This window comes from Hypanus sabinus, chromosome 20 (genome assembly GCF_030144855.1).
Source record: "Hypanus sabinus isolate sHypSab1 chromosome 20, sHypSab1.hap1, whole genome shotgun sequence".
In the NCBI taxonomy this organism is placed as follows: Eukaryota; Metazoa; Chordata; class Chondrichthyes; order Myliobatiformes; family Dasyatidae; genus Hypanus; species Hypanus sabinus.
Window position 1 is genome coordinate 52,264,582 of NC_082725.1, and position 132,082 is coordinate 52,396,663.

At 42.3% G+C, this 132,082-nt stretch overlaps 1 protein-coding gene across 5 annotated transcripts; it reads left to right on the forward strand.

Annotated features, from left to right (window-relative positions):
- The first annotated feature begins 6,340 nt into the window (after positions 1-6,340).
- Positions 6,341-92,878, forward strand: LOC132378534 (uncharacterized). Of its 5 annotated transcripts, XM_059945506.1 has the most exons (13): positions 6,524-6,760; positions 12,614-12,777; positions 14,960-15,338; positions 18,477-18,593; positions 25,672-25,843; positions 31,678-31,856; positions 34,492-34,588; positions 71,029-71,071; positions 81,939-82,112; positions 88,289-88,401; positions 88,557-88,641; positions 88,858-88,940; positions 91,675-92,878. In XM_059945506.1, exons 2-13 carry the CDS (start codon positions 12,775-12,777, stop codon positions 92,105-92,107), a joined length of 1,878 nt encoding a protein of 625 aa, XP_059801489.1. In that variant the 5' UTR covers positions 6,524-6,760; positions 12,614-12,774; the 3' UTR covers positions 92,108-92,878. The 5 variants fall into 5 exon arrangements, with proteins under 5 accessions (XP_059801488.1, XP_059801492.1, XP_059801489.1 ...); XM_059945505.1 differs by lacking the exons at positions 6,524-6,760; positions 12,614-12,777 and adding an exon at positions 6,341-6,505; XM_059945507.1 differs by lacking the exon at positions 12,614-12,777 and having other exon boundaries at positions 6,525-6,760.
- Positions 92,879-132,082: the final 39,204 nt, after the last annotated feature.

The following is a 132,082-nucleotide window of genomic DNA, read 5'->3' on the forward strand; positions in this document are numbered from 1 at the left end:
ACTTCAACATTCACTTTCAGATGATCAATGGAGTAAAATTTATTATCTGGTTAATAATTCATCCATCTGTGCACGCCATTCCTTAATTCAGTTTAAGATAGAACCTAGGGCCCATATGTCTAAAGATAAATTGGCGCATATATTTCCTAATATAAGCCCTATTTGTGACAGATGTAACGTAGAGGTGGCTACTCTAACTCATATGTTTTGGTCCTGTGTAAGTTTAAATAATTTTTGGAGAGATGTATTTAGAATACTATCTAAAGTTATAGATGTGGATGTTCAACCCAATTCACTTATGGCAATTTTTGGGATTATTCCAGAGGAAGTAGGTAGAGTATCTGCTTCTGCTCAACATGTGATAGCCTTTTCAACTTCACTGGCTAGGAGAGCTATCTTGCTGTACTGGGAAGGATCTAATCCACCTACTGTTTTCTATTGGCTCTCCTCCATTATGTCATGTCTGAGCTTGGAGAAAATTAGAAGCCGGACATTTGATACATCTTTTAACTTTCAGCAAGTCTGGCGACCCTTTATTCAATATTTTCATATGATGTAATTATTTTTTATTTATTTTTCTTTATTCTCTTCAGGGAAAATCATGCATGAAGGTTCGGAGGTGACTAGAAGGATGTTTTTTTTCTCTTTCTTTTTTCTTCTAATTTTATCCTCAAATGGACTGTCCAATCTTTCTTTTCTTTTTTTGTTCCAATTTAGTTTAGTGGGGGTTTTTTTCTTTATATAAACAAAACTTTCCAATTTTTTTTATGATTTGTTAAGAGGAGTTATGGTTTTTTGATTATACTGTATATGTAACAGTGTAACATTATACCTATTTGATTTTGACAATATATACTTTTCTTTATTGCTGTTTATATGTCTTTTGTATGATCTGTTTGCTAAACTTCTCCTCTGATTTGTATATTTTTTACTGGAAATCAATAAAAAAGATTGAAAAATGAAATAAAAGACCTTATCGTATCCACCTCCACCACGGTTGCCAGCAGCCCATTCCACGCACTCAACACTCTCTGCATAAAAAACTTACCCCTGACATCTCCTCTGTATTTACTTCCAAGCTGCTTAAAACTGTGCCCTCTCATGCTAGCCATTTCAACCCTGGGAAAAAAGCCTCTGACTATCCACACATCAATGCCTCTTATCATCTTATACACCTCTATCAGGTCACCTCTCATCCTCTGTCGCTCCAAGGAAAAAAGGCCGAGTTCACTCAACCTATTCTGATAAGGCATGCTCTCCAATCCAGGCAACATCCTTGTAAATCTCCTCTGCAACCTTTCTATGGTTTCCACATCCTTTCTGTAGTGAGGCGACCAGAACTGAGCACAGTACTCCAAATGGGATCTATCCAGGGTCCTATATAGACTGCAACATTACCTGTCGGCTCCTAAATTCAGTTCCACGATTGATGAAGGCCAATGCACCATATGCCTTCTTATTATTAATTGATATTTGGGAAATTAAAATCTCCCACCACGATAACCCTGTTATTATTACTCCTTTCCAGAATCTGTCTCCCTATCTGCTCCTCTATGTCCCTGTTACTATTGGGTGGCCTATAAAAAACATCCAGTAGAGTTATTGACCCCTTCCTGTTCCTAACTTCCACCCACAGAGACTCCGTAGACAATCCCTCCATGTCTTCCTCCTTTTCAACAGCCATGACACTATCTCTGATCAACAATGCCACTCCCCCACTTCTTTTGCTTCCTTCCCTATCCTTTCTGAAACATCTAAAGCCTGGCACTTGAAGTAACCATTCCTGCCCCTGAACTATCCATGTCTCTGTAATGGCTACGACATCATAGCTCCAAGTACTGATCAATGCTCTAAGCTCATCCGCTTTGTTCATAATACTGCGCGCATTAAAATAGACATCTCATACCATCAGTCTGAGTGCGTCCCTTCTCTATCACCTGCCTCTCACACTGTCTCCAAGCTTTCTCAATTTGTGAGCCAACCACCGTCACTTCACTTCAGTTCAGTTCCCACCCAACAATTTTAGTTTAAACTCTCCCCAGTAGCCTTAGCAAACCTCTCAGCCAGGATATTGGTCCCCCTGGGATTCAAGTGCAACCTGTCCTTTTTGTACAGGTCACACCTGCCCCAGTAGAGGTCCCCAATGATCCAGAAATCTGAATCCCTGCCCCCGCTCCAATCCCTCAGCCACGCATTTATCCTCCACCTCATTCTATTCCTATTCTCACTGTCACATGGCACAGGCAGTAGTCACAAGATTACTACCTTTGTGATCCTGCTTCTCAACTTCCTTCCTAACTCCCTGTAGTCTGCTTTCAGGACCTCCTCCCTTTTCCTGCCTCTATCATTGATACCAATATGTACCATGAACTCTAGCTGTTCTCCTTCCCACTTCAGGATATCTTGGATGCAATCAGAAACATCCTAGACACTGGCACCTGAGAGGCAAACTACCATCCGAGTTTCTTTCCTGCGTCCACAGAATTGCCTGTCTGACCCCCTAACTATAGAGTCCCCTATCACTACTGCCATCCTCTTTTTTTCCCTACCCTTCTGAGCCACAGGGCCAGACCCTGTGCAGAGGCGCGGCCACTGTTGCTTTCCCCAGGTAGGCCGTTCCCCCCCCCCCCCCAACAGTACTCAAGCAGGAGTACTTATTGTCAAGAGGTACAGCCACAGGGGTACTCTCTAGTATCTGACTCTTGCCATTCCCTCTCCTGTTACCCACTTCTCTGTCTCCCCATGCCTCGGTGTGACTACCTGCCCATACCTCCTCTCCTCACTCTCCCTGACCAGATGAAGGTCATCGAGCCGCATCTCCAGTTCCCTAACACGGAACTTTAGGAGCTGCAGCTCAATGCACCTGGCGCAGATGTGGTTGTCCAGGAGGCTGGGAGTCTCCCGGATCTCCCACATCTGACACTGAGCACAGAAAACCGGCCTCACACACATACTTCCTGTCTAGGCAACCTACCTCGCCTTGACCCATTATTGTCAAAGCCTTCCTACTCTGTCTCCCTCTACTCCGACGCCTGCTCCTCTGGCCTCTGCTCTACAAGGCTGTCTCCTTTTAAACTCTTCTCGCTGTTCTCACCTGCTGACGTCCACGCACTTGTGCAGTCGTGCCCCGATCAAACCGCTGAATAAATAATGATCAAAATCAGACTTATTATCACTGACATATGTTGTGAAATTAGTTGTTCTGTGATAGCAGTACTGTGTAATACATAAGTAGACTATAAATTATAATTATATACGCTAAATGTATTGTTACGATACAGCACCAAGGAATATAGAATTGAGACAGGTTTTTTATAAACGAATAAAACATTTATCAAACACTGCTCAGTAAAAATGAAAAGTAAATAAACGACTAATTTAACCAGAAGTTAACCGCTGTACGGCAACTCGAACAGTTCTTAAAGTGCTAAATGCAAAAGTCCAAGTGATTTATACAGTCAATTAGGAGAGACTTTCCCGAAGTAATGAATTCCTTGATGTGATGTTACTGCTGACCCCGACCGAAACATCCCTTGCCCGAAGGGTTTATGATGAAGGAAGTAAAAACAGCTTAAAAGAACTGACCTTTTCTTTGGTGAATAACGCTGCCCCAATCCTTTCTGCTCTTACAGCAGCAATTATCTCGGATGCAGGTTACTATCTCTTTGAATGAAGATTAAATAAGGTCGATCCTATATTACTGTTGACAACACCAGCTTTAATTGATCCTTCGGGTTTTCCGTACTTAGGTAAATTCTTCACTCTCCGACTGGACTTAAACTGGCAGCATTGAGGCAAAACTGCCGGCAATAACCTTTGAGACTTAAGATAGAAATTAAAACTCCACTTTAAAACAAAACTGTGTCATGAGACAAATATGCAGCATAACGGAGTAAATGACGAATTAAACCATGAACTAACCTGCGTCACAGCAAGGCTTTCCCATTTTATACCTGTTGGAACAGGCCATCACATGTCCTCTCACTGGCAGGAAAATTACATCATGTGACCTCTCACTGGTGGGAAATTACATCACCCCACCATCACAAGACCATTACATCATGCTTACCAGATACTCAATTTCATCATGGTCATAAGACAGTCACAAGATACCCATGGGGTATGTAACAGTATAAAAAGATCAAACTCAACTTTCCACGCTCAAAGCAATACTGACTCCTAATCAGCCTCTGTCTATCCAAGTGCTGATAGGTTCTGTCCCTCAAAGTTCCCTCCAGTAATTTTCCCGTTACTGATTTCCGGCTGACTAGCCTGTAGTTCCTTGGCTTGTCTTGGCTGTCCTTCTTAAACAGCTGAATAACATTAACTGCCTTCCAGTGTTCAGGAACTACACCAGTGGCTAATGATGAAGCAAATATCTCTCCAAGAGCTCCACAATCTGCTCTCTAGCCTCCAATAGTCACATTCTGGGGATTTGTCCACCTTAATGTACTGCAAAACTGTAAGTATCTCCCCTCTGATGATATACGTGTCCTCCAAAACACCTCCACTTGCACAATAGCACTGGATCCTATTTCATCTCCTCTTGTTTTCATTACTTTTTGTGCAACCATAAGTTTTTTCTTCAGTAAGCAGCAAGGAAAAACGTTCATTAAAAATATCACACATCTCCTCTGGCTCAAGACATTAGTGGATCTACTGATCTCAAAGAGGGACCTACTCTCTCCCTGGTCAACCTTGCACTCAATATAGCTATTGGAATTTTCCTTAACCTGATTTACCAGATCCATCTTATATCCACTCTTTCCCTTCCTGGAACAACAGCAATTTGTATTCCCTTATCCCTACTTTGGCATATAAATTCGCCCTGTGGTTGGCATACTACTTCCATCTTCCCAGCAGCCTGATGGACGCAGTTACAGAACAAATTATTCATTTGACTGGGTGTACCTTTGGTGGAGAAGCTGGGAGAGGGACCCCGACAAATCTCTGGAATGCAAAACCATCTCTCCCATTATTTCTCTGGCACACTATGGAATCAGCAAAGGCTTTTATCTGCTTGGCAGTAGTTCAACAGTCAACCCTGGAATGGGTCTGTATAGAAGACATAATTCTGTTCCATCCTTACAGGAGCTTTCTTGTTGAAGTTTGGTGGATGCATTTTGAAAGCCCATTTGAGGCTATGACGTTAACTGGCTGCTGATAATGGCAAATTGAAAAGCCTCCAGCCCAAAACTTCAATCCAGTGGTGCTTGATTTTTATATGCTGGTTAATGTAACGTCAATTAAAAATGCATCTGTACTTTCTATTCAGCAAGTGATGTGACACAACATGTCACTACTTCCCTTGCTTCAATCCAAGTGCTCCTCTTGGCAGGCTAGTGTCCTTAATCAGTATACATCATATTTGACGTTGCTCCTGTATGGCTGCAGGACAGATATGTGACTGTAAAACAGCAGGGATTCAGATTGGAAAGCAGCACAAATTAAAAATAAAAGCTGTTCAACTGCAGCTTAAAAAGGGCAGCACTTACGGTGGCTGAGAGATCCACACAGGTGTCTTCCTCTCGAAACACCAATGAAATCTCTTACAGATGAAGCCTTGTACTTACTTTGGGAGGTAGAGAAGGCATAGCGGCCCAACCACTCTTATCATCTGTCTGTCAGAACTATAGTCACCTGACATACTCTGCATAATGCATGTGACCTTTATGTATACTAATGCCTGTCACCAATTTATCAATTTGATAGCTGCAGAAGAGAGATGCACAGTCTTGCCTCTGCCCTGGCACTCAATCAAAGAAGGGGATCCGTTTTGGAAAGACCTGCAAATGAGCTCCACTCAGAGCCACACATCCACCTAGGTCTGTTTGGGTTATGTCCACACATAACTCTAGGCTCTGAAGGTTGATGCCAATGTTAGCCAAACAACTGGTGTACCAGCTGCCTTAGCAATTCCAGTATCGATCTCCCTCAGTGAGTAGCCTCCATTTCCATACTCACTGGTGACTGGGAAGCTCAGCAACAGGATGAAACTCTCCACGGTTCTGGACACCATTATAGTTTCAGCCACCTTACAGAGTGCCCTGGATGGATGCTCCAGCCTCCAAGCACCCACTATAATCCTATAGCATCTCCTGTATGTGATCATACCCTTTCTGTGATGTGTTGCTATCACCTGCGATTATGGGGCCCAGAGCTTGCAAGGCAATTTAGACACTTTCTCCTGAACAGAGTACACTTGCTGAAGGTTGCAGCCAACTTGGCAGATGTTACCACAGTCAAAAGAGTGTCTGCAGTTGCTGGAAATCCAGAGCAACACACACAGAATATGGAGGGGCTTAGTAGATCAGGCAGCATCTGTGGAGGGAAATAGACAGCCCATCATACATGAGGGCTCAAAATGTTACCACAACGTGTTCTTTTATGATGCCAGACAGTGTACTGGAATAATCCGGCAATATTTTCACCTTGAGCAGTCATTCAGATAAATGAACCGGAAAGAACAGCTTGAAGCACATGCTTCATGCCAAAAGGAGATGCGGTGAGTTCTTTGCTCGGGGCGTGCAGCGTGCTTGAGGCGGATGAGGTCACGACACGGGCCCGTCGGCTTGCCAGCTCGCTTCCGGTGGTCGTCTTTTCCGGCACGGCTCGGGATGTTTTCCTGTCGAGTAGGCCGGTCGGAGACTGCAGGGCGCTACGGATCTGTGTGAATCACTCCCCAGAGAGCGGGCGGCGCCGGGTTGTTTACAGCTCGGCATTACGTGTGACGGGCTCCTAACGCACTACGACAGCTGGCGTGAGTGTTTCCGAACAAGCCCACGCTCCTCCCGCATTCCCCTCCACACACATTCTCCCCTCCCGCCCACCACTCACTCCCAGTCCCGTTCCCTCTCCCTCTCCACTCTCACTCCCAGTCCCATTCCCATTCCCACTCCACTCCGTCCCTCTCCGAGTCCCGGTCCCACTCTCACTCCATCTCCGTCTCCCCCTCCTCCTCCCCAAAGTTTCTGCACAAGTTGATAGGGTGTGCTGGATTAGTCGAATGTCTCTGTTCAAGAGCCATGAGAGTATGTTGCAGCTCTAGAAAACTGGTTAGACCACACTGTTCAGTTCTAGTCACTTGCTCATAGGAGGGATGTGGAAGCTTTACAAGGATGCTGTCTGAACTAGAGAATGTGTCTTATGAGGACAGGTTGAGTAAGTTAAGCTTTACTCTTTGGAGAGACAAAGGCTGAGAGGAACCTCGATAAAGGTGTTTAAGATAATGACAAACGTAGAGTGGACACCCAGCAGCGATTTCCTATTTCCTAAGCAGGGACTCCTAACCATTTTTTATGCCATGGAATCAAAACCGTTCAGCAAGGAGTCCATGAACCCCTGTCCTGGTGACAATGGCCAATACCAGAGGACATCTAGGGTGAGGTGTTGGAGGTAGGTTTTTTTTTAACATAGTGATGGATGCCTGAAATGCACTACTGGGGGTGGTGGTAGATGCTTGTACAATAAGAGCAGTTAAAAGATTCTAAGATAGGCACAAGTGGAGGATTATGGACAATGTAGGAAGGAAGGGTCTGATCATAGAATATTTTTATATGAGTTGGTACAACATAACGGGTTGAAGGGCATCTACAATGCTGCAATGGTGGGGCTGTAACGAAACCCAATTTCCCTCGGGATCAATTCAGTATGTCTGTCTGTCTGTATTAGGTTCCATTATTGATTGTGATTGATGGGGATTATGTATAGTGTGTAGTCTTTGCTTGGAATTGCTATCAGTCTCCCACTATATTATAGAGGGAAACAAATAGAATTCTTACGGAATTCCAGGGCCTTGTGAGTGAATTTCTTGCTCCATTGTCTGTCATAAAGGTGCTCTAAGTCAGGGGTCCCCAACCTTTTTTGCAACGCGGACCGGTTTAATACTGACAATATTCTTGCAGACCGGCTGACCGCGGAGGGTGTTCAAGTAGGGTTGCCAACTTTCTCACTCCCAAATAAGGGACAAAAGTAGTAGTCAAATACGGGACTCTTGTGTTTACCCCAAGAAAGACTACTGTGACCATGAAGTCTTGTGTGGGTACCTGTGTGCGCATGCGTGACGTGTGCATACATGACGTCTGCATGCGTGTACATGCCGATTTTTATTTTTCTCATAGCACATGCTTTGCGGCCTGGTGGTTGGGGACCACTGCTCTAAGTATGGTCAGAAGCCTACATATTCAGTAAAGTTGTAGCAAAAATGCTGGAGCAGCCCTGAGGAAATTCCCGTCCACTGTCTCAGACGAGTTGTTAACACATCAACTGAAGGCAAGGCAATGATTGAATCATTACAGATAATATTTAGTGATATTTTATGTGAAATACAAAGTTAATAATTGTCCAAGAAGGCTAGTAAATGATAGTCACATGTCTGAATATTGCATAAGCCTTTAGTTCATCATTAACATAGTGCTATTATTTTCTCATCTTGCAGGTAAAGGTAAAAGGATTATAAAGGTGTGGAAAATTTTCAAGCATAGTTTTGAAATCAGAAACCTTTTACTGTTACAACCTGGCCTCTCATTAGTAATAGGACATTGTGATCTCACTTATAGAAGTAATCTTCTGTACTGTCAATATTATTCATAGCCAATCATTCGACCTCACTGAATTGACTCCTATCTCACAACAAAATTACATAAATACACAGACAGAAGAGTGCAGCACAGGAATAGTTATCTTGGCCCTCAGAGTAGGTGCTGACCATTATGCCTTGTTACATACACCTGTTAGGGTGCATTCTCCAGATACCTTATGAGGTAACAGTAGCCTTCAGCCAGGAGCAGATGTCATCAGGTGGTTCCCACCTTCACAGAGTGTTTGACCCTTAACCACAATACTCACCAGTTGGTGGGCTGGCATTGGTGGCCAAATCACTATCCATCTGCTCCTGGCTTCCAGCTTCCCTCCTCTCGCCTACTCCAAATCCAACTAGAGGCTCGTTCTGCCTCTTCTCCCATCCTATGAGCTGCTTGTGTTTTGCTCCTTTCATCCAGGGCCAGAGCTGACAACAACCACCATGCTGATTTGACTGGGAAACCTCTGGAGCCGATCTCCACAGGGAACAACCATGCCTGCCATCCCTTGTCTTTGCACTCCTGCACTAAGGGCTGGTACTTCAAGGCCTTTCTCTCTCTTCCCATCCCTCCTGCCACGGCACCATCAGCTCAACTAGAATTATTTTCCAGTTTTCAGTTGACCACAATACAATGTCCAGATGGAGGGTTGTGTGCACCACCTCCCGGAACTGCAGCCTCCTTCCCACATCGGCCCTCATCTCCCAGGACCTGGCTGTTAGCAGCAGATTTGGCTTTGGTTGTTTGGTTACAAAAGGCCTAGTTCCCTCTGTGATGAAGGTGATGGTCTTCCTCAAATCTGTGCCAGCCGTCCTCTTCTTGCATCTCCCTCGCTCTAGCCCAGGCATGGGCAAACTACGGCCCGGGGGCCATTTGTTAAAAAAGTTTTAAAATTTGTTAAAAGTTAAGCTTTTTAATCCAGCCCGCAGAACTTGATGAAATTATATTAATAAACCTTGTTAACGTTTTTTCCCCACAATTCTGGCATTTTCCCAATAGATGACGCATTCTATATACATTGACCTTTGTTGAGGTGCAGCGTATTACTCCACATTTGCGCTTTACTCTTTGTTCGGCTCGACCTATTTGTGTGAACAGGCGTTCAGCGTCATGAACATCAACAAAGCCAGCCACAGATCCAAGTTAACTGACCAACACCTCAGATCCATCCTGAGAATTGCCACAACAAAACTAAATCCAGACTTTGATGCGCTGGCTAAAATGGGAGACCAACAACACTGTTCCCACTGAAATTAAAAATAAGTTTCTTCGTTGTGTTATGTAAAAAATGCATTTGAAAATATTTTTTTCAATAAGCCTTACATGTTGCATGTCATTTCTGTTAAGTGATGGACATGAGTAGTGCGCAGGTGCACGTATGTTCTCAAAATAAAAAATGCGCTCCAGATCAAATAACGCGCTCCGCATACTGGCGCGCAGTCACTGTTCTGTCCTTGTGCTGGTTGTTGTTGAGTTTTGGCACGGGGACAATTGAATAAGAAGGAGCAGGACAGGTAGACCTGCATCTCCTACCGTTTTTGAAATAAAGACAGTCAGGAGAAGAGTGATGATGATAATATCTTGAAGGATAACAGAATTTTCAGTGCTTTAAAATAATAACTGTTACTATTAAAAAAAGCTGTACTTTATTCATTTAATTTTCAGTGTTTTAAAAGTCATTTCAATAAATAGCTAAATACCATGAGACTTCAAAGACAGATATTTTGTTGTAATGCATTTGTTCATTTTCAATTGAAATTAAAGCACATGTTTTCTACATATCCCATGATATTTTATTTTCTCTTATGAGGTGTATTACCAAAACACTCCATCCATCTGCTCCTGGTCTGGCCCCCCTGTCAAATTTTAGAACCCTTTGTGGCCCACAAGTCAAAAAGTTTGCCCACCCCTGCTCTAGTGTGTCAGCAAGAGCCAGCAGCAGCTAATCCTGTCTGTCTGCACTCTGGGCTGTGCTCTAAGATTTGATCCTTAAGTAGTCATTGTTGGAGCAGCATCACCAGTGTTCCTTGTGCTCAAGCTGAATTTCTGTGTTGAACAAAAGAGATGCTTTTTGGTTCAAGATCTGGTTATCGAATGTTATAAAAAGTAAAAGATTAGCCAAAGTTTTTCTTCTCAACAAGCAAATTCAAATATTCAAGGAAAGAAAAGAGTGTACATGAGGGGTTGAAAAGAATTGACATCAGCTTAACGAAAGCAGTGAGGATAAAAATGCTGATGCTGCCTGACCTGCTGAATTCCTCTAGCATTTTGTGTGTGTTGCGACAATAAAGGTGTGACTGAAAACAGCTAAGCCCCGATGAGGTTGTGGCCTGCAATCCAAGTTTTAGAAAGAGCTGACTGTGGAGATAGATGCACTGTCTGCCATTTTCCAAATTTGCATAAATGGTTCCCACTGGAAAGTAGCAAATATAACTCCATTATTTTAAGGAAAGTGAGAGCAAACATGAGACTGCAGAATAATTAGCCTGAGGATCCAAGAATTTATTGTTAAGTAAGCGGTAATAGTGCACTTAGAAAATAATAATTGTATTGAGTAGTCAGCATGGACTGATGAAAGAGGAATCAGGTTAGGTGAGTGGACAAATTCATGGCAGATGCAATTTAATGTGGATAAATGTGAGGTTATCCACTTTGGTTGCAAGAACAGGAAAACAGATTATTATCTGAACGGTGGCCAATTAGGAAAAGGGGAGATGCAACGAGACCTGGGTGTCATTGTACACCAGTCATTGAAGGTGGGCATGCAGGTACAGCAGGCGGTGAAAAAGGCAAATGATATGTTGGCATTCATAGCAAAAGGATTTGAGTACAGGAGCAGGGAGGTTCTACTGCAGTTGTACAAGGCCTTGGTGAGACTGCACCTAGAGTATTGTGTGTAGTTTTGGTCCCCTAATCTGAGGAAAGACATTCTTGCCATGGAGGGAGTACAAAGAAGGTTCACCAGATTGATTCCTGGGATGGCAGGACTTTGATATGAAGAAAGACTGGATTGACTAGGCTTATACTCGCTGGAATTTAGAAGATTGAAGGGGGATCTTATTGAAATGTATAAAATTCTAAAGAGATTGGACAGGCTAGATGCAGGAAGATTGTTTTCGATGTTGGGGAAGTGCAGAACGATGGGGTCACAGTTTAAGGATAAAGGGGAAGTCTTTTAGGACTGAGATGAGGAAAAACTTCTTCACACAGAAAGTGGTGAATCTGTGGAATTCTCTGCCACAGGAAACAGTTGAGGGTGGTTCATTGGCTATGTTTAAGAGGAAGTTAGATATGGCCCTTGTGGCTAAAGGGATCAGGGGATATGGAGAGAAAGCAGGTACACGGTTCTGAGTTGGATGATCAGCCATGATCATACTGAATGGCGGTGCAGGCTCGAAGGGCCAAATGGCCTACTCCTTAACCTATTTTCTGTCTTTCTATGTTCCAAGTTGAATGAACAACAATATTTATTTCTTGAGGAATGGGGTGAAGATACCTAAGCAGGAAGTCTGGGTTTCCATTGTGGTAATTGTAATAATATATTTCAAAAATGGTGCAAACGTGTGACATCAGTCGTACATGATGCTTTATTAAGGCCCTAACTATAGGATCTAAGGCATAGTGTGTGAAATGCCACCTTGCCCTGGCATGGAAAAGTTTTAAAGACAGTGAAACCTTGGGCCACATTGACAGGTGATGCAACTGGTAAGAGTTGACGTGCAGTTTCAGTTTATTCTTCGCAGTCCTGACTATTACTATGCAATGCCACAGCAGGCACACTCTTTGTAGTCAGTGCATGAGGATAAGGTGCATGACAGGAGCTCAGCAATCCCTGGAATAGTTCTGTGTGAATTGCACTGAGAACAAGAAATGCTGGAAATACTCAGCAATCATACAATATTTGTGCAGGGACAGTAATTTAACAGGTAACATCAATCACCTTTCATGAAAATTCAAGGCCAAAAACTGCAGCTGTTGCTAATCTGAAATAAAATGCATGGCCAGACCTGCTGTCTATTTAAAATGTTTTTCAGGTTTCTCGCATGTTCGGGTTTTGTGCTTTGGAAACACTTTGGGATGTTCCAAGTTCTTTGAAATATTATTTTTTACTTTCAACTCTGGGATTGCTGCTTTGCATCAGCTGCACACATGCAAAATAAAAACTTACAGAAACTTGGGTGTCTCAGGAACAGGAATGGTGAGTGTGCCAGGCTTTAGATGTTTGAAAAAGAATGGAGAGGGAGGCAAAAGTGGTGGGGGTGTGGCAATGCTAATTAGGGATAGTGTCATGGCTGCAGAAAAGGATTAAGTCATGGAGGGATGGTCCATTGAGTCAGTGTGGATGGAAGTCAGAAACAGGAAAGAGGCGATAACGTTACTGGATGTTTTTTATAGTCCCTCCCAATAGGAATTTCGAGAAGAAGAAGGGGAGGCAGATTCTGGAACGGTGCAATAATAATAGGGTTGTTGTGATGGGAGATTTTAACTTTCCTAATATTGATTGACATCTCCTCAGTGCAAAGTGTTGAGATGGGGTGGAATTTGTTAGGTGTGTTCAGGAGGGTTTCCTGATGCAATAAGCCAACTAGAGGAGAGGAGACGCTGTGGGGCATCAACAGGATATAGAACTGGGTTGAGAAGTGGCAGTTGGATTTCAACTCAGATAAGTGTGAAGTGGTTGATTTTGGTAGATCAAATTTGAAGACAGAATATTATATTAATGGTAAGACTCATGGCAGTGTGGAGAATCTGAGAGATCTTAGGGGTCATGTCAGTAGGGCACTCAAAGCTGCTGTGTAAGTTGACAGTGTTGTTAAGAAGGCATATGGTGTGTTGGCATTTGTTAACCGTGGGACTGAGTTCAAGAGCTGTGAGGTATTGTTACAGCTATACAAGACCTTGGTCACCCCACTTGGAGTACTGTGTTCAGTTCTGGTCACCACACTACAGGAAGGATGTGGATACTACATATAGAGAGTGCAGAGGAGATTTACAAGGATGTTGCCTGGATTGGAGGGCGTACCTTATGATAATAGTTTGAGTGAACTTGGCCTTTTCTCCTTGGAATGACGGAGGATGAGAGGTGACCTTTTTAGAGGCGTATAAGATGATAAGCGGCATTGATTATGTGGATAGCCAGAGGCATTTTTCCAGGGCTGAAATCGTGAACATGAAGGGTCATAGTTTTAGGGAAAGAGGTACCAAGGGGATGTCAGGGGTAAGTTTTTCATACAGAGTGTGGTGGTTGCGTGGAATGCAATAGGGTCTTTCAAGAGCCCCTCAGAGAGGTAGATGGAGCTTTGAAAAACAGAGGGGAATTCTAGGCAGTTTCTAGAATAGGTTACATGGTCGACACAATGTGGTGGGCCAAAGGGCCTGTAATGTGCTGTAGATTGCTATGTTCTAAAATCTTGCTTTGTGGATTTAGTTAAATGCTCACTTAGAAGGGTTCAATGCTTTTCATGCTCACTTTGACAGACAGACCATGGAGGCATCTACACAAACCCCCACAGCCTGATGACCCTGTGATTTCAGTCTCTGAAGCTAACGTGAGAATATCCTTCAAAATATCACGGAATGTGTAAATTCAGCATGTCATTTAAAACTTTGACAAACTTCTGTCGAACCACAGTGTAGAGTGTCCTCACTGGCTGCATCACGGCTGGTATGGAAACACCAATGCCCAGGAATGGAAACGTCTTCAAGAAGTGGTGGATGCAGCCCAGTCCATCACAGGCCATCCTCCCCACCACTGAGCACATCTACCAGGAGCGCTGCCACAAGAAAGCAGCATCCATCACCAAGAACATCTACCATCCAGGCCATGCTCTTTTCTCACTACTGCCATTGCACAGGAGGTACAGGAGCCTTTGGTGCCACATCACCAGGTCCAGGAACAATTATTACCCTTTTAACTATCAGCATGGTTAACTCCTTTCACTTAACTCTGATTTGATTTTACAACCCTTAGACTCCCTTTCAGACACTTGTGATCGCAGTATAATTTGTTTACTTATTTTTAAATTTGTGCAATCTTCTTTTGCATATTGGTTGTCAGCCTTTATGTATATTTTTTCATAAATTCTTTTGTATTTTATTTTACTGTATATGCCTGCAAGAAAATTGATCTCTAGTATATGGTGACATATGCATACTTTGATTATAAATTTATCATGAACTTTGAATGTATAAAGATGATTTCTTTGTTTTAGTGAAGAGAAACATCTGCCTTTGTCTCACACCCTTATGATGCAATTCTGCATGGTGTGTGGTTCACTCCTGCTTCGGTTAATTACACAAGGGAAATAAGGAGAAGCAGGAAGAAAATCCTGTAACAAAATTTATGAATAATTTTGATTCATTCTTCTCCTTGTTCACAGATAATGAGTAATCGTGCCTATATTTTGGTATCTGAACTTCATGAAATACGAGGTATCCCACAAAGATGTGCAGAAATCATCATGAAGCATTTCAAAATCATCTGTATGGAGGAATTCCAGAGAAACAAGGAGGAGTTTGGAAATAAAATCCAGGTCATTTTTGTGTGGGAGTACTGTCCCAGAGTAGATGAAGAACTTCTGAAATCACTACCTTTTCTGAAGGCAATTGTAAACTTTGGTGTTGGTGTGGACCATCTTGACCTGCCTTTGATCTCCAGTTTTGGGGTGAAGGTGGCCAACACTCCTGATGCAGTGGATGCTGCAACTGCTGATATGGGCATGGCTTTAATGTTGGCATCTGCCAGGAATATCTTGGAAGGTAGGATGGGGATTCAGATTATTTCTGTAAAATGAGCAGGAACTAAATTTTGTGAATGTATAACTTTATGGTTTCGTATCAAGGAATAAAATGCTTTTTAATACAAAATATGTTAGCACAGTAAAAGGCTAAGTTTAATCTGCTCTTCTAGATATTTTTAAAAAGTAAAGTCTTAGGTATTTTAATAGTCCAATAATGATAATCTTAAGTACCTGCCATTTGTTAAATGCAGAAAATATCGAAAACATTCAGCAGTTCAGGCTGCATCTCTGGGCAAAGAACAGAGGTAACATATCTGGTTGTCCATCTGTGGATCTTAAAATCACTTTAAGCCGCAATAAATAAATAAGTAGATAGTGCAAAAGAGAAATACAGGTGTCCCCCGCTTTATGAATGTTCGCCTTACACCTCTTCAGTTTTACAAAAGACCTGCATTAGTAACCTGTTTTCGCATTACAAAGAGGATTTTCGCTTTTAAGAAAATTTTTCCCATATAAATTAATGGTTCTTCGCTTTACGCCATTTTGGCTTAAGAGAGGTTTCATAGGAGTGCTGTACCTTTGCAAAGGGGAGAGGAACACCTGTGATATGGTAGTGTTTATGGGTTCATGAAGCGCTTAGAAAATCTGGTGGTGGAGAGAAAGAAGTTGTTCCTAAAATGTGTGTGTCTTCAGGCTCCACTACCTCTTCCGTGATAGGACATGTTCCAAATGGAGAGAGCCCACAATAAATTCCTTGCTCTTGCTGACATTGAGTCCAAGGTTGTTGTTGCAACACTACTCAAACGGCAGAAAAACCTTTGTCCTGGTCGTCGCCTCATTGCCATTTGATATTCTACAAATAAGAGTGGTGTCATCGATAAATGCCACTAGATAGGAGAAAGTAGAGCAGTGTGCTATGTGAGGGTGGCACTGTAGTGTAGAAGTTAGCTCAATACTTTACAGCACCAGCTGTAAATCAGGATTCAATTTCTGCGACGGCTTGTAAGGAGTTCTTACAGTGCGTTCTCCCGGTGATCATATGGATTTCCTTTGGGTGCTGCTGTTTCCTCCCACATTTCAAAGATGTCTGGTTAGGGTCGGTGAGTCATGGACATGCTGTGTTGGCACTGGAAGCGTGTTGAAACTTGCGGTCTGCGTAGCACAATCCTGCTGATTGATATGTTGCACGTGATGCATTTCACTGAATGTTTCGAAGTACATGTGACAAAGCAGTGGGCTAAAGATGTATCCCTGAGGTACACCTCTGTTGATTATCAGCAAGAAAGCTATTATTATGATCTGCACTGACTGTGGTCCCTTGATGAGGATGTCAAAGATCCTGTACAGAGACCCAGGCTTTGAACCTTGTTGATTAGTGCTGATGTAGAACACTGAGCTGTAGTAGATGATCAGCCAGCTGATGTAAAGTATGTATTGCTGTTGCCCAGGTGCTCCAAAGCTGTGTGAAGAGCCAGCATCTGCTATAGACCAGATTTCAGGATTTCTGCTAGTGATGTTGAAACCTTCTGAAACCTGTGCTCCTATACCCTGCGAAGCTTCGAATATCTCCGTCGAATGCTCCGCGACAGGTTTTCATTTCAACTTCAGAAGCGAGAAAATATCTGGAGGAGAACTTCCCTACTGCTACAGACACCGGTCTCTAATAAATGAACGATTCTGATCGTGTAAGATGGTTCTCGATCTCTTAAACCTGAATTAAAATCTGGTTATTGGTGTAGGTTCATCCTATACTTTATACTTGAGTTAAAGTGTGTTTTCGTCATATTAATTGTTTTGCCTTATACACTTTAACCATTTAACTACATACTTGTCCATTAACTTTGTTCCTTCGAAGGTATATTTTTAATTCTTTGAAGGTGAATTTTTCTTTGATTAAGATGGTGGTTTTTTGAAAAAGATTTTTGGTTTTGCTTAAGATGGCGTTTTTTTTTTCTTTCTTTCGTCTTTTTCCTACAATGCATCGCTTATCATAGCTTAAATATTTTTTGTTTTGTCTGGGCTAGAGCCCGATTTATAATTTTTTTTAGTGATTATATTTTTATTTTTTTTACAACTAACTATACTTAGAAATATGGTTTTTATTATAGTGATTTTAATTTTTAAAGTTGGGGTGATTCTTTTATATATATCCTTTATATATGGAGTGTTCTTCAGCTGACATGGGGGTAGGATTAGTCTTACTTTTTCCCTTTTTAAGTCATATTTTGGCTTTTTCTCTTTCTCTTGGGGGGTGGGGGGATGGTCTGTTTTCTAATTCTATTTTTTTTACCAGTTTGTGTTAGTTTTTTTTATTTGGGCAGTTTTTGAACTTCAAATATGTCTGTGTTGTCGTCACTTCCGGGTCTTCTCATTACTTTTGTTCCTCTTCCGGGTGCATGAGTTTATAAGTTGGTTAACCCTTTCTATACCAAAGGGTTGATTTTAGACCATTAATTTTGTGTCTTGGAATACTAATGGTTTAAATCATCCAATTACATGAAAGAAGATTTCAAAGTATTCCAAAGACTTAATGCTCATATCATTTTTGTACAAGAAACTCATGTGAGGAAGGAGGACAAATTTCGTTTTTTTAGATTTTGGCGGGGTCAACAGTATCACGCAAATTCGAATGCTAAAGTAAAAGGAGTTTCAATTTTTATTGACTCCTCTATTTCATTTGTTCAACATGATATTTTTTCGGATCCGAATGGCAGATTTTTGTTAATTACGGGTTTACTTTGTAATAAAAAGGTTACTTTGGTTAATGTTTATGCTCCAAATGTGGATTGTCCTGACTTTTTTAAGTCCTTATTTACCACTTTACCCAACCTAAACTAATATAAGTTAATAATGGGTGGTGACTTTAATTGTTGTTTAAATCCTCTGATGGATAAATCTTTATCTATTCAGACTTTACCTAATAAGTCGGCCACTTGTATTAACTCTTTTTTGACTGACAATGGAGTTTTTGATATTTGGAGATTCCGGCATCCTAAAGACAAAGAGTTTTCTTTTTTCTCACATGTTTATCACTCTTATTCGAGAATTGATTATTTTTTTGTAGACTCTTGTTTTATTCCATTGGTAATCGGTTGTAACTATGATATTATAGCTATTTCTGATCATGCTCCATTATTACTTTCTATGAAATTTACAGATACAGCTTCTAATGCCGGACAATGGCGATTTGACTCTACCTTGTTGCAAGACTCTGACTTTATAAAATTTATGGAGGAGCAGATCGACTTCTTCTTTTCAACTAATTCTACAGATGGTATTTCCTGCGGAACACTTTGGGACACTTTTAAAGCGTATATACGTGGACAGATTATTTCTTATTCTGTTAGTTTGAGGAAACGAACTAAGATGGAAACTCTTTTATTGGTTGATAAAATTAAAGAGATTGATAAGAAATATTTGATTGCTCCTAGTAAGGAGCTTTACAAACAAAGGGTTGAACTTAAAATGGAACATAGTTTATTACTTACATCCTCGATTGAAAATCAATTAATGAAAACTAAATCTGATTTTTATATACATAGTGATAAATCTGGTAAACTGTTAGCTAGTCAATTGAAGAATGCTTTGGTTAAACATCAAATCACTAAGATTGGTCAGCAGAATGGGAATCTGACAGTTAATCATGATGAGATAAATAAGGCATTTCAAGACTTCTATACCTCCCTGCATCAATCTGAATTTCCTCAAGATCATAATACCATGTCTGATTTTCTTGGGAAATTAAATTTTCCAAGATTATCATCTGATGATCTTTTGATATTGGATACTCCTATTACGGATGTAGAAATTAAAGGGGCTATTTCCTCAATGAATTCTGGGAAAGCACCGGGTCCAGATGGTTATACAGTTGAATTTTTAAAAAATTTTTCCGCTACTCTTTCCCCTTGGTTAGGTAAGGTTTTTGAGGAAGCCATTAGATTGGGGAATTTGCCACAACCTTTTTATAGAGCTTCCATTTCTCTAATACTGAAGAAAGATAAAGACCCTACTAACTGTGCTTCCTATAGACCTATATCTTTATTGAATGTAGACTCTAAGATTTTTTCCAAGTTACTGGCATCTAGATTGGAGAAGGTATTAACCAAAATTATTTCAGATGATCAAACCGGTTTTATTAAAAATCGTTATTTTTTTAACATTAAGAGATTGTTGAATATTGTTTATACTCCCTCACATGACACTTCAGAATGCGTGATTTCATTAGATGCGGAGAAAGCATTTGATAGAGTTGAATGGCCTTACTTATTTAATGTGTTGGAGAAGCTTAATTTTAGTCAGATATTTATATCATGGATTAAATTGATTTATCATACTCCAGCAGCCTCAGTGTTTACCAATAATCAAAGATCTCCCTTTTTTCACCTATTTCGGGGCACTAGACAGGGATGTCCTCTTAGTCCATTACTATTTAACATTGCCTTAGAACCTTTGGCAATTGCCATCAGACAATCACAGGATATTTTGGGTATTAATCGTGGGACAGATATTCATAAGTTATCTTTGTATGCAGATGATTTATTACTATTCATTTCTAACCCGGAGAAATCTATCCCAGCAGTTTTATCATTATTGGCTCAATTTAGTGAGTTTTCTGGGTATAAGTTAAATCTTAATAAAAGTGAATTGTTTCCTTTGAATAAACGGGTCCCAATTTATGGAAATTTACCTTTTAAATTAGTTAATGATTCTTTTACTTATTTAGGGATCAAAATCACAAAAAACCATAAAGATTTATTTAGATTTAATTTTTTACCCTTAATTGATCAGATTAAAGGTTTGTTTACTAAGTGGTCACCTTTATCTTTATTCCTAATAGGTAGGATTAATGCTATTAAGATGGTTATTTTACCTAAGTTTTTATATATTTTTCAAGCGATACCAATTTTTATCCCAAAATCTTTTTTTACTAATGTTGACTCTAAAATTTCTTCATATATATGGCAGAATAAAAATCCCAGGTTAGGTAAAATATATTTACAGAAGACAAAAAAGGAAGGCGGGTTAGCATTACCTAATTTCAGATTTTACTATTGGGCAGTTAATATTAGATATTTGTTATGTTGGTTGAAAGATGGGGGTGGATCTTTCGGCCCTTATTGGGTAAGTTTAGAAACTAAATTGCTATCAGCTTATGCTCTGGGTTCTATTTTAGAGACTTCTCTCCCTTTTGCTCTTTCTAAATTGCCGAAACGAATTGACAACCCGATAGTTAAACATACTTTGCGTATATGGTTTCAATTTCGGAGATTTTTTGGGTTGACTCAATTCGTTTTAAATAGTCCTATTGTATCTAATTGTTTTTTCCACCCTTCCATTATAGATCAAGCTTATTCGGCCTGGAAAACTAAGGGATTACTAAGATTTTCTGATTTATTTTTAGACAATTGTTTCATGTCTTTTGAGCAATTATCCAACAAATATAACTTGCCTAGATTTCATTTTTTTAGATATTTACAGATTAGACATTTTTTAAGTTCTGTACTCCCTATGTTTCCAAATTTTGTGCCTTCAGATATTTTGGAGAGTTTATTTGAATTAGACCCTTTTCAAAAAGGGCTTATTTCAAAACTTTATAATATAATTATGAAGATACGTTCAGAGCCTCTTTATAAAACTAAAAAGGATTGGAAAAGAGAGCTTAGTCTTATTATTTCTAGTGAGAATTGGGATAGAATTCTTCAATTAGTTAATACATCATCGTTATGTGCCAAACATTCATTAATACAATTTAAGGTCGTACATAGGGCCCATATGTCCAAGGATAAATTCGCTCATTTTTACTCTCGTATTAGTCCTATTTGTGATAGATGTCAAACTGAAATTGCGTCTTTAACTCATATGTTTTGGTCTTGTTCATTTTTGGAGAAATATTGGAAAGATATTTTTGATATTATTTCTGCGGTTTTGAATATTGATTTACAACCTCATCCTATTACCACAATTTTTGGTTTACCAATGTTAGACTCACTGCATTTATCTTCTTCTGCCCGTCGAATGATTGCATTTCTAACTCTGATGGCTAGAAGATCTATATTGTTGAATTGGAAGGAAATTAATCCTCCCACTGTATTTAATTGGTTCTCTCAAACTATGTTATGTTTAAATTTAGAAAAAATTAGAAGTGGTACTTTTGAGACTTCTATTAAATTTGAAAAGTTATGGAGACCATTTATTCAACATTTTCATATGATGTAATATGACCCTGTGCCAAGTTCAATTGATTTCCCAGCTTTTAGCTTATGTATGTTGAGAGGATCGGAAGTGACGGCATTGATGAATACTTATTTTTGTGAGATATTATAAACAGCCCGCTTTTTTTTTCTCTCTCTCTTTTTTTTGCTTTTTTTCTTCTATATTAGATATTAGATTAGATTAGCTAGTTTTGCATTATATATTTTTTTTAATTTTTTTTCTTTTTTGTTTTCTTTATATCATATATTATGAAATATTTAGACATACCATGTTCATACATATATTTTATGGCTTATGTCTTGGTAAACTCATTTATATTGTAACTATTATGTATGTTTTTTTTCATATGTAATGGAATTTGTATGTTGGTATTTTCTTTATCAATATATCATTTGTATTCTGTCCATATTAGAAAAAAAAGATGTTGAAACCTGACTCTGACCTATTGTGATCCATTGCAGTCAGTCAGGATCCCTGCTTAGGCAGAAGTTAATTCTGGCCTTAACCAACCTTTCAAAGCATTTCATCGCAGTGGATATGAGTGCTGCCAGGCGATTGACATTGAGGCACCTCATCTTGCTCTTCTCGGTTACCAGCATGATAGAGTATGGGTTTGACCGGGAAGTTAAACTCAGTGGAAATATGATGGTGTGCTGAGGCTGGATTCAAAGAAACAACATTTGGGCTTACTTCAGTGTACAATTGAGTTAAATTTAATTGAGAAACAGCAAAGCAGATATGGAGGAGAATTTAATTATACAGGATCTGATCTGTATATGAGTTTGTACTGGACTCTTGTCCTCATTGTGTAAAGCGATACAACACAACTAATTATAAAAGCTTTCATCACTATCTTTGGGTAGAGAAGTTATGGGTGAAATCTTTTCCTGCTGAAGCAGGGTTGCTAGTCATGAAACAACCTCAGTGACCTCTGAGAAAGTTATTGTTCTCTCATGTGCAGGGATTTCAACTTGAATGTAATGGTGGCTGAGATAAAACCCAACTTAGGTCAAAAAAACCAAAGTCGCCGAGTCTGGAGATAGAGGGCCAAAGGTCATCTGCAAGTCCAGGGCAGGACTAGAGGCTGGAGGCAGCCTGTCCTGGGGTTGGAGGCCTGTCAGTGTGTGCAAGGGGGAAGGAGGGAACGTGAGGAGCTTGTTTTGCTGTTATTGTCTTGTTTTGTTCTGTTGTTGTTCCTGCTTGTATTGTTCTGCTGAAAACTGTGGGCATGCTAAGCAGGCAGCAGAATGTGCAGAAGCACTTGTAGGCTGCCACCAGCACATCTTTTGGGTGTGGAGTGCTTTGTGCACTTGTGTTCATCAGGATATAGGATAGTGCTGGAGAGATGCAGAGGAAATTCACCAGGTTTCACCATCCTGCCAATGAACATAATCAAGGCCTGATGTTCTGCATGTGTTCACAAAGCAATGCTGTGACTTTGGCTTCTGAGGTAAAGATCATCCCTGAAGCTGTGGAAATCTGCTCAGTTGTAGTTTTTATTCTCCCTTTCAAAGCATGCATAATGCATGTGAAGCATCTCTGCCATTGATAACCTTGTTTACGGCTTATCCCCATGGCCACCACAGTTTTCCGTCAGAGGTATTTCCCCTATCTTTCCCTATGTTTGGCTTAGCAAGTTTCAAAGGCCCAAAGGGGTTTCACCCTGCAACATTGATTCTGTTTCATTTCCCACAGATCTGTGCTGATCTGAGTATTTTTAGTGTATCTTCTTTATATCAGGTTTCCAGCAACTGCAATTTCCAAGTCTTCCACCCAATGGCAATAACTATTGCTGTATTCCTGCTAGAATCGTATTGTGGTGCAGGGAAACAAGCCATTTGACTTAACTCATTCATAACTGTCTAGTGGGCACATTTCAATATTAACCCCATCTCCCAGCATTTGATCCATAGCACTCTATGCACAAGTGATTCAACATTTCACCTTGACACTTCTTAAGTACTGTCCCCAACCCAGCCTCAAATGCTGTCTCAGACAGTTCTACCATACCCCAGGTATATGATTGGTACCTGGAAGGTTTACCTCATACCCCTTCTAAATCTTTTCCCTATTACAGTACCTTCTCTAGTTTTATCTGGCTGTTACATGGAGGAAGGTTTTCTGCAGTCTATTAATACCCCTCATAGTTTTATGTACCTCATTGTGCCCCCACTGCTACAGGGAGAAAAGACCTGGCTTCTCCTATCTCTCCTCATAACTGAATTGTTCCGTCCAAGGTCAAATCTGGTGAATTTCCTCTGCACTCACTCCACCACTCCATCACTCCATCCTTCCTCTATCTTGGTGAGCACAAGTGCACAGGGTACTCCAGCTGAGGTCTGATGACGGTTTTATAAAGTTGGAACATAACTACCCCGCTTCTGCACCCATTGCTCCAACTAATGAAGGCCAGTGTCTTGTATTGCTTTTCAACCATGTTGTCTACTTGTGTTGCCACTTTCAAGGACTCACTCTAATTGTTGATACTCCCTAAGACATTACTTTTCATGGCCTATTTCCAAGTCTCAAGTTTATTATCAATCAACAATACACATTAAAGCAGAGTACAGTATTCTCTGTACACATTTCCAGAGTGGAAATGTATTCAAGCCTCATTAATGGTCCCAGAATGCATCACTGCTCAATTATCTGGACTGAACTCCTTACCCATGATAAAGCCCAGAGAAGGAAAGGTTTCTGTGCACAATGAATTGTATCTGGCCATTTCTATTGTGCCTGATGACCTCTTCTGGTACGATGAGGCCACACTCAAGATGGAGGACCAACTGTATCTGATGTTCCCAATGCAGCCTCCTCCACACTGGTGAAACCTGATATAAATTGGGCAACTGCTTTGTCGAGCACCTCCACTCAATCAGCAAAAATTGGAGTTTCCCAGTAGCCAATCATTTTAATTCCTATCCCCATTCCTGCTCCGACATGTTGGTCCTTGACCTCCTCTTCTGCCACAATGAAACCCCTCTCAGGTGGAGAAGCAACACCTCCTATTCTATCTAGGCAGCCTGCAACCTGATGGCATGAACATAGGATTGCTTCAACTTCTGACAATTTTTCCCCTCCCCTTTCTCCCTTGTTCTATTCCCCACTCTGGCCTCATGCGTTCCCTCCTCCTTCCTTTTCTCCCATGATCCACTCTCCTCTCCTTTCGGATTCCTTCTCCAGCTTTTTGCCTCTTCCACTTGTCACCTCCCAGCTTCTCAATAACCTCCTCCCTCACCCACCAGGCTAGCTTGCCCTTTTTTCCCTCCCTCCACCTTCTTGTTCTGGCATCTTTTCCCTTCCTTCTCAGTCCTGATAGAGGGTCCCAGCCTAAAACATTGACTGTCTATTCATTTCCGTAGATGCTGCCTGACCTGCTGAACTCCAGCATTTTGTGTGTACTGCTCTGGACTCCCAGTATCTGCAGAATCTATTGTGTTTATAGCTTTTAGCCAATGTTTTCTTGACATTTGTCAAAGCTTAAATACATTCCAATTCATTTTGAAACCATTCTCATTTGCCTTAGATTGATTGCTGAAGGTTAAAATGCATCAGTGGCATACAGTGACTTACATGAGGAATGACTTACAAGAGGAAACTTACATGACTGAATTCCATACACCATTGTCCAGAAGCCGTACCTAGGCATAAGAACCTTGCCTTGTGCAAATGAGCTAGCATACCAGCACTGTGGCTTAATGGGCCGCAACAGGAATGGAATTTAAGCCTTTTTGGTATTTGTATACTGAAAGGAAATTGAATTAGTTTATATAGGAATTTTTGTTAGTGTTTCAGTTAACACCTATGGTAACAGTATGGAGCTACTTGAAAGTTGTTTTTTCCACAGTACACATTGGTGGTTTAGCAGAAAGTTTGCAGCTGTTATTTCACCTTAGACATGCTGAGTCTTTAACTTTGTCTTTGCAACTACAGTAAATATTTAACCCCAAAAGTTCAGTTGGAATTACATGTGATACATTGTTAACTTCAAGGTGAAACCAGCTTGGCAACAAAAGGCTGTGCATTTCAATATCACACTGACAGTGACCTGTTTTCACCTCCTAGTTTTCTAAAACTAAATTAGATTCTCTGTGACAGGATCCACTTTCCTGATGGTTTGTTGTTTTTTTAAACTTTAGGTCACAGGATCGCAACTTCACCAGATACTAAAGTTTATCCTGCCAACTGGAATGGAGCAGAGGTGACAGGGTCAACTCTTGGAATCATTGGAATGGGACGGATTGGATACAGAGTTGCCCAAAGAGCCAGAGGATTTGATATGAAAATTCTGTATCATAACAGAAATAGGAGGCAAGTTTTCTGAGCAATATCAATTAATGTGCATTGACAAACAACTGGACACTCTGCGATAAGAATAGACTGGGAAGCTCAATTCATGGTTAATTCTCATTTTTAAGGAAATGAGGGATTAGGAAAAGGGGAGGTGCAACGAGACCTGGGTGTCATTGTACACCAGTCATTGAAGGTGGGCATGCAGGTACAGCAGGCGGTGAAAAAGGCAAATGGTATGTTGGCATTCATAGCAAAAGGATTTGAGTAGGGAGCAGGGAGGTTCTACTGCAGTTGTACAAGGCCTTGGTGAGACTGCACCTAGAGTATTGAGTGCAGTTTTGGTCCCCTAATCTGAGGAAAGACATTCTTGCCATAGAGGGAGTACGAAGAAGGTTCACCAGATTGATTCCTGGGATGGCAGGACTTTCATATGAAGAAAGACTGGATTGACTAGGCTTATACTCACTAGAATTTAGAAAATTGAGGGGGGATCTTATTGAAACGTATAAAATTCTAAAGGGATTGGACAGGCTAGATGCAGGAAGATTGTTTCCGATGTTGGGGAAGTCCAGAACGAGGGGTCACAGTTTAAGGATAAAGGGGAAGCCTTTTAGGACTGAGATGAGGAAAAACTTCTTCACACAGAGAGTGGTGAATCTGTGGAATTCTCTGCCACAGGAAGCAGTTGAGGGCGGTTCATTGGCTATATTTAAGAGGAAGTTAGATATGACCCTTGTGGCTAAAGGGATCGGGGGTATGGAGAGAAAGCAGGTACAGGGTTCTGAGTTGGATGATCAGCCATGATCATACTGAATGGCGGTGCAGGCTTGAAGGGCCAAATGGCCTACTCCTGCACCTATTTTCTATGTTTCTAAGCTTATTTATGTTGGGCAATGGTGAAATCTAGGATTTCTGTACTAATCTGGTGATGTAAAACTAATATAAATGTATTTCAGGACCTGTGTTGATTTTGAATGATACTGATTTTCATGAGTCAACATTTTAAAATAATTGCAACAAAATAACTACATTCTTTGATTTCAAAGAAATGGAAGGAAGGGTTACAAAATCAAACTCTGTAGATACCTTTGGGTCATCGATACCTAAAGTGTGACTAGATGTGTTTACTGGAATTAGTAAAATAATTAATGTGCAAGTGAAGAATTCTTGCAAACGCAGGTTCCAGAAACAACAAATAAATACATTGCATTGTGTTTGGGACATAGTTTAAGGGATGAATGTTGGCCAAAGCACCTGCAGAATATTCTGTTTTTTAGGTATTACAGTGGAATATTTTATGCATATCTGACTTCAGGTCTTTGCATATCGGCATGAAGGACAGTAGTTCTGTGCTATACAAAGTACACCAGGTCTGGAAACCATGATCTTCTGAATCAGAAATGATATGGCTTCCAATTGAGAGTTTTTCTTTGTAGGATTGCAGTGCAGCCCTCTGGCCAGCAGTGTTTGGCAGCAGTATATTCAACAGCATTATAATATGTGACCTCAGGGAAGAAAATACATTGCGTCAGCGGAATAGAAGAGTAAATTATTTGTAAAATGTCAAGCTCTGTGTGACTTAAAAATAGTTCACCATTTAGCTTCCATTAAATATTTCACAATCTCTCAGTACTCCTTTTATCAGTCTGAGAGCAAGAACTTGCATCAGACCTTGAGGCCTTGAACATTACCTCACTTTAATTCTTTTGTGTAAATGATTCAGTTATTTGTAACTGATGTGATTTTTATGTCTTTGCTTTGACTTTCTGCCACAAAACAAATTTCATGGCAATCAACCTGAATCTGATAAATCTCTTTTAATTTGAGATTGTCAGTACCCATTGAGTACTGCTTTATTCAAAGTAATTTTATTTTATTCTTATATTCTGCTACTCTTGATGCACTTCCTGATTACTTATTTTTGATTATCAAAGTATCTTGGGATTCATAGACCCTGCTACTCCCAAGACCATTAGCAGAAAGTATTTTAGCTCATTGTTATCCATTCAATCTGTTGCATTCTTTTGTTCTTTTTGTAGAGCATTTTATTCTTTTTTCCCCTCAGCATCTTATCTAGTTTTTCTAAAATGTGTTATATTTCCACCGTCAGTTTAAACAATACATTCGAGACTCAAACTTTATAAAAACTTTCCTCATGTCATCCTTGATTCTTCTGCAAATAATTCAAATTTGTCGCCTGGCTAATGACCCTTCCTGTAATCTATTTTTCACCTATTTACCCTGTCAAATATTTTCTTGACATATTTCTCTCCAAAGAGAATATACAAGTCTCCACAAACTGATTTCTTTCTCCCCTGTTACAGAGTAGATTTCTTCTTCACCTTCTCAAAAGCTTTGACATGGAGTTCTCACAATAGTCCAAATATCAGATTCAGATTCTTTTATGTATTTATCACATGCATGTCAAAACATATAGTGAAATGCATCATTTGCATTAACAACCTAAGGCTGTGCTGAGAGTAGCTCACAAGTGTTACCACACATTCTGGTGTCAACAAAGCATGTGCACAATGTTCAGCAGAGCAACAAACCCCTTTCCTCACTCCTGCCCACCCATCCACTCACAAAAAATGACAGGCCTTCCTTCCAGCCTCCACTGGACTTGAAGAATTGCAGACATTAACCTCCGACTTCCCTGTGGTCTCACCGACCCAGAGCTTGAGTCATCGGGTCTCAATTTCTGGACTACTGATTGACCTTTGGACTTCGATCTTTGGTATCGACCCCAGCTCTCGCTGACGATGGGACCCTAAACTCCAGGCCTTCAGCTCTAGATTTACTGATGACAGGACTCCAAGCTCAAGCTTCAAATTCCGCTGACCCACGTACCTGGGATCAGTGGCCTGTGTATCTCCTGGCTACATGGACCTTTGATCCCATGGAGTAAATGCTTACTGGGGGATAGGCACCAGACCTTGTCCTTGTAGGTCTTCGTCTATTGGGCTTGCCAGCCAGATGTAGGTTCATGGATGTCCTTTGCTGGTCTTCAGACACAGTGCATAGAATGCCTAGACTCTAGCCTGACCTCAAACTCCCCATATCCCTGTCCCTTAAACCTTAATGTGTCTCCAAACTCCCTACTATGTCCCCAAACCATTCCTATGAACCTAACAAAAACTGTTTGAGCTATGACCTCAATGGAGACTGCAGCTCAGTGCCATCATGACTAGAGCTTAGTTGCAGAGGTTCAGCAAAGTGTTTGTGTTCTGTGCCTCAATAAAAATGAGGTACTCAAATATGTTAGAAGTTTTTTTTCTGGTACCCTGCCACCACCAAGGTCTTGTCACTAGGGCAGTGAGTTGTTTACTCTTCTGTTTACCTGTGCTGTGCTTTATACATTTTATTAACTTGTTTATAGTATACTATTTTGGTTTATGTGCTGTGTGATGTATGTTGTATGGGTGAACCATGGTCAGAGGAATGTTGTTTTGTTTGGTTGTATGTACAGTCAGATGACAACTTGAACTTTTTGACTTGCCAATTTCAAACCTTTATGTATAAGTACATCCATCCTCTTTAAAATTGAACCAATTCATAAAAATCCTATGGTTAAATAAAACAAAGTACCAGCAGTACAGGTAAGGTTTATCTGTTGTAGCACACTGCTTCAATGATAAAATTTGATTTTGCTTGGAAATAATAAACAGCTTTCTGAAGGTTTCAAAAAGTGATGGCTTGATAAACATTTTCTGTGGAGCAATATCTGTGGGCAGTGCACACTACTTCTACTGAAGGTGCTGATTGTTGTAGCTGGAACACTGTAAAAGTCTTTGAGATGAACGGACTGAATGTGTAGGTTCTCAGGAGTGGCAATGGAGGTCCTGGCGGCAGAGGTCCAGAAGAGTGCCGGAAGCTGTTCTCCCGTACCTTCCTGGTTCCTTCCCATTCCACATTCAAGCCTAGGAAGACAATCATCAAAATGCCAATCAGCTGGTGCACTCCCTTTCATTAGGTGGTTCCCTCATGTGTCCAATGAGCTGGAGGATAACAGTACTTTTTTTTTGTCTTTGGAATAGCTGCAGTTTGAGATCTAATGTTTGCGTCATCTCAGTGTGTCCCAGAATTTCATCCCAGTGCAGTGGCTAAGAAAGAGTATGTTTTTTTTTAAGTTGTAGAAATAATTGTCACTCATTCTATGTTCAACCTGTTCCACGTGTTTCACTTTGTGTTAAGAAAGTCCAAAGTACTTTATTTGAGGTAAAATTGACTCCCTTATGATTCTGTTTATTTGTTTAATATTTATCAATAACACTAATACATGACAAGGGAGAAAGCACATGTAGACCATTTTGTCTGATTTTTCTTATAAGTAAGCTGTGGGTTTACAAAATATTAACTTTGTTAATAGTGTAATATTGACACATTTTTAATATGATTAGGCAGTGTCAGAATGTTTTGTGAACGGAATGATGTGTTAGTAGATTTTTTAAAGAATATTTCTGGGATGGCATATAATGATCAGTTGCAATCACACCAAAATTCCTTGTTTGTGGAATTGTTAGGAGTTTCCCTGATGTGGATCCAGTACATAATAATTAAAATGACAAAAGATTGATCCATTGCTAAACAGTGAGTAGATAAGAGAGAACATCTGGATGTAGCAAAATTGATTTTGAAAAAGGTTCTTGACAAGCTATCCAACAAGGCTTATTATATAAAGTGAGGCTGGGGGTAAAAGTAGCATCAGCACAGAAGTAGTTAAAGAATGAGAACAGAGTGAAGTAAATAGGTGGCTTTCAGGTTGGCAGACTGTTCTTAGTAGGATAAAGAATGATTAGTACTGGGCTCTCAGCAATTCACAGATTTTCTAGAAGTGGTTTAGAAGATAAAATAAGGATATCCAAGTTTGCTGATGGTACAAAATTAGGTGGAAAGTGAGTTGTGAGGAAGACATGATGAATTTGAGTTGTAAAATGATGAAAGATGGTTAAACAGTTTGGCAAGGAAGTGGCATATAATTTGGGGGGGGGGAATTTTGCATCTGTCAAGTTGTGAGAAGAATGTGAAAACACAGTACTTTCTTTATAATGAGAAGCAAGTGAATCATAAGCTAGTCCATGAAATGTGTAAAATAAACTTTAAGGTGTCTCTGATAGATATGTCTTGCAGTGTGCTGATGCCACAAAACAACAATTTTCATGACATGTTGTCAGTGATAATAAACTTGACTCTTGATTCTTTTGGTTCTTTACCTCAAGAGCAGTCTGTATTTTATTCTTAATTGAATGAAAATGTTTTGGTGAGCATTTGAGAATTTGGCAGAAAAGTGGACACAGCATTAGGATCAGTCATGATCCTATATTTGTATGGAAGAAAACGGTCAAAGGATTTTATGGCATGTAGAGATGCTATCCTGCTATTTCTTCTCTCCTAACTGAAACCGTTGCTTACTTCATAGTCAACCAATCAACTCCCCCTCATAATTTGAAGATTCTCTATCAAATCTCCTCTTAACCAATCTTTTCTGAAAGTTGCACTCTCTCATTTTGGTTAACGAATTTACAGATCTTTTTTTGTTGTAATTTCTCCAGTGGTTCAAGAACATTTTGCATTATGGATTCTGGAATGTCACTCTATGGTATAGCATACCTCATGTACAAATTTAAGATTGGCTCTTTTACTTGCACTTTGCCAGTAGGATATGGCATAGTGTCTATAATCATCAGACAAACCATCTGAATTTGCACTTTGTTTTTAAGGACACTTTTTGAGTAATGTTGAATAATGAGAGGGTTATAGTGTGGTGAAGTTTTACAGGTTTATTGTTACTAAGCAAAATATACTCTTTATTCAATTACTATGTATAAATGATAGCTTTTACCTACATTTAGAGCCGATGAGGAGGAGAGACTGGTTGGCGCTCGCTATTGTGCAAAGATTGACGATCTCCTTCAAGAATCGGACTTCGTGATGGTGGTGGTAAATCTGACTCCTCAAACCCACAAACTGATTGGGGAAAGAGAGCTTTGCCTTATGAAGTCCACTGCAACACTTATCAATATTTCTCGAGGTAAAAAAGCATAATGGTTTAGTTTTACAGAAAACTGTTGCATGCCATCTTCGACAATGACTCCCATCCACTCCATAATGTACTGGTTAGGCACAGGAGTACATTCAGCCAGAGGCTCATTCCACTGAGATGCAACACTGAGCGTCATAGGAAGTCATTCCTGCCTGTGCCCATCAAACTTTACAACTCCTCCCTTGAAGTGTCAGACACTCTGAGCCAATAGGCTGGTCCTGGACTTATTTCCACTTGGCATGATTTACTTATTATTATTTAATTATTTATGGTTTTATTTTGCTATATTTCTACTCTATTCTTGGTTGGTTCAACTGTAACAAAACCCAATTTCCCTTGGGATCAATAAAGTATGTCTGTCTGTTAGTTTTCTTTTTCAAAAAGAATCATTATTTTCTTATTTACTGATTTCGTGAACTCACTTTAAGATTAATTCTACTCACACAAAGTCATAAAATGCTACTACTTTTATGGTACTACATTACCTTAATTCCATAAATAAATTATTTCCGATTTTTAGGAATGGAATTTTTGGCTGCAGCTGAAGACATAAGATTCTGCCTTCCTCGTGTTTAACTGCACTCATGCAGGATTAGATACAGGATAGCAGGGTTAGAAAATAACAACAAAAAATATGAAGGAATTAGGAGTTGGTGGAGAAATAAGATGGTTTTTAGCAGGAGAGAAGGTGTAAGTTCAAGTTTAATCATCATTCAACTGTACATAAATACAGCCAAATGAAACAGCGTTCCTCTGGTGCCAAAGGTGCAACACACAGTTACCAATTAGCACACTGCAAATATCACATAGTGCAAAAAACACAGAGTACAAATAGCGCATTTGGTTACGATTTCAAAAAAAATAAAGTCACAAAGAAAAGAATTATATTGCCCAAGTCCCTGAGTGGCATGACTGTAGATTGTCCTGGTCCAGCTTGTTTTTCCACTGAGCAAACAGTGGAGAGCAGCACTAAAAAGCAGCACTGACAGGAGGGCTTGGCCCCTAACTCGGCATGATTCCAGTGCACCCAGCAGGGGACCAGTTTCCTACCTTGGGCAGGTGCAACATGCTGCTGTGGCCAAGGCCTAGTCCTTGCCACAACCATGGTAACACAGCATTCCCCACCATTGGTATTACCAATAAACAGACTTGCAGTATTCAAAGTTACCAATGCCCAATGGGGTCTTGCGATCCCAATAAAAGCTTCCAAGATAATCAGTCACTTAGTTTGTTGGATCATGCTTCATCTCGGCAGAATGGTGCGCAGCAAGTCCAGTGAGTGAATTTCTCTGATGGGTGAGACCAAGTGGGTTAATGATAATTCTTCCTGCTAATCATCCACTGCCATTCATGACAAGGTGTGGCAGGATGCAGAGATTGAACCTAAATGATTTGACTTTGAGATGATTTATCTCTGTTTGCTCTTTGGAGCACTTGTAATCATTGGCTGCAGTGTCACTGGGCTAGCACACCATCATTTTTAGGTATGGCTGATGCTTGCCATTACTATGCTCTTCTGTATTCCTCACTAAACAAGGTTTGGCAGAAATCTTAGGGGATGGATGTGTCAGGCTATGTAGTTACAGATTTTGGTGGTGTACAGATCCACTATTGATAGTCCTTAGTGCTCATAGACCCTCTGGTTGGAGCTGCCACACTGTTTACAGTTTACCTCATTTAACACAGTACAGTGCCAATACAACATGCTCTAAGATGTCCTTGACATAGAGATTTGATTTTAGTCTCCACAAGGCTTGTGAGTTGGTGTCTTCTATCAACATTTTGGGCAATTGCATCTGCCTTGGATAGACTGATAAAAACAGAGTAGTGTCACCTTCCAAGGGAATTCACTTAGAGCCCACTGAAAGACCATTTGGAGAGCTTTACCCTTCAGAGTTCTGCCAGTGGTGACGCTGCTCCTGATGATGGTCATCAAAATGCCTGACCCAGTGTATATTTATGCCCTTGTTACTTTCAGTGCTTCTTCCAAATCTGGTTCAACATAGTGGACAATCGAGCTGAGGGAGGAAAGTGGGTGATAATCAAGAGAAGGTTCCCTACGTGTTTAACCTGCTACAGTGAGACTTCTTGGGGTGTGGAGTCAAAGTTGGGGACTCCTGGGACTATCTGACAGAGGAAGATAATCCAGCATTTTGTATGGCTTGTGTATCCCATCACTGAATTTAAAATGACCAGAGGTTAATTTCAACTTAGGATTTGATCATAAGTGTTCTGTATCAGCTTTGTCAGGTGGATAATAAGGTATATAATAAAACTAATGTCAGAGATACTGGGCAGTTACTTAAACCAGCATGCAATTTGGTATTGTCAACCTACGAAAGATCAGACTTCATTCAAAATTTTGTGATAATGGATGTATGCCATAAACATTTAATTATATATTATCATGTTTCTCTTATTTGTATTTATTTCAATAAAGTTAATATTTCATTTTGAGAATTGTAGCATTTAGGTCTTGGACTAGACATCAATAGTACAACTGGTATTAAAAGGTACACAACTGCTGCTTTATTGACAAAATTTCAACATATTTACAGTTGATTTTCTTCATTCAGTAGAACATACAGTCACGGCTAATAGAGATTTCTATTGATGTTGCAAGGTGCAGTGATTGATCAGGCTGCGTTGGTACAAGCACTTCAGAAGGGATCTATTCGGGCAGCAGCTTTGGATGTTACTGATCCGGAACCACTTCCAAGGTATGTTGTTTCTTCCACTACTCAAAGTTTCATACATGTCAATTGAAAAGCATGTCAATAACCTAACTACAGGAACACAACTGATACCACAAATGTTTTGTGTGGTTTTTTTTCAAAACAAGGGATCATCCTTTGCTGCACCTTCCAAACGTCACTCTGACTCCCCATATTGGAACTGCCACTGACCAGACGAGCTTTAAAATGTTGGAGAAAATGATTGAAAATGCTTTGGCTGCCATTCATGGGCTTCCACTTCCTGATGAAGTACTGTTATCATGATGGATGCAAGCAGGAGAGATATTGTTTATCTCAACACCAGTAATATAACCACTGATTTATTATAGAAATCTACAACACAGAGAAGATAATTTAGTCCATTGAGAACACACTACATTTAAAATATATAGGCTGTTCTTAATCTTGACCTCTACATTTCATTGTGATAAGGGAGCTACCACTGAGCCTGATCAAAATCTATGACATTTAGCCTTCCAGATAATAAAACTCTAGTTGGTGATAACCCTTTACTGTAAGCCAATTTTAGATCCAACCTGACACTTATCCTCGAAGCCCAATGGCTTTTACACTTCTGATCAATGTGAAGTACAAAACTGTATAACTCCTTGCCTAAATCCCTTGGAGATGACATCAGATGTAATGCTCTCAATAATCCTTTTTCAAATTCATTACAAACTTCAGTCAGGTTAATACATTAATAGAAATTTATCCTTATTTGATTTCCTACGTACTTCCTTATAAAGAGATTTTAATGGTATGAATTTTGGAGAATGATTACAATGGTGCAACTATACTGCAAGTTTAGTACTAATCACTAGGAATAAATATCCAGGCAGATTGCCTTTCCCTAAATGCCCTACTTCTTAATAAATCCATGATAATTGTTCTTTATTGACCAGATTCAAATCATATCTCAGGACTTTATATACCATTAATATTAGTCTCACTAGTTAATCCCTTTCCTTTTCTAAAAAAACACATTAGGCATTTTCTGTAATGATCCTAGAACATTGGAGAATTGTGGTGGAGGACTCTTTCTTTCTTAAGCCCAGGAAATATCTGTCCAAATTTGCAATGTATCAAGTTTTAGAGATGTATTTCAAAAGGCAGATTAATATACATCATCTTCCTTATCAAATCAAATATTGCATGTTTTCTTTGTTAATGGTCATCAGAAGTCCATAAGGCACCACATCTGAGAAGACAGTGGTTAAATATTCATTTAGAACCCCATTTGCATCTTCCTACTTAACACTGTAGTTACTTATTTGGTCCCAAGAAGACTCCATGTTAATTGAGGGACCACATCATCAAGCACCTTTGCTCCATCCACTACGTAAGGTGGGATTTCCTATGACACCTATTTCAATTTAACTTCCAATTCCCATTCGGATATGTCTGTCCGTGGCCGTCTCTACTGTGATAACAAGGTCACAATGAGTTTGGAGAAGTCACACCTCATATTCTGTCTGTGTAGACTTTAACCCTATGCCATGAACATCAATTTCTCTCTTCCAGTAATTTCTCCCCCCTCCCTCTTTTCTCTTTTTATATTCTTTATTCTGGTTCTCCTCTTGCCTCTTCTCTACTGCCCATCAGCTCCTTCTGGTGCCCCCCTCCTTCCCTTTCTTCCATGGTCCATTTTCCATTTCTATCAGATAGCCATTTACTTCTTGCACCCATCACTTATCAGTTTTTTTTACTTCATCCCACCTCTTGTACCTACCCACCTTCCCTTCACCTATCACCTGTGAGCTTGATCTTCATTCCCTCCCCTCAACCTTATTCTAGCTTCTTCCCCTTCCCTTCCTTTCCAGTCCCAATGAAGAGTCTCGGCCTGAAAAGTAGACTGTTTATTTCTTTCCAGAGATAATGCCTGGCCTGCTGAGTTCCTCCAGCAAGGTCTCCAAAGTCTGCAGATTCTCTTCTGTTCAAGAACACAAGTAGGCCAGACCAGATAATCTTGAAAACGCCGGTTTCACATAAAAATGATAGGCGTCTACACTATGCGTTTTTAAAAATATTCCTATCTACATTGAAACGGAGATTTTGGCAAATCTCCTACTGCGCATGTGCAGGACACATCTACTGAAAACATGCAACATGTTTGGTGTTGAATCTCGCCGTAAAAGTGCACGTTTGTGTAGTTGCAGACTAGAAAAACTTATAACGATGGACAGCTGTTGGCTTTTGCGCAGGAGAACTTAAAAGTAAAAAAGAAACAAATACTGGAGCATATGGAGGCCACCGACAGGGAGTTCATGGACAGATTGACCCAGCTGACGACAAACATTGAAAAACAGACTAACTCTGTTGCATTAATAAAGCACCTTGTTAAATGTATAAAACATGTCTGCATTAGTGTTATCTTGTATTTCCATACAATGTAACATTAGGCTGTTACACATCTATTGTCAGAGAAGTACTTCTCTGAACTAAATAGGTAAACCACCTTGATAGGAGCAAGGACAGAAAACAGGGCAACGTGAGTATACTTATTTATTCAGTAATTTATGGGTCAAAGTATTAGGTGAGTACATTTCTAACTCTTCTGGCGTTGTCGTGGTTTTTCGTGCCTCACAAATGACCAGAAGATGCAGAAGATTCGTCAAGAAGGGTTAAACTTTAATTTGCAAATCAAAGCTGAGACAGTTAGTGAGCTAGTCGCTGATTGCCCACCGATCCTCGGACATGGCATTTTTTATAGCAAAATCCTGGTCCAGTTTCACACGTACGTCCCATTGACTTAATCATGTTCCAATCCACATCTCCCAGCTGTCTCTCACCAACACACCATTGTCTTCTACATTCTTAAGATTTCATTCTCCTACTAAATTGGGTACATGCATAGCAAATAGCAAGTTCAAACTACATAATCTACATCAAGGCTGACTACATAGTTTTGGTTACACAGCAAACAAGTTCAAAGCAAAACATCTCTTAGCTACCTCTCATTACCACACCATTGTCTTCTACATTCAATTGGATACATGCATAGCAAATAGCAAACTTCAAAGCTGACTACATCTCTTAGCTACCTCTCATTAACATATATTAACACACCATTGTCTTCTACATTCCTAGCATTTCATCTTGGGTACATGCATAGCAAACTGACTACATAGTTTTGGTTACACAGCAAGTAATACAAGTTTTATACTCCATAATATTTTTATACTCCAATAGCATCAGTTTCGTTGCCATCTGCTCTGAAATTGTTAGGTTGCATTCAAGAAAACAATGAAATAGCGCGCTGCCGTCTGATAGCGTTTTCAGATTTCTTTGGTTACCCCATCCACACTGATCTAGCCAATATGGCGTTTTCAAAAATACACAACCTGGAAAGTGTTTCTGAAAAGCTCCGGTTTAAGGGGCCGAAAACGCCGTTTTAGTGTGGATGAAGGGTAAAAACAAAGAGAAAAGGCTTCGGTTACAGATTTATCCGTTGTAGTGTGGACGTAGCCTTAGTAATCCTTTTTACTTTAATGAGCTCCTAAATTATCTCCTCTCATTACTTTAATGAGCTCCTAGATTTTCCTTGATTTAAGTTTTCAGTATGTTTTCTTGCAACATCTGCCACCTTAACTTCCTTTTTAATTTCACCTTCGGACTTAATATACTGCTCCAGATTTTGTTTTTTTAACCACATCGTCATTTTTTTTCTTATTCTACCCTGCATACCCTTGATATCAAAAAGGTCCAAAGCTAGACGTTTTCAATTTTTTAATCTATCAAGGACATATTTGGTGTGCATGCTCACTCTCTCTTCCTTCAATGTCTCCCACACTGACACAGACCTATCTGCAAGTGCCATTTTAGGCAATTTTACCCATTTCTTATCACTGCTTAGAAAGATTAGCTTAGATCTGGATCTGTCTTGACCTGTCCTTTAAAAACATCAAATGTAACTGAATTATCATACCCTAAAATGTTCTCAATCAGCTGCCCTCTCCATCTATCCACATTCACATCTGTAACCAATCTACTCAATATTTTGAAAACAAAAAAAAATCTGGAGATGCTTGAAATTTGATGATGGTGGGTCTCATCAAATTTCAGGAAACTGAAACATTAACTCTTTCTGTTTCCACAGATGCTGCCTGGTCTATTGAGCTTTTCAGTATTTTACTGTTGCCACTTACTATATTTATTGGCTTTTAGCTTCCTCTTTGTTTTATGCATTTCTGTACGCAATAATAGTTGAAATATACTGACATGTATAGGGCAGTAATATTCCAAGAAATATTTATTTTCCCTTTTCCCAAAAAAAGATTTTATATAACAAGTCTGATTTAAGAATTCACTCTTCTCTCTTTCTACTGTTACTCTTATAAGCAAGCAAATGTTTCTTGTGCAGAGATGTTAAGAAAAACAAATCTGTGCTGTCTTTACGACAGTTATTTAGTTTATAATATTTTTGCTTAGTAATTCATTCGATAGTATTTTATAGTTAGAATTAGAAGTGTTTAAAGTATATTCATTGCATGTAAAATATATCGGCATGCGATGACGTCACATCCGGTTTCGCCGCGTCTTGTGGGAAAGTACCGGTTTGAAATTAGCGCGAGGGTGGGGGCTCACCACGAGGCACACCTGAGCAGAAGTTGTTTTGCAGGCATGAGAAATCACAGTGAGAGCAATGCTGTAAGTTAATAGATAATCGATATATTGAACTAAGATGTTAATGCCGATCCTGTTAGAAGTAACGACGGTCGATAATGTTTATGCTTTCGTTAGTTAAAGAGTTGCAGATAGTTTGCATGGAAGTGTATTTAAAGTAGTCAATGGAGCAGGTAAACTCTCCCTGTATACTGCACCTTAGTGTAATGTAGTTATAGTCACCTTTGCAAGTATTTACAATTGAAATGTGATATTAAGGAAGGAACAAATACTGTATCAATCTTGTATTGTTTTATCAACAGTTTTCACCATATGTTAATGTGAAGAGTGAACAGTAAATGGTTAATCTTACTGCGATCTGGTTCTTATTGACTGTGGTTTATCTCGACGTTTAATTCGGCGTTATTAGTACACGCGAAGGAGAACGTTACAAAATCAGTCAATGGGAAAATGATCAGTAATTAGAAGACAGGTAATTAGTTTGTTAATTAGGTAATTGGTTTGTTATTGACAGATGAAACCAAATACAATGAAAAGCTTTTGTTGAGTGCCATCCAGACTGATCATGCCATACATAAGTACTAGATTAAGGCCGAAAGAGTGAACAATTTCAAGTTCCTGGGTGTTGACATCTCTGAGGACCTACCCTGGACCCAACAAATTGAAGCAGCTACAAAGAAGACATGACAGCAGCTATATTTCATTTGGTGTTTGAGGAGATTTGGTATGTCACTGAAGAAGCTCTCAGATTTCTACAGATGTACCAAGGAGCGCATTCTAACTGGCTCCATCGTTGTCTGGTATGGGGGTGGGGGGAGGGCTTCAGCACAGGGATCGAGATAAGCTGCAGTGAGTTGTGAACTTAGTCAGCTCCATCATGGGCACTGCCTCCACAGTATCCACGACGTTTTCGAGGAGCAATGCCTCAGAAAAATGGCATCCATCATTAAGGACACCCATCACCCAGTTCTCATTGTTACCATCAGAAAGGAGGTACAGGAGCCTGAAGGCACACACTTGGTAACTTAGGAACAGCTTCTTCCCCTCTGCCATCTGATTTTTGAATGGACATTGAACCTGTGACCACTACCTCACTACTTTTTGTTATTGTTATTTTTGCATTACTTACTTAATTTAACTATTAATACATAGAGTGCCTATAAAAAGTATTCATCCCCATCCCTTGGAAGTTTCCATGTTTTATGGTTTTACAACGTTGAATCACAGTGGATTTAATTTGAATTTTTGACACTAATCAACAGAAACACTCTTTTGTGTCAATGTGAAAACAGACCTCTACAAAGTGTTCTAATTACAAATATAAAACACTAAATAATTGATTGCATAAGTTTTCAACCCCTTCAATATGACACAGCAAATTATCACTGATGCAACCAATTGGGTTAAGCCATATAATTAGTTAAATGGAGATCACCTATGTGCAGTCAAGGTGTTTCAGTTGATTGCAGTAAAAATACACCGGTATCAGGAAGTTGTAACTGCTGGAGAGTCGGTATCAATTTGCAGTGTTGAGGTGTGCAAAGCTGATAGAGACAGATCCACATAGACTCACGGTTGTAATTACTGTCAAAGGTGCATGAAGGGGCTGAGTAATTATGCAATCAATTATTGTGTTTAATAATTGTAATAAATTTAGACCAATTTGTAGAAATTTGTTTTCACTTTGACACAAAAGAATATTTTATGTTGATTAGTGTCAAAAAAGCCAAATTCACTGTGATTTAATGCTGTAAAGCAATAAATCCTTCAGGGGAGTGGGGGAATACTTTTTATAAGCACTGTATATACTTGCTGTAATTCTGTTTTTTTTCTCTATTATTATATATTGCATTGTACTGCTACTGCAAAGTTAACAAATTTCATTACCTGTGTCGGTGATATTAAACCTGATTCTGATTGTGAGAAAGAAAAACAATGCTGAATGTGATGTAATAGCTGCACAGAAAAATGTAGTGCAGGTCGACAAGTGAGTTCTAAGGGCTACAATGAAGTGGATTGGGCGATCAAAAGTTCATTTTTGCATTGAGGGGCCCATTCAAGAGTTTGAGGTCGAAGCTGTCCTTGAGTCTGGTAGTATTCTGGTAGTTTTTTAATCTTCTGCACAATGGATTACTACGTTAACTCAGTGCATGGGTATGTTGTGCTGGGAGAGGGCACACAGTTGGTGGTTATGCTTACCAACATTATCCCCATAAAATTCATTGTGATGCCTTCAGGTGACCTCTTTTAGTAAATCATGTGTCCACAGCATATACAGAGACCAAATAAAGTGGTAAATTTGGAACCAGGAATTACTATAACTGAAATAAGTAAGGTTAAACTGGATGCTGAATATTCCAAGTTGCAGAATATTTGGCAGAAATACGTGAGGACAAAGCAAGAAAGTGGTGCATTGTTCATCACTCCAAGCTCAAAGGCCCGCAATGTGAGCAGATAATGAAGGACATCCGGAGTCTATACCTTCACTCTGTGCTTGGAAGTCAGCACGTGGACTGTGACAAAGGACATCTGTGAATGTCGGGCTGATCTGTGGGTCTGTGGGTCACGGAATCCACCGGAGGTACGAGGGCCACTGGGTCGGTGAGCCTGGAGTTCCAGTCTGGATTCTGCGGCCCTGCCATCACCTAGTCAGAGGTTTCGTGCCAATAGCTCGATCAGAAGTTGAAGACTGGAGGTGTGTATGGGTTTGGAGGAACGTCTGTGTGGGTGCGTGGGAAGGAGGAAAGGGGCTTTATTGATGTTGTTTCGGCATTTGTATTGGTCTGTTTGGTTCTGCTGAGCATTATGAGCATGCTATGTTGGTGCCGGAATGTCTGGCAACACTGGATTGTCCCCTTGGTTGTGTTGGCTGTTAATGGAAATGATGCATTTCGCTGTGTGTTTTGAAGTACATGTGATAAATTAATCTGAATTTCTACAACATGTAGTTTTTCATAGTGTGTTCATCCATATCAAAAGCACAACTTCTGTGGTAACCTTAAAAGAACCAATAGTTGATAACGTGGAGAGCAGGCGCTATGAATAGGGTTCTGAACAAGCTAGTGAAACAGAATGCTGGAAATATTCGCAGGTCAGGTAGCATGGAATGAGAATTCGTCAGTCACTTGTTATTAAAATTTTCAGGAGCAAGTTTCTTTACTTGCATGATCTTATTTTCCAATAATGTGCAAATTATTTTAAGAATGTTTTAAACATGTTTATTAATATCTTAATTGATTTCGAACAAGGTATGGAAAACAGACACAAGAAGAATATTCAGTAGTCTCTCCTATAAACCCTAATATGCATACCTAACAAACTAATTCTGTTTATTGGAATAGTTATTGATAAAGCAAAATATTTAAATTTGTGCAAAGGTACCAACTAACACAACCAAACAAGCATATACAGTAGGTCAGGCATTTTGGAGCACCCTTTCAAGTATTGCCAGAACTAACAATGGACTGACATGTACAGAAGATATTTAATAAATTACAGATTAATAGAAACATAAGTTTATGGTCCACATCAGGTGAAAAAGATGGAGTCTATTCCTATTTCCCAGCCTTGCAGTTTAGGCCATAAGTGCTGAACCACTTTTAAATGTGACGGACTTTAACAAAGAGTAATACAGCACAGGAATACACCTTTGGTCCACATTGTTGTGCTGAACTAACTAAATTAGTGAGAGAAATGATTCTTAAGGAGTCCATTTAGAATGTGCTGACACAGAAAGAACGTGCAAAGCAACTTGCAGGGCAACGTATAAACCAATTTGCAAAATCAGGATGAAACAATAGCTTGCTGATTAAAGAAGCGATACAGGTAACGGGAAGACATGCTTAACGGTTGAACAATAACGGTGTTAATGCGCTGAGGCTGATAAATGGGCCAAAGGGTAGTCACATTTGTAATTTTGTAATGAGATTAAGGAAGAATGTCTGCACCTCACATGGGTGCAACTCACAAAATCGTAAACAAGTAGGGTATAAAAAACTGTGCAAAGTGTAATTCGGCACTCAATCTAGCAGGAGCTGGTTGGGTCCGACTCTGCAGACTCGAAAAATAAAGTTTACCGTTCTGCAAATTGCTGAGACTCAGTGTGTTTCTGACAATTAGTGATCAAATTCTCAACTAAACTAATCACTTGTGCCTACACAATATCCATATCTTTCTATTCCGAGCACTCTCATGTGCCTGTCTAGAAGCTTCTTGAAGACCATTATCTTATTTGTCTCCACCGTCAACCCAGGTAGTGCATTCCAAGCACCCACCACTCTCTGTGCCCTGCGTACAGCATCTCCTCTCACCTTAAATGCCTGCTCTCTGGTATTAGACATTTTAACTCTGGTAGAAAGATAACTGTTGACTATTCTATCCATGCATCTCAGCCTTAAAACTTCTATAAGACCTTCCCTCAGCTTCTCCTATTCCAGATTAAACAACCCAAGTCTGTCTAACTATTCTTACAGCATATGCCCTCTAATCCAGGCAGCGTCCTGGTAAAGTTCTTCTGCACCCACTCCAAAGCCTGGACACCCTTCCAAAAATGTGGCATAAGCAGAGTTCCATAAAGCTGCAGCATTACTTCCTGACCCTTGAACTCGGTTGCTGGACCAATAAAGATAGGCATGCCCTGTGCCTTCCTTACTATCCTACCAAACTTTGTAGCCACTTACAGGGAGCTATGGACTTGGACCCAAGAAACTTATGCATATCATTTCTGTTAAGGGTCTTTGCTTTAATATACTGTATCTTTACACTTGGCCGGGCTAAACTCCATCTGCCAATCTCTACCCATATCTACTCCTGATCTATATTCTGCAGTACCTTTTGCCAGTCTTCTTCACTATGCACAACACCACTAATCATTGTATAGTCTGTAAACTTACTAACCTACCCACTTCCTTAAGGCATGGGAGCAGAATTAGGCCATTTGGCATTGAGTTTGCCATTCAATCATGGCTGATCATTTTCTTCCCCTCTTCAGCCCTACTCCCCGGCCTTTTTCCCATAATCTTTCCATGTCCAATCAAGAACCTATCAAGCTCTGCCTTAAATAACCCAACAACCTGGCCTTCACAGCAGCCTGTGCTAATAATTTCCACAAATTCACCACCCTCTGGCTAAAGAAATTTCTCTGCATCTTTGTTTTAAATGGACACCCCTCTATCCTGAGGCTCTGCCCTCTTGTCCTAGATACCCCCACCAGGTGAAACATCCTTTCCATGTCGATTCTGTCTAGGCCTTTCAACATTCACAAAGTTTCAATGAGATCACCCCTCATCCTTCTAAATTCTAGTGAGAACAGACCCAGAGCTAACAAACGTTCCTCGTATGATACTCATTTCATTCATGGAATCACCCTTGTGAACCTCCTCTGAGCCCTCTCCAATGCCAGCACATCCTTTTAGATGAGCAGACCAAAACTGTTCACAATACTCAATGAGTCCTCACCAGTGTCTTATAAAGCCTCAGCATCACATCCCTGCTCTTGTTTTCTCGGCCTCTTGAAATGAATGCTAACATTACATTTGCCTTCCTCAGCACCAACTCTGCCTGAAAGTTAACGTTTGAGTCCTTGTTCTGCATGAGGACTCCCAAGTCTCTTTACATCTCAGATTTTTGGATTTGCTCCCCATTTAGAAAATGGTCTGCACATTCATTTTTTCGACCAAAGTGCATGACCATGTATTTTCCAAATTTGGATTACATTTGCCACTTGGTTGTCCATTCTCCTAATCTGTCTAAGTACTTCTACAGCCCACCTGTTTCCTCAATGCTACTTGCCCCTCCATTAATCTTCGTATCATCTGCAAACTTGACAACAAAGCCATCGATTCCATCATCTAAATCATTCACATACAATGTAAAAAGAAGCAGCCCCAGCATCAACCCCTGTGGAACACCACTATTCACTGGCAGCCAACTAGAAAAGGATCCTTTTCTTCCCACTCTCCTCTTACCAATCAGCCAATGCTTTAACCATACAGTAACTTTCCTGTAATACCACGAGCTCTTGGTAAGCAGCCTTGCGTGTGGCACCTTGTCAAAGGTCTTCTGAAAGTCCAAATATACAAGAACTACTGCATCCCATTTATCTATCCTATTTGTAATTTCCTCAAAGAATTCCAACAGGTTGGTCAGGCAAGATTTTCCTGTGAGGAAACCATGGTGACCTTGTCCTATCTTGTCCTGTGTCACAAGTACTCCATAACCTCATCCTTTAACAATTGACTCCAAATTCTACCCAACCACTGATGTCAGGCTAACTGGTCTATAATTTCCTTTCTGCTGCCTTCCTCCTTTCTTGAAAAGTGGAGTCACATCTATAATTTTCCAAACCTCTGGCACCATGCCAGAACCCAGTGAGTTTTGAAATATCATTACTAATGCTTCCACAATCTCTACTGCTACCTCTTTCAGAACCCGAAGGTGCAATTCATCTGGTCCGGGTGACTTCTGTACCCCTTAGTCTTTCAGCTTTTTGAACGCCTCTTCCCTTGTAATAGTAACTGCATTCACTTCTCTTCCCTCACACCCTTCAACATCTGGCGGACCACTATTATCTTCCATGGTGAAGACTGATGCAAAATACTCATTTGGTTCATCTGCCATCTCCTTGGCCCCCATAATTATTTCTCTGACCTCATTTTCTAGTGGTCCTATATCCACTCTCATCTTTTATGTTTTAAATATTTGAAAAAGCTTTTATTATCCACATTGATATTGTTTGTTAGCTTACTTTCATTTTTCATCTCTTCCCTCCTAATGACTCCTATTTGCTCTTTGCTGGCTTTTAAAAGCTTCCCAATCTTCTGTCTTACCACTAATTTTTGCTTTGCTCGAGTCACTTTAGCCAAGAGCACTATTAGACGTGGACCTCAAGCCAGAATAAGTCCTATTAGCCACCACCAACTGGGCCATGCCAATTCTGAATCCAAATGATCAATACACCATGACGACCATGTATCTTTATCATATGGATAAGCCTCCCATGAGAAACCTTGTCAAATACTTTACTAAAATCCAAGTAGTCACTGTCCACGGCTCTATCTTCTGTTGGCCAGAAAGAATTACACAGATCATTCAATGACCACAAACCCACAAAATTGTACCATAGCAGATTGACCTGATTGGAAAAGTGTTTTATTTTTAAAAAAGGATTTTTAGGAGCTTGTGTGTCAACAACTCCGAGACCAACCATCGCAGATGTGGAGGACAACACCTCAGACACATGGAGATTAGATAGGGGCCATGTGGAACGCCTGGCCAGCATGGACTCCTCTTCCTAGGTATTACCTTTTCTCTTTTTTGATTGTTCATGGAAGGTCAGAGAAACTTAATACAGTAGGTCTTCATATTTTCAGTTGTAAAAATCATCATTCTTGTTAATTGAGACAATAAAGGTACTTGTTAGTAAATAAAAATTCTGCGTCTAATTGATCATCACCTTCGACTAAGGGGTAAGCATTGTAACACTTCATCAATCACCTTAATTTCAAACTCCTTTCAGTTGGTGAGACACAAGTTCTGTCACACAAAGCCATACTGACTGTCCCGAATGAGGCCATGGTTTTCCAAATGCTCATAAATCCTCTCCAGTAACTTCCCTACCACTGAAATAAGATGCACCAGTTTAATGTTTCCAGGATTATCCCTATTTCTCTCGACTAAAGGAATGTTAGCATTAGCTACTCGCCAATCCTCCGGAACCTCACTGATGGGTAAAGATGAAATGAAGATATTGGTCAAGGCAAAGCAACAGCAATGACATCTCTTATCTCGATAAGCAGCAAGTATATCCCATCAGATCCTGAGAACTTTTCCATCTTAATGTTCTTTAGGAGACCAAACACTACCTTCTTCTTTATCTTGAAATGCCCAAGCAAACTAGCTTGTTCTGCGCCAGGGTTTCTCAACTGGGGTTCCACGAGAGGTTGAGATTTTAAAAACACACATTGTTTTTTCAAACTTCATGCATTGCTAGCACTTGCAGAGCAGGGCAGTGACCGAGCAGCCCCTTTAGCAATCTCGTGAGAGGTCTCTCAGCCCAGCATGGCAGTGTGCGGTTGGACCACGATTATTTGCTCAAGTCTACTCTCAGTTTTTGATGCAAGATAGGGGAGGCCATCGGTAATTGGTGACCGTTGTACTGCATGGAGAGGAGGACGATAGGCCGATGAGGAGTCTGTACCACACAGAGGGGATGACGGTAGGCCAATGGGGAGTCTGTACCGCACAGAGAGGAGGACAATAGGCCAATGGGGAGTCTGTACCGCATGGAGGGGAGGATGGAAGGTCAATGAGGAGTCTCCATTGCCCCTAGCCTGTGGCAAACAATGTACAAATGCAGCAATGGCTCCAGCAAAATTAAAAAGACAATTAACTACAAATTACAGGAAACAAAAGGTCTGTCTCGGAGGAACTGTGTTACCGATCTGTACCGATGGTGCCCTATCAGTTGGCTCCATTAGAGTTTCATTTCCCTTGATTTAAAAAAAAAGAAAATTCTGATGTTGTCACAACACACTGCTTTCTTTCCAGAGAGGTGCTGATGTCAAAACCTCTCGGAGATGAAATGAAAAAGTTCTGGATGATGCTACAAAAAATGGTTAACTTTATTAAACAAAGACCAGTTCACTTGAGAATGTTTTAAAAAGTGTGTGAAAAGCCAGACAAAGAGCTCACCAATTTCCTGTTACATACATAATCCAAAATCGGTAGTTTAGCAGAGGAAGAGTTCTCAACAGGGTGTTTGAGCTGAAAAGCAGATTACAGGAGTACTTTCAAGAAAATAGTAAGCCAGATTTTGCTGAGTGCTTTGAAGAATGAAGATGAAGATTGGCTGCAGAAACTATCCTACTTAGCAGACATTTTTCAGCATATTAACCAGTTGAACAAGTCTCTCCAAGGCCCTGGAGAAAATGTTTTGACTTCAAGTGACAAGATTCTTGGATTGAAAAGGAAACTGAATCTTTGGAAAAATGATGTTGCAAAAAGAAACCTTAAAATGTTTCCACTGCTGCTTGGGCTAGAGTGTGAGGAAGTCTTATTGAAAATGACCTGGAAGAACTGCAGAATACAACTGAACAGTATTTTTCCTCCCTTTCGACACAAGTATATGACTGGGCGAGGGTCCCTTTCTCTGAATCTTCAGCTCAGTCTGAGAACTTGATTTGAGAGAAGAGGAAGAACTTTGTGAGCTGCACTCTGATCGTGCACTCAAGATGAGATTTACTGACCTGCCCCGGACAAGTTCTGGATTTCTGTGAATGAAGAGCATCCTGCCATTCATAGGAAAACAATGAACATTTTGCTGCAGTTTTCAACTTCTTACAAATGTGAGCAAGCTTCTTCTTGTTTAACAAGCATCAAGAGCAAGGACAGAAATCATCTTATTTCAATTGAAGGTGAAATCCCTGTATGTTTACCTCAAGTTTGACCCAGAATTGAGTATTTGTGCAGGAAAAAACAAGCACAGGTTTCACATGCTAGGCCTACATTTGATCCTGATTTTATTAAGGCCTATATTTTTTCTTACACTTTGAAAAAAACATTTTCTTACTAAGTCTTGTATAAAATTGTGTCTTAGGCTATATTTTTATTCAAATTGCTTTGGTTTTTTTTAGTAACTTCACTATTCAAGATTGTCAATACATTTTTATGTTGTAAATAGCATTAATTAAAATCAATTTACAACCTTGATTTAAATTAAATTTGCCGAGCCTACCTTTAGAAAAATTAAATCCCATTTTGGCTTAAGCCAATTATTTAACAGAAATTTTATCATGTTTGCCTTATGAGTTTTTAAAATTTATGAAAGGGGAAGAAAGAGATTAATTTCAAGAAAGGTAAGCTCAGCTTAACTATCTGTATTTTTTTCAAGAAAACTTGGCTAAAAATTCATTCTCTAATCAAAAGAGCATTGACAATTATTTTTGGAATATTATATCTTCAACTTATTGATTATGCTAATGTACCATGAACTGTAGATACAATAATTTTTATGCAGGAGTTCCCTGAGACCTGAAAATTATTTCAAGGGTTCCTCCAGGGCAAAAAGGTTGAGAGAGGTACTTTACACTGATGTCCGTATCTTCCACGTCCTTCTCCATGGTAAACACAGGTACAAGGTATTCACTTAGGAGCTCATCCACATCCTCCGCCTCCAAGCATATGTTATTTCCTTTATCTGGATAGAGGTCCTATCCGGTCCCTGGTTATCCTCTTGTTTTTGATCTATGTATAGAATGCTCTGGGAATGGTCCCTTTTGTTTTTCCTAATTCCCTTCTTGAGTTCTTTTATGGCTTCTCTATAATTCTCAATGCCTTTGTTTAATTTTGGCTTTCTCTAAATCTTACATGTGTTTCCTTTTTCTTCTTGTCTAAATTCACTACCCCTTGGACATCCAAAGTTCCCTTCCCTTCTTCCTTTTGTACTGGAACATGCTTTTCCTGTACACTATGCATTTGGTCTTTAAAAAGACCTCCACATGTCAGATGTGGACTTGTCCAAAAATCAGTTGTCCCCAGTTAACTCCCCCTAGTTCCTGCCTAAAACTATGATAACTTGCCTTGTTGCAATTTAATACTCATTCACAAGGTTCATACTTATCTAAAGCTATCTTAAAAGTTAGAATTATGGTCACCACTCCCTCATTACCCAACATCAGGTCCAGTATGGTTCTTTCTCTTGTTGGTCTATCAACATATTCAACTAATAAACTCGCCTGCATCCACCTAACAAAATCAGCCCATATAAACCTCTTGTACTAAGGAAGTCTCAGTTGATATTGGCAAGATTGAAGTCACCCGCTACAATAACAGTGTTTTGTACCAATATTCCATATTGTATAACTCAAGAAATTTTAATCATGGATGTTTTTCTTGCAATTTTGGTCCATGATTTCACGTTGATATTATTGAGGAAGTGGTTTCCTGATAATAGAACATAGAATAGTACAGCACAGAACAGGCCCTTCGGCCCACAATGTTGTGCTGACCCTTAAACCCTGCCCCCCCCCCCATATAACCCCTCACCTTAAATTCCTCCATATACCTGTCTAGTAGTCTCTTAAATAATGTGGAACTGTGCTCTGGTCATTAAACATTATTCTGTTTCTGTATTTGCACTCTTGCTTCACTGTAGAGCATGTCTTCAACTCTCACCACTGAATCATAATGCCTTTTTAAAGAAAAAGAAAAGTTGTTACGACACTCTCTAGTTGCCCCGCAATGGCCCAGTGAGTCTGTTTCAACTATTAGAGCCAATATGAAGATGTTCCATCAACGTTGTTTAGTTGAATGTTCTGGGATTTTGAACCCACAACAACAAAGGAAGAAATACACCTGTTTCTCTGTCTCTCTCCCAATAGCTTTCATCAGTACTTATCCCTAGTTCCAGTGATGTTGGCCTAGGAGAGGATATTGACACTGGCATACTTATCCTTCCAGTAGATTTGGAAGATTTTGTAAAGAGAACAGTGGTGGTATCTTCCAGTCCCTTGTAAGTAATCTAAGTTTCAGAAGTATAAAGTAGGGCCAGAATCATTGCTTTCCAGTAGACCATTAGTTTTGTAAAGAAAAGTGAACTGCAGGAAGAACTTAGTGTGTCAGTCAGCACCTCTGGAGGCAATAGACCCAAAATGTTCAAGTCAAATTTATTATATACTCAATTACATGTGAGGCAGCAAAAATTGATCCAAAATCAAAACAATTGCTGCCAGCCTGCGAACCCCAGATTCAGTTGTTATACTTCTGCATCACAGGCCCACAGCTTCAATGTTTTCTCTAAAGAGTCAAATTCCTTATTTGATCCTTTATTAGCATTATTGGGTGTTATCTCAGTGGTCAGCAAAAGATCTGATCTTCACAGTCCCAAGCTACGCCTTGCCAAGAAGTAAGCAAGAATGCATAACGTATTCCCTTCGCTCTTATCACACCCTCATTCATGTGACTAGTTACCATAATACACCTAATAAATGCACAATACTGAATACATGGCTTCTGCAACATGAATGCACGATGTGTGCACAACTGCAATGAGAAACATCACAGCCACATAGCACCAGAGAAGCAGCTTTACCAAGAAAAACATTTTTCATTGAGCTTCCAGTGATGGTTATTGTGGAGCTAAGTTTCCTGAAAAATTTGAGAAGTGATTGGGTAAGGAAGAAATGATAATACCCAAAACATATCACTAAATGGCATAAACAAATAGTTTTTAAATTCCTGCTCTTACTTAGTTAATAATTTCCCTCAGGCAAATGGAACTGCAGAAGCAGCATTCATAAAGTTGTGTTACATCGCTTGTGTACTCATACCCTTGTAATATTAATAATATTACTTATTATTTCAAACAATAAGAGGTCAATATGCTAAAAGTACATTTTGATATATCTAATACACAGTTATCACACTTAGGGTTGATCTATTATAACCTTGACCTGTGGAAGAAATATTTCTTAAAATAAATTTAGAAAACATTAAAAAAAATCAAAACATATCAACCTTGAATATATCCAGGATAGTTTCTGGAATGTGGCCTTGTCATTCGCATTCAATCAATGAAACAGCACTTAGCCAATAAGAACACAATACATAATGACCCCTTTCAGAGCTGAATCAATTCCTATTGCCATTCCTGGGTGTGACGGTATGTGAGGTGCCAATGTAAACTTAGAACAGGCATATGGTATCTAGTGCCAGCTATAAATTTCTTAACTTTTCTCGCTATTGGGGTCATCCTTTGCTTCAGTTACAAAACGTTATGGTTACTCTACTTATTGGAATTTCTACTATGAAACCAGACATAAAACATTGGAAAAAATGCCAAAATACTCATGGACTACCAATGCCGGATGAAGTGTTTCCAAAGTATAAACTAATTTCCTAGCATTGCTCAGAGGAACTGTAATCCAAAAGTATTTGATTCTGGCTTTCACATCATGTTTAAAGGTGAATTAATTTGTAATAATATTTAAAAATATATATTATTGACACATGAGTGGCAACAGTCCTGTTGATTTTAAGGAATGCAATAAAAAAGTACTGAAAACATTGACTATGAATGTAAGAATGAAAAGGTATTGAAAGTTTTATTGTAAACAATTTTGATAAAAATAACTTTAAATGATATAAATATCCTCTGTGGAACACCACAAGACTTTCAAGCCCCACAGCTAATAGGCTTATTGTTTTAACAATAGAGCACACTTTGCTTAATTGATCTTGTCTTTAGGGGTCCTCTTGGAAAGACTGATCACAGTATTATTGAATTTCTCATAGAAATGGAAAGCACAATAGTTTCATCTAAAAAAAAATTTGAGAGTTTGAGTAACAGTGGAAGAGATTTTTCATAGTGCTTAACAAAAGTATATTCCTGTTAAAAAGTGGGAAGAGTCAGCCTTGGATATCTAAGGAAATAAAAGAGGACATCAAACTATAAGATCATGTGCAGAAAGTTGCCAAGAGTAGTAGGAAACAGGAAGATTGGGAAAACTTTAAAAAACAACAAAGTACCATGAAGTGAGCAATAAGGAAAGGGAAAATTGATTATGACAATTAGTATAAAATATAAAAACAGATAGTAAAAGTTTCTTAAATTATATAAAATGGAAAAGGATGGCTAAAGTTCAGATAGGTCATGTGGAAGATGAGAAGGCGGAATTAATATTGAGTAATGTGGAAATGGTCAAAGCCTTGAAGGACTATTTTGTGTCAATTTTCATGGTGGTGGACACACCAAACATGCTAAGGGAAATGTTATGGATTTGATGTGAGGCGAGGTCCTTGATACAATCACTGTTATTAAAGAAGTAGCCATGAGCAAACTGATGGTCCAAAAGGAAGGCAAGCACCCTTGTCCTGATGGAATGCATCCCAGGATACTGAAAGAAAGGCCATAAGTTTTATCAACACATTCATGATAGTTTATCAAATGCTCTGGGCAGGTCCCAAAAGATTGAAAGACAGTGAATATCATGCCACTGTTTAAAAAAAGAACTTAGGCAAAATGTGGATAACTATAGGCCAATTAGTTTAATATCTGTAGTTGGGAAAATGCTTGAAGCTATTATTAAGGAAGAAATAGTTCAGCAGGCAGACAGCATGGATTCATGAAAGGCAGGTACTGTTTGAGGCAGCATGGTAGCGTAGAGGTTAGAACAATGTTTTACAGTACCAGCAACCCAGGTTCATTTCCCATTGCTGTTTGTACATTCTGTCCATGACCACATGCATTTCCTCCAGGTGATCCGATTTCCTCCCACAGTCCAAAGACATACCAGTTGGTAGGTTATTTGGCGATTGTAAATTGTCCCATGATTAGGCTGGGGTTAAATCGGTATTGTTGGGTGGTGCGACTCAAAGGGCCAGAAGTATCTCTGGTTGGTAATCAGTGGAAAGTGGAGAGCTGCAGGGTTCAGTGCTAGGTCCTCAATTATTCACAAGATGTATTAACAATTTGAAAGAGAGGACTAAATTGATGTAATAAATCTATGCTGATGACACTAAATTGAGTTGAAAAGCTAATTGTGCAGAGGATGCAGGGAGTCTACAGGGAGATATAGAAAGGTTAAATGAGTGGGCAAGAGCCTGGCAGATTGAGTACAACACTGGTAAATGCAAGGTCATCCACTTTGGAAGGAAAAGTCAAAGGACAGATAATGTTTAAATAATTGCAGCATGCTATTGTGCAGAGGGATTTGGGCAGTGCTAGTGCATGAATCACAAAAGATTGGTTTGCACGTGCAACAGATTATCAAGAAAGCAAATGGAATGTTCCCCTTTATTGCTAGAGTGATAGAAGTTAAGAGAAGGGAGGTTATGCTGTCACTGTTTAGGGTACTGGTGAGGTTGTACCTGGAGTACTGCATGCAGATTTTCTGGTCTTCTACTTGAGGAAAGTTACACTAGCTTTGGAAATGGTGCAGAGGAAGTTCTCTAAATTGATTCCAGAGGTGAGGGTGTTAGCCTATGACGAGAGATTGAGTTGTCTGGGACTATAACCTTCAGGTTCAGAGGAATAGGCTTAGGATGGAGATGAGGAGAAACTACTTTTCCTTGAGAATAGTAAATCTTCGGAATTCTCTGCACAGGGAAGCAGTAGAGGCCACCTCATTATTTATAATTATGATATAGTTAGATTTATCTTTGCAAAGGTTGTGTGGAAAAGGCAGGTGGGTGGAGCTGAGTCCATGGCCACATCAGCCATGATCTTATTGAATGGTAGAGAGGGCTTGTGGGCCAGATAGCCTACACTTGCTCCTGTTTCTCATGTTCCTATGTTAAAGTTGTATAAACTTTATCACCATCAGCAAATTAACGAATGTATAAATATTGTAAACACAAGAAAGTCTGCAGGAAATCCAAAGCAACACACACACAAAATGCTGGAGGAACTCAGCAGGTCAGGCAACATCTATGGAAATGAATAAATATTCAACATTTCAGGCTGAGTCCCTTCTTCAGGACTGGGAAGGAAGGGAGAAAATGCCAGACTAAAAGGGTGGGGGGAGGGTATTGGAGCATAAAAGTTGCAACTTGCTATTTGCTAGGGAATGAAATTCTAAGAATGTAGAAGACAATGTTGTCTTAATAAGAGGAAGCTAAGAGATGTAAATTATGTAATGTGAGTTTGCTATTTGCTATGCATGTACCCAATTTAGTAGGAGAATGAAATATTAAGAATGTAGAAGACAATGGTGGGTTAATGAGAGGTAGCTAAGAGATGTAGATTAGAACATGATTAAGTCAATGGGTAGAAACAATAGTGGCAGATGTACGTGTGGTATAGACTATAGACCGATTGCATATGCTAATACAACTAAACCAGGAGATTGCTATAAAACATGCTATGTCCAAGGATCAGTGGGCAATCAGCGACTAGCTCAATGACTGTCTCAGCTTTGATTTGCAAATGAAAGTTTAACCCTTCTTGAAGAATCTTTTGCATCTCCTGGTCATTTGTGGGGCACGAGAAACCACGACAAGGCGAGGCGTAGAAGGCTAGCTGGAAGGTGACAGGAGAAGTGGCTGGTAAAGGTAAAGGGCTGGAAATAAGGAATCTGATCGGAGAGGAAGGGATCTGATGGGAAAAAGGGAAGGAAGATGGGACCTTGGAGAAGGTGAAAGGTGAGTGAGAAGAGGTAAAAGATCAGAATGTGGAACAGAGGAAGAGGGAAGGGGGAGAGAAGATTTATCTTTACCTGAATGAGAAATCGATATTCATGCCATCAGTTTGGAGGCTACCCAGACATTGCTCCTCCACCCTGAGCGTGGCTTCATCTTAGGACAAAATTGGAATATTCATTAATATTGAATATATGCAGTTGATATGATCCACTAATGAGATTAATGTTGTAATATAGCGGTGTGCTACATGCAGCGCTAAAATTACGACACGGAGTCGGTAACTGCAGTCGAAGGAAAAAACTTTTCGAAATCTTCAGCCTCACTTTTAAGCCTCCCTCAACCTGCCTCCCGTGGCGCAGAGGCTCCAAAGCTCTGTGCTCACAAACCCCCGTAGGCTATCCAATTGTGAGCCGGTTCGGATGTGCCAGGAAATGGGTCGCCACAGTAAGTTATTTTTTTCTACTTGGAATCTGATCTTAGCTATATGACACTTGGCTCAATATTCTGCATTTCTCCATCTTTTGGGACCAAGTGGCCTATAAGACAACAGGCCACAAATGCATGATGCCTTGGCCAATTGTTGGGCAATAAAGGCTGACAACAGTCAAATCCCAGTAATAACCCTGCATCCGAATAAGGATGTTATGAATAGTGGTGTCAGCGCACAAACAGGTCTTTTGTCCCACAAAGTTTCCAACCATTTACATTAATCTCATGTTCTCCCCACATTCTCATCAACTGACCCCAGATTATAAACACATTAGGGGCAACTTCCAATAATAAATTAATTTACCAACCACATATCTTTGGGATTATCCATGTTGTAATTATATAGACCATACCTGGAGTATTGTGTGCAGTTGCAATCTTCATTTAGGGAGCACAGTGTATATTCAAAATACTGTTTCAGATTTCCCATACAAGGAGTACCATCCCTTTCTAGAATGTATAAAATCAAAGTTAATCTCATTGAAGTACACAAAATTCTTATTGGTCTCAGCAGTTTGCTCATGGTCTAGATTTGGGTGTCACAGTTTCAGAACAAAGAATGGGCCATTTGGGACTGAGATGTCAAGAAATTTTTTCATACCAAGGTGGTAAATCTTTGTAATTCACCATCCAAGTTATTTATGGATACATAATTAATGTCGGCCACAGTAAATTGCCCTAAGTAGCTAACTCATAGAATCTGGGGAGTGTGGGGAATAACATGGGGAGAGTACAAGGAACTTGTGTAAATGACTAGTAGGTGGTCAGTGGAGACCTGGTGGGCTGAACAGTTTGTATCTGTGGTGATTCTAAAACAGACATCAATAAGTTCATGGCTATTTACGGTAATTAAACAGAGGCTGTGCAGGAAAATGGAGTTCAGGTAGAAAATTAGCCATCATATGATGAAAGACAGAGCAGGTTTGAAGAGCCAATTGGCTTACTCATTCACTTATTCATCTACTCACTTACTCATTCATATACTCATGCACCTACTCACTCACTCATTCTCTTTCACATGTACTTATTGGCTTCCTGATTCTCTTACGCATTCAATTATGTATTTCTTATGTTCCAATTGCTCAAAAAAGACAGAAAAAATTTAACTTGAAATCTGTATCACTAATTTTCCTTTCTCAGAGCTGCTCAGCATTAGTTATCATGAATTATATTTCTTTAAGGATCATCAGTCATTTCCAAATTATTTCAAATGTAGCATTGAATAGAAGAACAATGAATTGAATTGAATTAATTTCTTACGTCCTTCATGTACATGAGGAGTAAAAATCTTTATGTTACCTTTCTGTCTGAATGTGCAATGTGCAAATTATAGTAATGTAGCCCTCAGGTTCTGTCGGCAGCCTAAGTCTAGGGAAGACAATCTCTGGCCCCACCAAACACATGAGACTGAGGTGCACAACCTCCTGTTTGTGTGGATGCTGTGTGATATGTTCCCCCATTACAAATCAGTAACACAGAATTACAGACAGTATGCCATATGCAATTAAATGATTTAGCTTTATAATTCTTAATTTGACTAAAGAGTTAGTAAAGCAAAAAAAAAGAAAAGGGCCCATTTTAATGAAACAATCTAATGTGCACGAGCTGGAACTCATGGTTTCCCTTCCGCTGGTCCTCCATCGATTTCTCCAGGCTTCGTCAACTCTCAGCATCAATGTTCCTACTTCCCGGCCAGTACTTCAGGCTCAAAACATAGGCAGACAATGCCACCAACCACCGATGGCCTGTGGCATCCAATTTCGCTGTCAGGATATCATTGTCCATCCTCACCTCAAATTTAGCACCATAGAGGTAGTCACTCAACTTACCCACCATAGCCCATTTTAAAGCCAGAAACTCCAACTTGTGCATGGGATAGTTTTTCTCAGAGGGCGACAGTCTCAACCTGGTGCCCTGATCCTGATACAGGATAACCCTTAAGCTCTCTCTACTGGTATCCATATGCAGTACATACAGCAATCGGAGATCTCCAAAAGCCATCACAGGCACCCGGGTGGGTCTCTATCTCCTTCAGCGACTGAAAGACCTCTTCACGTTTCGCATCCCAATTTGGTCCTAAAGGTTCTGAAGTTCTAAGATACTCTTTACACTCTTTTCCTTTTGTCCTCCTCCCTTTCTTCCCCAAGGGCGGGTAACCACAGAAGCTGATTTAAAAGGTGACTCACTTTTATGTAACCTTTCATGAACCTCCAATAGTAACCACAGAATCCAAGGAGCAAGTGCAAAGTGCTCAGAGTCTGGGGCCTTGGCCATGTGGTCACCACCTCGATCTTGGACGGATCTGTAGCTACTCCATTCCATGAGACTATATGCCCAACATAGCTGACAGACGTCTTGCAGAACTCGCACTTGTCCAGGGTAAGTTTTAACTCTTCAGTTTTCAGGTGGTCCAGCACCTTCAGCAGCCTCCCTTCATGTTCCTGCAAGGTGGACCCAAACACTATGAGGTCATCCAGATACACCAATACCTCAAGCAAGTTCCTATCCCCCACCGTTTTCCCTTGACAAGCTAGGAGGTTGCAGGGGCTCCCGATATGTCCTGGGGCATGCTTTTGAACCGGAAGAATCCAGTGGACATATAAATGCCGTCTTCTGTTTGTCAGCCTCACTCATGGGGATCTGGTAATATCCACTCTTCAAATCCAGGACACTGGACCATTTTGCATCACTCAGACAGGCCAGCGCGTCTTCAATCCTTGGGACCGTATACTGGTCAGGGACGGTAGGCTTGTTCAAAGTCCTATAGTCCACGCACATCTGTACCTTCGCATTCTTCTTCCTGGCCACTACTATTGGGGACGCATCAGGGCTTCTGGGTTCAGTAATGATCCTAGCTTCCTTCTACTTACACAAATGCTGCAGAACGTCTTCTAACTCTGCAGGAGGCAGTTGCCACGACCTCTCTTGGACTGGGGTGTCCTTGGTCACCCGGATAGTATGAAGAGTGCTCTTGGAACAACGCACATCAAATTCATCATTGGAAAAGATACTTTGCATTTTCAACATCTCTACCAACCTCTTCTTCCAACCCTAAGGTACCGAGGAGTCCCCAAAATTGAATGATTCAGCAGTCAACTTTCCCCCTTTTTCAATTAGTTTCTCTGCATCCTGTCTCACAGGGACATTAGACATTACTGTCACCAGGAACAGATGCGCCAGGGGCATCCCCTGCTTGAAAGTGACCTCCCTCTATGTAGAGTTCCTGACAATCACTGCCATCCCGTTCACTAGTACAACTGATGGCTTCTGCAGTTCGGACCTCACCAGTAACCCAGTGGGCACTCCTGACTCCACTTCGTGGTCTTCTGGAGCATCCACCAAGGGGATCTTGTCCTCAGGCATTCTGGGAAATTTGGGGTTTCCCATTGCTCTCACTACTTCCCTGGGCCGTAACACGATTGACTCATACTGGGTGAACCACATAGTCCCTCGTCTAAACTTGTGATCCGGCCCAATGCAGCCATGCACTTCCTCAAAAGCAGCTCGAAACACCGGGTGAACAGAGAATGTTTTCAGGAAGCTCTCTCCAGCTCTGTCCTTGCAGGCTCCCATTAGCCCTCTCACAATAGGAGTATTTGTCCCCAGGTTTGAAACTCCATCCCTCTCAACAGGGTCTGGACAAACCAGCACTATTATATTAAGGACCTCACCCACTCCCACATCTGCCTCTGAAAACTGCAGTGCCACTTACAAGTAACCATTAAACGGATAATCACCCGCACTAAGACTCTAGATCTCTAGTGCACTGAATGGTGTCAATGGTAAGTGCGTCAAATGCTGGTTGTAAAATGAACAATACAGCAAAGTAACCTGTGACCCTGTGTCAAGTGTGGCTCTAGCATAAATACCCTCTACCTGTAGCAATACACTGGAGCTAGGCCTCACTAAGCCTTCAGGAACAGGGTTTAAAAACACAAAATGCTGGCAGAACTCAGCAGGCCAGACAGCATCAATGGGAGGAGGTAGTGACGACGTTTTGGGCCAAAACCCTTCATCAGGAGTGAAGTAACATGGGATGGTCAAGGGGGGATAAGAAGTGGGGGGAGGGATGAATTAGAGAGCTGGAAAGTGATAGGCTGAAGGGAAATGGGCTAGGGGGATGGTGGAGAATTATGGGAAATAAAAGAGAAAGAAAGTTAGGGGTGGGGGGAGATTATAGTGAGGGGGGAAAAGAGAGAGAAAGAGAACCAGACTAAAATTATAGATAGGGATGGGGTGGGGGGGGCAGGGGTATCAACAGAGGTCTGTGAGTTGAATGTTCATGCCGGCACGTAGGAGGCTACCGAGGCGGGAGATAAGGAACAGGGTTTATTGCTTTAAGGTGTTCCTTGATAAATTGCTGGGAATATGTTCCCCCCCCCCCGATACGCCAGACAATCCCCTCACTGGGTCTCCTTTAAGTTTTCCCAATGACTCTCTTTGCTTAGGTACCCGGGGGCTCACTCTTAGAGGGGTTTCCCGTCATTCACTTTCTTGCCTGAAGTGTCCCTCTTCACCACTGTTTTAACAGACAAAACTAGCCGCTAACTGCCCTCCACGTAGTCTGTCCCCTTAGAGGATCTGCCTCCCTATCAGCTACATCATATGGGGGGGGGGGGGGGAGGAACCCCTGTCAATAACAACCAGGACATCCAAGTTCTCAACTCTGCCACAATCTCCTCTACCACTTCCTGGGGCAGGCTATCCATGGTCACTTCACCTCAGAGGACCACTACTGAGAACGGTACCCTGCTGATGGAGGCCTCCTGCGCCTCCAAATCATCCTCCTCCTCTTGTACTTCTCTGATCAGGTCAATAAACAAGAGAGGGGTTGCATCTTACGAGATAGTCAGAGACCCCAAGCGATCAGGTCCTGGGACTGGGTGCCTTTCGCTATTTGGTCCATCCTTAACTGATCCACCTCAGCCGTCTGAATAGCCCCCCTGTGTTGCAAGAAATTTAGCTGCCTCTCTAGGCAAAAGATGTAGGCAGAAAGCTTCTTCTCCTTCTCCTGACACATGTTCTGAAACCCAGTCCTGAGCTCCATTGGGCTTCCCGTTGCACCAAACATCTTTTCCAGAGCTTGCATGTAGGCCGCAGAAGTGGCAAGGGGGTTCTGTGTCTTTACTGCTCTCACTACATCAGCAGCCCTCCCACTCAAACTTTCAACCAATGCTACAACAACACACACAAAATGCCAGTGGAACACAGCAGGCCAGGCAGCATCTATAGGGAGAAGCGCTGTCGACGTTTCGGGCCAAGACCCTTCATCAGTTGCTGTTGTTTTATGTCATCAGAGCACTGCCACTCATCTAACAACTGAGAGATTTGCTCCGCCCAAGTCTCATACTCCTCTTCCCCTTTAAGGGTGGGCTTCGTTCCTGAGAACAGGCGGAGCCTGCCATAGCAGGGACTTTGAACCTGGGCATTTTTCCATTTATTCACCAGAGAGGTAAGAGCGAATACAGCTCAGAATTCTCACTCTTCACTGGGGAACGGGGACTCATTAGACATCCCAAATCAGACCACTCCTTCCCCTCACAGAGCAGACATGAGAGAACCCTGTCTTTGAAGTCTCCTCCCCCAGCTACGGAATACTCAACACGGTTCGGCCCACTCACCTAAACTCTCCTCCTCCTGGAAAGTATGGACAGTCATCGGCACCCCCTCTCCTGGGGCTCCAATTGTACCAGGCAGATCCACTGCCGTTATGTCAGCACTAGTCTGAACTAAAACAAAGTCTGTGACTGCCACTTTATCAAATCTCGGCCCCACAATCGTAACTTTACCTACAGCTTCAACAGTACTTAAAAGTCGAATTAACAATTCATCAGGTGTACGAATATCTACCCCACTCAACACACATGCATCCGTTACCAGTAACCCCATGTTTGCACACCACTGCTCAACCCTGGCAGCAACCATACCCACGTATCGTAATTACTTCACCGGACAATAGTTTAGCACAGACTTAAACACACAGGCCACTGATTCAATGCTCAGGGCAATCACACAGCATAAAGTGAAATCAGTTCCGAACGATACCCCCACAATTGTAACCCTCAGGTTCAGCTGGGTGTGTAAGTCTGGGGTAAACAATCTCTGGCCCCACCAAACGTGTGAGACTGAGGTGCACAACCTCCTGTTTGTGTGGATGCTGTGTGATGTGTTCCCCCGTTACAAATCAGTACCACAAAATACCAGACAGTACACCATATGCAATTAAACAATTTACCTTTACAATCCTTAATTTGACTAAAGGGTTAGTAAAGAAAAACAAAAAGAAAAGGGCCCATTTTAATGAAACAATCTAATGTGCACACGTTGGAGCTCACGGTTTCCCTTCCGACGGTCCTCCATCAAATTCCCCGGGCTTCATCGACTTCCGACCCCACTCCAAGTCCACTCCTTTCTGATGTCTATGACCTCTCCTTTCTGGCATCTTCACTCTTCATCTTCCGCCGCACAAAAGACCCAGATCACCTCGGTCTCATGCACACAACAAGAAAAAAACACTCCCATCATTCCAGCGCTCATTCCAAAGCCCCTAATATCTCTAGCCATAACCCAACCACTGCTGCTCCAGAAAAGACCATTACATTAGCAGTGAAACCCTTCCCAGGGTGTTACAATAATTTTTAATAAATAGTATGTACAACAGGACAATCGATATAGCATAGAAATAAAATTGTATTGGTGTGAATGAATCAGTCTGATGTTCTGGTGGAAGTGGCTCTCCCGGAGCCTGTTGGTCCTGGCTTTAATGCTGTGGTACCATTTACTGGATGGTAGCAGCTGGAATAGTTGGTGATTGGGATGACTCGGGTCCCCAATGATCCTACGGGTCCATTTTACACTTCTGTCTCTGTAAATGTCCTGAATAGTGGGAAGTTCACATCTACAGATACACTGGGCGGTCCACACCACTCCCTACAGAGACCTGTGATTGAGTGAAGTACAGTAGCCATACCAGGCAGTGATGCAGCCAGTCAGGATGCTCTCAATGGTGCCCCTGCAGAAAGTCTTTAGGATTTGGGGACCCATGCCATCTGATGTGAAAGAGGCACTGTTGTGCTTTATTTCACCCCACAGCCGGTATGTAAGACTACTTGAGATCCTTGGTGATGTAGATGCCAAGGAACTTAAAGCTGTTCACCCTCTCAACCCCAGATCCATTGATGTCATTAAGGGTTAGCTTGTCTCCATTCCTGCTGTAGTTCACAACCAGCTCTTTTGCTTTTGCAGCGTTGGTGGAGAGGTTGTTTGCTTGACATCACTGCGTCAGGGTGATGACTTCTTCTCTGTATGTTGCCTCGTTATTGTAACTCCCTGGGTCGCCTCAGGCTCGCTCAGCTCGTTTCGTCTAGGTGGAGCAGCCTTCGGCCCCACCACACTGGGTAATCAGCTGGTGTGCATGCTGTGTGATGTCCCCGCCTCGCCCACAAACAGACAGTACACCATATGCGATTAAATGAGTACAATTTATAAAGGTTACTATAACTAAGTGATTAATAACGATACAGTATATATGAAGAGAAAATTAAAGAAAAGGCGCCAAACTTATCAAAGTCCAAACCACTTCGTGCACAACCGTTGGAGCTCAATTTCTGAAGTCTTCTGACCACCATTCGATCCCCTCCGAACTCCTCGACTCTCCAAACAGCTCAGGACCCTCCAAACTCCTCGACTCTCCAAACAGCTCAGGACCCTCCGAGTGGTCAACCAAGCACATCTAGCTTCATTCCCCCCCCCCCCCTCCTCGGAGAATCTCCCGGCCTCGGACCCCCCTTTGGGGTCCGATCCTCGCCCAGCTTAGAGCATTGCGTCCTCTCTCTCGACCCCCTCGCGCCGATCTGCCCAAAAGCCCGTCAACAAAAGCTTACAGACTCAGAAGAAAGAACATTAATCCCCATTTGGTTTACAAAGGAATACCATTCTCGTTATTAGTAAGTTAGCATTCCTGCTAGTTAACAAAAAGAAACCCTTTCCCAACAGTAACAAAGAAAAAAGAAGAAAGCCCCTTTACATTATTATTTGAGATAAGGCCAAACAATGTAGTATCATTAGCAAATTTAATTAGCAGATTGGAGCTGTGGGTGGCAACAGAGTCATGGAAATAGAGAGTAAAAGAGGGGGTTTGGGACACAGCCCTGAGTGGCTCCTGTGTTGAGGGTCAGAGGTGAGGGACCCCACTCTTACCACCTGCCAGCGATCTGACAGGAAGTCCAGAATCCAGCCACACAAGGTAGGGTGAAGGCCGAAGTTTTGGAGCTTCTTGTCAAGTCTGGAGGGAATTATGGTGTTGAATGCTGAACTATAGTCCAAGAACAGCATTCTCACATAAGCGTCCCTCTTCTCCAGATGTGTAACGATGGTTTGTAGAGCTGTGGCCATTGTGTCATCTGCAAATTGGTTGTGTCAGCAGGCGGATTGTAGAGGGGTCCAGTGTGGGTGGTAGCAAGCTGCAGATGTAGTCCTTGACCAGCTTTTTCAAAGCATTTGCTTTTTATTGAGGTGAGTGTGACAGGACGTCAGTCGTTCAGACATGCACCTCAAACAGTCATTTTGGGGTCCTAGTTTAACCATTCCTGCTGAAATCCGGAAGCTACCGGCTGATAGAAATGGATGGATTTCCCCTTCTAGTTGTTACAAAACCTGTGACCATTTGTGCTTTCTCATCATGAAATTATTTTCAACTCCTCTGAGATTGGGCAAAGCAAGCTCTAGTAATATGGTATGCCGTACAATGGATTAACACAAACAAAAGATGTAGTGTGTCTTAGCAGTTCTGACAAAGGATCTCAGATCTGCAACGATAACTGGAAAAAGAAAACTGCTGATGTTGTTAATTGAATTGCCAAAAATAGCAAGTCATGTGGCATCAGCAATTATTTCAGGTCAAAGACCCTTAACCATTTAAACACAAAATACACTGCAGATGCTGTGGTCAAAGCAACATGTAAAACACATTGGAGGAACTCAGCAGGTTGGGCAGCATCCATGGAAACGAACAGTCAACGTTTCAGGCTGAGACCCTTAGTCAGGACTGAAGAGGGAGGGGGCAGGGGCCTGATGCACCATCAATAACTCACACTGAGACGTAAGGCGAGATATCGGCTTTTATTGACTGGAAGAAGGAACCAGGAGTGAGTGTCTATCATACTATGTCCTGGAGACTGAGGCCGAGCGTCAGGCCTCAGATCACCTTTATACAGGGGCCTGTGGGAGGAGCCACAGGAGCAGTCAGCAGGGAATGTGTCCAGACAGGCACATAGTTCACCACAGGGCCCTATAAAGAAGGTGGGGGGAGGGTGGGAAGGAGAAGGCTGGTAGGTGCCAGGTGAAAAACCAGTAAAGGGAAAGATCAACGGGTGGGGGAGGGGAAGCAGGGAGGGGATTGGCAGGAGAGGTGAAGAGGGAATGTAAGGGGAAAGCTCTATGGGCAGTAGAAGGAGGCGGAACCACGAGGGAGGTGATAGGCAGCTGGAGGAGGAGGCAGAGTGAAACTGGGATGGGGGAAAAGGGAGAGGGAGGGAATTACCAGAAGTTGGAGAATACAATGTTCATTTCAAGGGACTGGAGACTACCCTGATGGTATATGAGGTGTTGCTCCTCCAACTTGAGTTTGGCCTCATCATGGCAGTAGAGAATGCCATGTATGGACATAGCTGAATGGGAATGTGAAGCAGAGTAGAAGTGGGTGGCAACCAGGAGATCCTGTCTGTTGTGGTGGACGGAGTGGAGGTGCTCGACGAAGCGGTCTCCCAATCTGCGTCGGGTCTCGCTGATGTACAGGTGACTGCACCGGGAGCACCAGGTGCAATAGATGACCCCAACAGACTCACAAGTGAAGTGTTGCCTCACCTGGAAGGACTGATTGGGGCCCTGAATTGTGGTAAGAGAGGAGGTGTAGGGACAGGTGTAGTACTTACACTTGCGGGTATAAGTGCCAAGTGGGAGATCTGTTGGGGGGGGAATGTGTGGAGGGAAAGATCCCTGCAGAAAGTGGAGAGGGGTAGAGAGGGAAAGTCATGCTCAGTGGTGGGGTCCTGTTGAAGGTGGCGGAAGTTGCAGAGGATAATCTGCTGGATCTGGAGGCTGGTCGGGTGGTAGGTGAGGACAAGGGGAACTCAGTCCCTGTTGTGGTGATGGGAGGATGGGGTGAGGACTGAAGTGCGGGAAATGAAGGAGATGCGGGTGAGGGCATCATCGATGATGGCAGAAGGGAAACCACGATCCTTAAAGAAAGAAGACATTTGAGATGTCCTGGAACAGAAAGCCGCAGCCTGGGAGCAGATGCAACGGAGATGGAGAAACTGGGAATAGGGAATAGAAGTTTAGCATTTGGCAGGTGGGAAGAGGTATAGTCGAGGTAGTTATGGGAGTCAGTGGGTTTATAGAAGATGTCAATGGACAGTCTATCTCCAGAGATGGAGACCGAGAGATGGAGAAAGGGGAGAGAAGTGTCCGAGATGGACCAAGTGAATTTGAGGGCTGGGTGAAAGTTAGAGGCAAAGTCGATGAAATTGACGAGCTCAGCATGGGTGCAGGAAGCAGCAAGTTGTCAATATATCGAAGGAAAGGTTGGGGAGCAGTACCAGTATAGATTTGGAGCATAGACTGTTCCACATGACCCACGAAGAGGCAGGCATAGCTAGGGCCCATGCGAGTGCCATAGCTACACCCTTGGTCTGGAGAAAGTGGGAAGAGCCGAAAGAGAAGTTATTAAGTGTGAGTACCAGTTCCGCTAACCTGAGGAGTGTAGTGGTAGTGGGGAACTGGTGAGGTCTATTGTCCAGAAAGTAGCGGAGGGCTTTGAGGCCTTCTTGGCGGGGAATGGAAGTGCATAAGGATTGGACATCCATAATGAAAATGAAGCGGTCGGGACCAGGGAATAAAAGTTATTGAAGAGATGGAGGGCATGGGATGTATCCCGGATGTAGGTAGGGAGGGATTGAACTATGGGTGACAAAATGGAATCCGGGTAGGCAGATATAAGTTCAGTAGGGCAGTGGCAGGCAGAAACTATGGGTCTATTGGGATGAGGCTTTTTGTTCCAGGACATCTCAAATGTCCATACGTCCCTCCCCACGGATCTCCCACCTGGCACTTAACCCTGCAAGCGTAAGTGCTACACCTGTCCCTACACCTCCTCTCTTATCACCATTCAGGGCCCCAAACAGTCCTTCCAGGTTAGGCAACACTTCACTTCTGAGTCTGTTGGGGTCATCTTTTGCATCCGGTGCTCCCGGTACGCCCTCCTCTACATTGGTGAGACCCGATGCAGATTGGGGGACCACTTTGTCGAGCACCTCCGCTCCATCTGCCACAACAGACAGGATCTCCCAGTTGCCACCCACTTCAACTCTGCTTCACATTCCCATTCGAATATGTCCATTCATGGCCTCCTCTACTGCCACGATGAGGCCAAACTCAGGTTGGAGGAGCAGCACCTCATACACTGTCTGGGTAGTCTCCAGCCCCTTGGCATGAACATCGAATTCTCCAACTTCTGGTAATTCCCTCCCCCTCCCTTCCCACATTCCAGTTTCACTCTGCCTCCTCCTCCAGCTGCCTATCACCTCCCTCACGATTCCACCTCCTACTACCCATAGTGCTTTCTCCTTACATTCCTTCTTCACCTTTCCTGCCTATTCCCTCCCTGCTTCCCCTCCCCACCCCTTGATCTTTCCTCTTACAGGTTTTTCACTTACCAGCCTTCATCTTCCCACCCTCCCCCCACCTTCTTTATATAGACAATAGGTGCAGGAGTAGGCCATTCAGCCCTTCGAGCCAGCACCGCCATTCAGTGATCATGGCTGATCATCCACAATCAGTACCCCATTCCTGCCTTCTCCCCCTATCCTTTGACTCCTCTATCTTTAAGAGCTCTATCTAACTCTTTCTTGTAAGCATCCAGAAAATTGGCCTCCATCGCCTTCCGAGGCAGAGCATTCCACAGATCCACAACTCTCTGGGTGAAAAAGTGTTTCCTCAACTCCAATCGAAATGGCCCACCCCTTATTCTTAAACTGTGGCCTCTGGTTCCGGACTCTCCCAACGTCAGGAACATGTTTGCTGCCTCTAGCATGTCCAATCCCTCAATAATCTTACATGTTTCAATCAGATCCCCTCTCATCCTTCTAAATTCCAGTGTATACAAGCCCAGTCGCTCCAATCTTTCAACATATGACAGTCCCGCCATTCCGGGAATTAACCTCGTGAACCTCAACTACACTCCCTCAATAGCAAGAATGTCCTTCCTCAAATTTGGAGACCAAAACTGCACACAATACTCCAGGTGTGGTCTCACCGGAGCCCTGTACAACTGCTGAAGGATCTCTTTGCTCCTATACTCAACTCTGCTTGTTATGAAGGCTAACATGCCATTAGCTTTCTTCACTGCCTATTGTACCTGCATGCTTACTTTCAGTGACTGATGAACAGGGACACCTAGATCTCATTGTACTTCCCCTTTTCCTAAATTGACACCATTCAGATAGTAATCTGCCTTTCTGTTCTTGCCACCAAAGTGGATAACCTCACATTTATCCACATTAAACTGCATTTGCCATACATTTGCCCACTCACCCAACCTGTCCAAGTCACCTGGCTTTCTCTTAACATCCTCCTCACATTTCACACTGCCACCCAGCTTTGTGTCATCTGCAAATTTGCTAATGTTATTTTTAATCTCTTCATCTAAATCATTAATGTAAATTGTAAATAGCTACGGTCCCATCACCAACCCTTATGGTACCCCACTAGTCACTGTCTGCAATTCTGAAAGGGGCCCATTAATCCATACTCTTTGTTTCCTGTCTGCCAACCAATTTTCTATCCATGTCAGTACCCTACCCCCAATACCATGTGCTCTAATTTTGCCCACTAATCTCCTATGTGGGACCTTATCAAAGGCTTTCTGAAAGTCCAGGTACACTACAACCATTGGCTCTCCCTTGTCCATTTTCATAGTTACATCCTCAAAAAATTCCAGAAGATTAGTCAAGCATGATTTCCCCTTCGTAAATCCATGCTGACTCAGACCAATCCTGTTACTGCTAGCCAAATGCACCGCAATATCATCTTTTATAATTGACTCCAGCATCTTCCCCACCACTGATGTCAGGCTAACTGGTCTATAATTCCCTGTTTTCTCTCTCCCTCCTTTCTTAAAAAGTGGGGTAACATTAGCTATCCTCCAATCCTCAGGAACTGATCCTGAATCTATAGAACATTGGAAAATGATTACCAATGTGTACACGATTTCTAGAGCCACCTCCTTAAGTACCTTGGGATGCAGACCATCAAGCCCTGGGGATTTATCAGCCTTCAGTCTCATCAGTCTACCCAACACCATTTTCTGCCTAATGTGAATTTTGCTTCAGTTCCTCTGTTACCCAGGTCCTCTGGCCATTATTACATCTGGGAGATTGTTTGTGTGTTCCCTAGTGAGGACAGATCCAACATTTATAGATGTCAGGGCCCCTGCCCCCTCTCTCTTCAGTCCTGGCAAAGGGTCTCGGCCCGAAATGTTGACAGCTCATTTCCACGGATGCTGCCTGACCTGCTGAGTTCCTCCAGCGTGTTTTATGTGTTACCCTTAACCATTTCATAGATGGCACCTAAATCTTTCTAACATTTTGTCTGTAATGTAGTAGATTGTTAATTAGAAAACATTATAATAGTCAAAATACTGTTGCTTTTATGGTGGAGTTGTTTTTGCGCTAGGACAAGATTGCAGATATAGTGCTCGAGAATTTTATATTTAAGGTTAACTCGACGTTTTCTGTGATCATTAAATTGCCCTTTTCTTTTCTCCTGCCGAGGGGTTTCAACCTGAAATGTCGACTGTACTTTTTTCCATTGATGCTGCCTGGCCTGCTGAGTTTGCCAGCATTTTATGTGTGTGCTCGGATTTCCAGCATCTGCAGACGTTCTCTTGTTTGTGATTTAATTGCCTTAACAATGCAGAGGTCTATTTGCATTGAAACCATATTACAATTGTGTTGACCTGCCAGAAGCAAGGATCAGTCTGCTTTTTTACTTTCCATCATCCAGTAGCGTTCACGCTTCCCAGCATGGGTCTGAACTCAACGTGGACCATGCTGGTTTTGATCTATGTTAACGTCACGCACGATGTGAGAGCGCATGCGCAGTTCTGTCGAATGGCGGTGTCCGTTTTGGAGGCCGAGTGGTTCTACCCGGTCGTTTCCGTTTCTTTCAACTCCTTCATTCCGTATCACCTCCTCCCGTCCGTCTGCTGAAACAACTGTGGACGCGCGGCCGGCAGCTCGCTCTGCGGTTTTCCTCCGCCGGTCCCAGACTGTGGGCCTTGCGACTCGATGAAGGCATTAGCCGCAGCCGGCTTGGGGGGCGCGCTGCGTGTGTGCGCGCCGCTCGCGACCCGGGCCCCACTGAGAGACCAGCTCGCGCAGGCAACCCAGAGGATGCGTGTGCACACCACTGAATGCGCGCTCGCGAAGAGAAGTCCCCTCAAGAAATTTCTGTCCAAGGCAAAGTAAGTCTTCTAAGTACTGTACCTAAGATATTATTAGCCACCAAGACGGCCATTGCAGAGTGTTTGTAAATAAGCAGGGTGACTCCAAAACTCGAATGTACTATTGTCATAGGCATACATACACAGCATATAAATCCCATGTTTTCTTTTTGCAATAGTACATTACAAGGCCAGGACAAACCTAACTTATTAGAAACTTAACCACGTTTTACATGGGTGCCAGTTACATCAGTCTTGATCTGAGCTCATGGTTGCACCTGTGTTTATATGTATTTTAATTGTAGATATTTTGCTATTATGCTGCACACTAATGCTTTATTATGCAGGTGAGTGATTATATACATAATATATGGGTAGTTGTTGGAATATTGCTCATTGATTAGGGTAAGTGGGTGCATGATGGTTAGAACAGACTAGATGGGCTAAAGGCCCAATTCTGGACCTATGATTCTATCCAGACTTTGAGAATTTTCCCTGGAGCCTTGATATACATGTTTGTGAACCAGTTCAATGGCATGATTGTCATTTGTAATAGAGAGGGGAACGAGAGTGGAGAGGACTTGGGATTTTTCTAGCACGAACTGGTTGGTGTAACCACAGCCTGAAACTGCAGGAAAAAAATTGTTAGTCCTGTTTTTATTTTGTTTCCATGCAGGAAGAAGTTTTGGTATGAAAGCCCTACGCTGGGATCACAACTGGTAAGAACAGGTTTAGTAAATAGCTGGTGTTGCTTCTTACCAAAATAAATAGTTAGGGCTCAAAACTTGTTAGCTTGTGTATTAAAAGGAATGTAGCAGTGAAGAGTCTTGATAAGTTAAATTGTTGATTTGTTCTAAGTCATGGCAAAATCTTGGAATGAAGCCTGTCATTTGAATTTCAACAGTAGCTGATTGACAACATTATTAGAGTTCTTTGTATTTTTTCCATTGGTGACTAACAAATTCTATGGCTTGATCATCAGTTCTCTATAAAAGATATTTTGAGATGCATATGAAATTACCTGTATAATTGGAAAAATTAATTTAACAATCTGAATTTCATCTTGGCACTGGGTCTTACTAATTAGCCCTTTAACTTACTCTAAGATCAATCTAACCTAGGGATGGGCAAACTTTTTGACTTGTGGGCCACAAAGGGTTCTAAAATTTGACAGGGGGGCCGGACCAGGAGCAGATGGATGGAGTGTTTTGGTAATACACCTCATAAGAGAAAATAAAATATCATGGGATATGTAGAAAACATGTGCTTTAATTTCAATTGAAAATGACAAATGCATTACAACAAAATATCTGTCTTTGAAGTCCCATGGTATTTAGCTATTTATTGAAATGACTTTTAAAACACTTTAAATTAAATGAATAAAATACAGCTTTTTTTAATAGTAACAGTTATTATTTTAAAGCACTGAAAATTCTGTTATCCTTCAAGATATTATCATCATCACTCTCCTCCTGACTGTCTTTATTTAAAAAACGGTAGGAGATGCAGGTCTACTTGTCCTGCTCCTTCTTATTCAATTGTCCCCTGTGCCAAAACTCAACAACGACCAGCACAAGGACAGAACAGTGACAGTGCGCCAGTATGCGGAGCGCGTTATTTGATCTGGAGCGCATTTTTTATTTTGAGAACGTACGTGCACCTGTGCACTACTCATGTCCATCACTTAACAGAAATGACATGTAACGTGTAAGGCTTATTGAAAAAAATATTTTCAAATGCATTTTTTACATAACACAACGAAGAAACTTATTTTTAATTTCAGTGGGAACAGTGTTGTTGGTCTCCCTTTTTAGCCAGCGCATCAAAGTCTGGATTTAGTTTTGTTGTGGCGATTCTCAGGATGGATCTGAGGTGTTGGTCAGTTAACTTGGATCTGTGGCTGGCTTTGTTGATGTTCATGACGCTGAACGCCTGTTCACACAAATAGGTCGAGCCGAACAAAGAGTAAAGCGCAAATGTGGAGTAATATGCTGCACCTCAACAAAGGTCAATGTATATAGAGTGCGTCATCTATTGGGAAAACGCCAGAATTGCGGGGGAAAACTTTAACAAGGTTTATTAATATAATTTCATCAAGTTCTGCGGGCCGGATTAAAAAGCTTAAAAAGCATATGGCCCCCGGGCCATAGTTTGCCTATGCCTGATCTAACCCTTCCCTCCCACATAACCCTCAATTTTTTTTCATCCATGTGTTGTCAGTGTAGTGTTGTCCATAAAAATGTTCTTTCTTGAAATGGCTTATTTACTCTCTGTTAATCAGCTTGCTGATCAGGTCACCCTAAATCAGTGGTTCCCAACCTTTTTTAGTCCAATGCTCACCTAGAGCATCTTCATACTTGTCAATTGCCTTCTTAGGCACAATATACTTTTTGGCACCCCCCCTGGTGTAAAAATATGATAACATGAGAAAAAAGAATCTGCTTTAAATTTTTTATTTGTCTTTAAACCTAGCTTACACAGTACATGTGCGCAGTACAGCAGCTTTGATATCAGTGTGATCTTTGAGCTTGATGGTTTTTAACAAGAGTTGAAATATTTGGTTTAAGTTGTGACAGCAAAAGCCTTAAGTCCCCTTGCATAACAATGTCCAAACAGTTTCTGTTTTTTGTGAGTATGTGGTTCTCTGCACTGAAGTGCCTTTCAACAAGGTAGAAGGGTGGAAATGCAATGAAGAGTCTTTGGCTCTTCTCCAAAGACCAGGAAACTTTGTATGACAGTTTAGCCACATGGCACAAAAGCTGACATTTTTGAAAAGCATTTTTGCTTCTTTATCATTCTGAATTTTGGTAATTTCTTCTTGCAAGCTCTCTTCCTGTTCTGCCACCTTGCAAAGAAATGGGTTAAGTACTCAATCCAGAATTTCCAGATTGTTCAAATCCTTATATCGATTCTGAAAATCCTTCTTCGGTGACTGCAGGTGTAAGCAGTACTCTTGCAGATCACCATCTGAGAAAGAGTGTCATACTTTCTATGCAGGGTAACTGTGAAAACTTCTTTTTCTCCCAATGTTTTGCTTATATATTTCCAATTTTCTAATGAAAGTGGACACTGCACGTTTTGTCTGGATTAAATTGACATTCCCATCCTTCAGTTTTATATTTAGGATGCTTGTTTTGTCCTGCAGTTTGGCTAGGTCTCCACATCATCACATAGAAGTTCAATCTTGTTTCCCAAGCTCTTATTGACTTTGAGCAAAAATTCAACCAGTGTCAGAGATCAAAGAAACATTTTAAGCAGCAGCCTTTTGACAGACAATGTACTTCTGTGTGAAGAAGCAAGCATTAAGCTCTTTGTCATTAACTTAGAACATAGAACCATAGAACATTACAGCACAGAAACAGGCCTTTTGGCCCTTCTTGGCTGTGCCGAACCATCTTTCTGGCTAGTCCCACTGACCTGCACCTAGGCCATATCCCTCCAAACCCCTCTCATCCATATACCTGTCCAAGTTTTTCTCAAATGTCAAAAGTGAGCCCGCATTCACCACTTCATCTGGCAGCTCATTCCACACTCCCACCACTCTATGTGTGAAGAAGCCCCCCCTAATGTTCCCTTTAAACTTATCCCCCTTCACCCTTAACCCATGACCTCTGGTTTTTTTCCTCCCCTGGCCTCAGTGGGAAAAACCTGTTTGTATTCACTCTATCTATACCCATCATAATTTTATACACCTCTATCAAATCATCCCTCATTCTCCTACGCTGCAGGGAATAAAGTCCTAACCTATTCAACCTTTCTCTGTAACTCAGTTTCTCAAGTCCCGGCAACATCCTTGAAGAGTTCTCTGAACTCTTTCAACCTTATTAATATCCTTCCTGTAATTAGGTGACCAAAACTGCACACAATACTCCAAATTCGGTCTCACCAATGTCTTATACAACCTTACCATTACATTCCAACTCTTTACTTTAATTTATAAAGGCCAATGTACCAAAAGCTTTCTTTACAACCCTATCTACTTGTGATGCCACTTTTAGGGAATTATGTATCTGTACTCCCAGATCCCACTGTTCTACTGCACTCCTCAGTGTCCTATCATTTACCTTTTATGTTCTACCTTAGTTTGACCTTATGAAGTGCAATACCTCACACTTGTCAGCATTAAACTCCGTCTGCCGATTTTCAGCCCATTCCTCCAACTGGTCCAAATCCCCCTGCAAGCTTTGAATACCTTCCTCACTGTCCACTACACCTCCAGTCTTTATATCATCAGCAAATTTGCTGATCCAATTTGCCACATTATCATCCAGATCATTGATATAGATGACAAATAACAATGGACCCAGCACTGATCCTTGTGGCACACCACTAGTCACAGGCCTCCACTCAGAGTAGCAATCCTCCACTACCACTCTCTGGCTTCTTCCATTGAGCCAATGTCTAATCTAACTTGGCATAAATTGGATTAGGCATAATAAAACTTGGCATAACTGGCAAAATATTCTACTATTCAATGGATGAGCTTTAGTTTTGTTGATATTGTAAGAAATGTTGCTTGAAAAAAGTTGTTGCAAGGTGTTGACAATGAATTACATCAGGGGTCACCAACCTTTTTTGCACCGCCGATCAGTTTAATATTGACAATATTCTTGCGGACTGGCCGACGGTGGGGGGGGGGGGGGGGGGGGTGTTAATCACGACCGGAATACAGAGATACTCGAAGGAAGTTCCTTATGTCCAGTCTATTTCGCAATTTAGTTGACTTGGCTATCAGCACTTGCTTCTGTCCCGCTTGCTCACATTTTTTCCACTCAAAAAACTCAATAGGTTTGTCTTTAAGTGCAGGGTGCTTGGACTCAAGGTACTGAAGCAGTTTTGAGGGCTTCATTGCCTCATTAGACAGCCTCCGGGTCCGAACTCCAGCCCGCTGCCAGACACCTTGGCCAGATGTGGCTGATTGTATTCTGTAAATGAGCTCTTTTGTTTCTTTCCTTTTATTATATTCTACAATTAATATGTCTATTGCTTAATTTTAAGCAAAAGGATTGTTCTTTAAAATCATCTCTGGTACCATACTATGTTTGATTCAAATTCTCTGCCTGTCATCTTTCTCCTGCCCTGTCTTTTCTGAATCCATTGGCCATGATTATCATCTTTTCATTGTTATTACCACCGTATTTCTTCAGGCTACTTACGTAGTAGTTCTCCAGTCTAATTTGCTGTGATCCTTTTGATTTATGTATATGATCTGTTCTGCTTTACATTAACTCCTTGTTTGATTCATTTTATTTTATTGGTTCTTTTCGCTGGTCCTCCATACACCTTGTATACCTTCTATAATGGTTTGTACCATTGTCACTTCCTTTACCAAGTTAGCTTAAATCATCCCAGAAGTATTTGTTACTAGTTATTAGAAAAACAAGGTTTTAGTTTGTTTCGTTTTGTTTCTTATTTAAACTGAATACTAATGTAGTTGCTATTGGCATTTACATAAATGTATTATGCCAAATTTTGTTCCTGACTTGTCAATGGGTGATATTGGAGCCCAGATAAAGAAATCGAAATAACTGTTCTGGCCAACCTTCATTTATCATCGAAGTTCCTTGGTAAGGATGTACAGATTTAGGACCTTGCAATTGAGAAAATGAATATATCTAGTTCATTTGGAATATGCTTTTGAAATAAGCATACAGTTTGGGAAAATAAAACAAATTTAATTAAATACTTGTTTGATAGTGAGCAAATGGAAAAAACAGGGCCAGAGCTAGAAGATACCCATTTCTTTATATATATATATAGAGCGGTGTTCTACATGCTAAAATTACGACACGGAGTCGGTAACTGCAGTCGAAGGAGAAAACTTTATTCGAAATCCTCAGCCTCACTTTTAAGCCTCCCTCGACCTGCCCCCCGTGGCGCAGAGGCTCCAAAGCCCTGTGCTCGCAAACCCCCGTAGGCTGTCTCCCTTAGCCGGAAAGCTGGCTAATTGTGAGCCGGTTTGGATGTACCAGGAAATGGGTCGCCACATAACCCCCCCCCAGAACCGGCGATACACCCCCCAATGTCCACAGTCTGGGCCGGAACCTGCTTGGGAGGTCGGCCTCTGCGCCGAGGTGCCGGAAACTCGACCGGTTGCGCCAGGTCCACATGGGCCGGTTTGAGTCGGTCCACCGTGAAAACCTCCTCTTTCCCCCCAACGTCCAGCACGAACGTGGACCCGTTGTTCCAGAGCACCATAAACGGCCCCTCGTATGGCCGATGCAGCGGTGGCCGATGCCCGCCCCTTCGTACAAACACAAACTTACAGTTCTGCAGGTCTTTGGGTACGCAGGTCGGGTTCCGCCTGTGCTGTGAAGTGGGTATGGGGGCCAGGTTACCGAGATTCTTGCGTAGTCTGCCCAGGACTGCTGCGGGATCTTCCTCTTGCCCCCGTGGGGCTGGTAGGAACTCCCTGGGGACGACCAGGGGCGCGCCGTATACCAACTCGGCCGACGAGGCGTGCAAGTTGTCCTTGGGTGCTGTGTGGATGCCGAGTAGGACCCAGGGAAGCTTGTCCGCCCAGTTGGCTCCTCGCAGGAGGGCCATGAGGGCCGACTTCAGGTGACGGTGGAAACGCTCCACTAGCCCGTTCAACTGTAGGCAGTTGTGTGGTGCAGCTGAGTCCCCAAAAGGCTGGCCACAGCTGATCACAGGCTAGAGGTGAACTGGGCGCCTCTGTCGGAGGTAATGGGGGCCGGTACACCAAAGTGAGATATCCAGGTGGTGATCAGGGCTCGGGCGCAAGATTCGGAGGTGGTGTCGGTGAGCGGGACCACCTCTGGCCATCTCGTGAACCGGTCCACGATAGTCAGGAGTTGCCGCGCTCCGCGCGACACTGGCAGGGGGCCCACGATATCCACATGAATGTGGTCGAAACGCCGGTGGGCGGGACGGAACTGCTGCGGTGGGGCTTTGGTGTGCCGCTGCACCTTGGCCGTCTGGCAGTGCATGCACGTTTTGGCCCATTCACTGACCTGTTTGCGGAGTCCATGCCAAACGAACCTGCTGGAAACCATCCGGACAGTCGTCCGGATGGAGGGATGCGCCAAGTTATGAATGGAGTCGAAAACATGGCGCCGCCAGGCTGTCGGGACGACGGGACGGGGCTGGCCGGTGGCGACGTCACGGAATAGGGTCCTCTCACCCGGGCCTACAGGGAGGTCCTGGAGCTGCAAACCGGAGACTGCGGTTCTGTAACTCGCAATCTCCTCATCTGCCTGCTGTGCCTCTGCCAGTGCCTCAAAGTCTACCCCTTGGGAAAGGGCATGAACGGTAGGGCGAGAGAGCACATCCGCCACGAAATTGTCCTTACCTGAGACGTGCCGGACATCCGTCGTGTATTCAGAGATGTAGGACAGGTGGCGTTGCTGGCGGGACGACCAGGGGTTGGACGCTTTCGTAAACGCAAAGGTAAGCAGTTTGTGGTCCGTGAACGCGGTGAAGGGCCGACCTTCTAGGAAGTACCTGAAATGACGGATTGCCAGGTAGAGCGCCAACAGTTCCCGGTCGAAAGCACTGTACTTGAGTTCGGGTGGCCGCAGGTGTTTGCTGAAAAACGCCAGGGGTTGCCAGCGACCTGCGATGAGTTGCTACAGCACCCCACCGACTGCCGTGTTAGATGCATCCACTGTGAGGGCGGTAGGGGCGCCCACCGACTGCCGTGTTAGATGCGTCCACTGTGAGGGCGGTAGGGGCGTCCATTCTGGGATGTACTAGCATTGCGGCATTCGCCAAAGCCTCCTTCGTTTGAATGAAAGCGGCGGCGGACTCCTCGTCCCAGGTAATGTCCTTGCTCGGACCCGACATCAGGGCGAACAGGGGGCGCATGATCCGGGCAGCTGAAGGGAGGAAGCGGTGGTAGAAATTGACCATACCTACGAATTCCTGAAGGCCTTTGATCGTGGTGGGTCGGGGGAAGTGGCGGACCGCATCTACCTTAGCGGGCAGAGGGGTTGCCCCGTCTTTAGTAATCCTGTGGCCCAGGAAGTCAATGGTATCGAGTCCGAACTGGCATTTGGCGGGATTGATTGTAAGACCGTACTCACTCAGTCGGGCGCAGAGTTGACGGAGGTGGGACAGATGCTCCTGACGACTGCTGCTGGCTATGGGGATGTCGTCCAAATAGATGAACGCGAAGTCCAGGTCCCGTCCCACCGCGTCCATTAACTGCTGGAACGTCTGTGCAGCATTCTTCAGGCCGAACGGCATGCGGAGGAACTCGAAAAGGCCGAACGGGGTGATGAGAGCCGTTTTGGGGACGTCGTCAGGATGCATCGGGATTTGATGGTACCCTCGGACGAGGTCTACCTTGGAGAAGATCCGTGCGCCGTGCAGGTTTGCTGCAAAGTCCTGAATGTGCGGCACAGGGTAGCAGTCCGGTGTGGTAGCCTCGTTCAGCCTGCGGTAGTCGCCGCATGGTCTCCAGCCTCCCGTCACTTTGGGCACCATGTGCAGGGGGGAGGGCCCATGGGCTGTCGGACCGCCGGATGATCCCCAATTCCTCCATCCTCTGGAACTCCTCCTTCGCCAGTTGGAGCTTGTCCGGGGGAAGCCGCCGAGCGCGGGCGTGGAGGGGTGGTCCCTGGGTCGGGATGTGGTGCTGTACGCCGTGTCGGGGCATGGCTGCTGTGAACTGCGGTGCCAGAACCAATGGGAAATCCGCCAGGGCCCTGGTGAAGTCGTCGTCGGACAGCGTGATGGAGCCGAGGTGAGGGGCTGGCAACTGGGCTGCACCCAGGGAGAACGTCTGAAAGGTCTCAGCGTATACCAGTCTCTTCCTGGGCAGGTCGACCAGTAGGCTGTGAGCCCGCAAAAAATCCGCACCCAGAAGTGGTTGGGCTACGGCGGCCAGTGTAAAGTCCCACGTGAACTGGCTGGAGCCGAACTGTAGCTGCACCTGACGGGTGCCATAGGTCCTTACTGTGCTGCCGTTCACGGCCCTCGGGGGGGGGGCCCCGGTGCCCTGCTGCGGGTGTCGTAACTCGTTGGAGGTAAAACGTTGATCTCAGCCCCAGTATCGACCAAAAACCGGCGTCCCGACCTTCTGTCCCACACCTACAGGAGGCTATCTCGATGGCCAGCCGCCGTAGCCATCAGCGGCGGCTGGCCCTGGCGTTTCCCGGGAACTTGCAGGGCGGGCGACAACGGCGGGCTTCTGCGCCCCACCGCTGGTGGTAGAAGCACCAGTGTTCATTGGGCCAGGGGTTGGCGAGCTCTGTGGCCGGGCCTGGACTGGTTTGCTGCTGGGAGCGTGGCTGGGAGATCTGTGCGTTGGACGCCCTGCTCACCTTTTTGGCGTTCCACAGCAAGTCCGCCCGGGCTGCCACCTTCCGGGGGTCACTGAAATCCGCATCGGACAGCAGCAGGCGTATGTCCTCGGGCAGCTGCTCCAGGAATGCCTGCTCAAACATGAGGCAGGGTGTGTGTCCGTCGGCCAGAGACAACATCTCATTCATTAAAGCCGAAGGAGGTCTGTCGCCCAAGCCATCCAGGTGCAGTAAACGGGCAGCCTGCTCACGCTGTGAGAGTCCGAAAGTCCTGAGGAACAGGGCTTTGAATTCCGTGTACTTGCCGTTTGCCGGGGGCGACTGTACGAACTCCGCGACCTGGGCCGCTGTGTCCTGGCCAAGGGAGCTCACCACGTAGTAGTAACGTGTGTCCTGAGGTTATCTGCCGAACGTGGAATTGGGCTTCTGCTTGCTGGAACCATAGGTTCGGTCGCTGTGTCCAGAAACCTGGCAGTTTCAACGAAACCGCATGAACAGAGGCGGCGTCGGTCATTTCTGGTCCAAAAATCGTTTGGACTGTCGGGGTCACCAATTGTAGCGGTGTGCTACATGCAGCGCTAAAATTACGACATGGAGTCGGTAACTGCAGTCGAAGGAAAAAACTTTATTCGAAATCCTCAGCCTCACTTTTAAGCCTCCCTCGACCTGCCCCCCCCCCGTGGTGCAGAGGCTCCAAAGCTCTGTGCTCGCAAACCCCTGTAGGCTATCTCCCTTAGCCGGAAAGCTGGCTAATTGTGAGCAGGTTCGGATGTGCCAGGAAATGGGTCGCCACATATATATATCTATATAACATGCTCATTTTGTGGGAGGTGCAGGGCCAATTATGGAAATATGGAAAGAAAGGGTTTTTTATGAAATATGGAAAGAATGGCCATTTTCTTGGATTTCTGGGAGCTATGCATGGCAGTCCATCTAAGAGAGGGAAAACTCTGGTTTCAAATCTCTGCTGCCTTGTGACCATATCCACTTATGGGAAAGGCTTCGGGAGTAAACCCTGAGGATAAATCCGGAACTGGAGTCCCTAAGGCAGTCCGACGCTTTCAACCTCACTCTGGCAACTCCTGCGATGTCACTGGTGCCAAGTTGTATCACCCTTGCCCTTCCCTTGGACAACATCAGTGGCGTGGAGAGGGGAGACTTGCTGCTTGGGCAACTGCCGGTCTTCCATACAACCTTGCCCAGGCCTGCGCCCTGGGGAGACTGAAGCAAAACTTTCTAGGCACAGATCCATGGACTCGTAAGACTAACAGATGCCATTCCAGCATGGTAGTGTGGTGGTTAGAACAATGCTTTACAGTACCAGTGATCTGGGTTCAATTCCTGTTCCTGTCTGTAAGGAGTGTGTACATTATCCCCATAGCTGTGTGGGTTTCTACTGGGTGATCCAGTTTCCTCCCACAGTCCAAAGACATACTGGTTGGTAGGTTAATTGGTCATTGTAAATCGTCCCATGATTAGGCTAGGGTTAAATAGGTGGGGTGCTAGGCAGCACAGCTCGAAGGAATGGAAGGGGCTATTCTGTGCTGTATCTCAATAAATAAATATTTTGCACTCCAGCTTTAAAGGCTAGGCTGTTGCTTTCTAGTGACTTTTTGAGGCGTTAGAGCAAGTGACTTGTTAATGATACCCATTTGTTAAATTTATAGAACTATCTGCTATCCTTACAACATGGCAGCTTTATGCTCAGTTGGAGTTTTCACTTGAACATTGAAATCAAGCCTTTTTGTCATATAATTAAACCTTCCTGTACAGTATCTATGGATCTGTTTAGAGGATACTAATTCTTATGTCTGGCTGTATTCAAATTTGCAAATGCTTTAGATTTTGACTTTGGCCCCTGCTTGCTTAACATGTGAAGTTTTAAGTTTTTAAAAGAAAGTTTTTTTTTAAGCAGCAGGATAATGTTTTCTGCATTACTAGATATGACTTCCCTGCTTTAATAAAGCAGCTGTGAATTAAACGAGCATCTTATCTATATAATGATCACAGCCTGGATTTAGAGAAAATAGTGGCTAGAGGATTTTCCTTAAAATGCGAAGGGATGACTTTAAGACAGTGAATAACAAGCGTCACAGGAGAGTTTGCCTTGATTGTGTGCAGATCTGTGAAGGGTGGTTGGTCTACTAACTTCTACCATGACATTACACATCATTTAAACTGTGACATTAGAGCATGGGTGAAATCAAACTGACTAGAATTAACCATTTTGGAAACATTTGGCTATTATTTGTGTAAAATTGGATCACTATCATAAATAAGATTCCACAATTACCCTGTTCTGTTTGCTGCTTTTGTGTAGCTTTACAAGCCCTCCAGTTTGGAGAACGTATTGAAACCTCAACACAAGATGCAGAAGGAGGGCACTCTTCGGATGAGAGCTCTTAATAAAATTCTTTACAAAGCAATTACAGATCTATTGAACAGTACTGAAGTCAGCCCAGAGATTTTTGAAGAGAAAATCGAGATATCCAAAGTAAGAGCATCTTCATTTACTTGAAAATGTATTGTTCTATCCAGAAGTATAATGCAGGGAAAAGAAACAATTCGGATTATTTTAATAGCAGTATTTTGTAACTTACTGAGAACCTTAGTGAAAATTTATCAGTGTACCTTCATGTATTGATGTACAGTATATTTTGTATTAATGTTGTTCATAAATGGTATTACTGTTTTGTGGCAGCAAACCACAGATACACTTAATAATCTTTCCAAGCTATTTGTTTCTTTTTAATGTGTTGATGGAAACCATTTTCAATTTCATTACTCCTTCATGGAACTTCCATCTGTTTCCTTGTATCTTCATGCTATTTCTTTTAAATAGTCCAAAGAGGGGCTTTCCTAACTCTGGGTTTTATGAATGTCTAAAAATTCTCATTGCCTTCCCTCATGAGCACTCAATTCTGTGGATGCAACTTTTAACTCAGCCCTTTGGAATAAAACTTTTTACTCCTTGTGTACTATACTACAATTCAGACTGAACTTTCCCACCGTTCAAATACCTCTCTTAATAGCACTTTTTTTTAATCTTCTAACCCACTACGTTTATGATATCCTTCTTTACCACTTGTATTTTGAACTAGTGGTCTGAGACTAGCAGAAATACTTGCTTTATTCAGTTCTTTCATGTAATTCCAGCATATTTGCATTGTCCGTCTTTTGTCATTTTCACCAAACTAATATTGATATCTTTTAATAAGAACATTAAACGTAAGAACAATTCTGGTGAGCCATTATCATCATGGCATATCTGATCTCTGTTTTAATTCCATCTTCTTGTCCGTTTCCCAATATTCTTGACTTCCAATAGATGATTTTTAAAAAAAATCCTTCTCAGCGTTTAATATATTCAAATGATTTCAGCTTTCCACAGCTGCCTGTGCCAAAGGTTCACAGCTCTCAGAGAATCCTTCCATATCTTAATTTTAAATGGGAGGCCCTTATTTGAAATTCTTGTCAGCCCTTGTTCACCCCAACAGTGATGATCACATTGGCATGTCAGTGTAATGAACCATTTTGCTTGCCTTTCTGAAATTCAAATACTAAAACTGATAAAGTGCAGTTTTTTTTCTTCCCACTTTCTCCAGATCAAGGGCATAGCCATGGGCCCCAGCTATGCCTGCCTCTTTGTGGGTTATGGGGAACAGTCTATGCTCCAAATCTATACTGGCACCACTCCCCAACTTTTCCTTCGCTACATTGACAACTACATTGGTGCTGCTTCCTGCATCCATGCTGAGCTGGTCAATTTTATCAACTTTGCCTCTAACTTTCACCCAGCCCTTAAATTCACCTGGTCCATCTCGGACACTTCTCTCCCCTTTCTTGATCTCTCGGTCTCCATCTCTGGAGACTGACTATCCATTGACATCTTCTACAAACCCACTGACTCCCATAACTATCTTGACTATACCTCTTCCCACCCTGCCCAAAGCAAAAATGCCATTCCCTATTGTGGCTTGAAAAATGGTGCAAGGGGGAGGGATTCAAATTTCTGGGGCATTGGAACCAGGTCTGGGGGAGGTGGGACCGTTATAAACAGGACGGTCTGCACCTGGGCTGGACTGGAACCAATGACCTAGGGGAAGCGTTTGCTACTGCTGTTCAGGAGGCTTTAAACTAATGTGGCAGGGGATTGGGAACAAGTGCAGAGAGACAGAGGGGTGTAAAATGAGGGTAGAAGCAAAAGGTAGTAAGGTGAAAAGTAAAAGTGGCAGGCAGGCAAATCCAGGGCAAAAAGCAAAAAGAGCCACTTTTCAACATAATTGTATAAGGGCTAAGAGTGTTGTAAAAACAAGCCTGAAGGCTTTGTGTGTCAATGCGAGGAGCATTCGTAACAAGGTGGATGAATTGAATGTGCAGATAGTAGTTAATGAATATGATATAGTTGGGATCACATAGACATGGCCCCAAGGTGACCAAGAATGGGAGCTCAACATCCAGGGATATTCAATATTCAGGAGGGATAGACAGGAAAGAAAAGGAGGTGTTGGTTAGAGAGGAGATTAACGCAATAGAAAGGAAGGACGTTAGCCTGGAGGATGTGGAATCAATAGTTACAACACTAAGGATCAGAAAACGCTGGTGGGAGTTGTGTACAGGCCACCTAACAGTAGTAGTGAGGTTGGGGGTGGCATTAAACAGGAAATCAGAAATGCGTGCAATAAAGGAACAGTAGCTATAATGGGTGACTTCAATCTCCATATAGATTGGCTGAACCAAGTTGGTAAGGGTGCTGAGGAAGAGGATTTCTTGGAATGTATGCGGGATGGTTTTCTGAACCAACATGTCGAGGAACCAACTAGAGAGCAGGCCATTCTAGATCGAGTATTGAGCAATGAGGAAGGGTTAGTTAGCAATCTTGTCGTGTGAAGCCCCTTGGGTAAGAGTGACCATAATATGGTGGAATTCTCCATTAAGATGGAGAGTGACATAGTAAATTCAGAAACAAAGGTTCTGAACTTAAAGAAGGGTAACTTTGAAGGTATGAGACGTGAATTAGCTAAGATAGACTGGCAAATGATACTTAAAGGGTTGACGGTGGATATGCAATGGCAAGCATTTAAAGATCACATGGATGAACTATGACAATTGTTCATCCCAGTTTGGCAAAAGAATAAACCAGGGAAGGTAGTGCACCCGTGGCTGACAAGGGAAATTAGGGATTGTATCAAGTCCAAAGAAGAAACATATAAATTAGCAAAAAAAAAGTGGCACACCTGAGGACTGGGAGAAATTCAGAGACCAGCAGAGGAGGACAAAGGGCTTAATTAGGAAAGGGAAAAAAGATTATGAGAGAAAGCTGGCAGGGAACATAAAAACTGACTGTAAAAGCTTTTATAGATACGTGAAAAGAAAAAGATTGGTCAAGACAAATGTAGATCCTGTACAGTCAGAAACAGGTGAATTGATCATAGGGAACAAAGACATGGCAGACCAATTGAATAACTACTTTGGTTCTGTCTTCACTAAGGAGGACATAAATAATCTTCCAGAAATAGTAAGGGACCAAGGGTCTAGTGAGATGGAGAAACTGAGGGAAATACTTGTTAGTATGGAAGTGGTGTTAGGTAAATTGAAGGGATTAAACATAGATAAATCCCCAGGGCCAGATGGTCTGCATCCCAGAGTGCTTAAAGAAGTAGCCCAAGAAATAGTGGATGCATTAGTGATAATTTTTCAGAACTCCTTAGATTCTGGATTAGTTCTTGAGGATTGGAGGGTGGCTTTTAAAAAAGGAGGGAGAGAGAAACCGGGGAATTATAGACTGGTTAGTCTGACATCAGTGGTGGGGAAAATGCTAGAGTCGGTTATCAAAGATGTGATAACAGCACATTTGGAAAGAGGTGAAATCATTGGACAAAGTCAGCATGGATTTGTGAAAGGAAAATCATGTCTGACGAATCTTGTAGAATTTTTTGAAGATGTAACTAGTAGAGTGGATAGGGGAGAGCCAGTGGATATTTAGATGTTCAGAAGGCTTTTGACAAGGTCCCACACAGGAGATTAGTGTACAAACTTAAAGCACATGGTATTGGGGGTATGGTGTTGATGTGGATAGAGAATTGGTTGGCAGACAGGAAGCAAATAGTGGGAGTAAATGGGACCTTTTCAGAATGGCAGGCAGTGACTAGTGGGGTACCGCAAGGCTCAGTGCTGGGACCCCAGTTGTTTACAATATATTAATGATTTAGACGAGGAAATTAAATGCAGCATCTCCAAGTTTGCGGATGACACGAAGCTGGGCGGCGGTGTTAGCTGTGAGGAGGATGCTAAGAGGATGCAAAAAGGATGCAGGGTGACTTGGATAGGTTAGGTGAGTGGACAAATTCATGGCAGATGCAATTTAATGTGGATAAATGTGAGGTTATCCACTTTGGTTGCAAGAACAGGAAAACAGATTATTATCTGAACGGTGGCCAATTAGGAAAAGGGGAGATGCAACGAGACCTGGGTGTCATTGTACACCAGTCATTGAAGGTGTACATGCAGGTACAGCAGGCGGTGAAAAAGGCAAATGATATGTTGGCATTCATAGCAAAAGGATTTGAGTACAGGAGCAGGGAGGTTCTACTGCAGTTGTACAAGGCCTTGGTGAGACTGCACCTAGAGTATTGTGTGTAGTTTTGGTCCCCTAATCTGAGGAAAGACATTCTTGCCATAGAGGGAGTACAAAGAAGGTCCACCAGATTGATTCATAGGATGGCAGGACTTTCATATGAAGAAAGACTGGATCGACTAGGTTTATACTCACTGGAACGTAGAAGATTGAGGGGGGATCTTATTGAAACGTATAAAATTCTAAAGGAATTGGACAGGCTAGATGCAGGAAGATTGTTTTCGATGTTGGGGAAGACCAGAACGAGGGGTCACAGTTTAAGGATAAAGGGGAAGTCTTTTAGGACTGAGATGAGGAAAAACTTCTTCACACAGAGAGTGGTGAATCTGTGGAATTCTCTGCCACAGGGAACAGTTGAGGCCGGTTCATTGGCTAAATTTAAGAGGAATGTAGATATGGCACTTGTGGCTAAAGGGATCAGGGGTATGGAGAGAAAGCGGTACAGGGTTCTGAGTTGGATGTTCAGCCATGTTCATACTGAATGGCGGTGCAGGCTCGAAGGGCCAAATGGCCTACTCCTGCACCTATTTTCTATGTTTCTATTCCCAGTTCCTCCGTCTCCACTGCATCTGCTCCCAGGATGAGGCTTTCTGTTCCAGGACTTCTCAAATGTCCTCTTTCTTTCAGGATCGTGGTTTTCCTTCTGGCGTCATCAAAGATGCCCTCACCCGCATCTCCTCCACTTCCTTTACTTCAGCCCTTAACCCATTCTCCCGTCACCACAACAGGGACAGGGTTACCCTTGTCCTCACCTTCCATTCCACCAGTCTCTAGATCCAACATATTATCCTCCACAACTTCCGCCACCTTCAACAGAACCCCACCACCAAGCACATCTTTCCCTCACTACCCCTCTCAGCTTTTCGAGGGATTGTTCCCTCCGCGACTACCTGGTCCACACGTCCCTCCCCACAGAACTCCCACCTGGCACTTAACCCTGCAAGCACAAATGCTACACCTGTCCCCACACCTCCCCCCTTACCAGCATTCCAGGCCCCAGACAGTCCTTCCAGGTGAGGCAACACTTCACCTGCGAGACTGCTGGAGTCGTCTGTTGCATCCGGTGCTCCCAGTGTGGCCTCCTGTACATCAGCGAGACCCGACACAGATTGGGGGACCACTTCGCCGAGCACCTACGCTCCTCTGTCCGTCACAATAGACAGGACCTCCCTGTTGCCACCCACTTCAACTCTGCCTCTCATTCCCATCTAGATATGTCCATATATAGCCTCCTCTACTGCCATGATGAGGCCAAACTCAGGTTGGAGGAGCAACACCTCATCTACCGTCTGGGTAGCCTCCAGCCTGGTGGTATGAACGTTGAATTCTCCAATTTCCAGTAATTCCCTCCCCCTCCCCCTGCCTCTCTCCCCTTTCAACTTTCTGCTTCTTTATCTCTACAGTTCTTTAATGCTTAACCCCTCCCCCTCCCCCCTTTATCTTTCCTCTGATTGGTTTTCCACCTGGTGCCTCTAGGCCCTACCCCCTCCCCTATCCCTATTACTGGGTTTCGGCCCTCTCTTCTCCCCCACCCCATTCCTGATGAAGGGTCTCGGCCCAAAACGTTGGCTACTCTTTTCTCACGAATGCTGCCTAAACTGCTGAGTTCTTCCAGCGTTGTTTACGTATTCTCTAAACTCCATCGAATTCTGCTTCAGGCAGCATCTTAACACATCTCCATGCACAGTACATGGACATTTATGTATTTTTCCCTTTTTCTTGTCACTCATTAGCTAAATAATGAAATAATGCATTAAGTTTACACCTTTCTTGTCTTAGGATCCAAACTTTATATAACTTGGATAATCTGCTACCAAACTATTCAGAAATGCTAAACAAAATCAGAAATACTGGAAGACCTCAACCAATCAAGCAGATTCTGTGAAAAGAGAAACAGTTAAGATTTTCAGTCAGTGATCCTTCCACAGAACTGGGAGAAAAGTGGTACAGAAATCCTGATGCTTTAATAATCTAGACAGAATTCTGTCTGGTTCATGTTTTGGCATCAAAGTTTGAATATGCTACTATTACAGGTTCGGTTGACTGTGGATTTTTCAGCATGCCGTGTCTACTGGGTACCAAGCGGTTTGCTGGAAAAAGATAATCACATTCAGCAAGTCTTAGAAAAACATTCTCCTCGTGTAAGGTAAGCATCCTCAACACCTGACACTTAAATGGAACTCTGGCAATTACATGCTAATTAAATAGTTTCAAAATAGCGCTCAAAATTGTTAATGAAAATACATTTCTTGATTTAGAGGTTAATTTTAAATTACTTTATAAAATTTTATTACTTTCTAGACACCTTCTCATAACCCAGCAAGTTATGGGCTGCCCGCCACCTGTGGTCTTTGTTAGAGACAGAGAACAAGCAGCAATTGCTGAGGTGGGTAATAATCACATGTTTTGGGTGAAGCAAACTATAAGTGAAAAGTTTGAGGCCAGTTGATGATCTACTGCTAAGGTCCTGAAGTACAACTGTAAACCTTCAACAAACTACTCAAGAAGATGATTTCATTGATCATGACTAGGAAAAATTTTAATTCATGTATATTGTTGCTTTTTAATACATGATTCTAAAACATTTAATTTGCTATCCCAGGTTGAGAGTCTGTTGAACATTGCTGATTATGGCTCCATAAACACTGCTGATGCAACACAAGTCTTGGACACAAAACATTTTGGGTAACTACATAATATAATTTAAAACTGTTTTTACTCCATCAAATCTAGTTTATAATCTTAGAATGCTGTATATGTTTGACAGCTTTAGCAGATGCACAAAGTAAGACCAACTTGTGGCAGAGTATTTCATCTGATCACAACATCTGCAATAATTAAACTTTTTTACCAAGTCAATTTATGCAGTGGCAGCAATTAGCTATGTTAAGGGGTGGAGAAAATTGCAAGGGAAAGCAGAGAAACAGCCAAAGAAATATCCAAAGCTTTCAATCCCAAGGTTAGATGGAGCTGACTTGAAATAAATCTATTCATACCTTGGGAAGAACTGATTTATTGCTGATTCCCTAGCTGTCTTGTAAATTCCTTTTGCAAGCTGGAGTTTTCTTTTCCAGAAGACATTTAAACAGTTGATTATGATTCCAGGTCTTTCAACATCAGACACTCTCATCCAGGATTGATCAGGTCCTGGCTTGTGTCCCAGCAACATTGGTCCATGGTTCACACCTCTTAATTCATAGCCATCTGGAAGCTTCCACAGCAGCTTCTGTGATGATCCTGATGACTCTTTTTGCAGTGAGCTAGTATTGCATATAAACAGAAATCCTTTTGATTATTAATAACACTATAGGCTTTAACATTATACTAACTGTTTTCTCTATTATTTTCTCTGGTGCCAACCTACAAATGATTGAACAGGTGAGGAAGGCTACAGACTAGAAAACACCATTCCCACATTTTCTTTGAGGGTCAGGGAATGACTATTCAAAGAGAATTTTCAGAAAATAATGTATGCAGAACACAATGCAGTCAGTGCAGTATGCTTGGGAGGAAAGTAATGTTAAGTTTCTAATTCTTGAAGTTTTATTGTGAATCATGTCTGCACCTACTGGGCAAATTTGAAAGAGGTGAATTCCTATGATTAGTCAATTTCATTATCCTACTACCCTGCTACAGGGATAGGGAATGTTTAGAGGAATGTGGATTAAACTCAGGCAAATAGGACTAGCTTAGATGGGCATCTTGTTTGGCATGGATGAGTTTGGCCAAAGAGCCTGTTTCCATGCTATATCACTCTCTTACTGTAAAGTAAACTATAAACCCCATTTCCAGAAAAGTTGGGATATTTTCCAAAATGCAATAAAAACAAAAATCTGTGATATGTTAATTCATGTGAACCCTTATCTAACTGACAAAAGTACAAAGAAAAGATTTTCAGTAGTTTTACTGACTGCTTAATTGTATTTTGTAAATATACACAAATTTAGAATTTGATGGATGCAACATACAACAAAAGTTGGGACAGTGGCATGTTTACCATTGTGTTACATCACCTTTCCTTTTACTAACACTTTTTAATTGTTTTGGAACCGAGGATACTAATTGTAGTAGATTTGCAATTGGAAATTTTGTCCATTCTTACTTGATACAAGACTGCAGCTGCTCAATAGTCCGTGGTCTCCATTGTCTGATTCTCCTCTTCATGATGCGCCATACATTTTCAATAGGAGATAGATCTGGACTGGCAGCAGGCCAGTCAAGCACACGCACTAAAGCCACGCTGTTGTAGCCCGTGCAGAATGTGGTCTGGCATTGTCCTGCTGAAATAAGCATGGACATCCCGGGAAGAGGCGTCGCCTTGATGGCAACATGTCTCTCTAAAATCCTAATATATGCCTTCACATACATAGTAGTACCTTCACATACATGCAACTCACTCCTGCCGTGGGCACTGATGCACCCCCATACCATCACAGATGCTGGCTTTTGCACCTTTTGCTGATAACAATTAGGATGGTCGTTTTCATCTTCGGCACAGAGAACTTGACGCCTGTTTTTTCCGAAAACTAGCTGAAATGTGGACTCATCTGAGCACATGGTTCCAGTCTTTCAGTTCATCTGAGATGAGCTCGGGCCCAGAGAACTCACCGGCGTTTCTGCATAGAGTTGATGTATGGCTTTCTCCTTGCATAATACAGTTTCAAATTGCATTTCTGGATGCAGCGACAGACTGTGTTAAGTGACAATGGTTTTCCGAAGTACTCCCGAGCCTGGGTGGCTATAATTGTCACAGTAGCATGACAGTTTCTTAGGCAGTGCCACCTGAGGGCTCGAAGATCACGTGCATTCAACAGTGGTTTCCGACCTTGCCCTTTATGCACTGAGATGTCTCTGAATTCTCTGAATCTTTTCACAATATTATGTACTGTAGATGCTGAAAGACCTAAATGTTGAAATGTTCCTTTTGAACTGACTAACAATTCTCTCACAAATTTTGGGGCAAAGGGGTGAGCCATGACTCATCCTTGCTTGCAAAGACTGAGCCTTTGATGGACGCTACTTCTATACCCAGTCATGATACCTCACCTGCTACCAATTAGCCTGCTTAATGTGGAGTCTTCCAAACTGGTGTTACTTGAATATTCTGTGCACTTTTCAATCTCATTTTAATTCTGTCCCAACTTTTGTTGAGTGTGTTGCAGCCATCAAATTCTAAATTTGTATATTTACAAAATACAATTAAGTCAGTAAAACTATTGAAAATCTTTTCTTTGTACTTTTGTCAGTTAGATAAGGGTTCACGTGAATTAACATATCACAGATTTTTGTTCTTATTGCATTTTGGAAAATATCCCAACTTTTCTGGAAATGGGGTTTGTAAATTGAACGTCATCTTTATCATCTGCCCCAGGACAAATCATTTTCTCTGGATTACTATGTCAGTTTTTTTTTATTCTAGGCAACTTGCTGCAGATCCTGCTTTGAAGCCTACTCATCAAGGATCTAGTCCAGTCTCATCCCACCTGCCACCATCAGCTCCTGAACTTGACCTTTTTGGTATCAACCATGACTTACTGAACAAACAAATACTGGAATATAAAAAGAAAAATACTCAAAAGTTACTGGAAACTGATAACTCAACGTTGTCAGAACAGCACCTGGAACAAATAGCTCAGCTAAAAAAATTAAAAGTAAAGAAGAAGAAATTTAATGCTAGTTTTGATGATATCACACCAGAAATGTACTTGTTAGAAAAATACAGTGTGGACTCTTTGGACACATTTTCAGATAGGGAAGAGGAACAAAAAGAATTAGATGAGGAAATAAAAGAGCTTGAATTCGAGGAAGAAGATCCAGAAAATCCATCAAAAATTCCAGAAGATATAAAATAAATGTATTTTGTAACAGCCTTCATCTCTCCAATTTCTACAACTAATTAAATTTTGATTCTTCAGTGCTTATGGTGTTAACCTTGTTGAAACTCCATAGGTAAAGTTGCATCCATGTTACTCTATTTTGTTGCAGAAGATCTGCTGAATGTCATTGTCTGCAGTCCATCTATCTAATCCTAAATTTAAAAAGTCACAGCATAATTAACTTTGTTTTACCTTCATCAACAGCTGTCAAGAGGGCAAGGACAATTGTGTCTTGAACATGTTGACCTTTCACTTGATGGTAGGCCTCCAATTAGCTTTGAAGTTTTTTTCCTTGGATTTACTGCCATCTGTTGGGAAATAATTTGTACTGCAAATGATTTTCAAAGACAAATCTACTTCTAGGGAATTACAACAGTCATTCAAATTTGCATTTGACTTGGATAGATTATATTTAGCAGGTACAAGTCATACTATTAACAATTTCCTGACATGCACTCTCTTGCAGAAGTGGTATATTTTCAAAAGGAGAACAACTTCAATACGTGTGGCCTTAGACCGAATGGATTGTATTTGACTATAAAGCATACACTTTGAGGCCCTTGGGTATTGACTGAAATGAGTATTGGTGAAACCTAAATGGTTAGCTAGATAGACTAAATATTTTTTCTTGCCCTTTCAAAGGGTAATCTACATTTAAATGTTTTTGATAACTTGTTTGAATTCATTGTGTTTAGTTTCTGTAATATTTTTCAAAATATATTCACTCTGATTTTGTTATCCTGCTCATTTCCCTTTCTGACCATGAACTGGTAACTGATTTTTTTTTTGCACTGGTGGATGCTTAAACCTTCCTGAAACTTGTTCAGTTTTAATGGTTTGTAGATAAAATGAGGGAAAAAATTGCAGATGCTAGAAATCTGAAATAAAAACAAAAAAGTGTTGGAAATGCTTAGGTCAGGTGACATCCTTGGACTGAGCACCAGAGTTTGTATTTCTAGAAGTGGCAGAGAGTACAACATCTATCAACAAATGCAGATGCTACTTGACATTATTGACATATTTACAGCATTTGCAGCTTTTATTTTCTTATTGTTAAACTTGTAAAGTTTATCAGTGCAGATTCAAGTTCCTTTTGGTAACTTGAACTTGTAATATACACAAATGCTCCCAAACTGACAAGAGTCTTGGAACATGCTGTTTTGATAATGGTGCTCTTCTTAAGATAAAAAAACAAACTGGGAGAGTCTCCATTATCCTAACAAATATCTGATTATTGTAATGGGTTTCAAATGTTGTTTAGTTGGTTGAATAGATAATCCTATTGTGAATGACAATATCTTTTGCATGGAGTTTATTGAATGAGCAAGTGCCAAGTGTCAAAACCCAGATTTCAAGAACAGACAAATTTCTTTTGGTTGGTGAGATGTACAGTATATTGGTTACCCTTGGACTAGGTACAGGGATGCTTCATGTGCAACACAAGTTCTGACTGGAACAGATGCACTCAACTCCTTTAGCCTTTTTGTTTGTTACGCTTGACATATTGGTGAGACTATTATTAAAGTGGTCTGTGTTATACCTTCCAATTATTCTATGCATATTTAACGTAACAATATATTTGCCTCAGATGGAAACTAATTATAGACATAGATTCATGAAGTGAACACATAAAAACATAGAAAACCTACAGCACCATACCCACAAAGCTGTGCCGAACATGTCCTTAACTTACAAATTTCAGAGGGTTACTATAGCCCTCTATTTTTCTAAACTCCATGTACCTGTCCAGGAGTCTCTTAAAAGACCCTGTCTAGTCGGCCTCCACCACCGCCACCGGCAGCCCATTCTATGCACTCACCACTTTGAGTTAAAAAAAAACAACTTGCCCCTGACATCTCTGTACGTACTCCCAAGCAGCTTAAAACTATGCCCTCTCACGCTAGCCATTTCAGCCCTGGGAAAATGACTCCACACGATCAATGCCTCTCATTATCTCGTACACGTCTATCAGGTCACCTCTCATCCTCCGTTGCTCCAAGGAGAAAAGGCCGTGTTCACTCAACCTGTTCATATAAGGCATGCTCGCCAATCCAGGCAACATCCTTGTAAATCTCCTCTGCACCCTTTCTATGGTTTCCACATCCTTCCTGTAATGAGGTGACCGGAACTGAGCACAGTACTCCAAGTGGGGTCTGACCAGGGTCCTATATAGCTGCAACATTACTCTCAGTTCTTAAACTCAATCCCACAGTTGAAGAAGGTCAATGCACTATATGCCACCTTAACCACAGTGTCAACCTGCACAGTAGCTTTGAGTGTCCTATGGACTCGAATCCCAAGACCCCTCTGATCCTCCACACTGCCAAGAGTCTTACCATTAATACCATATTCTGCCATCATATTTGACCTACCAAAATAAACCACCTCACACTTACCTGGGTTGAACTCCATCTGCCACTTCTCAGCCCAGTTCTGCAACTTATCAATGTCCCGCTGTAACCTCTGACAGCCCTCCACACTAGCCCCAACCTTTGTGTCAACAGCAAATTTACTATTCCATCTCTCCAGGGGTCTCTTAAAAGACCCTGTTTATACTTACTTTATACTGAGGTTACTTCTCAGTACTTAATGACATTTTCTTTTAGTCTTATTTGAGTATCCTGTTCGTAGTTTTGCTACGTCAAAATGGTTGCTCATCCTATCATCCTAACAATGGCAAAAGTTTTGTACATCTGGACAGAGGATAAAGATTTTTTATTAAAATAATTGCAGTAGTGGTGTGCAGTGGTCACCCCATGTTAATAGGATGTGTGCATAAATATACTCCACTCTTCAGTATGATTGTCAGGCCACAAATGGACAGTCCCAGTTATGGCAGATTTGACCCCCATTCTTGCAACTCAGATACTTTGACACTGACATCCCTTCTGAGTTAGACAAAACTCAGGCAAAGGAGGAAAAATGTTATCTTCACAGAATGAAGGTATCATTGAGAAAATGCTATTTGACAATACAATAACCCTGTGAACCTGGTGAATGCTTCATGACCATTGTCCCATTCTAACTAGGAACTATCATTTTGTGCAGACCTCAATCCTAGAAGTTCTGTTACAGAGGAAGACTTATACTTTGATCTTTTTAAATTCCTGGTATATATCCCAGAGAGAGAAAAATTGATCCTACTGATGACTTCAATGCCAGAGTGGGAAAAATTGCAACTCTCTACCAAGGCCTGGTGCACAAGGTTGGTTTAGGGAAGGCCAACTCCATTGGGATTCTTCTGATAATGTTTGGAAGATACAGTATTCCTATCATAACCCATCACGTTTTGTGAGAAATGCACAAAGCAATGGCAGCATTCCCAAGCAACCGTACTTGCAACTGTTAGATATTGCTGTTATGTTGAGGGGCTGCAGAATTGTATCATCATTACTGGTCTGAGCTTCTTTATGCATATCCAGTTATCTCCACTAACTTGGCTGCAAGGTATGAGCATCAACAAAATCTGGTGAAAGATCAATGCTGAGGCTTAGAACCACAAAACTTGTTCTCAGATGGTGCCCTCCAGCTAAGCTGTTGACTGACAACCAACTGCATAGTTTACGGACTGCCTGGAAGTTCACCATAACTGATACTTGTGAAGAGATTTTTGGCATTTCTACCAAGCAGAACTAGGAGAAGTTTGACCAGAATATGGAGGAATTAATTAACTTCAAACATAAGGTGCTCTGGACTTGGAAATGTCGTCATTCCTTAGGGAAAAAACAAACAATTCTAGACACCTGAAGATAGAGGTCCAGCAGAAGCCCTGTGATTCAAAGACTTAAGGAAGACAGTTATAGCATCTACAAGTTCTTTGGCACTGTCAAGGCCAATATCAAACAGACCCAAGAACAGTGGTGAACTTATCCAGGACATGGAGAAAATACTACCTGGAAGGAACACTTAGAAGATCTCAACTGATTTTGTCCTTGATGTGGGCACTCTGAGACCAGCCTTGCCACCTGTCCTGATAAAGCCCACATCCCAAATAAAAAAAAATCAAGTCCTTGGGAATGGAGCTGAAGTCACACGTCTACAGTTTGGAAAAAGGAGGATTTACTCTGGGATGTCTGATGCAAGGAGACAAGTGCTGCCTACCTCAGGGAAAGTCCTCACCAGGGTCTTCCTCAGTTGCTTCCCAGTGACTTAAAAACTGTTTCCTGAATTGCAGTGTGGATCCTTTTCATCTAGACTGGAATGATCTTCAGCACTTGATGATTAAGGCAGATGCAGGGTAAAGTCAATGATGAAGGAATATAAAACACTGTCCTCAAATTTGATTGCCTACAGAAATTTTGATGTTTGCTTAAAAATGGAAAGCCAGTAATTAACTTAATAAAGGTGTCAAACAATGCTTGTGCTTCCCGAGCACTTTAATCATTTGTGCTGCAACTATCTTCCTACAGGAGTGGAACTAACTTCTGGAATGAAAGGGAAACTATTCAGCCTGTCGTCACTGCATCCACAATAATATTCACCCAAATCACAGTAGTCAAACTGCAAAAAATAGATGCAGCTTGTAATAATACATGTTTGAAAGTCAACCTCAAAGCCATCATTAATTTGTTCAAAAAGGTATTTGACAAAGTCCTCTACCCCTCTCCCCACTGCCCTCTTTGATAGTTTGCCATACTCTGGGATTGATCTCTCAATGAAAGCAGACAACCATAATTTTCACCATTTTTGTCCATATGGCGGCACTTCCTTTGATTGAGCTGAGAGATCAAGACCCTGGATTGTCACAAACTGGTGATGAATTGCAGTGATCTCTACCCTCTTACTTCTGAAACTGATTTGTGGGATCTCCAGAGGTAATGGTACAGGAGCACAAATGTTTCTCAGTGCCAGATTGGTTGTAAATATGAGAGTGGCACCAGGTGGCTGTATTCTAATGTAGCTGAACCATATATTTAGTTCAAACCAGAGAATGTGCAAATTTGATATTAAATTCACAAATAAATGGTGTCTTCCTGTAGGTATTAATGGCAAGTGATTCCATTTTTAGGCTGGAGTACTTTATAAGCAGGTTGTCTTCTGTCTATATAATGAGGATACGTAATACGAGAAAACAATGCTGATACATATTAGTTTACAAAAAAGTTGATTTTAAAAAAACACAAATAGACTATAGTGATAATTGTAATGACTAATATTAGAAATACCATATAGTGGATATCAATTGGCATCTATGATGTTATGAGCACAGGAGAGGCCAGCGTTCTTGTAATAGCTCCATGCTATTCAGTCACCTCATATTGAGTGCATTCACCAGAACAATGATTGTGAGTCTGATAGCCTCTTAGTGTACAGGCCTCCAGCATTATAACTAAAACAAACTGAGCTCTATTGCCCCAAGTTCACACCCACCACCCACCAGTATATTGCCACCTACTTACCTGGAAAAATTGCTCATTCCCAAAATAAAACATACCTATTAGTAAGTGACCATTCACTATTATTTATCTTTTCATAGTCTTGGTAGATGTTCAAGGAATCATCATCTTTAACAACCACTTAGCCGGAACATACTTACTATTACTCTGTTTAGAATTGTAAAACCTCAATCCAGTCCTTATCAGACAAGCTTAAGTACAAAAATTGGATATGAGTGTCCTCAGCATAACTATTCAACTGGCAGGGTACCACATTACATCAATTACCTTGAGGTCAGTAGTGTGATCAAAGGGAAATCCTGTGATGAGCCATAATATAAGAGAATGTATTTCAGTGGGACCTTCAGTGTTTTTTTAAAAAAGTCTCAAAGCATAAGAAGCGATGTATTGAAAAAGAAAATAAGGATATGGGGGTGCTTTGGTGAAGGAACAAACATTTAAAGCTCAATCCATAGTGATTCAACACTAAGCATCACTGTCTCAAGACTTAACTGTAGAAATGCTTCAATGCTGTGACCTTGGTAAAAAAACATTTTCAATTACAATATTTAATTTCAACATTAAGTCCATAAGACCATTAGACATGGGAGCAGAATTAGATCATTCATCCCATTGAATCTGTTCTGCTATTCTTTTATAGCTGATTTATCAAACCTCTCAAAATCCATTCTGCCTTTTCCTATAACCTTTGATGCTCTTTCCAAAGAACCTCCACTTTAAATATACCCAACGATTCAGCCTCCACAGCCGTCTGAGGCAGTGAATTCCATAAATTCACCACCTTCTTGCTAAAGAATCCCTTCTCATCTCGGTTCCAAAGGGACATCCTTCTGAGGCTGTGCCCTTTGGTCCTAAACCTCTCCATTATAGGAAATATCCTCTTCACATCCACTCTAGACCTTTTAATATTTAATATGTTTCAATGAGATTCCCCCTCATTCTTCTGAACTCCAGTGAGTACAGGCCCACAGCCATCAAACACTCCTCATACGCTAACCCTTTCATTCCTGAGGATTATTTTTCTGAACTTCCTCTCGACCCACTCCAATTCCTCCACGTCCTTTCTCAGACAGAGGGCCCAAAACTGCTTACCGGTGTGGTTTGACCAATGCCTTATAAAGCCTCAGCATTATATCTTTGTTTTTATGTTCTAGTCCTCTCAAAATGAATGCCAACAGTGCCTTTGCCTTCCTTACCACCAACTTAACCTGCAAGTTAATCTTCAGGTTATCTTGCATGAGGACTTCCAAGTCCCTTTGCACCTCTGATTTCTAATTTTTTTTCCTATTTAGAAAGTAATCTGCATCTTTATTCTTTCTACCAAAGTGCATGACCATATAATTCCCTACACTATATTCCATCTGTCGCTTCTTTGCCTATTTTACTAATCTAAGACCTTCCACAGATCCCTGCTTCTTCAATACTACCTGCCCCACCATCTATGATTCATCCACAAACTTGGCCACAAAGCCAACAATTCCATCATACAAGTTATTGACATATAACATGAAAAGAAGCTGTCCCAGCACTGACACCACTAATCATCGGCAATCAACCAGAAAAGGCCCCCTTTATTCCCACTCTTTCCCTTGTGCCAACCAGCCAGTCTTCTATTCATGCTAGTATCTTTCCTGTAATACCAGGGCCACTTATCTTGTTTACCAGCCTCACGTGCAGCACCTCATTAGAGGCCTGAAAATCCAAGCAAACAACTCCTTTGTTTATCCTGTATGTTAATTCCTCAGGGTGGCAGGATGGAGAGATACCTTTCCACCAAGGGAGGTGCTCCTTCCTTCTGCTAGCCTGCAGGTCACCCTTGGGCAAGGTGTGGTACCTGCTTACCCCCAGTCAGGGTCATGTGAGTCATGGGAGCAGGTGATGGATGGTTGTATGAGCAGCTGATGCATATTATCAGTACTGGTTATATAACCACTGATGCCAAACAGACAATCTCTGAAGTGTATTGGTAATGGCTGGGGTCACCCATCTGGTAAAGACACTGCCCAGAAGAAGGCAATGGCAAAACATTTCTGTAGAAAAAATTGCCAAAAACAATCATGGTCATGGATAAGACCATGATCATCCATATCATATGATATGACTTATAATTATTTCCTCAAATAATTCCAAAAGAATGTCAGACAAGATCTCCACTTATGCTGACCTTGACTTATTTTATCAGGTGCCTCCAAGTGCCTTGAAGCCTCATTTTTGGTAATGGATTTTAACTTCTTGCCAACCACTAAAATCAGGATAACTGGCCTATGATGTCCTGTGCTTTGTCTCCCTCTCTTAAAAGAGTGGGGTGACATTTGTAATTTTTCAGTCCTCTGGAAACATTCTGGAATGCCACCACGATATCTTCAGCTACCTCTTTAACAACCCTCGATGGAGTCTATCTGCTCCAGGTGACTTATCTGCCTTCAGACCTTTCAGCTTCCCAAACACCTCCTCCTTAGTAATAGCAACTACACTCATGTCTACCCAGCAACACTTCTGACTGTCTGCTGTACTGCTGGTGTCCTTCACAGTGAAGACTGACACAAAATACTTAGTAAGTTAATCTGCCATTTCTTTGTCCTCCATTAGTACCTTCCAGGTTCGTTTTCCAGTGGTGTGATATCCATTCTTGCCTCTCTTTTACTCTTTGTACTGTTAATCTGTAAAACAAACTCTCTTGGTATCCTCTTGTATATTATTGGCTAGCTTACCTTCATGTTTCATCTTTTCTCTCTTTGATGCTTTTTAGTTGCCTTTGTTTGTAAAAGCTTCCAAATCCTCTATCTTCCTATTAAATTTTTGCTGTATAGTCTTTGCATTTCTGCTATCATACACACTTTTCCACTGTTACACTTGATTGGTCCTATTGTCATCTTATTTTCTTCTCTTCACATACTTGTAGAATGCCTTGGGGTTTTCCTTAATCCTGTCCACCAAGGCCTTCTCATGGCCCCTTCTGGCTCTCCTAGTTTCATTCTTAAGCTCCTTCCTGCTAGCCTTATAATCTTCTAGCTCTCTATCATTACCTAGTTTTTTGAACCTTTCGTAAGCTCTTCTTTTCTTCTTGACTAGATTTATTACAGCCTTTGTACACCACGGTTCCTGTACCCTACCACCCTTTCCCTGTCTCATTGGAACGTACCAATGCAGAACCCCATGCAAATATCCCCTGAACTTTTGCCACATTTTTTCCTATGTTTCCCTGAGAACATCTGTTTCCAATTTATGCTTCCAAGTTCCTGCCTGATAGCTTCATATTTCCCCTTACTCCAATTAAACAGTTCCCTAACACAATAAGCTCTGCAGATGCTGGGGGTCAAAGTAACATGCTGGAGGAACTCAGCAGGTTGGGCAGCATCCGTGGAAATGAATGGTCAACATTTTGGGCCGAGATCCTTCGTCAGAACTGAAGAAGGAGGGGGCACGGGCCCTATAAAGAAGTTGGGGAGAGGGTGGGAAGAGGGCTGGTAGGTGCCTGGTGAAAAACCTGTAAGCGAAAAGATCTGGGGTGGGGGAGTGGAAGCAGGGAGGGGATAGGCAGGAAAGGTGAAGAAGGAATGTAAGGAAAAAGCACTATGGGTAGTAGAAGGCAGAATCATGAGAGAGGTGATAGGCAGCTGGAGGAGGAGGCAAAGGGAAACTGGGATGTGGGAAGGGAGGGGGAGAGAATTACCAGAAGTTGGAGAATTCAACGTTCATGCCAAGGGGCTGGAGACTACCCAGACGGTATATGAAGTGTTGCTCCTCCAACCTGAGTTTGGCCTCATCATGGCAGTAGAGGAGGCCATGTATGGACATATCCTATTGGGAATATGAAGCAGAGTTGAAGTGGGTGGCAACCAGGAGATCCTGTCTGTTGTGGCGGACGGAGCAGAGGTGCTCGATGAAGCAGTCCCCCAATCTGCGTCAGGTCTCACCGATGTAGAGGAGGCTACAGCGGATGCAATAGATGACCCCAACAGACTCACAAGTGAAGAGTTGCCTCACCTGCAAGGACTGTTTGGGGCCCTGAATAGTGGTAAGAGAGGAAGTATAGCAGTTAAACTTGCAAGGATAAGTGCTAGGTGGGAGATCCATGGGGAGGGACATGTGGATCAAGGAGTCATGGAGGGAACGATCCCTGCAGAAAACAAAGAGAGGGAAAGACATGCTTAGTGGTGGGGTCCTGTTGAAGGTGGCGGAAGTTGTAGAGGATAATGTGCTGGATCCGGAGGCTGGTGGGGTGGTAGGTAAGGATAAGGGGAACTAAGTCCCTGTTGTGACGAGAGGATGGGGTGAGGGCTGAAGTGCGGGAAATGGAGGAGATGCGGGTGAGGGCATCATTGATGATGGCAGAAGGGAAACCATAATCCTTAAAGAAAGAGGACATTTGAGATGTCCTGGAACAGAAAGCCTCAACCTGGGAGCAGATGTGGCAGAGACGGAGGAACTGGGAATAGGGGACTGGGAAAACCTTTCCCTAACTTGTCTGCTCCCATCCCTCTACAATGTTACAGTAAAGGAGGTAGAATTGTGATCACTATCTCCAAAATGCTCTCCCACTGAGAGACCTGACACCTGAGCAGGTTCATTTCCCAATACCAGATCAAGTACAGCCTCTCTTTTTGTGTCAAGAAACCTTCCTGAACACACCTAACAAACTTTACCCCTTCTAAACCCCTCATTCTAGGGAAATGCCAATCAATATTTGGGAAATTAAAATCTCCCACCACAACGACCCTGTTATTATTACTCCTTCTCAGAATCTGTCTCCCTATCTGCTCCTCACTGTCCCTGTTACTATTGGGTGGTCTATAAATAACACCCAGAAGAGTTATTGACCCCCTCCTATTCCTAACTTCCACACACAGAGACTCCGTAGACAACCCCTCCACGTTTTCCTCCTCTTCTGCAGCCATGACAACAGTGCCACGCCCCCACCTCTTTCGCCGCCTCCTCTGTCCTTTCTGAAAGATCTAAAGCCTGGCACTTGAAGTAGCCATTCCTGCCCCTGCACTATCCAAGCCTCTGTAATGGCCACAACATCATAGCTCCAAGTGTTGATCCACACTCTAAGCTCATCCGCTTTATTCATAATACTTGCATTAAAATAGACACATCTCAAACTGTCAGTCTGAGTGTGTCCCTTCTCTATCACCTGCCTATCCTCCCTTTTGCACTGTCTCCAAGCTTCCTCTATTTGTGAGCCAACCTCCCTTTCCTCCGTCACTTCAGTTCAGTTCCCATCCCCCAGCAAATCTAGTCCAAACTCTCCCCAATAGCCTTTGCAAACCTCCCCGCCAGGATATTGATATCCCTCAGATTCAAGTGCAACCCATCCTTTTTGTACAGGTCACACTTGCCCCAGATGTAGTCCCAGTGGCCCAGAAATCTGAATCCCCACCCCCTGCTTCAATCCCTCAGCCACGCATTTATCCTCCACCTCCTTCTATTCCTATACCCACTGTCACAGGCACAGGCAGTAATCCTAAGATTACTACTTTGAGGTCCTGCTTCTCAACTTCCCTCCTAACTCCCTGTAGTCTGCTTTTAGAACCTCCTTCCTTTTCCTACCTATGTCATTGGTGCCAATATGTACCGTGTCCTCTGGCTGTTCTCCTTCCCACTTCAAGATATCATGGAAGCAATCAGAAACATCCCAGACCCCGACACCTGGGAGGCAAACTACCATCCGCATTTCTTTCCTGCATCCGCAGAATCACCTGTCTGAACCCCTAACTATAGAGTCCCCTGTTACTGCTGCCATCCTCTTCCTATCCCTACCCTTCTGAGCCACAGTGTCAACCATGTATAACCGCACTACAAGTCAAAAGTAAGGCTATTTACCAATGAACATGATGTGCTCAGCTGAATTTATAATCCCCTCCCCCCAATAAAGAAACACTTGGGAGAATGCACAAGTGATTGCCACCATGCCTAACAATATGATTTTTAAGACCATCACTGCAACAATGCAGTTCACATTGTATTTACATTTCTGGTTAATTTTATTGAAGTAGTTTGGACTAAAGGACTGAAGTGGCAAAAGACCTAGAACTTGCTGACTGGATTGTAATTCTTCATTAATGCTGCATTACAACTACACTAGGGAAGGGGACAATGAGAAAGAAAAGCCCTGGAAAGTGGATTTTCTAGTTGAGAATATCACTTTACCAACTTACAATTAAAAATCTTACAATTTTGGGAATATTCCCTGTGACACTCAACACTTGGTTTGACATGTCTTCAACTCTTCCAGATTCTTCTTTACTAACATTTTCTGACAAAATAGGTTACCACCACTGTCAATACATATCCACTGAAGGGAATGCCTTTAAGAACTGACATGAGGTCCAATAAAATGATTCAATGGATGAAAGTCTTATTTGTGTTGTTGATCATTTTCCTCTTGATTTGCTTAGATTTGCTCTTTCACACTAATATGCAAGAATAAATGATAGTAAATCCATACTTACCATCCAGAAATGATAGGGAATGAGGTGGAACAGCCACTTTGACATTTGATGAATATTTTCTACTGCAAGTTGGACTAAAATCATGCAAAGATCATGTTCTATACATAGAAAGAGCAAAATGTTGTGCATTGCTAACATCAGTTTGGAACTGGCAAATGAAGGTTAAAATGAGTCGTACTTCATACTGAATGATGGGGTTGGAGGAAGTACCATAAGGGACTATTGTCACACCATAAATTCCTGGGAAGCACCCCTTTTATCATCCAAGTTGATAAAACGACAGCTCCGATCCCTCCTGTGTGAGCACTATCGGCGGTCTCTCTGGGCTGGTGAGGGTCAGTGGGTAGTGCTATCCTGGGCCCAGTCATGCAGTGCATCGTATGAAAGGGTGCAGGTTGTCTCTGCAGTGGGTAACAGTGGACTTCGGTGCCAATGCACGGAAGAACGGGTTCAGCCAGCTGGTATTCAGAGTATTGTGTGCAGTTTTGATCACCTGCCTACAGGTGTCAAAAAGATTGAAAGAGAGCAGTGAAAACTTACAAGGATTTTGCCAGGACTTGAGTTATAAAGAGAGATTGAATAGGTTAGGACTTTATCCCATGGAGCATAAGAGAATGAGGGGACATTTAATAGCTCTATGCCAAATTGAGGGGTTTAGATAGAGTTAATGCAAACAGGATTTTTTTCTACTGAGGTTTCCTTAGGGGTCATGGGTTAAGGGTAAAAAGTGAGATGTTTAAGGGGAATTTCTTTACTTAGAGGGTGGTGAGAGTGTGGAATGAGCTGCCAGTGTATGTGGAGGATTCACGTTCAATTTCAACATTTAATAGAAATTTTGATAGGTCCATGGATGGGAAGGGAATGGAGGGCTATGATCCAAATACAGGTTGATGGGACTAGGCAGGTTAAACGTTCGACATGGACTACATGGGCTAAAGGGCCTGTTTTTGTGCTGTCGTATTCTTTGACTAAGATTAATTTAGCAAAATATGTCACGGCTCTTTCAGAAATAACTCTGAAAAATCAAACAGAATTTGACAAAAGATTATGAAAAAACAACTTTAGACCTTCAGGATGCTTACAAATTTCATTCATTAGACACTACAACTGTAACATAAGTTCCTGTTAAAAAGAGGACATTCAATCATGGGTATCATCACAACCACCTCCTTCACATGGGCTACAGAATGTTCCTGGTCAAATACATGCTGGTTGGATTTCATAAAGCAATATAAAGCAATTATTTACCTTGTATTCAGAAAGTACTTGGGCTAATTCATACTCATTAACAAGTTTCAGATTCCAATTAATCTAATCTACATTTTTTAAAGCTCATCAAGATAGTGGGCGGAAGTCTCAATTTTATACACGTCACAGCAGAATACTATTCCTCCTCAATAAAAGACGACTGCAAAAAATTGGTAGTTTCTCACAAATCCCATTCCAACAGTCTTTTAGAAATTCAGTAATGGTATCCATCACTATCTTCACTGTTTTCTAAATCACAAAGTCATATGTTTAAAATCCATTCTGACAACTTGATTATATCATATAGTTTGGCATTTGGAGAGAATATTCACATTTCCAGATGAAACAATGTCAATGCCCTACACAAGAGATTTACAGCAAGAAGTTGATTTTTTTCTCAGTAGTCTGAAACATTTTTATTCTCAACCAAAATAGAATTGGATCAGTGGTCTCAGTGTACAACTCTTTCATTGCATTGTACGATACAGATTGCTATCTTTCAAAATTATTTTTTAAAAATCTTACATCTTTTCTATACATTCCACTTGTATTTTTAAATATTTTATTTTTATGTGTCTGTTAATTGTCCTTTGCTGTTTTGATTTGGCTCAAGTGCTGTTCAGCTGGAAGTATTTATGGATGGGATTGTTCTCTATCAGCAGGGCAAGTTTCTCGGTACGAAGGTGAAATATTCATCTCAGATTCTGTCCATTGTCATGAATACAAAATCCAAGCTGATCTTCCAGTGCAGTACAGTACAGAGGGAATGCAGCATTTTTGGAGTCCTCAGTACTATTTATTGAGACCCCATTTATTGATCTGATTAGATAAATTGGCCTACATAATTGTTACAATACCATTTGGACCATTGAGTTGATGTCAGCACTCTGCAGATCTGCCTACTTTTTCCTATAGTTGTACATCTTTACCCTCAATTGCAAGATGTTTCAGTTTGAAAGTATTAACTAACGGCTGATCGTCTTTCTGATAGTGAATTGCACATTAACATCAAACACGAGGAAATCTGCAGATGCTGGAAATTCAAACAACACACACAAAATGCTGGTGAAACACAGCAGGCCAGGCAGCATCTATAGGGAGAAGTACTGTTGACATTTCAGGCCGAGACCCTTCGTCAGAACTAACTGTAAGGAAAGATAGTAAGAGATTTGAAAGTAGTGGGGGGAGGGGAAAATGCGAAATGATAGGAGAAGACCAGAGGGGATGGGATGAAGCTAAGAGCTGAAAAGGTGATTGGCGAAAGTGATACAGAGCTGGAGAAGGGAAAGGATCATGGGATGGGAGGCCTCAGGAGAAAGAAATGAGGGGGAAGCACCAGAGGGAGATGGAGAACAGACAAACAACTAAATATGTCAGGGATGGGGTAAGAGGGGGAGGAGGGGCATTAACGGAAGTTAGAGAAGTCAATGTCCATGCCATCAGGTTGGAGGCTACCCAATATAAGGTGTTGTTCCTCCAACCTGAGTTTGGATTCATTTTGACAATAGAGGAGGCCATGGATAGATATATCAGAAGGAGAATGGGATGTGGAATTAAAATGTGTGGCCACTGGGAGATCCTGCTTTTTCTGGCGGACCAAGCGTAGATGTTCAGTGAAACGGTCTCCCAGTCTGCTTCGGGTCTCACCAATATATAAAAGGCCATATCGGGAGCACCGGACGCAGTATACCACACCAGCTGACTCACAGGTGAAGTGTCGCCTCACCTGGAAGGACTGTCTGGGGCCCTGAATGGTGGTGAGGGAGGAAGTGTAAGGGCAGGTGTAGCACTTGTTCCGTTTACAAGGATGTGCCAGTAGGGAGATCGGTGGGAAGGGATGGGGGGGATGAGTGGACAAGGGAGTCGCGTAGGGAGCGATCCCTGTGAAAAGCAGAAGGGGGGGGGGGGAAATGTGTTTGGTAGTTGGAAGTGGCGGAAGTTACGGAGAATTATACGTTGGACCTGGAAGCTGGTGGGTGGTAGGTGAGGACAAGGGGAACCCTATCCCGAGTGGGGTGGTGGCTGGATGGGGTGAGGGCAGATGTGTGGGAAATGGGAGAGATGCATTTGAGAGCAGAGTTGATGTTGGACGAAGGGAAGCCCCTTTGTTTAAAAAAGGAAGACATCTCCTTCGTCCTGGGATGACAAGCCTCATCCTGAGAGCAGATGCGGTGGAGACGGAGGAATTGTGAGAAGGGGATAGCATTTTTGCAAGAGACAGGGTGGGAAAAGGAATAGTCCAGGTAGCTGTGAGACTAGGTAGGCTTATAGTAGATATCAGTAGATAAGCCATCTCCAGAGATGGAGACAGAAAGATCAAGAAAGGGGAGGGAGGTGTCGGAAATGGACCAAGTAAATTTGAGGGCAGGGTGAAAGTTGGAGGCAAAGTTAATGAAGTCGACGAGCTCAGCATGTGTGCAAGAGGCAGCACCAATGCAGATGTAGCGAAGGAAAAAAGGGGGATGGATACCGGTATAGACCTGGAACATGGACAGTTCCACAAAGCCAACAAAAAGGCAGACATAACTGGGACCCATACGGGTGCCATGGCTACACCCTTGGTTTGGAGGAAGTGGGAGGAGCCAAAGGAGAAATTATTGAGTAAGAACTAATTCCACTAGATGGAGGAGAGTGACGGTAGAGGGGAATTGGTTAGGTCTGGAATCCAAAAAAAAGCAAAGAGCTTCAAGACCATCTCGGTGGGGGATGGAGGTATATAGGGACTGGACGTCCAAGGTGAAAGTAAGATGGTGGGGGCCAGGGAACTTAAAATTATTGAAAAAATTCAAAGCATGAGAAGTGTCACAAACATAGGTGGGAAGAGATTGAGCAAGGGGGGAGAAGAAAGTGTCAAGATTTGCAGAAATGAGTTGAATGGGGCAGGAGCAAGCTGAGACAATAGGTCTACCTGGACAGGCAGGTTTGTGGATCTTGGGTAGGAGGTAGAAACCGGAATTGCAGGGTGTGGGAACAATGAGGTTGGTGGCAGTGGGTGGGAGATCCCCAGAGCTGATATGGTTGGTGATGATATAGGAGACAATAGCCTGGTGCTCCTCAGTGGGGTCATGATCAAGGGGTAAATAAGAGGAGGTATCAGAGAGTTGTCACTGTGCCTTGGCCAGGTAGAGGTCAGTACGCCAGACAACAGCAGCTCCCCCCTTATCCGCAGGTTTTATAGTGAGGTTGGGATTGGTGTGGAGGGAATGGAGAGCAGAGCGTTCGGAAGGAGTGAGGTTGGAATTGGAACAGGGTGTGGTGAAGTCAAGACGGTTGATTAGCAATTAGCAATAAAGAGATCCAGAGCAGGCAGAAGACCAGAGCGGGGTGTCCATGAAGAGGAGGAGGGTTGAAGACAGGAGAAGCGGTCATCGGTGGGGGTAGGAGAGTCCTTGTCAAAGAAGTAAGCTCGGAGACGGAGCCGGCGGAAGAAGAGTTCAGCGTCATGGCGTACACGGAACTCGCTGAGGTGTGGACGAAGGGGGACAAAGCTGAGGCCCTTACTGAGGACAGAGCGCTCTGCCTCAGAGAGTTGAAGGTCAGAGGGAATGATAAAGACCCTGCACGGATGAGAGATGGGATCAGAGGGGGGAGGGAGGCTGGTAGTGTCAGTGGAGAGGGAAGGGTTGGGGTGAGAGGAAGATGGAGCCTCTGAGGGCCCAGGAGCTGACGATGGGATCTGAGGGAGAGGGGATGGCAGAATGGTGGTGGGGGAAGGGGAGACGGGAGTCACAATCACAGCATGTGAAGACCCGGCCTGGAGTTCAAGGCTGGAGTCGCAGTCGGTGGCTGCGCAATCGCTTTGAAGCTGTCCATGGTCGTTGGAACCCGCGTTCATGGGGCAGCCGAGATCGACAGCCGGGACGAATCTATGGCCATTGGAACACGCGGTGGTGGTCTGGAGTCCGGGTTTTCAATATGCCCTGGGTCGCTGGGGCAGCCGAGATTGACTACCGGGGCCGGGGACGCGATACGAAGTCCATGCTCTGGGGTCTGCAGATGGTAGATCTTGCGATCCTTGCAGGAAGTGATAAAGTCAAAGAAACGGCGATTGCACGCATGGATCCGACGGAGGATGAAATAACGGACAAGTCCATTGCAAACAGAGAAACAGGTGTCCCGGAGGCGTGGAAGTGATTGTGATAGGGACGCCAGGTACCTTCTCATGGTGGAGAGTGTCGCCCTCAGAGCTCAACGGGAGGCAGAGTCAATTAAATGTGAGTACCTGGGATCCTCAGAAGGTCCAAATTGAGAAGCTCGAAAACTGATCCTGAAACCAACTGGAGTCAGTTGGCGGCGGAGACACGTTCTAAGGAAGGATATATGGCTGTAATAGCGGGTCTGGGTCTAAATATGATCGAAAAGTTGAAGGGCCTAAGGAATTATAGATGGGGAGCAGCGAGAGAGGGTTTCACTGAACTCCCGTCGAAGAGAAGATTTAAACTTCTTCAGTGTAGGCATCACTGGCAGAGGCTTCGCAGTAGTGAATTTAAAGAGTAAACACGAGGAAATCTGCAGATGCTGGAAATTCAAACAACACACAAAATGCTGGTGGAACACAGCAGACCAGGCAGCATCTATAGGGAGAAGCACTGTCAACGTTTCAGGCCAAGACCCTTCGTCAGGACTAACTGAAAGAAAAGATAGTAAGAGATTTGAAAGTAGTGGGGGGAGGGGGAAATGCAAAATGATGGGAGAAGACCAGAGGGGGTGGGGTGAAGCTAAGAGCAGGAAAGGTGATTGGCAAAAGTGATACAGAGCTGGAGAAGGGAAAAGATCATGGGACGGGAGGCCTCGGGAGAAAGAAAGGGGGAGGGGAGCAGAGCGCTCTGTCCTCAGTAAGGGCCTCAGCTTTGTCCCCCTTCACCCACACCTCAGTGAGTTCCGTGTATGCCATGACGCTGAACTCTTCTTCTGCCGGCTCCATCTCTGAGCTTGCTTCTTTGACAAGGACTCTCCTACTCCTTTCGATGACCCCTTCTCCCGTCTTCAACCCTCCTCCTCTTCATGGACACCCCGCTCTGGTCTTCTGCCTGCTCTGGATCTCTTTATTGCTAATTGCTAATCAACCGTCTTGACTTCACCACACCCTGTTCCAATTCCAACCTAACTCCTTCCAAACGCTCTGCTCTCCGTTCCCTCCGCACCAATCCTAACCTCACTATAAAACCCGCTGATAAGGGGGGGAGCTGTTGTTGTCTGGCGTACTGACCCCTACCTGGCCGAGGCACAGAGACAACTCTCTAATACCTCCTCTTATTTGCCCCTTGATCATGACCCCACTAAGGACCCCCCAGGCTACTGTCTCCTGTACCATCACCAACCTTATCAGCTCTGGGGATCTCCCATCCACTGCCACCAACCTCATAGTTCCCACACCCTGCAATTCCCGTTTCTACCTCCTACCCAAGATCCACAAACCTGCCTGTCCAGGTAGACCTATTGTCTCAGCTTGCTCCTGCCCCATTCAACTCATTTCTGCAAATCTTGACACTGTCTTCTCCCCCCTTGCTCAATCTCTTCCCACCTATGTTTGTGACATTTCTCATGCTTTGAATTTTTTCAATAATTTTAAGTTCCCTGGCCCCCACCATCTTATTTTCACCATGGACGTCCAGTCCCTATATACCTTCATCCCCCACCGAGATGGTCTCAAAGCTCTTCGCTTTTTTTTGGATTCCAGACCTAACCAATTCCCCTCTACCACCACTCTCCTCCGTCTAGCGGAATTAGTTCTTACTCTCAATAATTTCTCCTTTGGCTCCTCCCACTTCCTCCAAACCAAGGGTGTAGCCATGGGCACCCACATCAACGACTGCATTGGCACTGCCTCTTGCACGCATGCTGAGCTCGTTGACTTCATTAACTTTGCCTCCAACTTTCATCCTGCCCTCAAATTTACCTGGTCCATTTCCAACACCTCCCTCCCTTTTCTTGATCTTTCTGTCTCCATCTCTGGAGATGGCCTATCTACTGATATCTACTATAAGCCTACCTAGTCTCACAGCTACCTGGTCTATTCCTCTTCCCACCCTGTCTCTTGCAAAAAGGCTATCCCCTTCTCTCAATTCCTCCGTCTCCACCGCATCTGCTCTCAGGATGAGGCTTTTCATTCCAGGACGAAGGAGATGTCTTCCTCTTTTAAACAAAGGGGCTTCCCTTCGTCCACCATCAACTCTGCTCTCAAATGCATCTCTCCCATTTTCCGCACATCTACCCTTACCCCATCCACCCGCCACCCCACTCGGGATAGGGTTCCCCTTGTCCTCACTACGACCCCACCAGCTTCCAGGTCCAACATATAATTCTCCGTAACTTCCGCCACCTCCAATGGGATCCCACTACCAAACACATTTTTCCCTCCCCCTCCTTCCTGCTTTTCGCAGGGATTGCTCCCTACGCGACTCCCTTGTCCACTCGTTTCCCCCCCCATCCCTTCCCACCGATCTCCCTCCTGGCACTTATCCTTGTAAACGGAACAAGTGTGACACCTGCCCTTACACTTCCTCCCTCTCCACCATTCAGGGCCCCAGACAGTCCTTCCAGGTGAGACGACACTTCACCTGTGAGTCGGCTGGTGTGGTATACTGCGTCCGGTGCTCCCGGTGTTGGCTTTTATATATTAGTGAGACCCGACGCAGACTGGGAGACCGTTTCGCTGAACATCTACGCTTGGTCCGCCAGAAAAAGCAGGATCTCCCAGTGGCCACACATTTTAATTCCACATCCCATTCTCCTTCTGATATATCTATCCATGGCCTCCTCTATTGTCAAAATGAATCCAAACTCAGGGTGGAGGAACAACACCTTATATACCGGCTGGGTAGCCTCTAACCTGATGGCATGGACATTGACTTCTCTAACTTCCGTTAATGCCCCTCCTCCCCTTCTTACCCCATCCCTGACATATTTAGTTGTTTGCCTGTTCTCCATCTCCCTCTGGTGCTCCCCCCCCCCTTTCTTTCTCCTGAGGCCTCCTGTCCCATGATCCTTTCCCTTCTCCAGCTCTGTATCACTTTCGCCAATCACCTTTCCAGCTCTTAGCTTCATCTTTCTAATCTCAAATCTCTTACTATCTTTCCTTTTGGTTAGTCCTGACGAAGGGTCTCGGCCTGAAACGTCGACAGCGCTTCTCCCTATAGATGCTGCCTGGCCTGCTGTGTTTCACCAGCATTTTGTGTGTACACATCAACATTATTTTTTTTTAAATTGTTGCTTCCTTTCTATACATTTCACACTTAATTTTTAAGTCTGTTTAAAAGTATATGTTAATAGGAGCATCTCTCTAGAATCCGGTCAGGACCTTTTGCACTTTTGTAAAATCTTATTTCAGCTTCTTTTGCTCCAAGAAAAACAACTACAATTTTTCTGGTCTAACCTTCCAGCTGAAATCCTTAAACAATTCCAGTGATCTTTTTCCATACCCTTTGCAGTGGCCACTTCTAACCAAGGCAAATTGCTGCTGCTGTTGAGCCTCACAGATTTATTATACTTGTATGACATGCCCTCAGCTCCAATAACGATTATTCCAAAAGTTGAAGATATGTATTTGAACCTTTATGAGCTATTAGCAAACATACAATCATGAAGCAGTGACATTTAAGTGTACCAAGTGTGAGTTAAGCAAAATTGAGTGGTCAACAAAAGATACAACATCTGTTGGTCCCCAGCTGCAGAGTGCCATGAACAAAGAACGAATATGTGACTTACTCCCTTCGCTTTTACCACGTCCCCACTCATGTGGCTAGTTACCACAATAAACAGAATAATCGCACAACACAGAATCCATGCAGATAGAAACACAACACAGAATCCATGCAGATCCATGCTGAACACCTTCATTTACTGTAAAGGCTACTCCGAGCATTTTCATTTTGTTCCTAACCTGGAGATAAATTTCACTCATCACATCAGATGTTGCCTAACCAGTATTTTCTATTTTAAGCTTGTGTTTTGTGAAACCCAGATCACTTGTGTTTTATTACTCCCTCAAACATCTTGGCTACTTTCAAAGATCAGTGTGTGTTCCTAAATAATACATATTATTAACAAATATTATGCAGAATTTAAACTAGGATTACTGTGGGGGGGGAATCAAACTGAAGAGATGGAGGAAGAGGTGGTTGGCTCACAAAGAGAGAAAGCTTGGAGACAGTGCAAGAGGGAGGATAGGCAGGTGATAGAGAAGGGATGCGCTCAGATCAATGGTTTGAGATGTGTCTATTTTAATGCAAGGAGAATGATATCGAGGCCATTACAGAGAATTGGATGGCTAAGGGGCAGGAATGGTTACTTCGAGTGCCAGGCTTTAGATGTTTCAGAAAGGACAGAGAGGGAGGCAAAAGAGGTGGGGGCGTGGCACTGTTGATCAGAGATAGTGTCACAGCTGCAGAAAAGGAGGAAGTCATGGAGGTCTACGGAGTCTCTGTGGGTGGAAATTAGGAAGAGAAAGGGGTCAATAACTCTACTGGGTGTTTTTTTTATAGACCATCCAATAGTAACAGGGATATTAAGGAGCAGATAGGGAGACAGATTCTGGAAAGGTGTAATAATAACTGGGTTGTTGTGATGGGAGATTTTAATTTCCCAAATATCGGTTGGCATCTCCCTAGAGCGAGGGGTTTAGATGGGGTGGAGTTTGTTAGGTGTGTTCAGGCAGGTTTCTTGACTCAATATATAGATAATCCCACAAGAGGAGAGGGTGTACTTGATCTGATATTGGGAAATGAACCTGATCAGGTGTAATATCTCTCAGTGGGAGAGCATTTTGGAGATAGTGATCTCGATTAGCTCCTTTACCATAGCATTGGAGAGGGATAGGAACAGATAAGGTAGGAAATCGTTTAATTGGAGTAAGGGGAAATATGAAGCTATCAGGCAGGAACTTGGAAGGATAAATTGGGAATCGATGTTCTCAGGGAAATATATGGAAGAAATGTGGCAAATGTTCAGGGATATTTGTGTGGAGTTCTGCAAAGGTACATTCCAATGAGACAGGGAAAGGATGGTAGCGTACAGGAACCGTGGTGTATAAGGCTATTGTAAATCTAGTCAAGAAGAAAAGAAGAACTTATGAGAGGTTCAAAAAACTACGTAATGATAGTGAGCTAGAAGATTATAAGGCTAGCGGGAAGGAGCTTAAGAACGAAATTAGGAGAGCCAGAAGGAGCCATGAGAAGGCCTTGGCAGACAGTATTAAGGAAAACCCCAAGGCATTCTACAGGTATGTGAAGAGCAAGGGTAAGATGTGAGAGAATAGGACCAATCAAGTGTGACAGTGGAAAGGTGTGTATGTAAACGGAGGAGATATCAGAGGTACTTAATGAGTAAACACGAGAAAATCTGCAGATGATGGAAATTCAACCAACACACACAAAATGCTGTTGAAACGCAGCAGGCCAGGCAGTATCTATAGGAAGAAGTACAGTCAACATTTCGGGTTGAGATCCTTCGTCAGGACTAATGGAAAAAAGAGATAGTAAGAGATTTGAAAGGGGGAGGAGGAGGGGGAGACCAGAAATGATAGAAGACAGGAGAGGGAAGGATGAAGCTAAGAGATGGGAAGTTAATTGGCAAAAGGGATACAAGGCTAGAGAAGGGGGAGTATCATAGGACGGAAGACCTTGGAAGAAAGAAAGGGGGAGGGAAGTACTAAAGGAAGATGGAGAACAGACAAGGAGTTATTGTGAGAGGGAAAGAGGAGGGAAAAAGTTAAAAATTAAGAATGGGGTAAGAAGGGGAGGAGGAGCATTAATGGAAGTTAGAGAAATCAATATTCATGCCATCAGGCTGGAGACTACCCAGATGGAATATAAGATGTTGTTCCTCCAACCTGAGTGTGGCTTCATCTCGACAGTAGAGGAGGCCATGGATAGACATATCGGAATGGGAATGGGATGTGGAATTAAAATGTGTGGCCACTGGGAGATCCTGCTTTCTCTGGCAGACAGAGCAAAGGTGTTCAGCAAAACGGTCTCCCAGTCTGCGTCAGGTCTCACCAATATGTAGAAGGCCACACCGGGAACATCAGACACAGTATATCATACCAGCAGACTCACAGGTGAAGTGTTGCCTCGCCTGGAAGGACTGCACACCAGCAGACTGGGAGACCGTTTCGCTGAATATATACTGCGTCCGGTGCTCCTGGTGCGGCTTTCTAAATATTGGTGAGACCCGACGCAGACTGGGAGACCGCTTCGCTGAACAGTCCTTCCAGGTGGGTCTCGACCTAAAATATCGACTATACTTCTTCCTATAGATGCTACCTGGCCTGCTGCATTCCAACAGCATTTGTGTGTGCTACTTGATGAGTACTTTGCTTCAGTATTCACTACAGAAAAGGATCTTGGCAATTGTAGGGATGACTTACAGCGGACTGAAAAGCTTGAGCATGTAGATATTAAGAAAGATGATGTGCTGGAGCTTTTGGAAAGCATCAAGTAGGATAAGTCACCAGGACAAGATGAGATGTATCCCAGGATACTGTAGGAGGCGAGGGAGGAGATAGCTGAGCCTCTGGCAATGATCTTTGCATCATCAATGAGGATTGGAGGGTTGCGGATGTTATCCCATTATTCAAGAAAGGGAGTAGAGATAGCTCAGAAAATTATAGACCAGTGAGTCTTACTTCAGTGGTTGGTAAGTTGATGGAGAAGATCCTGAGAGGCAAGATTTATGAATTTATGATTTGGAGAGGCATAGTATGATTAGGAATAGTCAACAAGGCTTTGTCAAAGGCAGGTCGTGCCTTATGAGCCTGATTGAATTTTTTGAGGATATGACTGAACACATTGATGAAGGTTGAGCCGTAGATGTAGTGTATATGGATTTTAGCAAGGCATTTGATAAGGTACCCCATGCAAGGCTTATTGAGAAGGTAAGGAGTTATGGGATCCAAGGGGACATTGCTTTGTGGGTCCAGAAATCGCTTGCCCACAGAAGGCAAAGTTTGGTTGCAGATTGGTCATATTCTGCATGGAGGTTGGTAACCAGAGGTGTGCCTCGGGAATCTGTTCTAGGACCCCTACACTTTGTGATTTTTATAAATGACCTGGATGAGGAAGTGGATGAGGGGTTAGTAAACTTGCTGATGACACAAAGGTTGAGGTGTTATGGATAGTGTGGAGGGCTATCAGAGGTTACAGTGGGACATTGATAGGATGCAAAATCTGGATATTGCCTAGTTTGGGGAGCATGCCTTATGAGAATAGGTTGAGTGAACTCGGCCTTTTTTCCTTGGAGCAATGGAGGATGAGGGGTGACCTGATAGAGGCGTACAAGATGGTGAGAGGCATTGATCGTGTGGATAGTCAGAGGCTTCTGCTCAGGGCTGAAATGGCTAGCACGAAGGCACAGTTTTAAGGTTCTTGGATGTAGGTACAGAGGAGATATCAGGGGTAAATTTTTTTTTTTTTTTTTTTTTTTTTTTTTTTTTTTTTTACACAGAAGTGGTGTGTGTGTGGAATGAGCTGCCAGCGACAGTGGTGGAGGCGGATATGATAGGGTCTTTTAAGAGACTCCTGTTCAGGTACATGGAGCTCAGAAAAATAGAGGGCTATGGGTAGCCCTAGGTAATTTCTATGGTAAGGACATGTTCAGCACAACTTTGTGGACCAAAGGGCCTGCATTGTGCTGTAGGTTTTCTTTGTTTCTATGCATGATTTTTAGATTGCTCCTCTTTATTTTCCATGACTTCACACTTCTCTTAGATGTCATAAACTACTGTATAACAAATGTGAAATAATACACAAAAAAAATCCATTAATATCTTCCTCATTTATCACCCTGAATTTTGCCTGCACATTTTGAAATATCCAGCAAATCCACAAAGTTATTAATGAATCAGTCATGAAACAGGGAGGCAGCTCTTCTGCCACTGAGCCATGTTGACCATCAAGCTCCCATTTATATCTGTTTCTTTTAAATTCCCACATTTGCGTTCATAAAGTAAACCTTCTGTGCTTCCTCTATTGCTATTGGTTTATTCGGCCTTGGATAGGCAGACCAGACCTCTATGCATTATAAAGTGCATTCTCATCTGAACACTAAGTAGTAGTATTAAATCATCTTTATTCTGTACTTAAATTCTCTTGCAATACAAATCAACGGACCATTTACCGCATTCATTGTTAACTTTATGCTATCTTGAGGTAATTTGTTTACAAGGTTACTCTGATATTTTTTTTAAAACAGCATTTTTTCTGCCAAGGTGGAAATTTGAGATTATCTACATTATATTTCAGCTGCCAAGTCTCTGCTCATTCACTTAATCTTCCATAAATCCCTGAAAACTCTGTATATTCTCCTCACAACCCAGCATTTTACTGCTGTCCTCCAGTCACTTGAAACATTATATGTAGGGATAACGACAAGCCCTTTCAGAATTTCCTTCCCTATTTCTTCAGCAAGCTGGGACTGATCACATCTTGACCAGTCTGCCTTTCTGACACCATCTTAAATTTCAACTTGTCCAATATTTCTTCTAGCCAGTTGCTAATTACCCCACCCTCTCTCTTACTACATGCTTAACTGTTAATAAAGACTTGGGTTCCTTTTTGTTTTTAACTGGCATTTGTGCTCTTTAGTCTTTTTATTTTCCTTCCCACCTCCCCACTCATGAAATGGTAACATTGGCACAGTACTTGGTGGGCACAGTGGTAAGAAGCATCAGACTGGGCAAGGGGACATTGAGAGAGAAGTGAACATTTCTGACATTATAAACACGAAAAAAGTCTGCCGATGCTGGAAATCCAAAGCGACTTACAAAATGTGTGATTTATGACATTAGTTTCTTTCAGCATGACTAAAATCAGTATCTGGTTATGCCCAGTTAAAATAAAAGATTTTAATAAATCTTTTGGCAGAGATTTCTCTGTACACTGACACACAGTATGGTCCAGGTGCAGGTCAATGGGACTAGGCAGAAAAATGGTTCGCCACAGCCAAGATGGGCCAAAATGTTGACATCTTGTGCTGAAATATTCTATGGTTCTTCTATGGTTCTAATGGCTAGCATGTTATACCTTCTTATGGTGAATGAATGTAACAAAATATGAAAAGAAAATTTTGCATAATAATAAATCTAAATTGGTAAACACAATGGAAGGGCTCATGAGCAACTTTTGTATAGTATTTAAGTACACCAGTCATTAAGTGAATCAAAGGTGAACAAGGATACAAATGCATCGCAATACGGAGGGCACCAGTGAATGCTCACTTAGATTCAGATTTAATTAACTCATCTTGGGATGGATGGAAAGATTGAGCATAAATACTGGCCTTGGAAAATGTGCAGCATTGGTACTGAAGGGACTGAACACTAATGAAGTTTTGAGTTTGGGTACCTGTACTTCTAAGCACACTTCAGCTATTTCTGCTGTAATGCTCATTTGCATAATACAAATAGCCAATGGGATTGGATTGGGGAATGCTATTTGTATTATGCGAGCCACTTTTATTGTCAATGTTATCAAGACCTATTTAAATCGTCTTTGAAGGCAACTGTGGTTTGTTTAGGGTGGTGGTGGATATTGGTAGCTTGGTTTGAGGCCTTTAGTGTTCGCCGATCTTGGCAATAAGCTTGAAGACATTTCATCACCAGTAGAGGTGACATCCCCAGTGCGAAGATAGTTGTTGGTGTTTCTCTCCGCGAGTGTTCGCGTTTATACCCCCCTCCCCCCCGTTCGCTTGCCTCGGTCCTGATTGGCCCCTTCAGTCGACCTTTGAATTCGATTGGCTCGCGTTTCTTTGGCTCTTTGGGGTTAGTAGACGGCGTCTGTTTTATGTATTTCTAATGGAGTTATCAGAAGAGAAGCTCGCTTCCTAAAATTCCCGTGCCTGCTTGGTGTTTGCTTGCTTGCGCCAGAACCTCCGCGGTCACCCAGTTGAAGTGGTCCTCAGGTTCCGAGATCAGTGGATCATGCCAGTTTGTGTTCCCGTAAACGATTTGAGTTTACGGCCGACGTAGTTCTTGCTGCAGTCCCCGCAAGTGATCCTGTACACCACGTTGCTTTTGTCGGTTGTCTTGGTTGTGGAGACAAGATTCCTTCAAGTCGCCGTTGGTTTGTGGGCAATTGCGCTGCCGTGAGGTTCGATTAGTCGAGTGGTCATTTCCGAGAAATTCTTGAACGGGTTGGTAAGGCCTGGGCGACTTTCTCTCCTTCGTCAGCATCTCCTGATGAAATTCCATTGCTACATGTCGTTCTGAAGCACTTTGAAGAAATGTTTCTCTTCCCTGGCCTGAAGTTTGGTGGTGCTGCGGTGTGCCGCAATCTCTTAAATAAAGGTGCCAGTGCAGTTTTTTTTGTGCCAGGCTGGGTGGTTGCTGTGGCAGTTCAATTCCTTGCCTGTATGTACCCCTCTGGTACACGGATCTCTCTCATGTGCCTTCTGTCCTCGCGACAAGTGGGTCCAGGAATGCCGGTCGGTTGCTGCTTCTCTTTCCAATGTAAACTTGATGTCGCCGTTGTTGATTTGGTTAAAGGTATCCTCTGTTTAATTTCGTTTGTGTATGACAAAGGCATCATCTACGTTTGGGTTTGACAACTGGAAAGGGCTATCTTTAACACAAGGAAATTGCAGAAATCCAAAGCAACACACACACACAAAATGCTAGAGGATCTCAACAGGCCAGGCAATATATATATATGGGGAAAGAGTAAATAATCGACGCTTCGCGCCGAAACTCTACAGAAGCTCTTTTTCTAGCTTTTACATACCGGCCTCGACAGATCCCATTGGCGTTCTTTTGAGCTGTTTGTAGATCTACCCTTCGAACTTGAAATGTGTGGGCAGACGAAGGTTTAGCAGTTCACCTCTGCTGCTGGGTTTTAGAGTCTGTGCTGTATGTTCGGCTTCCGTTAATACTTATTCCACGGTTTCACTTGCCAGGTCGCGGTCGATTGTGGTAAGTAGCCTGGTGACGTCGAAAGAAACCAAAATTTCGTTTTCTTCTATCTTCGTGTCTTATCTGAGAATTGTCGTGCACTGTTGATAGAACTTGGGAGCCATGTATCAGGTGTTTTAACCGCCTCCAGAGCTGTTTTGCTAGTTTGTATGCTTTTGTTTCTGGTTATGATACGATGAGACGTAATGGGACATCTAACCTAGCCTGTGAACAGCATCATCTGCTTTCATCTGGCAGCGTTCTTGTTTGGAAATTTCATTCACTGGCTAAATTCTGTGTAGTGTTGCATTGATTCGACGGATTGGTTTTCAAGTCGGGTCATCGTCAATCGGTCGATAAGTGGCGGTGGCGACCAAAACCTTTTAGCTCTTTCTGGGACACCGTGGAGGTTCTGGCGCAGGCAAACAACGAAACTTTTTAAGAAGCCTCGCTTTCTTTTGATAATTCCCTAAGCAAACATGTTGAAATAGACACCATCTACCAATCCCTAACAGGAAACGCGAACCAATAGAATTCAAAGGTCAACTGAAGGGCTGGCCAATCAGCACCGAGGCAAGCCAGCATGGGATATATAAAGGCGAACACCCCCCGATGAAAAACAACAACTGCGCCCTGAGAATGTCCCCTCCTCTGGTGATGAAACATCTGCAAGCTCGGGGAACACCGCAACATCAAATTATATAGCCTGTCCTTTGGCCAGCCTTTTCTGTCATCTCATAGTACATTCTGCTTCTTGCTTTTAATCTGTGCTCATGGAGACATGCAAAGAACTAGTGGTTGCAGATGAGAGCTGTTCAGATAGAAAATTTCAATGATCACTTTTACACCTTACACCATTTTATTCCTGAAATTGGGCTATAACACACAGGGACGTAATCCCTTACCTTTGCTCATTGTGTAAATTTAATAAGCTACGGAAGGCTGTTTTGGAAGATAAGCATATTGTGCCTTGGAAGATGCAAGAATTGAATATAGAGAAAAATTTGCATCTGGAAAAACAGGAAATATATAGATGAATATTGATATAGAGGAACATTTGTACTGTATCTAATATGAATATGAATCATATATGTATCTAATATGAATATAGATGAATATGATATAGAGGAACATTTATACTGTATCTAAACTGGAAGCACAGTAAACAGAAGCAAAAATAAGCCATCTAGCCTTTCCATATCAGCATAGCTGGTTACTTATTTTCTTCCTAGGAAAAAACTCAGGAAATAAAATGCATCCGCAGCATTAAAAAATAAAATGCATCTCTTTCTTGACTGCCTCATGACTTGGTTGCCACTACCTTTGTAGTAGAAGTTCCACAGGTTTATTACGCTTTTGAGGTGAAGAAAATTCTTATCTTGGTTCTAAATGACCTATTGTGCTTCTTGACATTGACATATGGTTCTAGATTTCCCAGCCATTGGGATCATCTTCTCTCCATCTAATACATCTCAGCCTGTTATAATTAAAAAAAAACTAAAAACCTATAAAATTATTTTTATTTTATTGAGATACAGCATGGAGTAGGCTCTCCTGGCTCCTAGAGCCACACCTCCTGGCAATCCCCTGATTTAATCTGATCCTAATTACTGGACAATTTATGATGTTTAAATAACCTACCAACTAGTACATCTTTGGACAGTGGTAAGAAACCAGAGCACCCAGAGGAAACCCACACAGTCTCAGGGAGAAGGTACAGTGATGGGAATTGAACCTGGGTCACCTGTACTGTAAAGCATTGTGTTAACCATTACACTACCATTTGAAATCAGCCGTGGCTCATGCCACATTTTTTTCCTTCCATTCTTATGCACTTTACTTTCACCTGGGATTTCTCAAAGGCCATTGCAAATCCATACCCATCAGTTTCCACTATCTATACCGGCGAATGTGCTAAAAAAAAAACTTAATGTTTGCCAATCCATATTGATTTTGAATCTCAGGATGTTTCTAAACATTCTTTATAGTAGACATCAGCACTTCCCCCACTCTCGATGGTATTCTTACCTGCCTTGTTTTCTCTCATTCTTCATGCAGCTTTCACTTAGGTGGATTCGGTAATCATTCTACATGTCTAGTTATGCAAGTTGTTGACTCTTTAGGCAGGGAGGGTGGCCGGGGAGAATGGAGAAGAAATAGTTGCAAGTGGTTTTCTCTGAAAAGAGGCAACACTGAGGGAGTGGCAATAAATAAGTTAAAACTTTGCAAAGGCAGAAAGGTAAAGAATTGAAGGCAATGGAAATACAGAAACTTCTCTGGTTGAGTTACATGATATGGAGGCAGTTGGAGGTACAAAAACAGAAGCTATTGTTGGATATAGGCTTAGAGAGGAACGGTTGAGTATTTTAAATGGATGGCGTGGAAGGAGATGAGAAACCTGAAGAAAAGTACTTCCACCTTAGCAAATGCTAATCGACAAAGTAAGGCTGAGCAGGGGGATATGAATCAAATGGGTAGCAGTCTTTGATGATGCTAATATGAGAAGCAATGCTGCACCTTGTGTTACCCAGGGCATTTCCAACAACATTTTGCAAACTAATTTTAGTTCGTTCTGGCAACTGTGCATGATGCCTTTCCTCATTATTGGTGTAATAGCCAGAATTAACAAGGTTGGAATTGTGTTGTGTACGTACATAATAAAGAACTTTAGTTCCCAGTAGGCAATGAGGGCTGTTCACCCCAGAACCAGAAATGTTCATGAGCTGGTCAAACACACGCCTGTTGAACACTATTGAGAATAAAATGTGCTGGTGTTTACCCAAGCCAGGTTTGTCATTACTTAGGAACAAACATAATATGAACCCAGTGGACATCACAATTAACTGAAATCTCAGCCACAACTGCAGCTTCATTTTCACTAACCTGCTTCATTTTCACCTAACTCAGGAGTGAGCATTGCTTGACCAACTTTCTGGGTAGTGTACTTGGTTCCAAAAATCATAGGCTAATTATATTGTTGCCAACCATAACAGATTGTTGGCTGTATTCATTTAGATACCTTTCTTAGTACCGAAGATGGACAAGAGTGGCTGAAATGGTTGCCACAAGAGGACACAGGTTTTTGCTGGGGAGTAGATACAGAGATGTCAGGGGCAAGTTCTTTTTACTCAGAGTGGTGAGTGCATGGAATGGGCTGCCAGCAACAGTGGTGGAGGCAGATACGATAGGGTCTTTAAAGAGGCTTTTAGATAGGTACACAGAGCTTAGTAAAACAGAGGGCTATAGGTTAAGCCTAGTAATTTCTGAGGTAGGGACGTGTTCGGCACAACTTTGTGGGTTGAAGGGCCTGTATTGTGCTGTAGGTTTTCTATGTTTCTAATAGTGATTTGTGATCAGTAAGGAGGGTGAAGCATTTGTTATAAAGCATCTTGTATTTCTTCACAGTAAAGATGATTTCTAAGGTCCTTATTGCTGCAGTCAGTGATCTGGCTGCATGCATGACAGCTTTTTCAGAACCATCAGGGAAGACATCAGGATATGACAGTGCTTACTCTGTAGTTGGGCACATCTCTCATGGTGACAATTGTCAACCCTAGGTTGAAATGAGTCAAGTGAATGTTGGATGACAGAATATTCTTCACCTGATCAAAAGCTTCTTGACATTGCTTGGACCGTTTCTATGTGGCACACTTGAGCAGGTTCCCTCTGCCTGTGCGTTGCTAGGAGAAATGCTGAACAATGAGTAATCGTGCTAAAAAATGCTGAGATCTGTTGGTGAAGGCATTTTGAAAATAGTGGAGATGTTTTTGGAACCCAAGTGATGACAGTGCTCATCTACGATGACTCCCAGATACATAACTAAAGGGATCAAGAAACTACCTGACATTATAATCCAAAGTCTTGTAGTTTGTTCAAAACTCGGTCCAGGTGTTGGCATAGTTCTGGCTGACTTGTGCCCATCACAATGTTGTCCTTGAGGAAAGCGGCAACACCATCAATGCAACTCAGCATGGTGTCCACAAAATGCTGAAAAATTGAAAGAGCTGCCTTCACACCAAAAGACAGATGGAGGAAAGAAAACAACCCCTTGTGTTGTAATGGTGAGAAGCTCCTGTGAATTTTCCACCACTTCTTCCTGGAGGTAGGCTTCAGCCGAGTCCAACTTTGCAAAGTAACAGCCACTGTTCAATTTTACTAAAAGATCTGCTGGTACTGGTAATGGGTACAGGTGTGTCTCCAGAGTCGCATTGAGACTAGTTGAGAAGTCTGAACACAACCTCACTGTATCATTGGTTTTACCATAGAACACTACAGCGCAGTACAGGCCCTTTAGCCTTCCATGTTGTGCTGATCCATATAATCCTTAAATAAAGTACTAAACCCACACTACCCCATAACCCTCTATTTTTCTTTCATCCGTGTGCCTGTACAAGAGGCTCTTAAATAACCCTAATGTTTTAGCCTCCACCACCATCCCTGGCAAGTCATTCCAGGCACTCACAACCCTCTGTGTAAAACTTACCCCTAATGTCTCCCCTAAACTTCCCTCCCTTAATTTTATACATATGCCCTCTGGTGTTTGCTATTGGTGCCCTGGGAAACAGGTACTGATTATCCACCCTATCTATGCCTCTCATTATCTTGTAGACCTCTATCAAGTCCCCTTTCATTCTTCTGCGCTCCAAAGAGAAAAGTCCCAGCTTTGCTAACCTTGCTTCACATGACTTGTTCTCCTGTTACGTACCCCATAACTGGGTGTCAGACCAGCAAAGGCAGAAGTACCCGTTAGAGTCTGGTGGTACCAAACTAAAGGTGTTTATTAGTAAACTACACAATACAATATCAAAATTGCAAATATACATATAAAACAATTTAGCAGTAATAAACCCAAAAGTGTAGGAATAATAATAATCAATAATAAACAAGCTCTATTGATGTCTAGGGATAAATGAATTGTCATAGGAAAGTATAGAGTTCAGTTCATAAATGCTGAAGTAGTTATGGTTGTTGTATTGAAATCATTGGAGAGAGAGAGAGAGTGAGCGAGATGTAACAGCAACAGTTGCGGCAGGCAAACCTTTTTGTGGCTTTCTTAATCCGTCTAAGCGTTGTGGTCATTCAGTTATGACCCCTCTGGTCTTCAGCTAGACCATTCTTCTGTGGTGGACTCGTCACTCTGGCATGAGTGGACACACACACAAGGCCCCACCTGTAACAGTGCTGTAACACTGTGAGCTTTACTGACCAATCTCCTGGTTCGGTCTTCGAAGCCCCCACCTTTCTGTGGGTTCCCAACACTCAATCAGTGTCCACTGGTGTGTCTGAAGGGTCTCTCTCCAGACCTGTCTTTTTATCCCCAGTCATGAGGTCTCAGCTATCCATCAACTCTGAATGACAGTGTCCATCAAGTCAGGCCACTCCTGCTAACCCCTGAGGAATGTTAACGAGCAAAGCAAAGTCCTTGTAGTGGGAAGTAAATAATCCAGGAAGAGTCATAATACAGTTAATCAACAGTCTCTCTCCCCCTCTTATCTGTAGCAAATGTTCTTGCCTGGGCTTTATCTCTCTCTCTCTCTCTCTCTCTCTCATGACCAGCATAACAACAGCGATAGTTTGTAGTTCTCAGGAGGGGGGTTGGGAATGGTTAACTCTGCACCCCATTGTCCATCAGGTCTGTTCATCACTCATAACACTCCAAACCAGGCAACATCCTGGTAAATCTCCTCTGCACCCTCTCCATAGCTTCCACATCCTTCCTATAATGAGGTGACCAGAATTGAACACAATATTCTAAGTGTGGTCTCACCAGAGATTTGTAGAGTTGCAACATGACCTCTTGAACTCAATCCCCCTGTAATTGAAGCCTAGCAAGCCATAGGCCTTCTTATCTACCCTATCCACCTGTGCAGTGACCTTGAGGGATGTATGGATTTGAACCCCAAGGTCCCTTTATTCATCCACACTCTTAAGTAACTGACCATTAATCCTGTACTCAGTCTTCTGGTTTGTCCTTCCAAAATGCATCACCTCACACTTGTCTGGATTGAACTCTATCTGCCATTTTTCTGCCCTACTCTGCAGCCTGTCTATATCCTCTTGTAACCTTTGACAACCTACAGCTCCATCCACAACTCCTCCAATCTTCATGTCATCTGCAAACTTACTCACCCATCCTTCCACCTCTACATCCAGGTCATTTATAAAAATCACAAATAGCAGGGGTCCCAGGACAAATCCTTGCGGCACTCCACTAGTCACCGACCTCCAGGCAGAATACTTTCCTTCCACAACTACCAAAACTTTCTTTCTTTAAGCCAATTTTTTATCCAAACAGCCAAGGTTCCACTTACCCCATGTCTCATGACTTTCTGGATGAGTCTCTCGTGAGGGACCTTGGTTTTCTTGATAATGACCATGGGAGCTGCCCAATGTGAGCAGTTCACAGTGTTGGACACACCTGCCTGTTACAGGTGTTCTACCTCTTGCTCCAGGATTGGCAACACTGCTTATGGTACTGGTCTTTTGGGACAGGCTTTGCGTCTAGAAGGAGATGGAGCTTCCCTTGCAGTTTGATGCAGCAACTTAAACCCTGAAACACTACTGGTTATCGTTGTTGCAGTTGTATGGCATCTACTGGCATGACTTGAACAACCAACGTCTTCATATAGACCTCATCCAGGGGGATGCTCCAGAGATCAAGCTTGTCTGTCCAGTCAGTTCCAAGGATATTCACATCTGGCTGGTCTGTTAGGTGACACACACCATTGATTTGATTACCGTTCAGCATCCACCAGGCAGTGCAGTTTGCTAATCAGCTGGAGGGTTCCACCCACTGTACCTATGAGCTGATTTGACTGGGGAGGACCCAGATTCCCACTAAGTACGATTGGAAATAATGGTGATGGCTAACGCTGTGTCAAGTTGTAGCGTGACCAGCGGATTCCTGATAAATACGTTGACGTACCATCTCCTAGGAATGAAGTCCGCTTTGAACGTGACAATAAAATTCCTTGTGTGTTTTTATGGCTTTTGAAACTTCTTGGCCACCGGCTTTGAAAACGGTGAAGGACGGCGAAAGCCTTTGTGACCACGGTGATGGCATTTGCTGGAAACGTGTTTATTGTACTGGCAGTTTCTCGCATAATGCCACGAAGCTGTATTCGGCCGCTTGGAGTCTTGCTGAGTATTGACATCTGGACCATTGGACACCGCATTGAGCTTGGTCAGTTCGACCGGTTTGGAATAATCCTTCAGGCTGCTCAAACACTCACGTTCTTGAGTGACAACTTGCAGAGTTTTACTCCGGTCTAGCCAGGAGCTGTTTGCAAATACCTGTATTGCTAGTTCCTGTAGTCCGCAAATAGAAATCAGACATTTGAACTGTAATTCAGTCAGGTTACCCAGCTTAAACTTCCCATATTCGCCTAAGACAGTACCGGCAAAGGGAAAAAAGTCTTCGCTTCCTATTTAACGAATTTTAGCCTATAGCAGTGGACTGATGACTGCTATTCAAAAATGCTCGTTAGCTGTCCGACATTTCATCAAACGGTAAGTCCCACAGGTTCTTAGGCAGAATGAAGTTGAAATAGCGCTCATGTTCAGCGGCACCCAATTTTCGGAGCAAAGTGCGTGTTTTCCGGGAGTCGCCTTTTCTGGAGAAGTCAAACCGAAATACATCCTGCTGAGATTCCCCAGCGTGTTGCTTTAATCATAGCATCTGCAGTGTACTTTGTGTTTACGGAATACATCTTTGCTGTTGAACCATGATTCAAACGTAACTCCCGAAGAGGCATCAATCTGAAAGATGGAAATGGACGCAACAACTAACTCACATGAGTCCTGTTCAGCGCTTACCACCGACATCGCCGAACTCACTGATAATTATCCGGCTGGTTAAAGTTTCAATTAACTTCAGCTGCGCACCTCAATCTGGGCTCACCGCGTCTCCAATGTGTTGTGTTTGCTCTTCTTTAGCTACTGATGACACCCGAATCCAGACAGTAGAACAAGCTGGAATTCAAAATAACTCTTTATTCGATTGTAAAAAAAAACCACTACAGCAGTCTCAAAACTCACACTCCCCAGTACGACTGTTAAAATGTTTATCCCAGAACAATTGAGTCCTAGGTTGGGACAACGACCTATCCGTGTCAGTCAGCTTGGGATTGGATTTAGCTGATTGTTTTGGCTCCCCATAGCGGTTTTCTTCTGGTAGACATGTTACCAGATTCTTTAGAGCCACCCCATGACATGCCCAAGAATTGGGCTGTCCCAGGATACAAGCCAATGCTTTACCAGATTTGGAGAGGATCCAGTGGGGTTACATGAGAATGATCCTGGGAATGTGTTAGGAGTGTTTGATGGCCCAGGGCCTGTTCTTACTAGACTTTATAAGAATAAAGGGAGATCTAATTGAAATATATCAAATATTGAAAGGCCTAGATAGAATGGATGTGGAAAGAATGTTTCCTATACTGAGGGGGAATCTAGGACCAGAGGGTACAGCCTCAGAATAAAAGGATGAGCCTTTGGTACATTGAAGAGAGAAGTTTCTTTAGCCAGAGGGTGGTGAATCTGTGAAATTCATTGCTGCAGATGGCTACACCTGTACTAGTGTAATATCAAAAACATCCTTCCACACCTCCAATTTGGAGTACAAAATGTTGCAGTACAAAGGAATCTCAGGGTCTATGTTTAAAATGCACAGGTGTGACATGCAGGTAATTAGGAAAGCAATTCCGTTCATATCTTTGGGTTCAAGCATATAGTTTAAATGTTAGTGCCATCCTATAGCTTTCCGAGTTCGTATAGCATTGCAGTCTTTCATTAGTGCTTTCCTCTGAATGCATGCAAGCATACAAAACAATGCAGTGACATCTGGAGTTACTTCCCCTCTTCTTTGTAGTCAATGTTCATCCATCAACATTATGGATCCTTTCAACATCAGGCACCAACCATGGCATTTGTTTACTTAATGAAAGTTGATAACAGAATTACTAATTAGAGAGGCTCCCAGAGCCAAATCTGGTTGTTCCTGCTGTGGCCCCAATCAACCCTTTAATAAACAGGAAATCATTTAAGTAGAGATTAGAAAGTTTTTCTTTACTTCCAGATGTGTGCTCACCCAAATGCGTATGATCTTCCTTTGAAGAGTCTTAGATATTACCAAGGTTTCTCTTAAATAAAAAGAGAATTTGCTGGAAATGTTCAATAGGAGAATGAGAAACAGAGCAATATTATAGATCAAAGTCTTTTCATTAACTACTTTTTCAAGTTGGGAAGAATTAAGGGTGATCTTATTAAAGAATCTGAGGGAAATGACAGAGTAAATGTTGAGTTGTTCCCATCAGTAGGGGAGTCTTGAACAAGAGACAGAGTTACAAGAAAAGTGGTTAGACATTTCAAAATGAAGGGCATATGGGTTTCTTCTTATAGAGGGTGGCTAATCAGTGGAATTGTCAAACCCAGAAGATGTGGAGGCTCAGGATCACTGAAGATATTTAACATGGAGGTAGATATATTTTTGGAAGCTCAGGTAATTGAGGGCTATGAGAGACTAACATAGATGAGTAGTTAAGGCCTGGGACAGATCAGCCATCAATCTGTCAAATGCTTCTTTTTTGTTTAGTGGTTTAGCTGATCTTGTTAGTGATTGGCTGATGTGATGTGGGCATTGTTGAGTCATGACTGAAAGAAGATGATAGTTGGGAGTTTAACATCAAAGGATACACACTGTATTGAAAAGATAGGCAGGTAAGCAGAGGGGGTGAGGTGGTCCTGTTAATAAAAAATCAAATCGAATCCTTAGAAAGAGGTGACATAGAATTGGAAGGTGTAGAGTTAAGAAAGTAACTCATGACCTTTCAAGAATCTCTAGATTCTTAAATGGTTCTAGAGGACTGGAAAATTGCAAATGTCAATCCACTCTTCAGGCAGGGCAGGACGCAGAAGAAAGTATACTACAGGCCAGTTAGCCTAGCTTCAGCAGTTGGGAAGATGTTGGAGTCAATTATTAAGGATGAGGTTTTTGGGGCATTTGGAGGGACACAACGAAATGGGCCAATGTCAACATGGTTTCCTTGTCTGACAAAACTTTTGGAATTTGAGGAGATAACAGGGAGGGTAGACAAAGGAGAGGCAGTGGGTGTTGTTTATTTGGATTTTCAGAAAGCTTTTGACAAAGTGCTGCACATGAGGCTGCTTAACAAGATAAGAGCCCATGGTATTACAGGAAAGATACTAGCATGGATAGAACATTGGCTGACTGGCAAGAGGCAAAGAGTAGGAATAAAGGGGGCTTTTTTTTTCTGATTGGCTGCCTATGACTAGTAGTGCTCTGCAGGGATTGGTGTTGGAACTGCTTCTTTTCACTTAATATGTCAATGATTTGGATGAAAGAATTGACGGCTTTGTGGCCAGGTTTGCGGACAATACAAAGATAGGTAGAGGGACAGGCAGTGTTGAGGAAGCATTCATTTCAAGAGGGCACAAAGGCAAAGATGGAAGACTGAGGCTTTATAAGGCAATAGCCAGACTGCATTTGAAATACTGTGTGCAGTATTGGGCTCCTTATTTAAGAAAAGATGTGCTAGCATTGGAGGGGATCCAGAGGAAGATGAGGAATGTTTGATAGCTCTGAGCCTGTACTCACTGGAATTCAGAAGAATGAGAGGTTGCCTTGTTGAAACCTATTGCATATTGAAAGGCATTGATATCGAGTGTATGTGGAAAGGATGTTTTCTATAATGAGGAAGTCTGGGACCAGAAGACACAGCCTCAAAATTGAGGGACATCCATTTTGAACAGACTTGAAGAAAGATTTCTCTAGCCAGAGGGTGGTGAATCTGGAATTAGTTGCTATAGATGGCTATACTGGCCAAGTTATTGGGTATGTTTAAGATAGAGGTTGATAGGTTCTTGGTTTACCAAAGGTTACAGGGAGAAGAAGAATGGGGTTGAGCGGGATAATAAATCAACCATGATGGAATGGCTGAATAGCCCACTTATGTCCCTACTTTATATTTTATGGTCTAAATAATGTGAAGATAATCAACTGATTGATAGATTGTGGTCAGAGTTGGGACGGTATCAAGGGATTGGCTTGAATTCTTTGGTACTAAATTCTTTGAACAATACTGTCAGGTCTTTCCAAAGCTATTAGAGACAATGGAGGTAATGAGCAAAATGATGCAACAGTGAAGTTCCAAAAGTGTGTAAACATTGATAATGTGTTTTTTTTTATAACAGTCCCCATTGCTGATTTCTGCACTCATTCAGCAGTCTATAGTGTATTTCTTCCAACTTTTCGAGGGGAAAAGGGATAAAAATGGTAATTAGAACAACTATTTTCAAAGTTTTATTGAAAATAAATATTTTGGGTTTTGAACACTTAAGTCACTTGGTCAATTTGCTCAATTTTCACAACTATTTTACATTTTTTGGAGAAATTGTGCATGATCTGTGCACCCAAATGCATTATTTCTACTGTGTGGAATTTCTCTTGCTAGGATAAAATTGTAGGCTTTTTACCTTTAAAATCCATCTAAGTATTCTAATTTTAGACCTTGGATGATTCTAGTTTCAATCTTTCTTCAGTTATTGACAACTTTCATTCTGTTTTCTTCCTTTCTTTCATTTCCTTTTTCTCTACTTCTCTCCTTCAGTGACTCTCTTATACTTAGTCATCACTTTGGCTTGGTAACAAATGTTTCAGATAATCATTCAGTAGGAAGGCCATGAATATTGTGATATAAAATATTATAAAAATGTTTAAAATAAACTTCATGTATGCTTCTATGTTGATGATATCAGCACATAGAAAGTTGTCTGGTATTGCTATTCAGTGGAATTATCCATTATTGATATTATTGTCAATAATTCTACTGGACAGGAAAGATTGTTATTAACAAATATGATAGAAAGAATAGTCATGAACTTCACTGTATTTTCTTTTTCAAATTACTTCTCCACTCAAACTTTGACACTTAATAAAACAATGTCAAAATCTTAA

Excerpts from the sequence above, each read along its gene's own strand:
- LOC132378534 (XM_059945505.1), top strand. Across the intron at positions 25,844-31,677 it reads TATCATAACAGAAATAGGAG|AGCCGATGAGGAGGAGAGAC; the intron begins GCAAGTTTTCTG and ends ACCTACATTTAG. Across the intron at positions 31,857-34,491 it reads ACTTATCAATATTTCTCGAG|GTGCAGTGATTGATCAGGCT; the intron begins GTAAAAAAGCAT and ends TGATGTTGCAAG.